Raw genomic sequence first — 144,179 nt, 5'->3', positions numbered from 1 at the left:
GACTTGAATGCTGACTTTCTTTTCAGTATTGGCTTGAATCCATTAAACCATACATGAATGCACAATACTAGAAAATTTCCACTGCAGTCTGTTCTGTGGCTGAATCAGTGCAGAAAGATTGAAGTCAACAATTATTTCTGTTGTGTTTTGGTCAATAAATCTGCTGCTCCAGATTCATTCCTGGTACAACTCCAACACTGCAGTGTGGATAGATGCTGTATTTTTTTTATTTTCCCCGAATTAAATTGTCTAACCAAAAAGATGACCAATCTTCAAAAGTACTTTGCTTAAGCAAGGCTGAAAATATCATTTAAGAAAGATGAATTTTAATTGAAAAGAATTTTAATTTAAAATTTACTGCAGGTTTGCTGACAACTGATTGTTACATCTGTCTATTCTGTGTTAAGACAATAATCATAAATCAAAGTGAAGGACAAGATCAGTTAAATAAAGCTACTTAGAAACACTTTTTTTTTTTTTTTTCAGATACACCTTCCAGGGGTTCTAGACAATGCATGGACTGTTGACAACTATATGATGACTTGGGCAGATGAAGGAATGGCAATGGGTGAGAATTGCCCGATTGAAGAGCTTCTCTATTCTTGTGTTTTATTACTGCATTGCCTCTGGCTTCAAGACCCAAGCAGAGCCAGCTGGAGTGGGCAGGAAAATTTACAGATGCCTTTTACTCATGCCTTTGGCATTTTCTTTCACCAGAGTCAAGGGTATCATCTGCAGTCTTCTAAGGGCTGATGTGTGGTTTGGAGAAGAGAGATAAAACTTACCAGAGGATCCAGTGTACTGATTAATAACCTAGGACATGGTGCTTTAGAAAGCATACTCTGATTTTTTTTTTTTTTTTTTTTTTTTTTTTTTCATGAAAAGTTGTGGAAACCACTGTCTGCGTTGCTGAAGGGACTCAACATGGTGGGACTGTCACCACTAGGTGGCAGGAACCTGATGCAGCAGAACACGTCTCAAAAAATGCTAAACACTTAGTGCTTTGCGGAACCGCGGCCATCCAGTAAGTGGAAAGACTACCACCGCGCCACCGCCAGGCTAGCCACCAGCACAGGACCCGTCTGGAGAGCCCACTTCATTCTGGTTTGCACAACAGTCTTCTGAATAATGGGAGAAGGAGGATGTCTCTGGAACAGAACCTCAGTTTTGCCTCCTCACCCCAAGCAAAATGAAAATCCATTGCTAATAAGTAAGGGGTTTTTCTTTATTTCTGCAGCATTTAAAGCACAAATTTTTTTTCTCCCACTTGGAGCTGCAGTGATGTGGACAGCTAGGACCACATCATAAAAATAAAGTTAGCTGGCTGCCATCGTGGTCCCATTCCCTTTGGCTGTGTCCACACAGCACACTCAGTGCCACCTTGTGTTTAGCCCAAGGTTTAAAGTGAAGTATCTCAGCAGTGCTTTGCCCCCAGGTCAGCACTGACCCTGCAGTGCAGCTCTGGGGAGAGCTGCTCTCATGCTGTCCTCTGAGCAGACTGTCAACCTGCAAGACTCCAAATTATTGCTCTCCAAATAGGTATTAGAGATCCCAAGATAATTCCAGTTAAAACAAGTGATCCTCAAGATTTCTTTAGGGATATGTACTCTGGTATACTGCTGATTTCTTATTCAGATTTGCCAGTATCTAATCCATTCCTTTAAGCAGCATTTCTAGGCAAATATGGTAATTGATTTCTCCTAAAATACAGAAAATCTGGCCTTGCTATTTATGATAAAGGAGACTAAGAGCCACAGAAATGCACTTTAGTTGGGTTTGAAAGTCTTGATTAAGCTTCTCTAACAATTTATTTCTGCATTATAGATGTAGAAGGCACTTTAAAGGGAGAGAATATCTGCTTTAAATGTGGTATCATATATGCAGAAGGCACTCAAAATAAAGAAAATTGAAGGTCCTTGTACTAAAGCACCTATGCTTTAAATGAGATTAAGTGCAGGATAAGATCACAATAAACAAAGGGCTGGATGAAAAGCTGGCAGTGGTGAACAGTCAGACTTAATAATATGACCATATCTTATTTCCTCCTCAGATTTTTTAATACAGTAAATTTATTGTAATAGGATTTCTGGACAGCATCCACTTGAAAGCCTGCACAGAGATTAGCAACAGAAGACTGCAAAAAAAAAAAAAAAAAAAAAAAAAAAAAAAAAAAAAAAAAAAAAAATTTGAGGCATGTCAAAAGATTTTAAGGAAGTCTGAGGCTGCAGGAAGAAAAAAGATCAGAGACTGTTCCTTTAAAAATAGGTTTAACAATTCCCATTTCTTACAGAGACAGCATACTTTAATACATTATTCTAAGTTCCTGAGTCATTTGTGTCAAATGTGAATTTGGTTTGGTTTCCTGGAAGTGTGATGCTACACCCAAACATTACAGTCAGGAGGTTATGCACATGAAGCCAGTCAGAAACTGCAGGGGTAAGAAAGAGTTCCTTACAGGAAACTTGATTTTTTGGCAGAAAACAAATTTCTCAATTTTGTCCAATGAGGTAAGAAAGGGGGGAAATACGCTTTTATATATAACATAGAGGAAATAAACTATTTCTGAGAAAACCTTCATTTTGCTAAAACCTGAGTTTTCATTAGTACAAGCTTCAGTCATCAATTCTCAAACATTTCTAAGGCATTTTGTGTATTCTCACATTGCAAGTACTTCCCTTGCCCAAGAAGTACTACAATTTACATGCAGTTATCAATTATATGCCATTTTGCAACAGATTTGTTGTGGACACTTAGAAACCCTGAAGCTTGAAGCTTGTACAGGGCAGGAGCTTGCTCAAGGGCCTTTGCTTGTAGCAAGATTTCAGCTCTAGCAGAGATGTTTCACCATCCTATTCCCCTGTCTGTGGAACAGAGCTTGGTCTCACCCTATTTCCCACTGGAAGTACCCAGCCTTTGTGAGACACCCAGCTTCCCTTGGTTCCATGGCAGTGACAGGGGCACAGCTGATGCAGATAACAGCCCAGAGAGTAGACCTTGAAACAGTACCTGCAGGGTGAATTACTGGGACTCAGTGTTTGAAAAATAAATAAAACTAAATTAACAAAAAAAAAAAAAAAAACAAAAAAAAAAAAAAAAAAAACAACCAACAACAACAACAAAAAACTACCAGTTCACATCATTAGGGATGCACAGTCAAATCTGTGCAAATTCAAAACATCCAGTATTCACACTCTTCCTTTCTAAAGAGGGGTGGGGATTTGCACTGTTTCACAGACAATTGGTTTGTGCTATTTTTGAGATCAAAAGAAAGAGAGAGGCACTCTTTGCATCCAGACCCTGGAGAGTGCAGCCCTGGACTTCCTCATAAAAATCTGCTTTTCCCCTTTCCAGCCCCACCCTTCACATGCCCCAGCTCAGAGTGCACAAAGATACAGCATTTCTTTTCTGCTCAGCTTTCCCAAGCAAAATGGCACATTTGTTAGTGTTGGTCCTATTACATTTGGATCTGTGTTACAATGAAAGGAACTAATTTTGACTAAATCTTCCTAGGACAATCGCTGGGCTTATTAAATCTTTTGTTACAGCTAAAAATCTATCTAGAGATCAGCAACTGGAAATCTGCTGTCCTAGAAGAAGCAGTAGGATCATTAGTGTTTTATATTCCTGAAGGAAAGTGTTTTCTTCGGTCAAAACGTTGCATGATAGTGCTGTTTAAGGTGCTACACCAAAAATCTGTACTCATTTCCATTAACTGTGAGTGCGCTGGATCAGTATTCAAACACGGTAATTTGTTCTCTGCGATACCACCAACATCTAAAAACTGTCTCTAAAACCCGGGTGGTTAATGTGAACCAGGCATTTTTAAATAGATCAGCTGGCCCACCCATGATTATAAGCCTGAACATAAGGCAGCATGTTTTACAAGGTCAGTTCCAATTAAAGCTCCTCTCCCAACCCAAATATCTTTAATCTCCAAAGACTACTTGTATGCATCATTTCACTTATGCAAGTCTGTTTTGTGATTACTTCCAATTACTTCCCTGCCCACATAGCTTTCTCACCCTCATCCGTCACAGTTACGAGTACACACGTAGGGATGTAAGTGGCCCTAGAGTACTACAGCTGCTTTCCTCAGGTGCTCCTTTGTAAGGCAGCCTTCACAATGTGATTTAATACTTGAGAACAAGCTGGCGTGTGGGGAAAGGGGAAGGAACTGCTCAGACGATGATGCTTAGTAGATCATGTTCCTGCTATTTTAGTTACTAGCTTCACTTTTTCTCTCTACAGTATATTCACAGGCATAAAGTTGCAGAATTACTAAAAAGAGCACAGGAGAGGGGTTTTTGATAGTAAAAATAAAATGAAATTTTAGTCTTAAACATGGATTAGTGTCAAAACTCCTGATCTATACTGGAGGAAGGCTCAAATGTCAAGGGTAGATCTTGATCTTAATTCTCTGCATGGAAATCTGAAGTAGCTCCACAATTTGTCAAATATTTTGGTGGAAACCTCACTGAGAGCACAGTGTGAATCAAACTGCTCAATCCAGGAACAAGAATGGAAATTTGTTCCAGCCTATTTTAATTAAAAAATATGTTTTAAAAATGTTAATACTTAAACATTTTTAAAACGTATTTTAATTTTAACAGCAAATGTCAATCAAGACACAGATCACTGTAGTACTTGAACAGAGAAAAAAGGCATCTGTCTCCAAACTCTACCACAATATACTGATTTCTTTCTTACTTTTCAACAGGCATAAAAAATGATGGGCTTCTGCAATTGTTCTATGCCAGGAAAGGGGAGTGATTCCGTCTGATTCAATATTAGAATGCTTTGCAGCAGCCCCATAGGACAAAGGAAGGTGGGAAACAGCCAGTCTCCTGACCTGACTGCCCTCTCTCTGGGGAGCTCTCATCCAACACCAAGCTGCCACGTACCCCTCGGTGCATCAGAAGAGGAAAGGCGGGGAGGGAGATGGCCAAGCCTGTGGTGCTCCCATCCCATCTGTCATCCAGTCCAGTGGGACACTCACTCCTCAGGAGAACAGAGTAGTCTTCAGGCTATAACTGGCTTTTCTGAGACATCTCTGCTCAGCTCGGGTGTGCCCAAAAATCAGACCCAGTGGAGTTACACCAGTATGTGTGAGACCAAATTATGGCCCTGGCCTTTTAGTTTCATTGTTTTGTGTTGGTGATGCAATATGACTAATTTGTTAGGAATAATAGTGCTGTACTCAAATCTGCCCCTCTCAGAAATAGATTCCTTGCAGGCTCATTAAGGGTAACTGTTTTAGAAAAATAAATGCAATTTGCCTTAGTTCCGAGAGCAAAACGACTTTAAACAGATACTCCTTTCAAACTATACAATCTTGCTGGTGTATTAGGTGTAGTATTAGGTGGCATCATGCCTCATTTGAACAGTGCTTTTGGGCATGCCACTTAACCACCTCCTCAAAAAAACCAAAAAAAAACCAAAAAAAAAACAAAAAAAAACCAAAACAAACAAACAAACAAAAAAAACCAAAAAAAACCCCAAAAAAAACCTAAAAACATATTTTATGGCAAAATTATCTCCCTTAAACAGACATTACCTGCTGAGGCCTGGAGTTTGCTGTTGTGGGACTGTCAATACAGTACTATAGAAATAATTGGGGTCTGTGTGCTCCCAATTGGGATGGGGGTGAGTTATGAAATTCCTCTTCTCTTTCTCTCTGACTATTATGTCAAGTATGTGAATTTCTGGCAAACTTTTCTTTCATTGGCATAGAAAGATGAGAATATCTGTATTAGTTTGCCTCACCCGAAACACAAGAGGCCAGAAAGGTTTTACCTGTGTGTGTCCTCCTACAGGACATGATTTCTACAGGTGTACAAATCTAGCCTTGGATGTTAAGCATGGGTTTCCTAGGAAAGCTGGTGATTGGAAGAACATGAATAAGAGTGTCAAAAAATGGCAAATGTTCTGGAACAATATTCACTTCAAGATAGAAGAAATTCCTTTGAATATGGAAATATTTTGGGAATGCCTGAGAAATTTTCCATTGCCCTTATAGCAGTTGATCTGAAAATTCTGCCTCACTGCTTCCCATAATTTTTCAATTTGAAAATTTTGTAAGGTCATAGTAAAAAACAAGAGATACTACTAAAGATACCTTGCTAATTTGGTATATTTATTACATATGCCTGCATAATTAATTTAGATTTTGAAGAGAAAAAGAACAAGTGTATACATTTGAATGAAATAATACAGCATATATTTATCATCAAAATTTGCTGCATTGAGTATATTTTTTCTACTTCTTACAGAACATCTCCAAATCATGTCTGATCTCTGCTGGAATTCCTACAATGAATAAATTAGCAGACAGACTGTACCTGAAGTGTTATCCCGAAAAAACACACTTGTTTGGAGACCATGTCTGTGCTTACTTTGTGCAGGAGCTGCCCATGTCCTGAGGAGTCAGTAGTTATACTTCTTAGGACTAAGGTAGGCCTTTGGAGCAGATGTTTGTATTGATCTAATTTCGAGGACACACATCACTGTAGTGCCCAAGTCACCTTAGGCAGCATATTTCAGGACTATGTATAAAGAATATTGATTTTTGGATGCCTGTTTCTAAATGGAGAAAATGCAACATCTGCATCTTTCTTCTCCCTGAACTTGCACCTGGTATTTCTAATTCCTTCCATGCAGACTGGCTATAAAGCACTTTCTTATATTATTCCCTCTGTGTGTTTCTAGTACTTGATCCCACAGAAGCCAGCAGCACAATCTTCATGTGCACAAGATCAAACCTTGAAGATGTAGATAAAGACCAAGGTGAAGGAGATAATTGTACACTACTCCTGCTTCACACTTTCATACTGAAAGCCCCTTTCTGCTAGTAAACTGGGTATAGTGCTTTGTCCAGATAAAAATACTTTGGAAGAAGCCATGCTGTTGCAAAGGATCAGACAGAAAATATCTGTCCCTCACAGATTACCCATACAAGCTCATTCCTGATTCCCTGATAAGGAAGTGGAGCATCATCACAGAAAGAGAAAACAGAGTGAAGAAAACAAATGGTCCTGTGAGAAGAAAGAAAATGTATCACTTGGATCTCAAGGCAGAAACAAAGATTTATGCTGTTGTGGGTATCCTTGTCACCTTGGACACTATTCAAGGAAGTCTACCTGAAAATTATTTCCTTCATACATTTTTGCAAGTGCAGCTTGCAAACATGAGCACAGTATAAGCTCAGGTTTAAATTAGCATTAAGTTGTGGTGTGGAGGCTTTTGTGTGATGGTGCCCAGTGACACTTGTGACTTGAGATGGCCACTGCAAGGAGTGAACATTGCACATGGCCTCGTGTGACACACTTTGCTCTGCTTCTTTGAGCAACATAGGAAAAGCCAGACCAAATAAAGTTCAAAGAGTGGGCCCAGCTCACCATGCAGAGGCATGTAGTATATTTAAATTTACACCTCAAATTTTTATCCAGACTGCTCATCTAAGCTGATGGATACAGGGTAGTTGCATTAAAATCTTCACCTTGTTGACAAATAATAGCCTATTTTAAAAGTCTTGCGATTGTAGCACTTCAGTTAGATGATGTATGGGTAAGTTAGGTGATTATGGAGAGAGAGTCTTTATACTAGTTGATTGGTTATGTTCTCTATTAGTGTAGGAAACCCATCCACTATGCTTTAGCAAGACATATGGAAGGTTTTAAAAGTGCCTTTGGCATTGGAACCTACTATGAAATATATTGCAAGATAAAGTTCTTTCATAAAATCTAGCCCAGTTTATCACAGCAACATTAGGAAATCAGCAGAGATTATTTTTGTGAGCAAAAGGTGCAGAATTTGGCCCAGCTTTTGATTGCCTGAATGGATCTATGCAATTGCTGCTGCACTTATTTCTGTTTGTGACTAAATGCAAGTTGCTTTCTATAGGAACTTGAATTGTGCCCTGTGTATTATTTACATGTGTTGAAAGAAGCATTGATGTACGATAGGAGCCAGTATAAAACTACCATGGGAAGGCTATTAATACACCTACATGCTGAACTCATTAGGCAAATTTATCTTGTATTGTTTTTAGTAGAAGTCCAGATGACTGTGTATCCCCATTGTATCTCCCTGAGCTTCCAAAAAAAATTTTAAAGGCCTAAATTATCAAATTATTTGTCTTTCAAAAACCAAGTAAGTTTCATTGACAATCTAACACAACTCTGAGGGTCCCTGGAGGCTGCCTCTGTAACTCAGTGGCTGCAGCAGTAGGAAGACCCAGACCAAATTGCACCTTCAGGCTGCATATCCTGCCTTTCCAGCTGAATGTCCTTAATTAAGGCAGAGTTACTCTGTGTGTAAGGAAACCTTTGCAACAGAAAAGGTAGTGCAGTAAAATAAGTTGAAACCTGGTGTGTTGCTGGTCTCCAGCAGAGGATGTGTGGAATCAAACATCCTCAGGCAGCAGAAGACATCCAGACTGGGTTCACCACATCTTAGGAATGTTTCTCTTCAGGAGAAAGAAGGGAAGCAGAGATGTGGCAGCAAGAATTCCTGAGCAGAGACATATGTACCACAGCATCCCTTAGGAGGACAGACTCCCTAATTGCAGTAGCTTTTATAGCTCCCCAGGCCAGGTACCTTATTGTCCCTCATCTCCATGAACTGCCATGGCTCAGAGCTGTGACTCCAGTGGGTGACAGGTGATAATTTATGAAGCATTTCATCTTGGCCTGTAGCAGGGATTTTTCTACACTGCAGTGAAAGTCAAAACTCAGTTCTAATGAGAACACCATTAATATCTACACAGACCTCCCAGCTGAACGAAGTCCTCTGCACCAGTGCGTGCTCCACTCCGGCATCACACTTCCACAGTCATCTTCCCCACCACTCGAGTGTGAAGCACCCTCAGGGTGCCAGCTAATCATCATCTTCTTCTGGCACCCTTTCCTCTTCTCCAGTGCTGTTTGCTACATGACATTCAAAAGCAAAACAGGCAAGAGTACCCTGACTGTTTATGCTCTATCCCACTGGCTCTCTGACATCTTGAGATACTGACCGTGGCTAGGGAAACTGGGACCTGCTGAGTGAGTTATACAGCAATTATATCTATTTCAGGATAATTCAGGTACACCTCATTACTCCTGGTATATCATTGATTTTATTGCAATTAAATCCTGGAGGTTTCATGCATGGCTGAAATGTCAAATATCAATTAAAACAACAACAACAACAACAACAACAACAACAACAAAAAACACAAAAAACCTCAGACATTCACAAAATAGATGGTTCCTGGAAATGCTTTAGTAACTCCTCTGCCCTCCCCTGCTTTTTGATCACCAGCTCCAATGAACATCAAACTGAAATCTGCCTCTCGTAGTATAAAAATGTCATCCAAAATGGGTACAAATCACTAATACTTCAACCTTACCAGCTAAATTTATGCACCTTAGCTATACACAGGGAGAGATAGATACGCTGTGCCAGCACAGGTCAAGGACGACATGCTAGGTAAAATTATAGTAGTAAAATTATAGTACATAATAGGAAATGCTTCTCAGGAGTCAGACAATTTTGACAGAGAGAAAAAAATAAAGTAGTGCAGCTGGTGCATTTCTGTCCCTCTTTACTAGAGCTGGTGTGTGAGCTCTGTGACCCAGTTCTGTTGACTGGGGCTTGTCTGTGGACTTAAGGCAAAAGGCCATGCTGGCTGATGCTAAAAGCCAGACTCTGGGCTGGAAGATCCCATAATCCTATTCTTACCTCCCTGACTTTCCTGTGTTGGGTGAGCATGTCACCCAGACCCTTCACTGGGAATTAGATCCATTTGTTGTGTTAACTTACTCAAGAAGAGCTCATTACACCAATACCACTATCATGCTCACAGAGGAGAATCTGTGTTTGTTTCCAATGCACAGGTGCAATCTATCATCCACATTCTAGGAACAGCTTCTCTTCCTTCTTCTGCTCCTGCACGGAAGAAAGAAACAGTATTTTCATAAAGGACATGTTAAACATCATTGATTAGGCTTGAGAGATCTAGAGGGTGAACATTTAAAATACTCATCTTGTGCTCATCTTGTTAGACACTGTTTGAAAACCAATAGTTTAGTAGCTGTGTTTGTTGCTTTCTCATTTAATTAGGAATTTAGCTCAATGTTCCAGTATCCACAGAGCCAGCAAATATTTAAGTGAGATTGGCATGCTTATTTCTTCATTGCTTTGCTATAGGGGGAGAAGACACTTTAGTGTCTGTCTTTCCATTTAATATTGTATAACAAAGCAAAAGAGTCACATTATTTAAATTGTTCATGTGTGTGTTGAAAGAGGGATGGTAGAAAGCAAGCCCACAGGCTAAAACACCTTGTATCTGCATTATATGGGAACACAGCTGGATTACAGCAAATTGATGTCCTAGGCAAAATACAGCACAGAGTTCCCTGAGGCTTTCTCTGCTCCCCCAAGGACATGCAGCATCTCCACAGCTACACAGTGCTGCACTGACAGGAGAGTTTTCTTCTCTGGCAGGCAGAGACTTACCTACCACCCACTGCTGGCACCATGCTAGCACCCATGGGGACATCCAACAGCATTTTCCTGGGCCAGGGTAGCGTGGCCTGAGATGCCATACTCCTCCAGCAACACCTTCCAGCAGCAGTGCAGTTACTCTTGGCTTTTAGAGTTTGCACTCTAATTTGCCTTGGGCTAGTCTTCTAGGTGCAAGTGGGCTTTGGCACCATTGCATCCATTATGCACTCATCCTTCACAGATTTTCCTTCTGATCATGAGCTCTAGAGATACATATGAGCTTCTGTTGAGATGCAGTAATACAGCTCCCAGACAAAGAGACTGAGATGTAGACTCAGTAGAGCCAAAACCATCTAGCATGGGGGCAGTTGGGAGCATTTGCTGTGGATCCATTCCACAGAGGGTGAGATATACCCCAGCTATGAATAGAAACTACAGGTAGCAGCACTGGCAGACCCTTGCAAAGCTGGGCTTCCTTCTTTCATTCCAGCATCCCCCTCACGCACTGAAAGATTGGGAATGGAAGACTGCTTCAGATGTAAAGCATCCATTTGTATTTAATAGCTAGCATTGATTTCCAATTTCATATCTGCTGCACAGCAGCCACTGGCCACATTAAAATTCATCATCATCTTCACTGCACCTTCCAATTCAGGCTCTACCATCCTTAATGAATCAATCCATGTCAGCATACAATGTATATTTTTTAACTATTCTTAGTGACTTTATGAAGTTAAATCAGCTGGACTTTGAACAGCCTGATTTTAGTTTGAGGGGCTAGGAAGATTTTAATATAAAACAAACGGTTCAATTATATGTTCAACCTGTATTGAAAACTTGTTATTGGACTACTCTCCGTCCTTAAACCACACATGTTTAATGCATGATAATAGTATTTATCCATCATCATGAAGCTTTGCTGCTCCTTAAAGCCACATGGAAAACAGTGATCATCTGTGTTATTCTTTGCCAGTGTTTAGGTGCAGCTCTCTGCATTGCTTACCCTTTACCCACTGAGCATGCACCAGCCCGGTCTGCCCAGGAGCTGGGTGTTTTGGAAGAATGAAGGGATCCCAGGTTTATTTGTTCCAGAAAGGGAAGCAAATATTTTATTTCATGGCTCTGTGGCTTTGTAGCCAGCATTAGGGTTTGTTTCTGTGTCAGAGGGTTGCAGACCTTGCTATCCAGTGGCCTTGCTGGTAACACCAGCAGAAACACTGGAAATGCCAGTGATGCAGAAGAAGGGGACCTGGGGCTTTTCCAGCCTGCTAAATGAAATGTGGCATCTTCAGCCCAGGAATCAATAGAGGCTGCTGCTTGCTTTGTTTCACATGACCTGCAGCCACCCTGCTTTTTTCACCTTGTTACAGGGCAGCACTGTCAGTGTGTGGTCTCCTCAAAGGCTTGTGCAGCCCTGTGTAAGGAAAAGACGCAAATCTTCATCGCAAAGGATCGTGAAAGACTCTGAGAACTGACATCAGCAAACTCACTTAGTTGCTTGGTGCCACGTGTGAATGAGGTTTTTGTTTGCAGAAGGGCAGCTCTGCTTGTATCATGTTCTCCTTCAAGAGATTAATTCTCCCTAGACTTAATTCTCCCTAGACTTAACTTAGCACAGTGAGTCCAGTGATACAACTCATCAATTAAAAATTCAGTAAAAATAAGCTGTCACTACCATAATCCTGCAGACTGGGAAACGTGGAGTTGAGAGCTGTACCATCCTGGCCTGTGACAAAAGCCCCAAAGACTGCCGGCTGTGGTGTTAATTGATTGGTGTCATTTATAAGTAATCTAACAATCCTGAATAATTTATTTTGCAGTGGCATGTGCTGAAAATATACAGCTGCACCGATATTCACACAGCTTCAGAAGAAATAGTGCTAAACAGGGTGTAAGGCAAAGATTAAGATTCAGTGATCTCCTTAGGAGTACTTTATCATGTGTTCTGCTCTCCAGTGCTTTTATTACAGCAGAAGTATATGGATCTGACAATAGGAATGTACAGACCTGGGTGGTCAACACATACAGGCTCAATATTCTCTTTCACAGCAGATTGCCAATCACGAACTTTAAAAGCGAGGAAGGTGGATGCCAAGCAGGAAATACGCAGGGCTGAGGACAGCCCTGCCAAACCACAATAAAAACTGACCACTGTGTTTCCACAACAAGGATGCTGATGATGGGAAATAGTCTAATGATTTAATCTCTCTCCAGCCAAAATGGAATAAAAACTCTTGCCATTGACTGAGCAGGTTTTCCAGGGGTCACCTCGTGGAGAGTGACTCTCATCAACACATGTTGTTTTTACAACTGCATGAAAAGCCCCAGCTGACAAACTTTGAAATCAAGAGGAACCACCCCAGAGAGCCCACAGGACTGAAGAGACTGGCAGCCAAAGACAAATCTCTTCCCTTATAGATGCACAAATGAGAAGTTCATGTGAGATCTTATTTGCCCAGGCAAAGCTGCCACTCCAGTCAAAGGCTGACGACCTGGGCCTTTTTTAAGTCCACATCACCCCTCACCCAGGATGAATCCCCCCCCACAGGCCAAACCCTGCTCCTTTTCATTTCTCTTAAGGGCAGAAGGCTTGTCCCTAAATTCCATTGTGGTGGAATGATTAACTGCATTTCTGGGAGTTGCTTTGAAAAATTGTATATGTATTGTAACTGTAAAAATTGTAAATGCATTGTAACTGAACCCTAATCCCATGCATGTTTGCAAAAGAACATGGAACTCAACCCCAAAACACTCATGATGAAAGGATGGGCTCCTTACAACATCATTTCTGTGCTGTTGTATCAAATTGTAAAAGTAGAGAATTTAAATTTTGAAACCAGATTCATATGGCTAGCTTAAAATTACATTAGTACAAAACATTTGTATTTTAACAAGTGTGGCAGGGTGGGGGATTTCTTTCTGAACATAAGCTTTTGAAGTGAAGTGATCATGCAGAAATCCTAACTTTCATTTCACAAAGTTTTTGGTTCTTCAATCTGCTCTTGGAATGGAGCCTAAAAATACAACCAAATATAGTTAAAATGCCTCAGAAACTAGAATGGCAGGAAAAAAAACATGCAAACTTTTATTTTAAAACTCTTTTTTCCCCCTTCCTCCTGACTTTGACGCTGTTTTGGGGCCCAGAGGATGAACCTACTGACCCTGAGTATGATGAGCTCTGCCATCTCCGTGGGACTTTTCCATCTGCACTGCATTTTGAGAGCTATGCTTGTTTGAGGGGAATGCCGACTGCAGGCAGCAAATCCCATCTTGCTCCAGAGAAGTCAACAGAGAGTTCTCCCTGACTTCAGTCAATGCTGGATAGCATCCAAAGAGAGTGAAGGCAGCAGGGAATATACTTGTTATCATTATTCATGTTGGTTGTGTAAACAGTGCTCACTTGTGACTAAGAATATGTGATTTTTTTCCTATCATTTTAAGGGGAAAAAGACCAAGAAAATAATCATTACTGCACACTGCTCATTTTTTCCATTGCTCTGCATGTAAGAGCATGCATTGGTACAAACACAACTGATCTAGTTAAGTGTTTTAATACACCGGGGAGTAAATTGTTTGGGATGAAAGAAATTCATTATCCACAGTTTGCAGGGCTGAAAGTCTGGCTGTTTTAATGTTACTGCCGAGTAAAAAATTTAAAAGTGCATGCTGTGGTAAGCTGAATATGTCTTCAGATTCTAGTCTAGTACAGTAAGCATATTAATTAGATTACTGTTCATTCTTTCAGTAGTGCTGAATCCCCCAACATGGCTAGTAGGATAACTAAAGGTAATCAGCCAAAGAACAGATAATTTTCCCTAGATTATTTTTCCATTAATTTAATTCACAATGGGAAAAACTCATGGTTTCCTCCTAGGATAGGGATAGCCAAAGCATAAGTGGTAAAGACAGAATATCTCAAGAGGTCACAGATGAACCCAAGAGCTGATGTATTTGCACAGGAGGCAGGGAGTGTCTCAGGCTGTGGACTGCAGCAGTGTGTGTGCTCCCACTCCAGGCCATGCAGGTTAGACCCTCTCCTCCCCCTGCAAACAGAGGGCTCCTGTACACAGCAAACACAGCCAGGCCTTACACAGACCTTTAGTGTTTGGATAAGAGATTCTGTGATAAAACTAAAGGACCTCCTTAACTAGGCTTTCACATCAGCTTTTTTCTACAGGACCTTTATTTTTGTCCACACTACCCTCCAACTTGTGCAGGATAAAGGAGAGAGAGATATATTTATTTACTTACTTCTTTGTTTGATTTCACCCCTACTTTGGCAAAGCTTCACAATTCAAAAACCTCAACTTGCAATATCTGAAGCAATTCCTCTTCATTAATACCATGGGAGTAACATCTCAGGAAATTAAATGTTTCCCACTTGGGCTTTCAAATGCGGCTGCTGCCAGATCCCTTTTGAGCCCTGAGGTCAAGACATGGAAGAGAAATAATTTCCAGTTCATTTAAAAGCTTTGTGGGGTGGGATGGTTAACCCCCCCATGGTTAACCCATGGTTAAGCATACAGCTCTTTTTATAAAGTTAGGTTTGCAAGTGCTCAGTTAGTTGGCTTCAAAAGAAATTAACTTCTAAGTTTTTTGTGGTTTTTTTTTTTTTTTTTTTTTAATAATTCCAGTCTGTCTTTTAGAAAAGACTGCTGGATTATATGGTTGTAAAGCTATGGCATTGCTGTGCACAGCTTGCACTAGAGATGAGATAGAACTGTAGAATTCCTGTATAAGGTTTTTGACTGCTTGGAAAAATTGTATCCCTGTCAATAAGGCCCCAACATAAGAGCTCTCTCCAGGTTTCTGCCTTGCCTTCTGCCAAAATTTGCCACCCCTGCAGCAGAGGTGGTTAGGAACCCATTCCTGCGCTGCAGTGCTGGGGCTGAGACAGGAGGGAGGGGGAGGTCAGGAGCTCTCCCAGTGCTGATTGCAGCTGACAGCAGCAGCCCTGAGGGGCCCACAGTGGCTGTGAGGAGTGGGAGAAGCCTCAAGGGAACTGAGCCAGGAGCAGGACCCCATTGCAAGGCAGGGCTGGCTGCTCAACCAACACAGTCACCACTCCCAGCTGCCAGCATCAGTTCTGCACTGGAGGGAACTGCTCTCAGAGCTGAGAGGGTCTGCCGGCACCTCAGCTGGCCCAGTTTGCTGGCTGCTGTGTAACACAAACTGCAGATGAAGATAAATTAGCGGCATCACATCCACGGAAGTACCCACAGCACCAGCCCACCTTTCTCTCCTTCCCAGGATGTCATCCTGCCTCGCTCCCCAGGCTCACCCAGGAACAAAACTAAAATTAAGCACCTTACAGACATTCCCAGGCAGGCCCTGCAATTTTCTGTTCAGGAAAACCCTGCATTTCATAATTAACTCGGTGATGCTGCCCGAGCTCAGCATGTCCTTGAGTTAAGCCCTTTGCTGCAACACAGCAGAGCTCAGGTGGGTTTGTTACCCCTGCAGCTAAAGGCACCTTGGCAGAGATGCTGCAGGGACCTGAGGTCACTATGTATTGGTGGCACTTCCCTCTGCAGCTCTAGAGTTACTGCCTGGCCCTGTGCTGGGCTGCACATTCACATGGAGGGGTTCACACCTTGTGACTGGGACCAAGGGGTGGACAAAGAGTGTGTCTCACATCAGTATTTGAGCCTCACATCTCTTTCCCTCCCTTTCCAACTGAAGGGGCTGTTTTGCACTTGCACAGAAAATGATAAAACCGATGAAGTGAAAAGCCATTAATTTGGATGTATCTTGTCTCAGTTTTGGGTACCTACACAGGGGTGCTGGGCTGTGACTGATACTCATGGCCAGGAGCTGGCACCTTTCCAACAAGCATCAGTGGAAAAGTGGTGCCTCACAAACCCTATCTGGGAAAACAGGCGAGCAACCCCAAATTTAGAAACAAAAAGTAGGGGCACACAAAGCTAGTGGTGATGGTAAAACTGAAGGAGACTATGTCTGCTAAGGGCTGCACTGGTGGTAAGCCTAGGGCTTACAGAGATGAAAATTTTTGTCATTGTCTGTTTCACTAACCCTAGTTTGGGGAGGTCCTTGGTTAAAATCAAGTGGAAAGCCTAAAAACAAACAGGTGTAGAAGTGCTTCACATATGTGCCTCAGACAGACTTTTTTCTTTTAGACCCTTCCTGAGAAACTGGGTTTGGACAAGCAGGGGTAGAGGAAGAAGGGTGTCCTTTCATGCACTCATGCAGTATGTTCTCTAAGCTCTGCTCTTCTGTCTGCTTCCCTGAGTGTACTCAGAAGTGCAGAAACCTCAGTAATTTTGGTGTCCTGACCTGATACCACTGCCAGTTTTATCTCCAACCCCTTGCTCCAAAGGCTTTGGCATTTGCTATTGCCAAAGGATCGCTGTGCTGTCCTCTTCCCCTGGTCTGTCCAGCTGGACAGAAGTCTGAAGAATTTGTTCCTTCATGAAGAAAACAATAAGGATTTGAAAAAGCAGTGCCTGTTTGCTCTGTTAGTGCCAGCACTGCCCCAGGGTGATGCCATTTCACACAGGAGAGCTGTGTGAAAGTGCGGCCCTGCTTCAGCCTGGAGCTGCAGCCCTGCCCCTTATCAGGTATTGACTACCTATGAGGACAATAGCACAAGGAATTTTGTTTGCTGAGGTAATGTCAGACTTTATTACAGAGCAACTGTACCATACCAAACATGTTTAATAATTAAGCAATGAGATATGACAAGAGGCAAATTCCAGCACAATTTTTACGTGTCTTGGATTGTATGATAAGGCTGGAGGCCAAGGAATTTTAAACAGATGCTCAAACTATTTTGCATTTGAATCACCTATTCTGTCTTACTTTTCCACACTCCTTAGCACAATGGTGCTATTCTGTCATAAATATTGTAAGCATTAAATTTCTTATGGTCTGAGACCTTGGAATCTATTCTCCAAGTGATATATGTGTATCGCTGGCATGCAGAACATGGAATGCACCCCTTTGTCCATTATTAAGTCTGGAATTGATTTTCAGACCACAGTTAACAGGTCTGAAAAATAGGTTTGCTGATGGAATTGCTGACAGATTAACTACGTCAATGCAAGGGAAGATCAGCTCAGTGTCATGGTTGCTAACTCTCAAATATTTTTCCTTATGCCTCAAAAAAGAAGACAAGAACTTGAGATTTTGAGACAATGATTGTTCTATGTGCAAATTTGATAGGAGTTTTGTTTACTTTACACTTGTCTCTCTACTTTAGAACTTGAACACATAATTAAGAAACGCAATAATTTCCACAGGAGCACCACTACTAATGCAGCATCAATTCTGAAACTTTAATCCTATAAAATCAGGTGAAGACAGACTGAAGAGTCTCACAATAAATTTAAAACACGCTCTTTGTGGTGTGTTTTACAAGGACTTTCTTTATGCAGAGAACATAATACTGGGTAGTGTGACATACTGTACAGCAAATATTTGGTTTTGAGATAAGCATGGGGGCTTGAAATGTCTAATGAGCTAATTTAAATAAATAAGGCTGAGCTGGAATTCAGGGCCAGGATGTGTATGGCAGTGATGGGGAAGCTGTCCAGCTGCTTTGCCACTTCTCTGAAGACCAAACTTCTGGTGGGCAAGATACTGTAGCTTCAGGCTGCTCACCCCTCCCCACCTCTGCTTTGGGTAATCCATACCTGCTGGAATAATATAAGCCATTCCTGGCATTAATAGATTTATTAATATTTAAGACAGTGTGTACTTCATCAGGACAATTAAAAGTAGAATCATGCACTTTAGAATGGCTGGAATATCTTGTTCAGAGGAAAAAGTGCAAACTTAAAAACTAAATGTTGAACATTCTGTTATGTAGTCACATGTGTCTGTAATGTTCATTAGAGACACCAAAACATAATTGTGATTCCTGCCCTCAAAATCTTCCGCTTCAGCAGAAACCTGAAGTTTGGGGTGCACTGGAAACCCATAGGAGGTAACCTTATCTCAAGGCAGAAGGCCATCATGCAAAGACGAACTATGGCCATGTGGGAGGGTGGGTGGACACAGACCAAGTTGGATGGTCACTGAGTGCCACCTCAGTGCTACTTTTAAACTCAGCATAGATGAAGATCTGATTACAATACAGAAGGGCAAGGGTGAGGAAAGAAGGCATGAATTAAGATATGATCATCTGACAGTGTGGTTAGGTGTTTGCACATCTTCCTGTGTGCTCAGACAGCTGTTTGTGTATAACATCTGGAGTTGGGAGGAGGAGTACAGCTGGGACACGGGCCTTTCCTGATTCCTGCAGATAATCAGCTTTTGCACTGAGGAGCTACACTTTGCTAAAATCTTCCTCAAATCCAATTTTAAACAGACTGTAAGATCATACTGTAACACTGGCTAGCCAGGACAGCACATAACTCAAGGTATGATGTGTACCTTGCAATGCATTTCACTGGGATAGTGAAGAAAGAAGTCAGTTATATTAAAAACAACTACAGCCATGTCTTTCTATGTGGCTATTCTTTATATTATATTTAGATATCTAGACTTTTATAATTTTCTTGAATAAGTAAGGGCTGTTTCACAGGAGCTTCAGGAAAATGGCTGCATTTTAATACAGTCTAATTGACTTTTATGGTTATCTCTGAGGATTCCTGGTCATAAAAGCTAATTAAATTATACTGATCTACATATTCAAGAACCATTCTATTTCTTAACCTTGAAAGAAAAAAAAAGAAAGCAAACCAAACTGGAGGCTTATACTCATGATTAGAACATGTCAGTTTGATTTGTTCACTATTACAGGATATATTTCACTTTCTTGAACAAGTAACTGTCCTTATGAGTTTGAAGAATGTTGGTTAAGTGATTTCAGATCTCTCATTTTGCAAATGCAGAAAGATCTGTATGCTCAATTTACAATTCTACATTCGTCTAATAATTCCCAAGAGAAAAGGTTAAAAAAAAATAAAGGCAAAAGGAAATAATCTGAACCTGCATGATAGGGTCTTTATAAAGTAAACTTTTGCATTTTCTTCATTATCTTAATTATCTTTTTTTTAGGTGTCCATTTTTTATTTTTACCTTTTAGTTCCATGTACCTCATAAGAGATCCTGACTTATTTGTATTAACTGCTAAACGGTCACAAATTGCTATTTTTTTATCTGAACTTCCATTATTTTTCTGCATTTATTACCTGCACATTGCCATATTTCCAAGATATTTAAGTACCAAACAAACCAGATGAGTGCTAAGATTTTATGAAGCAGGCAATATTTCTCAAAGTCTTTGTAGAAGTTTAAAACTATCTTTCAGCACCTAAATACCTTTCAAAACACGGCCTAAGGCAATAAGAAAAATTCTCCCTTAGAATTATGGCCATTTGCCCTGACAAAAATTGCAGAAACCAGTTCTTCTAGAGTTAGTAGCCACATATTTCAACCCTTTTATTTAGAGACCTTTTGACAAAATGCACCATACTGATGTCTGTCTAAATGCCTTAATCCAGCTAAAAGCAGCACAGTGCACACTAAACAATTTTCAAGAATTGCCCAGCAGCAGCTAAGACTCCAGCAGCTTCTATCCACCATGTCAGGAGACATGAAATGCTCTAGACACCAACAGTGAAGTGGCAACATCCTCATTTTGCTTCTCTGTTATGAATTGACTGAACAGCTCTGACCATCTCTTTCACCTTCTGCCAGTCTGTCACCCCTTCCCTCAACTTCTATGGCTCCAAGCATTCATCGGACTGCTGTTACTATCTTGTTTGTATCTGAGAATTGCCTGGCAATGGAAGGCACAAGCATTGTCATTTTTACCACTTCTCCTTTCTGCTGACCCACTCTTTTTGCTCAGCTCCAAACAGCTTTTTAAAACATTCCTAATATGATTTTTAAAATGTTCAATTACTAAACATAGAGTAGTAACAAGAAGACAGCAAGAAACCAATGCAGTTTGCACCAATAAGTATCAGCACCATCAAATCCCTCTGCGAAGACCCTCAGAGCTGTGGGAGTAATGAACATAAAAATCTAAAGATCTCTTCCAACTAGGAAAAAAGAAAAAGAGAGCCAATTTGTAAAAAAAAAGGAAAAAAACCACACCTTTTTCTACTATGTAATGCAAAAACTTACCAGTGTTTTGCAAAGCACCATGAACTTCAAAAGAAAAGAATGTGAACAAAAGGACGTAAGGCTTCTGCTGGTTTGCTAATTTAAACGAAATGTGAAAGGAAACAATGAGGGACCAGACTAAAGATGAGTCTCTGCCCGTGTTTCATACTGTTTAAGACCTTACTGAGCAACAGGTGCCACTTCTTTAACAGGAGTTGTGAACCAGCTATTAGCCATGTTAGGATGAAGAACTGGGGGTCTGTGCTTCTTCAGAGAGGACAGACCAAAGCAAGGACATCGTAAGACATAGAATAAAGACTCCCAATGAAACATGCACCCTTCATAATCTTGTCAGCATGCACATACAGCACCACAATGGCACCACAGCCACCTGCTCTGCATTGCTTTTTCTACTCTGAATTACATAAAATTAAGGATTCTGAGCATTGTCTGAGATACTACTGACAAAAGCAGACATTGCCAGATGCAAGAGGTCCCTGTTTACAGAGATCCTACCCAGCAATGCTTCCCTGAGCACAGCTGCAATCCAGCTGGGGAGTTGCGGTCCCATGCTCCTGCCAGGGCTTCCCCAGGATGCTGCTGAGCCAGCACCTCCCTGGGGGCCAGGGCCTGCAGGGTCTCACCAGGGGGACAGGCAGGGCAGGACTTCACCCCAGGCAGGGAGCAGGGCAGCCAGGGGCAGCTGGGTTCCACCCAGAACCCAGATCACTGGATGGTGGAGAGGCAGGTCCAAGGGCAAGCCAGTCTAGAGGTCCTTGAGGGTCAAGAGGGTCCATGACTGAGCATAGCTGTAGGTCAGCAGCACAGCTCAGATGGAAGTATAAAAAGCACGGGCTAAAATGGGGCCCATGGGCAGAGGTCTGGTCCCTGGAAAGGCAGGGCAGGGACAGTAAGTGCACCCACAATGCTTATCAGTCAGGAAACCTTGCTTACTCTGCTCTCCTTAAGGATCTGGGGCTTTTCCTGTGGTCTTCATGCCTTTCCTGTCTTTCCAGGATTTCAGTAATCTTTCTTGCTGAAGTCCTTGTAGGCACACAGATGCACAACAGAGGTTATCTCCTGCACTGTCCTCTTGCATCAGCACATCCTTGGGCATTCCCACTCCAGCTCCACTGTGACTTCAGTAGGGGTGGAGGTCCCTTCCTTTCCAGGTGAGCTGGTGGCTTTTTTTAGGTTTATGATGGAGCGAAAGCAGCTAATTATGCTCACAAAGTTTAACCCAATCCAGAAAAATATTAGCAGGGGTCAAACAGTCTCAGGTACATATGTCTTAGCTGTATTTACCTAACAGCAAGCCCTTCAGGTTCTAATAAACAGTAGTATTTCAAGGGTCAGGTTTCAGTAGTGAATTTGTGCACATTAAAAAAAAGTGTATCAGCTCCGCAAGAAGTCTGGTAATCCAGAATTGTTTTTACCTGGGAAATATGACCCCCAGGTTTGTCCTCAGCAGGGCTGAGCTGCAGGTGCTGCTGACAGTTGTGCTCTGTGCCTCTCCAGCGAATCCGAGTTCTGATCAGGCAGGTCAATAAATATGGCTGATAGATTTCAATTGACTCGTTTCACAGACCCATTATGTCCGTGTTCATAGACAGATCGCTAGGGAAGAGATTCACAGCTTTTCTTATTGAAAATGGCTTGCCACCACTTTGCCATAATTCAGAAGGAAACTGCTCCAGCTGGACCTTTCTCTTTTTAGCAAAGCTGCTCATCTGTGTCTGTTTGATCTAAGGACAGTTATCTTGCATTAGCATGCAGGATCTGATAAACAAGGGTGCATAATAAGATTAGAGCCTGTGGTGTTGACAGTAACATGGTCCATCCACAAAAACCTGCACAGTGCTTAGTAAGGACCCAGAGGCCATTCCCCACTGATCGTATTCTGCTTCTAATCTCCCACCCACCCTCACCCACAATACTGCTTCACTGTTATGTCCTTCCCACAAGGCACCACAGTTTCTGTAACAATTGATTTTTGTGACTCAAATGCATTTCTAAATGCAAAACTGGTTTGCAAAAGAACTGCTGAGACAATGGCAGTCACTGTTTTGGATTCCTCTACAGATATCTTCTAATGCACCCCTGAGAAGAAGGGGAAGTGTGCCCTTCTAGCACAAGGTCTGTAATGTAACTAGAAAATTTTGCGATCTTCTAGGAAAATTGAAGTTTTTACAAGTTGTCAATTGTCTGATTGTACAATGTCTGAGTGACATGAGAGCACAAGCTTTTAAAAACAACTCATATTTGGAAACCTCCCTTCCTATTGGAATTGGGGTATATTGGTCACTTAAATAGGCTTTAGGAACATAAATGTCCTTTAGGGTCTAGTCCTTAGATGCTTCTTGTCAGATAATGGCCTGCACACAGGGATGAATGACATGGGTTTGACACTAAATTCATTAATCCTCAAACTAGGTATGAAAGTGATGGGGAGACTTCTGTGCAGGACAGACAAGCCTCCTGCATCATCCGGGTGTTACAAGTATATCAACCATGGTTCATCTCTCAGGACCTCAGTAGCCCTTATTAAAACTCTGGTGCTGATCATAAGGATGTTTCTATGGGGAGATCTAAATCCAGAGAAAAAGTAATTTAATATATTGACCACTACCACAGCTGATCTGTAGTGTGCCAGAGAGACAAATGTTCATACCAGGAATGACAGTCTTTGTACCAGACCTTCTTTAAGCAGCACATGAGAAAGCAGCTCTGTCTCTCAAAAACCTACAGTTTAAAGGTAGGAAAAGACGCAGCAGGTAGGCAGAAGAGAAGACAAGAGAAGAAGTTTAAGGAAGTGAAAAACCAAATATTTGTCAGTCTAGTAGGTCTCATGCAAAATTAGGCAGATAACATGGAAAAGGTAGAGTTTTAAAGGAGAACTGAAGAGACATTAAGAGGCAGCTATGCAGATGTTTTGGGGAGAGCTTCTCTTGAGTGCTTGGGACAGCATGAGACAGAGCATGCAGGTATGTGTTAGAAGAGCCAGCAGGAGGCCATGGGTATTGGTACAGTCAAAGACACAAATGGGCTTCTCAGTTCTGAAGGAGGTGGTAGGATAAGCCGTGGTTCTCCCTGACCCCCAGCCAGGCACAGAGGGAAGGTACCAACAGAGACACTCCCTTAGAGCATTACAAACACTGTCTGTTAACAACGAAAAAGCCCCCCTTAGTTTTGACCTGCTGTGAGCCAAAAATAGCTGTAAAACTGAAATGGAAACAGATGGACAAATAACTGCTGAGGAAAAGGACTCCATAAAAGCAATATAAACACAGTGTCTTCCAATGTTTCTAAACCAGTTTTTTCTCTCCTTACAATTCAATAAGAAGGTACTGGATGTACCCTCTGATGTTTGTAAAGATTTAGCTACAACTTGAGAATTTTATTCCCCCATTTATCCTTTTGTTATTTGTTGGTACTTAATTTCACAGATCTTCCTTACCACACTGGATTTTCTAACATTCAACAACCACTTCTTGCTTCAGCTGCACTTCTTTTATATCAGTGTAACCACCTTTGCATGGTCCCTTGGTGTTTGTTCTCTGCTTTGTTTGGATTAAAAAAGAAGGACTTGCTCTTGCAATCCTACCAATTGCTACTTGAATATTTACCAGTACCTACTTGTAAATTCCTGAAAGTTTTAGTGAGTTTTGCATAATTGTTCTGATTATTATCTCTATTGTCCTTTATAAGGGAAAACTTGTGTCAGAGTCATCACTATTCCACATTCTTCCAGCTCCAGAAACAACCCTGAAGTCAGGCCAGATAGATGCCTAGATTTGACCCTGTTAGTCTGCTTATCCATGTGTTTGCCAGATGTCCAGGTTAAAGCATAGTCCAGATCATTGAAAGTGCAAGTAGGAGGGAACTAGAGTTGCAAGGAAGAGACAACCTTACTGTGTCACACTAGGGACACCACAATCAGTACGTGTTTTCAACCGTCTTGCAGAAACAGAGGTAATCTTCTCCCTGACACCAAAAAGGTCTGTGTTTGCTCTGAGGAGCTGCTGTGCAGGGCTGATGCATTGGCAGGATGCTGTCCTGAAAATATTCTCTTAAAGTTCAAGCACAGATGGATCAAAAAAAAATTGACAGCTGTCCTGACTACAGCATTACCATCCACACAAAGATTGTCAGCACTTTTTTTCTCTTAATTCTCTTTGTTATAGTCACCTTACAGGGCTATTGGACCGTACAAGCAAAAAAAAAATAATCCCATATCATCGTTTAAACTTGTTTCTTCATGACTCTTTTGGACTAAATGATCTCTACCATCTGTGCAGTGCAGGAATATTTTTAGCAATCGTAAACTGTAGTGATGGGCCAGAAACATGCAGTGTAGTATGTTTCAGTCAGAATCTGAATTTGCGCTATTTGGGTCAACCACATGCAATGTGAGAATTTGTAATGTCACCAATATCAACAATGTGTTTGTCCTCTGCTAAAAATCATATTATGTAGATTTTAAAGTACCACAGTTCCTTTTTAAAAAAATTTCCTGATCCATAATTGTGCTGACGTGGCCATCAGGAGGCAAGGGCAGTGTGGTAGGTCAGGAGGCTGGCTGCCACGAGCTCTGTCCCATTAGTTCACCATTAGTGGGCTGTATGAATTCTCTGGCAAGTGTACATACAAAGGCTCAAAAAGGAAGCCCACTCTCATCATTCTGTGTCTAAGTACTGATATTTAACTAACATTGCTTCAACTACAGGAGACATTTCAAAGGGTAGTATTTAAAAATGGCTTAGTCACTTCATGGTGGTTTGACCTATTGACTATATTTTAATGTATAACCTACAAATATGCAAGAGGAGAAAACACATGAGTCAAAAGTAGGTGGTGGCAAGATCCTTCACCATATTTCAGTCCCTTTATGAAGTGTTGACAACACTTCAAATAAAAAAAATCCACAGAACTGGCAGCAGCAAATACTCCTTTGGGTAAAGCACTGCTGAAGACAGTAGTAAAACCTGGACACTTGTGCCAATACTGTCCTAAAAGAATGCTAGGAAGGGTTCTGGTGGGGAGATGAAAAGCAAGCGTGGCTCTCGGTTGTGTTTAAGCTTCAGTACCTTTGAAAATCCAGTACATGCCACTGAAGGTTTGCAAAAAGGTGAGTGCCCCCAGGCTTATGGCATTTATATCATATTTCCTGGAGATTCAGCACTGTATTTTATCCCAAATTTTCAAAACAACTGCCATACAATACTGACAAACAGATGAATTATTAATTTCAAAGAATAAAGAAAACTATCCAGGTGGTATTGAAAGGAGACTGAGAGTCAGGAGGGCTGGGCTATGTCCTGGTTCTGTCTTTAAATGGCTGTTTAATTGTATAATTCTCTTAGCATACATGCACATTTAAATTATAGTGCTCTGCTGATGAAGCTTATATAATTTCTAAGAATGTAATTTTGAGACCTGGATGACAGGAGCTCTGAGCATGCATTGCATTATTACTGGCTCATGTGGTCTGAGGATATATTGACTGAAATATTAAGTAATAATCTGATTGATTCTGCTTATGACTTGTTGAACTGAGACATTACCCAAAGATGTCTTTGCTGATTTGATAAGAAGCCTTGGAGAAGGTCCTAGGTCTTTCTTTTCTTCCAAACATCTTTAAAAGACAGATGTTTATACTTAGGGATTTACCAAACAAGTCACCATTCTGCTGCCTATGAGTCAAAGATCAGATCTTTTGCTAGGCTCTTCTAAGAGCTTGTTCAAGCATTGTCCCTTCAGTTGTGTTCTCACCATCTCTGTCCCTCTGTTGGCAGGACGGAAGAGAGTCATCATTACTTCCATTTCTAAAACATATTTCACTTCCAGAAGTGTTATCCAGTAGGCTGTCAGAGACTATCTGGGCCTTTCTTACAGATGATAATCTTCTGAATTTTTTATAGAAGCCCTTATTTTTAAAGTTCTCTTTTATGCCCTCCAGTGGGGTGCAGCCTTACACACAACATTTGTTTAATAGAGTGAAAGGCCCTTTGTACCACTTGTAGTATTCCTTCTGACTTCAGCAGTAATTTTGCTGCAAACTAAAATCAAAATTTGCCCTGCATTTAGCAGGGCCTTGTCTTAGCTGCTAGTAGAGGCACCATTTTTCAAACAAATATTTACATTTGTGTTTTATTTGTGGTTGATCCTATGGGAAAAAATTAAGTGTCTTCTTTTCCCAGTTAAATCTGAATGATTGGGGTTAAGAGTTCATTCTGTGATTTTTACTTACTTTGCTATATTTTTATTGCCGAATTTGCTATGTTGGAGAATCATGTGTATCAGAAACAGTCAGCAGGCAACTTAATTAGGCAGGAGTACACATTTCTGAATGTCGCATGGATGGTCCAGAAGCATGCACAGACAGCTTCAGAAGAAAGTCACCAGCATCAGAAAATGTTCCTCTAAACAACTGGGAACTTTAGGGACAGATAAAAGAGGTTTCTATTTAAAAATAACCTCCTAGCTAATCATTCTACCCATATGTTGAAAAGCTGCTGCTTTGTAATTTCCTTATGTTTGTTTAGTCTATATGGTACTACATGCAATGGGTAGATAGACTGTGGGTTGTTTTTCTGACTTCAAAACTCTGAAGTTTCACCTAGAATTTAAAAAGAAAATATTAAAGTTACTGTAAATGGGCTGTTCTACTGATTTTGAACAGCACAATCTTCACACTTCTGATTCCAAGTAAGATGATTAGACCAGACACTCTCGATGTTGTGAGTTTATCGATGCTCACAGGAATCCCATGAAGGCAGAAAACCAAAGTGCATAATCCATTTATATAAAGTTACTAAAAAGAAAGTGCAGTTCAGGGAACACAGACAATCTAGGCTCCTCAACCACAGAATTCATGACAAAATCCTGCTGAGGCAGCAGGAAAGTCCTGTGCAAAGAAGTCTAGCAGGTATCAGCCTTACCTTTGTGCCTTCCGCACATCACCTCTGTTTTCCCAGCTGCAGATGCTTTTCCCTTCCTGACACTTTTGTACTGAGCTATTAATATTTGTTGATACATTCTCCATTTGAAAGTGTAACATTTTGTAGTTTCATGTATTTATAGAATTCCTTACTCTTGCTACAAGAAATGCATTTGTAAATGGATATTCCATTGACTGCCTAAGCAATCAGAGCTTTAATTTTGCTTTCAGTGAAGTTTCATTTTTCCACAGATACAAGAACAGATCTGTATTCATGACTGCTTTTATAATTAAACCAAAACAGGAATAGCTGCCATTAATGTAATGCAGTTTTCCAAATCAATATTGTGGCCTCTTCCTCCCTTATCTGCTGAAATATAATTTCAGAAATGCAGAACACATGACTGTTCATGGGGAGGGGGGCACAGAGTTCCTAATGTTCCCTCACTGTTTGGAAGAAGTAACATCTAAGTTGGTGGGCCTTAAAGAAGAGAGGCTGAAGGGAGCTGGTAGAGTTAAGCAGTTTTATAAAGCAAAGGATATCAGCTTAAGCCACAGTACTACTGCCTGTACTAGTTCCATGCAGGGGGAAGGTATTATCAACCTCCTCCTTGCTTCCTCGTTGGTTATTTTTGGCTCCAGATGAGTCCTTCATTCCTCTTTACCAAGAATGCTAGATTTCCATCACCATCACAAGAAGAACAACGGCAGCAAAACAATGTGCATGTCTGGAAATGTTCCGAAGAATGAAGCTCAAAGATAGAAATTGTTATGCTATTTTAACAGAATAAAGAGGGTTTCCAATCTAGCAACTGAGTTTATGTCATAAAATGTTATAGTAGCAAAGACATTCTCTGCAAATACATTTTCCAAGTTTTCCCAAAGTCAGCTCATACTACATATATTTCATCTTGTCATTAGGATATCTTGCAAAGTTCAAGAAGTAATATGAATGTTTCTGAAACAGTGAAAAGTACAGTGTTAGAGAAACACATAGGGGCCTATATTCCATCAGAGCACCAAATTCTACCAAACACTAAAGCTGCATCGACTTCACCTATTTCTTGGTTGTTGGGGTATTTTTAAAAGAGAAAAAAATAAGATAAAACAAAAAGTTAATAAAATATTTCAATCAAAATTTTCAGAAAATATTTTCAATGATCAGGGCATGTTTTTTCCCACAAGAATAAATCTTCCAAATCCTGTGGAAATCATACCATGCATCTGGACTTCTGGACATTTTCAGCATCCTCTAATCCAAAAATCTCATGCATAAGTAGGATTCTTCTGAACACTCATGTCTGCTTTGAGAATGTTTTCACCTTAATTAGTGACCTAAGATTTCTGCATAGCCAATCCCAATGGGAGAAGAAAAAAAATTCTAAAAAATTTTCTTCTAAAAAAAAATTTGTAATTTTATCCCAACCCAGACATCTAAAACAGAGATACATCAAGCCCTGTTAAAGTGCCTGTCTATCTGCTGATATGACAGATAGCCTAAGGTGTCTAGTTCAGACATAGATCTTTGTATTGTAGATGACTCAAGCTGGGTGGGATGTATTCTGCCCCATATGTCTTTTTGATTCTATAGGGTCTCTTGGAAGCAGACTAGGCAGTAGACAGTAAAAATACTGAGACATTTTTGTTCCATATATCAGAAAGTTTGGTATTCCCCCAGCAGGTCTACTCACCATATGTCTTTACATTTGTTCTGTATCACAAAATTGACTTCTTGTTGCTTGGTTAAATACAACATTTTTGAGAAACTGACATATGGTGGTACAACACCACTCTTCAGAGCTGGGATTCTATGGAGAGCAATGGGGACTTCTGTTTAAAAACTGGTGTTAAAAGCTGTCCTCAAAAAATCTCTGCTAAATGGGGAAAAGAAGGGTTTTTTATCAAAAACACCTCTTCTTAAAATATTGGCAAATTACTTAACTACTATGAGTTATTTGTATCAGAAAATGCTTATAGCAGCTGTTGCATATGGCACTGAAGTGGATTTGATTCTGTGCATCCAAATGCTTGAAAATTCTTTACACATAGACAGATGTTTAAGATGCAAATGTGTTAGAGCTGAACCTGTCAGATCTAAAAAAAAAAAATCTTGTTTGCTTGCTGTTTTCTCCCTCTTTCAAGTAACATTCATTTCATTATTATTTTTATGTTCCAGGGTAAGGAGTAAAATAATGTAATGGCAACCAGCTGTCTCACTGGCAGCGCTCTCCCTGCCCCCTGAGGCTTCGATACAGTCAGTAGGTGTCCCACACTGTGAGAGACAGCAGAAGAGAGATCTGGGGAGGGCACATTTGCACAGCTCCAAAAGGCTGAGATTATCTTATAAAAGCTTTCTGGTTGTCACCGTTTCACTCTGGACTAAGTAACACAGGTCAAACCGTACCACGTCCAGGGGCATTGTGGTAAGAATCAACAAATTTTCTTGCTCCTCTGGCATAATATTCACTACATCCAAATACTTCAGATAACTAGTGTCATCTTCAGAGCCCTCCACCCCACTGCCTAGCCACCCTATGTCTGAGCTGAGGAGGTCTCAGCTGCAGGATTCTCCCTCTGCACCGATCACACCAGACCCTGGGTTCAGAGTATCTGATCTCATTTCACACAAGCTCCCGAAGCTCTGCTGGCATGCCAGCATTGCTGCTGAATCACCAATGTGCCTTAGTCAGCCTGCTTAAAATGGCACAGCTCTGAATTGTCTGACTGCCTCCTCCAAGCTGCATCTGACTTTGTGCTGGCAACCCTCACTTGTTTCTAGCTGCTGGCTGGTCCTCTTCGCTTGTTTCTAGCTACTGGCATCATCTCTGAATTGGCATCCCCAGGCTCCTTCAGACATCTGGCCTTCCAAAGGCCGTGCCCCTTCCTCTGATGAGGTACCAGGGCTCTCCGGCACTTGCACTATCAGGCACCCTTCAGGGCAAGGGCTTACTACGTGTTAGGCACTGACCTCTCCCTGTACCACATCATGTACATTTACAACACTATCAATTATTTAAAATAGCGCTGCCTTCAGTTCAGCCACATGCTGAGTTAAGCTCCATAGCCTTTGGGTAGTTCGCGACAAATTTATTTCTCCTCCTCAATGTTCACAAATCTCTTGTTGCTCTGTAGCACTTGTTACTATTTTCTAAGGGAGATTATATGGTGTATTATCACTTGAGAGAAGTGTTTTTGGGGAGTTAATGTAAGCTTTCTTCATAAAAATCCAGCTACACCTTCACAGCAATGGAAGCCCAGACCTTACTCCCAGAGGGGCCTTGACTTCATTAGCACTTTCATTTAGTTCAGACAAGTAATTATTAATATCAACATCCAATTCTAGCAAGTCTAGCTGGATGTGCCACAAGGTGACAAGATGTAATAAACATAAAACAAGATAGAAGGGAAAATTTTCCTTTCGCTTAACAAGGGAGACAAGGCAGCAACAGCAGCAAATGGCAATGCATGAGTAGCTGCTTTTTTTTTTTTTAATGTAATTGTATTCCCATACACTAAGATATTTTAAAATGCTTTTCCTCTTGAAGTGTTTGGGACAATTTTAATTATTTACTCCGGTTAATTAAGAAATTAAGTTTTGCCTCCTGAAATATAAATACCAGGATGTTATATGACAAAAATCTATTTTTATTTAGCTCAGAAATACCCAGAGAAATACCCTTTCTCCCTAAGGTCTGCCAGAAGCCAGGGAAATCTGTTGGTGAACTATCAATTACCCCTTTCTACACATGGTAAACAATGAACTTGGCTAATCATGCCATATATCACATTCAAGGTCACCAAGAGCTTCACCATCAGCCTGGGGAGGTGACTTCAAGTAAAGACTCACTGCCAGCCTCTAGAGTTACTGCTTCCTCACAAATTCCTCACACTTTAGTAGCTTTCTATACATCCTCCCATCCATCACATCCCTTGGAGGAGGCATCACAACAACAGGAGCACAGTTTTTGCCAGTGCTGCTCTGAGGAGTACCTACCTACCAGCACACACAGAGGATCCTATAGCACTGAGTGTAGGGAGATGGGGAAAACTCTCACTCCTACATTTTTTCCTAGGAACAAACCTTAAAATTCTGGAGGAGAAATTGCAAACTTTTACACCTTCATCCCAGGAATCTGACTCTGGGATGCTATGGTTAGAGGCCCAAAAGAAGAACTTAAACAAAAAACAGAGCAGACACTGCAAATTCTCAATGAGACAGAAATAACTCTGAAATTTTTTGCTTGTCCACAAAGCACATTAAAAAGCCACAGAAGCACAGACAAAATAAGGTCTCTAAAGGCAACACTATAAAACTACCCTTTTTCTGACCCATGGCTCAGATAGGAAGCCTGAGGCTAGAAGTGCATTCTGTTCTTCTCTCAGTTTTTACAAATTGTCATGGTGCATTTGCCATTTTTCGTATGGCTGATCAAAAAGATCCAGTAAAAACTGCCCATATATTTTAATTTTTAAAATTCTTTATTCACCAAAGCCAGTGTTTTACTCATAGTCCAGCAGCTCAGAAAGGGGAAGCAATAGAGAAAGAGAAGTATAAACTTATTATTTATTTACTGCTGGTCCTCCACTCATTCTCCAAATCTCTTTTACTTGCCTATCATGCATAGTCTGGCTTCTTACTGGCCTTTTAAAAGATGTACATTTCAACAAGGAATTTGAGCAAAGGGAACAGTGACCTTAGTGACACCTTAAGGCAATAGCTGCAATAATCTTCTCAGATGAGCAAAATATACATGCATATAACTTGATTTATATTCTACGGGATAACATACTGCTTTCAGAATGACCTCTTACGTGAGTAGCTGAGCATCCTCTAACATTCAAAGTGGTTTTGTGTTAAAAGCAGCATTCAAGGCAAATAGCATGACCTTGTAGAGGTGACAGGGCTACTGCTGTGGAACACATGCAATATCAACAGCCACCTGAGCAAACCAGCCCCATGTGGGTAAAGCTGCATGCCTAAGGCATTTGCTGGGTATAGCCTCATAGCTGCAGACAGCATGGAAGTTGGTTTATAACCTGTCTTTCCAACTGAGTTAATAAGCTTTTCCATTAATAAGATACTACAAACACTTTTGCCTTTGCTAGAAAATATGAGGTAAGAAAATAATGTTTCTCAGAGGCATAATGTGAGGTTAGCTGTGCACCAGGAGTGCTTTCCTCAAGCATAAACTCATTCTTTGTCCTGCTTAGGGGTCCATTAGGAAACAACTGGATTTCAGTGACTCTGAGAATGAGACAATCGTACCCCTCCTACCAAAATGTCATCTTCAAGACAGTTTCTATGTGCCCCGTTCCTCTTCAGGCAAAGTGATTTTACAGCATCCAGACTAGTGTTAACATAGTTAGCAAGTGAAGCAAAAAGTGATGGCATGGACAAGAGACTACTATGTGTGCCCAGGATACTTGTACTCCAGGTGCCAGCCTGTGCTGTCATATCTTTACCACTGCATGAAGTATATTAAAATTAACACAGGTAGCTCATAAGTATGCCATATCTGCCTTGAGCAAATATTTATAGTCTGTGTAGACATATCCAGTTCAAAAGCAAAAAAAAAAAAAAGTGGAACAAATGTCTATAAAGGCACTCTTTTGCTACTCTTTTTTCGCTTTTGCATATTAGCAAACTAAGCATCCTTTGTGGAAATTCTTATTATAGTCTTGCTTAGAATAGACTGGCAAGTGATAGGCTGAGTCATATTGGGTCCGATCTCCCTTATATGGCAGCAAAATAGGAGTCACTCTGTTTAAGTTCCCTGGCATAAAACTAGGTTAAGTGGGATCAGAATTAGGCTCACAAACTTGTACAAGGGTGTTATAGGTGCTGCTGTGATCCATGTATTTTGGAGTTAATCCCCATCTAATTCTTCACCATCAGAGTGACAATAACGGTTCTCAGAATTGAAGAGGAGCCCAAATCCACATGGAAGAGTGTACAACAAAATGGTCTATGGCCTGGGAAAAGGGTTTTGCTTTAATATAGGATGTATAAGACTCTCTCAAACACACAAGTGATATATGCAACCCATAATGGCAATGAGGCTAAAAGCTCAAGAAAGGGTTACAAGATAATCCCTGACGTAATTTTACTAATGCCTTACACTCTTTTTATTCTGACCCTCTAGGCTGTCATACAACTGTTAAAAACTACTGGGGGATTCCTTGTGATTTCTCTCTGAAGCTGGTTCATGAATCTTGTGATCTGACTGGCTTAAAAGGCCAGTTGTTTCCTGACATGTAAGCAACATTATAACAGTATTGAATAGCAAATCATCTCATCTTCATACAATTCCTGAGCATTTATAATTGCTTCATTGCTATGAGTTTTATTGGCAAAGACTGTACAAACTACTTTCCAGGGTGTATTCATTTCCAACCATTTTTATTGCAGTCCCTGCTGTTCTTCTTCATTATTTTTATCCTCTCTGGGCCGTACACCACTTTGCTGAATCCAACGTCTTTTCTTAAAAGCCAGTTTTCCTTGCTAAGTTGTTAATTTTTTTTTCCTGTTGGCTTTGATGTCTTTCTTCAGTTTCTCAGTGCATCCTCAGAACTCCAATTCATTTCAGGCTTTTATTTCTGTTGATGACTGCTCTTTAATTTACTACTGCATATGCCAGCAATTTACAACTGTCTGATTTCCTTAATTTGAATTTTTCACGCAATAATAAGTAAGACACTAAGTCGATGTATTGCTATCGACCTAAGGTGAAAAAAAAAAAGGTGGGGGGTGGGAAAGGGAGGATACAAACCAACATCTTCAGTTGTTTTATGATTCTAAGTCTTTGTGCCATTTTTGGTCTTCTAATCTAAAGGTAATGACAAAGATATGCAAATTAGAAACAACAACACTGGAGGAAAGTCCAGTGTATTTGAAAACATTAGTTGGTTTAGCAGTAAAGCTAATATGCTCATATTTTTCAAAATAGATTTTAAATTTCAAGCCAAAATGCTCAAGGCCATTTGAAACTCACTAACTCACTTTCAAGAATTGTTTGAATGTGAATCCCAGTCCAACAATACAGCACTTGCACAGGGCAACTGTGGGAGATCACAAAATGGGGAGAAAGCATAGTGGGGAAGGAGAAGAAAAGAGCAGAACATGAGGAAGGGAGGAAAAATTGCTTACAAAATTATCCCATGGCTTCTTAAGTGCCCCCAGAATACAGTGTACATCCCACCTTTCCCCTTTAGCTCACTACATGGAACAAAAGCACTCTGTGCTTTGTAGTTTTCCTTTAAGAGCTTGTTCCCCTGAACTTAAACTCCTTGTAAGGCTCTGACATACAGAATTGTTCTGCTCAAAGCACAAGGATCAGGCTTATCCTTAATGTTGATGTAAACTATAAAGGCAGTGTTTTTAGTATGTGGTTAAAACAAAGAATGGAGAATTTAGCAAGTCTAAATTCACAAAGAAAAACCGGAACATACTTCTAAGGGAAAAAACATGTCGGACACCATTCTCCTTGTCATGTTCATAAACCCATCATTTCTATGTGATTCCTTTTAAGTTCAAAGCACTGAGTTTTTTTAGTAAATGAGACAAGGGGGAAATGGTGAAAACAGTTTCCCTGAGGAGAACTATTCCCCAGTTCTTAAAAAGTTTGAACATTTCAAAACCTTAGGGAGATGAAAGCATTTTCTATTACATTTGTGCTTTTCTTCCTGGTATTTTTTTTATTTTTTCTTATTTTTACTGAATGTAATACAGCAAGAAGGAAACTAAGAGCTAATTCAGATCTATAACTGACCTCTTGAGTTGGCTCACACCAGTCTCCTCTCAAAATGTTTTGAAAGATTTCCCACTATTTTCAGTGATGTGGCATCGTACTTCTTGCTGTCCTCTCATTGGGCCCCCATTCAGGTGTTCCAGGGCTTTGTAGGTGTTTTGTACTTGTTGTGTGGATTATGGAAGAAAATTCAGCACAAAAAAGAGCTAAGAAGAGTAGTTTCAGTTATGTCCCAGATTTTTTTTTAATATGCTTCCATCCGAAATATCCTGGAAATGTTTATATATAGCAATGGACTCACAAATAGCAGGCAGGAAGGGAGCTTGGGAGGTCCTCTAATCCATCCTGTTAGCTACAGCAGGATAGACCATACCTATGCCACTTCCCACAGATGCTTCTCCAGCTTCCTCTTAGAGATCTGCTTCCTAGGACATACACTCCAATACTTCATTATCCTTACCATTAAAAACCTTCACTAATGTCCAAACTGTGCAATGCATGTGCATTATCCCCCTTAGCACATTTTTTCTGGTCTTATCCAACATGTACACAGAGGTCAGACAATTTCCTGTCCTGTCCCTGGCAGGCCTCAATGTTTCTGAAAAAACCACATTTGAAGGCTGACATCAGGTCACTCCTCCCTCTTCATTTCTCCACAGAAAATAACCTGCCTTTTCTCAGAGTCTGTGCCCTCATTATTTCTTGAGCATTGATCATTCTTGTTGCTCATCTCATGAAAATCTGCCATTAATTCTGCCTTTTCTGAAGTGGGATACCCCAAAATGGATTCTGTATGGATGTGAAAAAGATCCCACCCTTGTCAAATGCTTCCTCTCCAACTGAATATGGAATATCAAAATGGAAAATCTTCATCGGCCACAGCAGAAACAAATGGTATTTAAAGATCTATTAAGCTCAGCTTTCAGGAAATCGCAATTTGGCTTCATTGTGCCATTTGCAAGTATTAATAGGCATTAAGGCTAGTACCAGATACACTAGTATAAGTGAATACCCACCCAGAGGGAAGAAAAGTTATAGATGCTGTTGGATGCAGACGTGCTCCCCTAACTGCCATGTAAGGGCCTCCACCATAGTGTCCCACCACTAAGGGTCATTTGCACTGCAGAAAATCTGAGATGAGAGGGAGAAAGTGCTGATCTGCTGTAACTCAGTTGGTGTTGGTACAAAATGACGCTTGGATAGCAGGATTCCACCTTCATTCTTTCCATCATTTACAAATATCAATCCAGTTCACACACAATTAGTATAAAATTTTCTGGGGACTAACTTTCAGAGTTAATCCCCAGAGAGACTGGTCAGTAGCTTTATAACAGGGAATTGTGTGCTGTGGGCTTCTCTTGTGTAGCATTTAGGATTCCATTCAAGAGCAGTTCCCCTTTGTCTGCTGCCTTCATAAATAATGGATGCATCTGCATTAGAGATTAGCAAAGATTGTTAAGCTTCCTTTTTTGCATGTGCAAGATTTGGTAGCTTTTGAAATATTGATATGGTTGTGCAATTTGGTGTGCCTAATATGTTTTTAAGAAAGAAATTTTTTAAAAAATACAAAAGAGGAAAATTTTGATAGATCTAAAAAGCAGATACCTGATTCTCATAAACATCAGAAAATGTGATCCTTCCATCTTTAAATCTATAAAAATAGTTGCATTACTAACTTTTGTAATATTCTTTTAAGAAGACTCTACAGAGATTGCTGTAGGTTTCAAAGCAATTATGGTAGGAGGTCATGAAAAGCCTTCAGGAAATGCTGCCAAGGTACTGTACCATCTAAAAGGAAGAACACAGCACTGGAAACTTTTCAAATCTGATTGAGGGTAGATAAAGGAAGACAAATTTTTAAAGTCCTCTTTACTCATTTCACTGATTTTATTTTTAATGCAATGCTTTACAATTACATCTTTCATCTGAAAACACATGTTTAGCCTTAATACTCCTTTTTTGAAAAAATCCCCACAGATAATTCACTGCATGTTTTGGTGGGAATCAACTTTATCAAAAATGGTGACTTCTGTTCTTCATTTTGTGTGCATGCTACAGAGTTTAACTGTCTAAACAGCAACATTGTGCTCGTGTTGTGATTCTCTGTATGCAGTGAAGTCCTATTTCCAGCTCTCTAGCCCATCCCTTCCGCATATTCCACAGACAGGACTTGTAAGTACAGCTTATTACAGGGATGAGTTAACCAGTAATTTCATTGTGCTCCATGGCTAGGATCCTGAAATGCAGTCTGCCTAGCCAAAAAGGGTGGACAAAAATTGGAAGACTGCATTAAATAGCCATAAAAGTTACAGGGTCTGATAATACATACAGTTATGGCAAAATAATTGCTTTCATGCTGTGGCCAACTTGCCCGTATCCAGAGCTGTGGGAGAGAACAACAGGAATAAAGGCCTGAAATAACCTAGCTAATGAAAATTTCAGGCAATATGGTACAGAGCAACTTGGTGCCAAGGCATTTGAATGGTTTGCTGTGAAGTCAGCCAGGATGGCTGGTGCCACATTAGTGCTAATATGCCCTTCTGGAGCATGTTGATTCCTTCAGGACCACACAGTTGGTGTCTTTTGTCCATGTTCCACAGTGCAGGGATGCTGAGAGCTGGCTGAGAAGCACAGTGCAGTTGTAGTCAGGGCTCTGCAGGAGGTAGCTCAGCTCCAGCTGGATTAGTACCTCAAACTTAGTGCCAGACTTGCTAAACTGAAGCTGGCTTTGTGCAAAGTCACACTGGGCCGTGGGGTGCTTGGACACCCACATTGCCTCTGTTCAGAGCAAACTTCATTCTGATTGGATTAAGTATTTCAGTGTACAGAAGGTACAAAATTGGCTGAGCTTCTTCAGTGGCAAACTTTTAGCTATCTAACTGACCAAACTACTACTAACACTAAACAAGCTACTAAGCCTGGTCAGATCCAAACTGCCTCTGTAATCATAATATGATTTATCCTGCATGTCAGTAAGCAGTCAATAGCTGCCAATTAACTCAACTGTTTCCCAAACTTTAGGACTTAGTCCATGCTACTCTGTGAAAACAAGGCAAGAGTTTCTGTCCTTGCTTTCACCAGTTGAGGGAACAAAAGGGTGAGGAACTCATAACTCATGAAAGAGAACTGAAAAAATGATGGTTTAGCAAAGGGTGGAAACAACAGGTCTGAGTTAACAGGGACTGAAATATTCAGCTTTCATGACCACACAGGGATACCACAAAAATTATGAAGAAAATAGAGTTATTTGAAAGCTGGAAGGCAGGGGACAGGTACTCTTTTCCTAAATGGATTAACTAAAGCATGTCTGTCTAGAATAACGTGTGCCTTTTTAAATTACCCATTTAGCAGCACTAGGGAACATGAAGAGAGTAAGAGAGATTGACCGCATTGTTTTCTTTTGCCTCTAAGGCAGACTGTTTGGACTGGAAGAGGATCAGAACTTGCAACAAGCTCTTCACTTTTTTAAGATTCATTAGGTTACACACAATGTATCCAAAACTGGTTTATAGCCTCTCCCCACATCATTACTATGTTATAGAAGGAGAGTGGAAAAGTATGACAACAGTATTACAAAAGTATTACAACTTTCTTCTCTTAAAATTTTGTGACCTCTATTCACCTTCCTTTCTGAGTTATCATTTGATTCCTCTCTTCTTCCCACCTTTCCTGTAAAAAAATGTGAAATAATTCACAGAAATATTTCAAAACATAGAAACAGGGACACCAATTCAAGCAACATCAGCACAGCTCAGGCTCTAGCAGTGGGCAGCAGTAAATGCCTAGAAAAGAATTCGGAACAGAGCAAGTGCATCATGTTGTTCCCAGAATATCTACCAAGCACATAGCAATTTGTGGTTCAGAGAACTCCTGAGCCAGATATGGTGATTTTGCATTTAATAACCCCCAATGGATTAATCTTTCATTAAGTTGTCTAGTCACTCTGGAACCCACGCTAATTTTACTCATCTACAGCATTTTGTGGTGAGGGACGTCACATCATTCTTTCCTCCATGTTTTTACTTAAGATTCTTGGCTTTAATATATGAAGAAGATATTTCAGGAAATATTTCAATAACTGACAAATGAATCTTTGACCTTGAGGTGGAGACAGATATGATTCCCCTTCAGAAGAACAGACAAATGTACCTCTGCCTTTAGAGAAACAAAATAAAACCACCATAACTAAACCCAACAGTAGCATGTGTTTTAACAGTGAAAGTACTTGAATCTGGTTTCAGGTGCAAGCTTTTCATCATGCACAGTTGAATCCATTAGAAAAGTTATCAAGAAGTAATCTAAACTTGGCTGCATAGTGGGACTGTGAAGATATATTGCTTTTTCATAAGTATTGAACTGAATTTATGCTGCAGTATGGCTAGACAGACTCCCATGGATTTTCATAATCAGCATTTTCTGTTTTCCACCATTCCTTCTTTCCAAAGGACAGAGTTCCCTGTGCCATTCCTCATAATGTTCAAAGGAATTCACAACAGAAGCGTGAATTCTATTGTATACTGAGAAAAACAAATCCTTTGTGTCATTAGATAATGGAGCATATCTAAAATAATACAGCACAAGCTTAAAGCTCAGCAATAAAAATTCTTTTACCACTAGCTTACTGACAGAAAATGATGCTGAAAATTTTGGCCAAGCATACTTCTGTATTTTCTTTAGGCCTGACTGTTGTGTTCAAACAAAGGCCTTCTCTTTCCTACTTAATATAAATGCTCCCTGTTTAAATCCAGAGTTCATATCTTTAAAATTTTTCCTAGGGAAATAGTTCTATTGGTGTTACTAATGCTGCTGAGAAGACCAAAAGAAAAAAAGTTTTCTATTGCATTTAGGATTCTGTAGTATATTATTACAGACTGAACTCGGGGAAACACTAAAGCACTGAGCTGGCTTTGTACAGCCTAGCTGGCAATAGCCGCCGCACTCTGCTGGCATACCCAGTTTTAACTGACCTCGTCTGGGAATTGCTACGGAATGAGGTGCTGAGATTTGGACAGAAAGCTCTGGCAAAGAGATGGGATTCCAAGATATCCACAGGGATGTCACCTGATTTTGTGTAGGTAGATGGGATTATGTTGGGTCAAAGGTAGACAGGAAGAAGGGAAGACCAGGGAGAATTTTACCGTGGAATCTGCACAGTAACCTGGAAGAGGAAAAGGAGCTGTAAGGAGCAGAAAGAGAAGTTAGTAAAGACGGCAGACATTCAATATTATATGACCCAGCATGGGACTAACTAGGAACAGAAAGTGGCTGGAAGCAATCCAAAATCCTTTATAAATTCCAAAATGGTTTCTCTGAAGATCTGGATCAAGAAATATAATAATAAATGAAAGGGTCAAAGACACATACTTTTGACTTTGCACTAATACGTACAAGTATCTTCTCCTTTACAAAAGTCCATTGCTCCACTGTACTGCTGTTTGCTGCTGTGGTTAATAGATTATGCTTTTGCAGTTCAAGGAGGGCGAGATCTGCTTTCTGTTTCCTTCCAAGGACATGAAGGCTTCGGAAGCAGTGGGATGGTGAACAGCATGGGTGTAAGCAGGAGAGGGGACAGAATGGCTCCATACAGTACTAGCCCAGCAAGCAGGATTTTGCAGGGGAAGAGTGGGCAACAAGACCATAGGGCTGTTGTTTCGAAGGCTGACTGCTTCTCAGCAAGAGAGGTAGGAGCTGGAAGCAGGCATGGAGCCACAGCTGTCCAGAGAAAGAACCAGAATATACCATGTGACTGTGAAGAAGAGAAAATGCCTTCAATTGTCATACCCCCAAGTATCCCACATGGATTCCTGCACCCTCAGGTTGAGTGGTTAAAGATTTTGCACTGAGGAACAGACACAGGTTGTTCTTCAGCCACTACATGATGCTGTGCTGTTTGCTCTAAACTTATATTCAAAACAGAGATGGACTTTTGAACTGCAGGCCCCTGGGGACACAGAGCTATGCACCATTACTAAATTTAGATGCTTCTGAAGTGGAAAATGGTAAAATGTTTTGCAAATAGCAAACCTTTCAGGATGTAACACATAACAGTTGTTCCACACAGCCTGGCTGTTACAAACAATTGGAAAACAGGCAATCATTAGTCTCTTTCTGGAAAGACTTATAGATTCCTGAACTCTTCACACATTACTACAGATATATCCAGAAAGAAAGGCCTGATTTTTCCTGGCTCCAGTCGCTCTGAGCATTTCACACTGGCACTTCTGCCTAGGAATTGCTGTTCCCTGAGGAGGTATTTCAACCCTCTGCAGAACAGATGAGTCTATCTAAACACTGCTGCATTTCTCTACAATATTCTTGAAGGGGTTTCTTACACTATATTGTGATCTTTTTTCTTTTTTAAAGCTATATATGTATCATCAAAATTGATAATCTACTACATCAGATAATTATATTATTTATGGCCTTTATCACCTTCAGCTCAGTTCAGATCATTTAATTATATTTTGAATATGACTTTTCTGTACAATCTTCAAAGTCATCATTCCAACAGCCAAATAGTTATTATTTCTTAATATTGGGATACGTAGGTTTAATTAGGATACCTTCCAACTTTTTGTGGCTTGTTGTGGCTTGTTTATAAAGATCTGTAAGAAATTTAGCTTTGGATTTCTTGAGTTTTTTGTGAGAGCTCATCTACTGTATTTCATCACAACATCTGCTTCATGTAAACTTCTTGAAGGTCACCAGGACTCAGCATAGCAAGTAGTAACTAAGGGTTAGCTTGGCCGGTGAAAGCAAGCGAAGGTTCCTCTGAACCTTTCTGAACCTCAGAAACTTTCTGACAAGGACTACAGTCATTACAAGTGATCTGTGTATTATCATGGATATTCAAAACAGTAAATCCAAATTACTCTTGGGATCTACAAACTGGAATACATAAAGAGGAACAGAAAAAGCCCAGAGCTATGCTTCCTCCTTTAGTTTTCATTCATTAACAATAGAGACATCAGACACAATGAAATAAAATGTGTGTACTTACACCAGATTGCTTTACTATTTAGATAACAGTTATTTAATAACAGGAGGTAAAAATCCTATAAAAATTAGCATTTTGCCTCTGTGATGCAGATTGATGGTTCTGAATAAAACTCGGACAAGACAGCTTCATGAATTATGAGACAATTTAATTTAAAATAAAATGTAATTATGTTGCAAGACCATCTCTTGGTTTAAGTTGCACAGCAGGACAAGGGTTTCCTAAGACAAATTTGATAAACACCTGAGAGGTTTTTTCTTTTTTAGTTGCCTGGTTACAGAGTTTGTAAGTATCTATTACAAGGTTAGCCCATTTGTGTGGCATCCTAAATATGTTACATCTGAAACTATAGCCATGGCAATGTAACAGAGAACCAAAGGTTTCTTACAGTAGTCTCTGATATGCATCAGGTTCCAAAAAACCTACAGATTAAGATAATTTTTGGCATACAAAAATGTCCAGTCTAGGCCCAGACAGACAAAGATACAGTGTTTCCCCATGAGTTAGTCATTAGGCTTTTTTGTGATTCAATCCCCCTAATATGCAAAACAAAAGTATATTTCCCTCATTTCTATAAAGAATTTTAGAATCCACAAATAAAAGAGTTGTACGGTAGAGTTAAGTACTATTATCCTAAGTAACTCAATTGCTGTATCTCAAATCTATCTATCTCTATCTCTATCTATCTATTTATCTATCTATCTATCTATCTATCTATCTATCTATCTACCTATCTATCTATCTTCTATGATTCATCTATTTCCTCTCTTTTTACTGGTACTTTACATGAGTTTGTACTTTTTGAAAACATTGTCAATATTTTCTGCTGACATGCTCCAGAATTTGCAAGGATTCCCTTTTTGGGACTCTGGTTTAGACCCTGAATTGCCCTGATACCTGCTCCTCTCCTGAAGGTCACAAAGGTAACCTTGACACTGACAGCATTATCAACCGGGCCAGTAATGCCTTCTGTGGCTGCAAATAGTCTGTTTAGCACAATGGCCTGCCTGATTGTACTCCATGTTACCAGAAAGCCACATGTGCAGGATATGAGGACATGAGGCAGAACCACGCAGACCAAGGGCTTCCTTCTGGGAAGCTGGGACCACATCAGTCCCAGCATGCAGCTGTTGAAGCTGCCTAAATGTGATCTCTTTCCTTTGAAAAAATTGAAGGGAAAAATTGAAGGGAAAGAAAGTGCTGAATAAACCAAGCCATGTCCTGAGGAGTAGATCCTAACCAAATGAGAGGTGTAATGTAATAAATATAACCTTTGTTGAGAAAAATCACCAGTTAGTTCCACTGTAAACTTCAGCAAGACTCAGGTGTCAATTGGCCATCACTAATTATCATTATTCATCCTGCTCTTGATAATGCCTGAGACAGCTCTGCACAAGTCCAGGTCAGGTCTAGAGGCAGTGTGCACCCTTCAGAGGGAACTGTGACCACCTGGAGGCTTAATGCTAGCTCAGTTTTCTCTTATTGTATGTCTTTAAACCATAATTTAGATACCATATTGCTCTTCTGTTTTTTTCCTCAAGCCAAGCATTGACCTCTGTCTTCCCTGCCTACATTTTTCTAGATAATTAGCAGCTGCATGAACCATACTGATGGGATGAAGGTGGACACGGAGAACTGGGAGCAAAGATTAAGGCCTCATTCTTTCACCTCGGAAACTGCAGTTTGATTCAGAAAAGCCCATAAGAGTTGCCATGGCACTCAGGGATTGTTTCTGTGCATTGGGTTCCACTGTGTGGCTACTTACATAGAGCTTCTTTTAATTTCCTGACATTTTCACTGATGGAGCTAAACTATGAATTCTTAGATCCCTGAACTTTGCTCCTATTTTGTGGTTTGAGCTCATTTTATTGACTGATAATGATTTTATAACAAGAGAATCGTTTCTCATTAGCGGTCCAGTGACTTCTGAAGGTCTGTGCCTAGCGTAGATTACTTACTCCAGCATGGCCAGGTACTTAAATCAACCGGGCATTTTAGCTGTTTCAAATGAAGGCTGTTTTACTGAACTAGTTTCCATTAATTCTCACTGCCCTCTGACAGCTGCTGCATCAGAGTTTCCTTTCTGTAATTAGTAACTGCAAATTTGTATATATGACCAGTGTTTAAATATGAAAGGTAGCTGACACTGGTGGTCTTTGTGCTAGTGCTGCCAAAGTGATTATCTCAGTAGGAAAATGAGCAGGGAGAAATATGGGAGACTCACAGGAGTGAACTCCTGCAATATGAAACACCATGTGATGATTTTGATCAGAGCCACGCAGCAATCACGTGGTGTGCAACACGTCCCAGGTGAGTTATGCTGTAGTTCACCGCAACCAATCAACACTCGTTGGGAGCAGCTCCCTCACTCTCTCCTGGCCCCCTCTGTCACAAGGCAAACTTTGCTGCCATACACATAGCAGTTCAGATATACGATTCTTGCAATGAGTAATTGACCTAAAGTGCCAGTTGCAGAGTAAGGCCACAGAGAAGTGAGGCTGCCAGGCCAGACAAGCCACAAGAGCTCTCCCTATTGACACACCTCCAGTGGACAAGTCACAATTGCCAGCAAGCAGCCAGATTTTCCACTGGCAGTGACACCTTAACCAGGTTTTACCATTTCTTTTAGGCACTCATTTGTAGCTCCACAAGACTCTCACAGTAGTTCAGTGACATTCTGTGTGACCACCAGATTGAATAACCAACAAGGACCAATAGGAGTTCTCCTTGATTTCCCAACATAATTCACTGTGTCCCTCAACAACAGCTTCACCAGCACCAGTCATATACAGCAGTGCAGAGGAGGGAGAAGGCAGGAAGACAAAAGAGCTGCAATTTAATTAAAGCCATAGCTGACAGCAAAGAAAACATCTGTGGAGCCACCATGTCCTCACTGACTGCAGAACGACTGAACCTCCCCTGGTACTTGTTTCTCTTTGCAAACTATTTGACAGAGCCTAGGAAACCTCCTCAGGCTGAACATCTAAATTTTGAGATGGTTAAAGTCAGATTAAAATACCCAATCCAAAACATCTCTGAGACTTTGCTGTGAAGATACCACATCCTGACATCTTGTTTGCTAACCAGGTTATACCAGACACTTTATTTCTGATCATGCATCTCTCTTGGTGCCCCCTCACTACCTACTTTTTTTTCCCCCTATCCTTTCAAAATGCATTTTGACCTTTTTATTTGCTCTTGCTTCTGTTGTACTCGTTTTCTCCTTTCTTTCATGTTTTTTGTCTTCTCTGTTTTCCCTCCCCTGGTTTCAGCTTTACATTTCCGTACTTTGTTTTCAGCCTGCTGCTGCCTCGTGGGTTGTCACAGTAACACCTCTCAATTAGCTTGTGTACTCCTCATCATCCTGTGGGGTAAAGATCTAATTGGCCTCTCAATTTACCTGCTACAGCTCCATGGCCAGACCAAAGACAACACCTTGGCTTTCCCTTCCCCTTTGTGCTAGCAGTTACCTTTGTCCTCCTAAACATTGTCCCTCTTTCTTCTCCCTTACATCCACGTGTCTTCAGTGAGGAAGGCTGGAAGGCAGCTGATGTAGCCTCAGAGCCAGCCAGCTTCCTGCTTTGGTAACTGGTCAAAAATTTGCATTCTTCAAAACCTAGTTTGGAGCTGGCAAGTCTGAAGCTGAACTTCGGCAGTTGTGTGCGTGTGATTTCAGGCTGGTGCCGCTGACTTCAGGGAGCTGAATATACCAGAACCACCCTTGGGCCCACAGGACCAAAACCTCTGAAAGATGGAAATAGAAATAATTCTGAGAAGTGAAATAAGGGGTGGCTGGAAAGGAGGCAGGAGGAGAAACAGACATGCTTCTCAGTGTTTGCCAAGAGACAGCTTGCTGTTCAATCTGGTTTGTAACCATTAGCCTACAAAGAGGTACTTCCCAGCTCTGCTGTGCAGTACTCTCCAAGTTGCAAAGGGTCTATGCACAGCCCGTTGTGACCAAACAGTGTGTTTGGTTGATGATATGTTTCCTCCAGGTACTACCACACATAAAAAATAGTCCAGATTATTTAGCACCATTAAAGAAAGCAATTACTGTCTTCATTCAGCAGCACTGGCAGGCCAGCACCACTGTAAAGAAAATTCATCTCCGGGATGTCTAAATGACAGAGCTGGCCCCTGTACAATACAGCTTACTACAGCAGCATTACCTGCAGTACCTTTCATTGCGTTCTGCTTATACCATACAATATTGGGTAACTTGATATTCCTCCAAGTGACATTTAAATTTAAGCCCAGAAGAAAGCTTTGATTGTCATCTTTTGTGAAAACATTACATGACAATTTTAGGCCCCTATGTCACTTGATGTAAATCAGCTCCATCTATAAAAAGCTTCTAAACTACCCTCAGACCTTGGAAGGGCTATGATTTTTGCATCTTTTTGGTGTGATTATTATTCAGCCATTTATGTGTGACTATGATAAACATACTTCTTTGGAATTAGTCTGCTTAAAAACATATTGCCATGATCAGCTTGCCCTTTTTAGCCCTTCTCGACCCTCACTTGGTATTTTCTCCCATTTTAATAATGTTTATCATTAAGTATTCTTAATAAGATGGTCTAGCTTTCCCTTCTCACTGCATGAAACACTGCTGCTGGAGTTTGATTTGCATGACCTAAATGATTTCTTCAATCACTGCTCTCCAGTTGTTTGTCCTGGAGGGACAGTGAAGGATTATAATCTTTTAAAAGCATTTCTATTTAGCAAATGCCTCATTTGCAATAAGACATCAACATTTACCACTTTCACAAAGCTGCTAATAAATTTCATTTCTGTTTCAATTTTCTTGTTTCACAGAAGACCAGAGAAAAATATTTCATAATTGAGATCTAAGAGCAGGTAATAATTCCTTACCATTAGCTCTCCAACTGCAGACATGTAAGCCTGCTCAAAACAGTCAATCAGGAGTTTGCATCATCCATCCTATCACAAGGACTCCACATGAGGACCTCCATATCCCACTGCATAAAAATGAAGGGAAGACCACTCTACAGAAGCCTTGAACTTCATGCTACTCTTCCTTTCTTCCTCAGTTTTCCTTCATTTAGAAATAAAATTAAAATGAAACCCAGGAATTTAGCACCACAAATATTTAAAATTTGAAGATGATATTTCTTCTATTTGAGAGACTGATCCAATCAATAGCAATCTCATTATAGAATTAAACTGCTCCTAGTTCAGGCCCATATTTTGGGAACGGGGAACAGAAAAAGTGTGAAGTGAGGTGAAGGAGTGTTGTTCAAGCCTTTTCCAGATGGGCAATTCTCAGTACCACCAACTAATGGAGGTAATACTCTCTGGGCCAGGAGCTATTAAGGCACTGCACAGAGGCACTGAGGAAGAGTTTTCTGAGAGGAGGAAGAGTCTGAAGTTCCCCATCAAGCTGCAGCTATTGTAATACAAGAGGCATAATTCTCCTCGTAACAGTAAGCTAAATGAGACTTTGAGTTGATTAATGATCATGGCAGAAAAAGAACCAGCAGTGAAAGCATTTACAAGTCACTGTATACCTTCCAGTCCAGCAAAGGATTCTAAAATAATCTTCATTGCAGTGGTTGCTGTTAAAGGGAGGCATTCACATTGCATTATTGACTGTTTCTTCATACAAGTCTTCACAATAACCACTAATGTCATGTCAAAAGCAGCAATAATGGATTTCCATATCTTCTTGAAACCACCTGTGTCTTTCTTAAAATAGGGTATGTCTCTGCCATGTTTCTGTAATACCTAGGACATTGATATTGGACCTATTAGACCTCATCATAGTAGAAGGCATAACTATTTTATAATCCTTATGAGTATAACTGTATAAAAATTATTTTCTTATCTCAGCTTCCGTATCTGGTGGTGCAACAGCATCCAGCTCCACAGTTCTTTCATTAACCAGATCTGTTTCTGGCAAAGAGAAGGAACTTGTCTGGAGAACACTTGGGTTTTTTATCTGTCATTGAATCCAAGAGAACCTCTCCCTCAACACCACCAGCAGCCTAGCCTATTCCTCCTTGGAGCACAGCACACTTTCCTCCACACTGCCAGCCTGCTTTTGCCATGGATAAAAAGGCAGCTGAGCCAGCAGACACTTGTTGCATTCTGAGCATTCTCCATCACCCACCACAAGCAGTGAGGGCAGCTTGGCTGCTGGCTGCAGCAGGAGCAACACAGAAGGCCTATTAACAGAAGACTTTGAGGCGCTTTATCACTTACACACACACACAAGTACACACACAGACACTCACACACAAGTGCACACAGGAAAAGTAACAGTGGCCCAACAGAGATAAAAGTAATTTATAATGCTTCCACCTTGCAGTGTCACAGCAAATTCAAGGACAGACAGCTTCCTAAAATGTGGCAAATGGCAAATGGCAAATGGCCATAATTGGAACTCTCTTTACCAGCACTGTTTCTCTGCTAAATTTGTATTAAAGAGGAAATCACAAAATCTGTTGTCAAGAAAGAAGAATCCCCTACAGAGGATTCTGTATCTCAACACTCTCAGAGCAGGTGAGGTTCACAGTAAATTGATATAGCTCATGCAACATCAGGCAATATGAGGTGTCATTTACAAAAAAAGAAATATATTTGGCAGATAACTTCGGGTCTGTTGGCTGAGGCAGGAAAAGCAATCAATACATGTTGGCAATATTTACCCACTTAGAGTGCTGCCAAATGTGAATTTGCAAGAATGTATCAGCTGCTTTGAACTGATCTTTGACTTTGTCTCTTCATAGACAAATGTGAATTGAAACTAGAGAGATTCACATTACAGTGAAAGAGATATGGCAGTAATGCATAGGGTCACCCCTATTACTTGTTCTTGCCGTAAGAGTCACTGCAGAAAAAATTAGGTCAGATACTGTTTCCAAAGGGATTAAGTGAGGTAAATCAAATTGATAACATAATATGAGTCGGAAAAAACTCAGTGTGTCAGATTAGATCACCCTCTACCTGGAATAAAACATAGATTTTTTTAAAATTGGAATAGAAATTTTGGATTTAATAAGAAAGAGCCCACGTGTGGTATATTATCTGCCTCCTGCTCTCTCACTCTCCCTTCTTCTCCCTTCATGGCTTTTACATGCACCGCTCCCTCGCTTGAAATACAGACTGAGGCTTCTATAGCTGTTATGTGACATGCTGTAAATGAAGAGTTAAAAAACACCTACAAGACAGTAACACATCCTGTGGCAATAAAAACTAGGACAAACATGACTTCTGGTTATTTGATTTGATTCCTGATGGTTATTACAATCTAAGTGCTATGAAAATTTCACTGAAAAACAATAGTCATTTCAAATATCTGCTCCTAATTAAAAGCACCAGAAATGTTCCACCAAGTCAAACTAATGATGCATCCTACTCTGTATTTTGTCTCCAATGGAAGATGTCTTCAGTGGAAGATGTTGCTCATGGTGAGCATATGAGTCTAGACACTTTCTGCATTCCATTCTTTTACATCTCCCAACAAGAGAATTGCTGTTGTAGCACATCTGATGGTGCATTGCCTGGTGCTGTTAGCATGTTTACTGACATTTTATCTACAAATCTGCCTCATTTCTTTTTGTCCTGCTGATATATTCCACCTTCCCAACCTCTCATATCCCTTGTGTAACACAACAAAGCCTTCCCACTCTCCATCATCTTTGCAAGGAAGGCTCAGCTGACTCAGAGATTGACCTTGGGCCATGAAAGACAGCATGTGGGTCCCTTCCCAGAACAATGTCTTCCTTCTTGTTCTGCAACATTTCTTCTTCCAAGAAACAGTTTGAAACTGAAGAACTGGTTTCTGTGGAAGAGTAAAGGCAGGAGAGGAAAATTAGCCAGTTGCAAGTTGCCAACAGAAATGGGGCTCTCCTACAGTCATACAGAATTATTTAAAAATTAAGCAACAAGCTTGAGACATGGAATAAATCAAAAGAAAAACTAAGTGGTTCTAGGGCTTTTGCTAGCATTTCTAATTGTGGAAAGAAATGAGAAAACTGTCAAATGGAATCTTTTTGATACGACTGCATTAAAAGATAATTTCCATTCCCCAGATGCATGATCTAACTCCTAATGAAAGGTGTGTCCTAAAGAACAGAATTTGGCCTTACGTGAATCTAATGAACCCAACATCTTTAGCAGGCCTCTCAAATACTCCTTTGTTCTGCAAAGTGTTTTACTGTACTGTTTACATGAAAGAAGCTGTACAAAAAAAATGAGTCAGATTAAATGCTGTACGGCCAGATTTCATCTGACCTTCCCATGATACCCTAGTAAAAAATTAAAGGAAGGTCTTGCACAGGGCGTGTTTCTCTTTACTGCATGAAGCAGCAGGTATGCTCCCTCACTGGGGAGGAAACAAGGACTCAGGTCTAACTTCCCTCTGCAATGAAGGAGATACTGAAAAGTTGAGATCACTGACATTTTTCCACACACAGCAAGACTAGGAAGAACACTGCTCAAAGTATAGGCTTATCTTTCAATAATATATAGCTTATAAAAGGATTGTGGCTTTCCCTGAAGCTGTGCCTGCAAGGCAGAGCTGCATGCAGAGTATGGGGCTGAAGGGCCTATAGGGGTGGTTTATATAATTGTTTAGGTTGGAAACAGAATTCAAAATAAAATTAACCTTTTAATAACTCACAAAGCTCTATTGTCCCACGCAGGTGATGAATTAACATAAATAATTAACAGCTTCATTTCTCTTACAATGCATATTTATTTTTAATTTTTCCTGCAGTTGTATAGATATCACCTTCTACTGCATTTACTCTTTATGCCAAATCTGTTTATGTTCCTGGAGCACTAAGTTCAAGACAAACAAAACAACAGGAGAACCTATAGGTGTCATGTTGCTTTCTGGAAGAACTGCTCCTAGGTATGAACTCTGTTAAACAGAAGTGCAAAACTGATTGGGAGAATGACAATAAAACAGACTTTGGAGGTGCTGTATAATCCCTGGGGAATGGAAAGTATTTTGGACGTGATTTTTTATCTGTTGACAAAACCCTTTAAATGTGCATGGTAGAGAAGGAGGTAAGTTTTCAGCAGCTCAGTTAATAAATTAAGGTTCCAATTTACATGAACATTCATTATGGAGGACTGTCAACCTGCAGATATGGCCAAACTCTACTTAGTGGCAAACCCAACAGAGACTGAAGTCAGAACTCCATGGCTCCACTCCTCCTGATCACTAACAGCCAGCTTTAAAGCAGTTTTTAAACTACTGACTCTACCCCAGCTGCAAAGCAGCACAACCACAAGGTGAGGCAGAAGGGACTGCTGTTGCACAGACACTGCAGCTGTTAGATCTGATCTGGCTGAGCTGGCTCACACCCTTGTGCCTGGCTTTGGGGTCCCACACTGGGAAACTCTGCTGTGCTTTTCACTTCCGTGGGCACAGAGGAAGGCAGTCAGATGGATGGCACAGCAATGCCTCTGGACACACACCTCACACATTTCCCTGACCCTCCCTGGAGAGCTCCTGGTCTGATCTCTATCAGGACAGCAGGTGCAAGGCTCCCAACAGCCTGATCTCACAGTGAGCATAACTTTTGTACAAATGAGGGATGAACATATGGCACTAATGCTATAAATGTACTGAGGGCATTCAGGAAAGCTTCTGTCACACTTAGGCAAATGATTGTCAAGATGACCATGATGGGCCATAGTGCCAAGTTATCTTCTGGTCCAGAGGAATCTTCTCAGCAGATCGACATCTCTGATTGCAAGAGAAAACCTTGTGAGCACAATATGGAACACATGGACTGAAGAAACACAGAAAAACTATTAGATTACTGTAACATGGCAGGAGAGAGGGATAAAGTTTTCAGTACTTAAAATCCAACAGCCAATTTCTTGCACCCATTTTGACTATCAACATAAATATGAACATTCCCGCTGTGCTCCAAATACTTGCTGGTTAATGTATATGCAGTTTTCATACAGGCTTTTTCTTTAGCGTTGCTGAGTATCTGTGATTCTTATACTTTACCAGCCAGTAGCATGCAGCCAGCACCATTTTACACTTGGCCCACAGGTTCCTGTGAGTAAAGAGTACTCACCATCTTCTACCATTGCACCCAGTAATTATGTTCAGGGTAATTAGCATCTGTATCTTGGAGAGCTCCATCAACACTCTTGTTTATATTGTGGACTATAACTATTAGGTTGGATCTCAGTCTGGTATGAACTGGCATAGCACCCTTAATTAATATCTTTTCCTCTCCATCTGAGCTGGGAGGAAGCCTTAGGAATATATGTTGTTAAGGGATACTCAAGGCAGCTGTAAGCTGTAGAACTGAGTCTCCCAAAATGTGATTATACATTCCTTGTGCACTCTGAGCACTGAAAGTTATAGCTTGGTTGTAAATATGTGATCAGACCCTTGACTTGTTTAAATAGAGGACTATGTGTTGCATAGAATGAAGGTATCATTAAACTGCTAAACTTTGCCCTGGTAGAAACTTTTTTTTAAAGACAGAACAAATTATTTTCAAACCTTAAAACTTCACTTTATAATGCAACAGTGTGTGGTCTGTATCCTTTCAATTTTAATCAGTATAACTATATGGGATTATTTTGTATCAATTTAACAAGTTCATGTATCATCATCTTGCAACCAAAATATCAGCAGCACTTCATGGATGTATGTTAGCTTGAGAACAGATGAGGTTATTATTATTATTCTTATTCCTCTTTCTCTGTTTGTTGTAGCTATGGCCTGTTTCATGTTTGCTGCTGAAACATGACTATAGCCTACTCAGCAGATCTGTGTGCAACCAGGGAGCTGGCAGTGGGAACAGGGAAATCAAGTCCTCACTTCCTTTCAGCGATAAAAGCCTCAGGATAAAATGTCTGTAAAGCCGAGTGCTAGTGAATGAGCCATTCGGAGGAGTGGAAGCAGGCTAGGATTGAAGTCTAGCATTTATCTCTTCTTACAGCAAATTTGTGAGTGTTTGCCCTGGAAAGAGGAGAGGCTTCAGAAGCCATCAGTGTTCACAAACCACAGTGTTAGAGCTGAAGTGCTAACGCCTTTCTGTGGTTCTGTGTTGTCTTTGTAAAAAGTACATTAACTTCTGTCTGCAGATAAATGTTCACTACATCCACCTCACAGCTTGTGGGGAAGCTATTAGTAATAATAAGGATGTTTCTGTACCTCATAGCATTTCTCTGGATTAAAATTAAGTATGCCAATTCCAGGACAACTACTTTTTCGGGCACACATAATCCACTTCAGTTATTTTAGTTTATTTTCTCCTTGTAAATAAGTACCACTAGCAATAGCTAGGATGTTGATACAATCCTTTTATGATCTTTCTCATCACATACAATTTATACACAATTGTAATTATTATTATTACATAGCCCTGTATAATAATTGCATATGGTGTAGGTATGTTAGTATATGTATGATGTTCTTACAATAATGTATTATTTAACAATGTACTAATGTATATAAAGAGTTGTATAAATAAATAGTAAATATTAGTGGATATATATTATTTGATATACACAAGGCAGTGATGGGTACTTTGACACAGAGTATAAGAAAAAGGAGCTGTGGTAAAGGTATTCTATCAATATCCAAATTGTTAATTATAAAATATTTTTGAGGACAAGTTAGGATAAAACCACCCAAAAAAGAAAATAGTAATCAATAATCAAGCTATATTTTCTTTTTCTTTCCCCTTAAAATGACTTGATTTTTACTGTATTCAGATAGATTCCAACATATTCAGGAACTGTCACCAGACCACTTGTCATTCATGGGGAAATATAACAGAATTTATATACCAGCAAATGAAACAGGACCATCTGATATTGCCAGTATAATATTGGCACCTTCTATTTAATTTGGATGCAATTAATCTGGAAGGACAGCAAGGTCCCAAGAAACCAAATTTCCCTAGTTTTACGCAGCAGAAATAGATGCAATTTACTGGAATAGTGGCCTCATTTATGTGGGACAGACCTTCCAGTTGGAATTTCCATGCACCCCATACTTTCATTTCACCAAGCTTCCTATAGGGTATATATATCTATTTTCTGTGCTGGAGTTACATGAGCTGTGAGCTGCAGGTGCAGTGACTCACAGCTCTGCACTTGAGCAAGCAGAATTGCAGGACATTTATGAGACGATTGGGGTGATATATGCAGGAGGACAAGATGGTGGATGTGTAAAAAGGAGCAAACACACTGAAGATAGGAGAGGCAAAGAAGGTCATCTTCAAAACACTCGTTGTCAACAACACACAGAGAGGGCAACCACAAGGTCCCCAGCTCCAGTAGAGTTATCGACCAGTTTTGAATCCATGTGGTGGCTCTGAATGGCTTAGAAGTTCCTCAGTCCCTGGATTTGTTCACTGTAATGACTGCAAGCACAGGGATGGTGGCTTTGAAAAGCTGCTCAGCTGGGGAGTGCTGATACCTACCGGGATGCCTCTGCTGAGTGTTGCAACTTCCTAGTGCCACCCTCAGCTGCTGGCAGATGTTGGCACTAGCCAATACTCAGGGATAAATAAATGTCTTTTACTGTCTCAGCATGAGGTATTCAAACACAAAAAAGGGGAGGTAACTCCCTAGCCAATAAAGCTGCTGTGGATATATTGACATTTAACTATTGTGACTTAATCAAGATTTGTAAATACATTAGAATCAGCAAGTGATACACTCAGTGTCAATTAAAACAAGGGGATGACACAGTACTGAGCTGATACTAGCCAAAGATATTTCTTGATGATCTGAAAACCACACCTATCTACTGCTGATGCTTGGGGCACATTATTTCCATAGGCTCAAACAATTAGAGATACCCTTGTGAATGATGTTTATCTAACACTGCTTTCTTCACAGTAAAGACTGCTAATGCAGCAGTTGAGCAACTCCAGGAAGGCACAGTTATCCTGAGATAATCAGGAGCCTGAGGGCTCAGAGGCAGTCATCTGTGTTCTCTGCCCCAATTTCATCGGTATATTAAATTTAAAAAAACCCTCTATGTTAATACATCATGAAGGTCAAACATTGCTTTGCAAAGAAGAGTGGAAATTCAAAAATAGGATTCCCAGAGCAATTCTAACTAAATGTTTACATGTATATAGGTACAGTGCATTATCCCAAATATTATTATGTTGTCACTGAAAACCCATCAGACCGCAGACAAATCATTAGGAAACTGATGTATCAAAACTGTGCATTTGTTTTTTTGCCTGCATGTGTATGTTTATGAAGTGTATGGGTAAGCAAATAACCAAATCAATTTTACTTTGGAGAGGTATTTAAAAATATTCTTTCACTAATTTTGTAATTCGCTTACATATTATACCATTGCTTATATGGGAGGGCAGAACTCAGGCTCATCTGTCCATCTTGCAAATTCCATGTTTTATGTAATACTGGTACCAAACCACAGAACACCAAGTATATTTGTTTTTAATTGTCTTTTAGGAAAATTGTAGTTTCTATATAGGTTCAACTGGCAAGATTTTTGCCACTGATACACTCTGAAAGAAAATGGGGTTGAGGTGTATTAGTCGTGTTTAGGATTCCTAATTATGGACCAAGCTGCCTTGGACATATACTAGCAAATCTGGAACAAGCTGTAACAAGCTGACAGGAGTCTATATGACAGAATGGTTCATGACTCCATTGTGCACAGGTAGCTTATTATAGAGCATTAAAAAATATGTCTCCAGAGCGTAACTTGGACATGCTCAGCTTTTCATCACGGTTATCATGTATGTGGCAAGGAATCATGACTGACTGCCCTCCCTACACTGCCATCTGAGAAACCCATCTAATCACACTTGGGCTAGATGAGCAAAAATCCTGTGCATGCAAAATTCTGAGAATTACTGCCCTGTGAGTTGTTGACACTCTGTGTTCTCTGTATATTAAATACTGTGGGCAGTTGTGTACACTTTCTGGGGTCCATGTGCCTTCATGAACAGCCTCAGCCATGCACAGAATGTTTCTGGGAACTAAAATACTATGTTATGCCTAGAACAGGGCAGATACAGGGAGAGTATGAAATGGGCTAACTTGGGAAAGCCTGAAGCACCTCAGAATTTCTTCTTTAAAAGGAACGATTACCCCCTGAGGACTTTTCCTCCATTACTGAACTGCCAGATACAGAAAAAAAAGTAACTTAATTGATAAAAAGCTATTCGCAAGAATTGGTTATCTACAAAGCACTGCTCTTTCTCTGAATCTACTGTTATGTACCAGAATTGTTAAATAACAAGGTACTAATCTAAGAGTCATTTCAGGCAAAAAAAGCTACAGTCCTCTCTTTATAACACTGAAGGAGCATTAAAAAATACAGTAAGAGTAAATACTGATCTCTGAGCATAAATTTCTGTATTGTAGTAGATGAAAGGAAATTTAAATATAATTTTGAAGTTGATTATATCACACAACTCCACCCTAGAACTAACTTGAAGTCTTTAAAATACCATCTTAAAGCAAAAAGGGAGTCAAGATAAAAGATAAAGAGAAGAAGGGGGAAAGGAAATTTGCTATTTTACAAAATAATGGGATTATGTAGAATAAAGGATAGACACAATTATAGGAATTAGAGAAAGACAGCATGAAACCCATTACTTGAATTCATTGTGGCCTCACTGGGGCCTGAAACTCATATAATTTGATGATTTTTTTTAAAGTAAGAACGGAAAAGGAAAAATGTAGAAAACAATGAAAATTAGAAAAAGCAGGGAGGAAAACTAACAATTCAGGTGTCAACACTGTTAAAACAAATTAGAATTTTTATTTTATGTCACATCATTAAAATCATGCCCCTGTGTCTTCTTTAATTTGAATTGAATTTGGAAATGCCACACTGGGCACACAAACAGGCTGCACAACTAGCATAGCCCGTGGCATACCACCTTAGCATGTGAAACACAGCACCAGGGCAACAGGAGTATCATTTTCAAGGGAGGAAATGCAACACCAGGGCAACAGCTTCCATTCTGTCCCTATCTTTGGTAGTGATTCACAGGCCTCCTCTTCACCAACCTTCTCTGAATGCTAAAATCCTGTCTGGAGTTCAAATTTTATGCTGCTTGAGGTTGAAACAGAAGATTCTGTGTAGTGCAGAGGCAGTTAAAAGTCTAGGGACTTCTGAATTTCTAAGAAAGGGAGAGGGCAGCATTTTAATTTCAAATGCATGTTTTTATTGATAAAAAGTGAATATAACAACAAAGATATCTCATGTGAATAGGATATTATGAAATCTTCAATTTGAAGTTCAACAGAACTGCATAGTACAGCAGAAGTAAAATGAAAGTATTCATAAAAGAAATCTATAGCACAAATCTGCTATTCAGACTTTCAGGACGGTTAAGGAACAAGAAGGGATTTGACCCCTGAGTCCTTCTAAAGGTGAGAACAGAAAGGGGCAAATAGGTTATAGGCCTACTAGCTGATAAACCACCCTGAAAGTCAGGCTAAAGTGAAGAAAACAAGCTGCAGAGTGTGATGAGAGGGAGTGAGCAAGAGGAGGCAGAGTGGGGCATCACCATGTCCCTGCACAGGTCTGATGCCATTGATTATCCCTGCATTCATACGACCTGAAAAAACAGTTGAATTTTTCCAGATCAGACTGTGAACAGATATAACAGCCCGTGCCAGATGTAACGTCTTATCTGCAGATGGTCTGAATATATACACTGATTCAAAATCAACATTTTCCTGGTTTTACACTGGTTATTTAGAGGATACAAAATTTCACTAAAATATTTTCATCTAACTATAACATATACCATTGGATTACTGGTAAACACTTTAATGAAATTACTATTTCAGAGGTTTGCAATTTATGGACTTTTTAAGAAAGAAGTAAACCAGAAATTTTTATCATCTAAAAACCCTGCAACACATTCATTTTGGAAAAACCAAAAAACAATAACAGGAAAAAAATAACCTGCTTTTTGGCTAGCTTTAAAAGGCAAGGAATATGTTTATTCCTTGGTGTAGACTTTAACTATACTAATTAAAACCTCTCTCATGATTGTAGTTTCAGTAACAGTTTCCATGGCCAGAGGAAAGATATGGAAGAACAAGGCCACATGTACAGAGAAAGCTAAGAAGATAATGTTCTAGCAAAGTTATGAAATAAATTCTCCTTTCTGTACTGTACATTTTGTTTTTCTAACCAAACTTTGAGTTACCGAAACTAATAAACTACTAATGTAAATAATTATTTTCCCATGAATGCTTTTGGCCCATTGCGTTAATTAAGGCTTGATTCTGAAGTGGATAGAAACAAAAAAGGAAGCAATGAAAAGTCACTTCCACATCTATGTCAGTGTAAAGTGCAGTATTAATTGGGATATAATTCAGCTGCTAGGGAAAACAGGACAAAAACACTGAGTATTTTTAGGCCTGTCATTGTGAAATGTATTTGTTCCTGTCTTAATATTGACATGAACCAGAAGTGAATATATATTTTAAATGCAAGTATTACTAAATGTTGCACATCCACCAAGGGCTGAATTTAGGTCCTGATATAAAGCTCATTAAAATCAACAGGAACCTTTCTTCTGTCTCTGGCAGTCAGAATCTGGATATAAATGAGTATGCTAGAAACGAGTAGCAATGAAAAAGGAAAAAAAATCAAAGAACAAAAGAAGGGTACAATAGTTAAAATGTTGTTACTAACATTCACTTATAATTATAAACACATTTTTACCAAGTAAAAATTCTGTACTTTCATGTTCTCATAAAGCAGAAAGAAAGGTACCCACTTTCCCTGTACTTGATAGCAGTACCACTATGGACCCAGTGCTATCTTTGATTAGGCTGTTCTATTTTGCTCAATGCATTATTCTGAAATATCTGGTAATGGGGTGGAGAAGGACATTCTTGGGAACAGTGTGGAATTACAAATGAGGAAACTGTTGGTTTATAGCTTTATGCTGACACATTGTGATCAGTCATCACAATGCCATTGCATCCAGCCCTTTTATGGAAGACTTTGAAGAACTATCTAGGTATCACAGCAGCTGGGGATTCAGAAAGTAGTAACCTCCTTCTGCATCATGCACTGCTAGAAATGTTCTCCTGGAAAAGCAGGGAAGTGAAACTTCTGAAGCTTTGAAACTGTGAAAATTTGTGTGTGACTTTCAGCTTTTTTTGAGAGAAATACTCACCCATATCCTAGACAGATTTTCCTCCAGGTGATTACATTCATTCTCTAGTTTCAAGTGCATATATTATTCTTAATTTACACTTTTAAAGCACTTATGTTGCTGTGACAGTCTTGTTCCTTATCTGATGAGCTGGTTGTCCAAAGCAGTTTGAAAAAGGATTTTCCACAGAGGATAAAATAAAGTAGGCTTTTCCTTTTACCAAATGAATCCTAATTTTTAAGAGTTTAAATTCCAGAGCTCGGGACATTTTCTTGAATTCTTCTGCAATTCAGAGTACTGTGCTTTCACAACAGCTATGTTGTGAAACAGCTATTCCTTGCTTTATCTGAAGTAACTGCAGTGATATAAAAGTAGTCTCCCAAAGACAGAAGAAAGTAGATTAAAAAATTAGATCCCTGTAAATAAATGCTGACATTTACAGTTTAAATTGCAGTAGTGTCCATTGCCTGTTCTTCCCCAGCTTAAAAAAACAATGGCAAATTTTGTACCTCAAAGCAGTTATCACTTTGAGGGTAGGGAAAGAGACAAATCATAAGATAAAGGGAGGACTATATTGTATGAACAAATAATAGGATTTTGGCCAAGGATAAGGAAAAGGGCTAGTTCAGTAAGAGATTTTGGCAGATAAACTGAAGAGTCATGGAGCATCACTTAGAGATAAGAAAAAGCATTAACTCAAGATAGTTTGGAGGAGAAAGAGGAGCGAAGTGACAGAATTTTCCTCAACAATGAGGTAAATGCATGGAAAGTGAAAAAAAGTTGAGAAAAAAGTCTTCATATTAAGTTTCAGTCAATCTTGTGATTAAACCAATGTTTAAACACCTTTGATTAGCAAAGGGCAATACATCAAGAAGATGCAATGAAGAGACATTAAGAAGCAGAACTGCATAATAGAAGTTATGTCTGAAGGGAAGATGATGAACAAGTAGAACTGATAATTATCAGGTGAAAAACCTCAGGCTGAAGCTTTGTATCAACAGATACAAAGAGAGGGAGAAATTGCATTGAGTCTGGAGGGGAAGACACATCCCTGAAACATGTCAAGGTTCTATCCAGACAGACAGGTATTCCCACTCTGTGTGACTAAATTTTCTGAGTATGGAGAAATAACAAATGAAAATAATTTTGAAGGATACAGAATGAAAAAACATCTCACATATCTATGTCACAAGAATATGTTATTTTTCTTTAGTGTTGAAGAAGTTTTCTCTTTATTGCTCTCATGATCCAAAGCACATTCTAATCTAGTAACCATTCTTTGCTGGAACAGCCGAGTCGTAGAGCTAAGAATTGATCCCTTTCAGTCCATTCCCCTTAAAAGATGAGAAATTTGCTTCCCCTCTGAAAGCAAAGCATCCTATTAGGATTTGCCAAATGGCATTTCTTTTTCCTTCATGACAAATTTCTAGAAAAGCTCACAGCTAGTTGGCATGCAGCCAGCACTGTATTCCCTGGCACTACATACCCTTTTAACTTCAGAGTTTGCTGGCACAAGCCAGCTCTGCATTCTGTCCCAGAGATGGCTGTGTTTCAGCAGTGATGAAATTGCAATACACGTAGTGCCACATTCTTCACTCCAACACCCATGCAGTCCCAGTGAAAACAGTGCAGGCAAAGTTAGGAAAATTACATGGAGGTGACCAAAGGCTGTCCTGCCAAGCTTTTATTAAATAATCATTTAAAAAACATTACTTTGTTTTCCCCAAATAATCTATCGACCCCCATCTTACTCGCCCACTAATTCCACTGAACTTTTTGACAAGATTTGTAAGTATTTTCCTCCTCATCTTCCATGAGGAAGATCTTCTTCATGAGAGGATCTTCTATGTTCTCTTGTTCACCACAAGAGCCATGACATTATCAGGTAACTCACTGTGTTAGTGATGAGCAGACTGAACTACCTCCAGCTAAGCACTGGTCATTGAATAAAAGGGTTTTGAAGTACATGCAGGCAACTGAAAAATTGGGAGACAGATGTTACAGCACAAAGGACAAGTGTTATAGTGCTTTAGGAAGGTATATTTGACATTAAGATTCATGTGCATAAGCAGGTCTCTACTGTTTTTTGTTCAGTAAACAGGCGGCTGAGTATTTGACCTTCTTCTTTTAAAAATTCCAGATCAGTGCTGGGCACTGGCAGGCCCACTAAAGCAAGCTGATGTATCTGTGCTGTTCCTATTCAACACAACAGCGCTGCGGCCATATCCACATCATTTCGCTCATACTCCTGGCTCTCTGGGGTGTTGCTCTATCATAGGGAAACCTCAGCACTTGTTCAGCTGTCTGAGTGACCGTCAGTGATTAGGCAGGTAGAAACTCTGAGCAAGCTGATCAGAACAAGCCCTGTGAAGTACTGGGTGAGTATGCCTTGTTAGCACACCAATTGCTATTTGCCAGTCACACTGATATGAGTAAAGTTGGTTTAAGAAACGAGCTGAGGATTAGCTAGATGATTCATAGGAAAATCCAAAATTAAGGGCCCAATTCACATTCAAACTATGTGGCTGAGAGAGATGGGGAGAGGGAACACTTGGTCTCTTGCTTAGAATGAATCCTAATTGCCTATTTCTTCTGGTTACAGTGATCAATCTCCAAACATGTCTAAATTAAGCAAACCATATGTTTATATATGTATATATACACTTATTGTAAAATACTAGGTTCCAGATACCCCTATATGAAACTCAGAACACCAGGATCTGCTCACAGAGATTTACTCAAGACTCCCAAAGGCCACCTTCCTCTTTTCTCATTGTATAGCAAAGAGGAGTTTTTGCCCCAGAGCCTATAAAACACAGAACTATTAAAGGCACACTGTAAAATACTATTACATTAATGACATGTATCTGTTCCTGGAACACTGCAAGTTATTTGTGATTAACCTAGTTCACTGAAGAAAGTTGTGAGGGCTGAGGATATTTATCTTTGTTCTTTTCCTCTAAATATTTCTGGGTGCTGATAACAGTATCTAGTGAAAGAAGAAAGTAAGAACACAAGTATTTTTCTGTCTGGTGAGCTAATATGCGACACAGCTAATAATTGCATGAAATGCTCTTCTGATTTTCACTTGAAAGGCTGTATTTCACCTATTCATCTCATTAATTATTTTTGTCCTGCATAGGATGCCTTGCCAAGAAAGGACTGGTTTCTATGGACTTGATTTCTCACAGCCAGAGCTCTCTTGCATTATCCATCATTTGCAGGGATTCATTATCAAAGGACTGCACACGGTTTTAAGCTGTAAAACACCAAGAGATTTGTCTGGACTTTGGAAGAGATTTTATGACATTCAGGATTTGGGAGTAACACTGTAAAAGAAAAATATTTTTTAAAGTGCTTTGCTTTCTGGATGCCCTGTATCTCGATGAAGTCTTCTCTACCAAGGGCAGTTCATTTCCCTGGTCATCCTTTGACCCTGCTCTGAGCTTTAGCATCTCCCACAGATTCACTTGAACTCATACGCTCTCCCTTTTCTATCTCTGTCCCACAGACAGAAAGCCACTGCTTCCTCCACACCCACTCTCCTTGCCAGAAGCCTCACTGCAACTTCCTGCCAGTTTTATACACTCTTGTCTAAGTGTGGAAGTGCCGTGGACTTCCTCAGAGCACAAGTTATGTCTGAAAGCACCACGTTAACTCTTTGCTTACTAAGTGTTTCCTAGAAACATAAATGCTCATTAATTTTTTTATCAGCTAAATCCTTTGTAACTGGAAAATATGGGTGACATCGGGGGCGTGGGGTGGGAAATGTGATTTATATATTTTAGGACTAAAATAGCAGAAAAGCTAATACCGTGATTATTTGCAGCACTGTGAATCCTGCTTGGTATCGGCAAAACTAATGACAGACTCTTCACATCCAGAGGCGTACTGGTCCACATAAAACCAGCAGTATGCGGCATCTCTGAAACACCCTTCACCAGTGGATCTCAACACCTTTTTAGAAATGCAGGAAGTAATGCAGTGGCATTTACTTTTCCAGCTCTTTACGTTCATAATTAACTTTAAGCAACCCTGATGTACTTTCTGCGCACCTTTGAGCTGTGACCAAGCTCAGGCTCCCAGCTGGAGTGCGCCAGAACTCGGGAGAGGGGCGGCGCTCCCCAAGGCGACCCCGGCCCCCCTCCGGCCGCCGCCGGCCCGGGGTGAGGCGGGGCGGGGCGGGGCGGCCGCGCGCGTGCGCAGGGGGCGGTGCGCGGGGTCAGCCCTCCCCGCGCCCGCCCCTCCCTCCGCCCCCGCCGCGCCAGAGCGAGGCTGGGCGTGCGGCGTCACGGCGACGGCCCCGAGCCGCGCCCCGGCACAGGCGGCGAGCGGAGCGGAACCGAGCGGAGCGCAGCGCAGCGGGCGCAGCGCAGCGGGATCGGCCGGCGAGGCGGCGGCGCGCGGTCGGCGGGGAGCGGAGGCGCTGTCCGGTGGGTTGCGGCGGGTAGCGGGGGCCGGGCCGCGCCGCTGTGGCGGGGAGCGGCGCGGCGTCTCTGGTACAGGTGGCGGGGCGGGGTGGGGTGGGGGCGGCGGAGAGGGGGGGGGACGGCGGCGGCGGCGACGGCGGGGAGCGGCGCGCTCTGAGGGAACGGGCACCAGCCTGGAACATGGCGGAAGTGGAACCGGGAGCCGCCGCCTCGTCCGGCCTCAGGCGTGGTGGGACCCCGAGGGGGTGGGGGGAGCGGGGCGCTGAGGGGCAGCCGTCGCGGCGGGGCCCAGGGCCCGGCCCTGCCGTTCGCCGCATCCCCCCGCCTGCCGGTCCCCGGAGCAGAAGTTGGAGCGGAAGCGGAAAGTTGTAACCCCGCGGGTCGGGGCCGCGACGTGGGGCCCGGACGGCCGCGGGGAGGGGCGGGTGACGCCCGGCTCGGCCCCGCCGCGGGCGGGGAAGGGGACGGTGCCCGGCGGCCGCCGGCGTTGTCAGCGGGAAGTCCGAGCCGAGCCCCACCTAGTCCGGCCGCGGGAGAGAAGCCGCTCGCTCTTTCCGGCCGGTGTGTGGGGGCGAGGCGGGGGGGGTCAGGCCGGGCGCGGCCGTCCGGGACAGCCCGCCGGGGCTTGTGCCTGGGGTGGCCACGGAGTGGGACAAGCAGACAGCGCGGGGGCCTGCAAGTTCCCTTCCTGCTTATCACAAAATGAAAAGGAAATGACAGGGATGTTCGCCTCGTCTAAACACCCCACCATCACCCGTGTCAAAGCAAATGGAAGAATTTGACTGACACTTCCTGCGCCAAACTCGTCTCATGAGCCTGAGGTCCTCGTACCCTTCTGCGTGCATTGGTGAAGAGGTGGTGGAAGGAAAACAAAGTTTGCAGAGGAGAGAATAAAACCAAATCTGACTGTTCTAGCATTGGCCCTAGATTACAAAAGAGAATGAGAAACCAAGGTTTTTGCAAAAAAGAATACCATGCTTTTACTCCTCTTTCCATCTTGAAGGCATGGATTATGCTGCTCAGGGTAAATGAAACAAAAAAAGGAAAGTCTTTCTCTTTACTGCTTTGGGATACGATAATAAGGAAGTACAGTTCAAAGAGAGAGGGTATGTCAGAGATGCCCAGGTTGAAAATCATACAGGTTGTGTATGTGTTCTTGCATTTAGATGTTTTGATTAGTGTAATTACAATTTTCTGCATATAACAGCTACATATTAACCCGGGATGAGATGTGTAGACAGTGTATGTCAAGGACTTTTCAGTACTTTTTCACAATGAAGTATATGTTGAAATTACTCTTATAAGAAAGGGAGACAAGAAACACTCTTCCTTTCCATGAATTACAATTAAAAGGCAGTGAAGCAATCACATTGCCTTTAAGAATAACCATTCAAAAACAAGTGTATTTCCTTTGGAAAGAGTCTCTTATCTCTGTGAAAAACTTGGAACATTATTTAAGTTACTACTTTTTGGATGACTTGCCTCTATATTAAAATCACAAGCTTTTGGGAGGGGAAAAAACCCAAACTTGGTAGAGTTCAATATTTTCGTTTCTATTATTCATTGCATCTTTTTTTACTCTTGCTCACAGTCTATCCTGTAGACTTTGTGAATAATGGGGGATACTTATACTATTCACATTAAAGGCTTTGCAAAAATAAACTAACTAATTAGATGTGATATTTTATCCCTTTGGTACCTGTATGTTTCAGGGATGCTTTTTGTAGTGTTATGAGCTACTTCAGGTTTAACTTAGAGCTGTAGTGTAAAACCATATTATCTGTACCCAAGTAACTGAGTTTGGAATTACACTGTGCAATATAAGTGCCATGTATCTTTCCTGCAGCAAAGATGATCATACCTGGAGCACCTGTCTGCCTAGGGGTGAAATAATCTGCAAAACGGAGTTGAAAGACCAAAAAAAAAGTAAAACCAGAACTTTTATATGTGGGGGCAAAACTCAATAGACTTTTTGCTGTCTGTACCTGTGCTTCTATTCCTATATATGTGCACCAGATAAGTTTTCTGAGTGCAATTAAAATCGTGCTATTTTGTTCCAAAGCTCTCCTGTAGGACAGTTCATCAAAAATAAATCTGAAGTGAGCCATGGCAGTTCTTTTTGTGCTGTGCCAGTTTTTGCAGAGTAAAACTGACTGTCTTTTTAATTGAGAGCCTTTCTGGAGCAGAGGCAAACAGATGGGAATCTAGGTGAGGGCCTACAAAAGGAGAAAGAAATTGCTTCTATAGCTGAGGAAGGAAGTGTGCTGAAGGCTACACTGTAGCTTGTGATCTCACAGTTAGTAAATGTGACAAGGAACTAAAATAAACAGTTGTCCACCTATCATCTGGGATGTGGGAAGTGCAAGAGTCACAGAAGTACTTGAGTACTTGATGCTTACTGCTGCCGTGCCAATCCTGTCATCCACAAGAGCTCTGCTAGCTGTTCAGGGTTAGGTACAGAGAGGTGCTCTTAAGGATAAGAATATCTTACCGATAAAAACAGGCACCCTTGTCCTTGGATGTTTGCTGAGAGGGTAGGCGGATCCTTTATGAATTGGCCTTTCTAAGTAATGCTTAAGATGACTTTCAGATACCTAGCTGACATTTGAGAGTGTTTGTCAGGTTAGGCTCCAGTTGGGAGTTTTAATCAAAATTGCTCCCTTAGTAAAACAGATCACTCAGCACGAGTGGTATGACAGAAGTCCGTGTTTAGAAGTTGTGGTTGTGGATGCTGCCACTCCTTCACCTCAGAACTAATCCAAAAGCACAGCGAAGTGCACTGTGTGGTGTCAGTGTGCTGAATCCCTGCTGAGTTTGGGCAGGCTTCTGCTGTGTACTGTTCCATCTAGGTCAGGTAGAGGGATATTTTAGACAGCCTGTTTGTTCAGAGAGATGAAAGGAGTATCTACACCTTCATATTTCAAGGCAAACTTTGTTTTCCTGCTCAGATGTGGTTAAGATGGTCTGTTTCTATTTTTCTTGCATAAAGCAGGGGAAAAAAAGAAGTGCTTTTGTACTTGAATGTGATTAATAGACCTGTTTTCAAGCTGAGTTTTCATAGTTGTTTAACAGTTGAGTGTAGTAGATCTTTAATACCTTAGAGCATCTAATGTATGCCTTTTTCCTTAAGGCCTGTCATCCATGAGGCAACTGGGTGAGACAGGCATAGTAGAAGTAATATTTTAATGAAGTTATGCCAGTTTGCTTGTAGTAGACAAATGCTATTTTGAAAAAGTCAAAGACCTTGTCTGCTGGTACACACTGTTTGTTCATGAAGCAGTTGAATGAGGCTACCTTCAAAAGCAGCAGTAGGTTATGGCTACTGGATACTCTCATTTCTCAAGCTTTAGAATGTGTAAAGAAACACTGGACAACTAAAAGTGAAAGTTTTTTGTTTTTATGTGTGCCTGCTCATGCATGCTGTTGAGAGCTCCTGACATACTGCATGTTCCTCTCTCTTTTAGCAGCAAGGAAAGGGAGGAAGGCTGTAAAAAACACCAAGTTGGAAATCTGCCTATTAGGCAATTTTTGAAATATAAAATTAATTATTTGGGGGCCCTCTAGCTATTCACGATGCTTCTTTTTCAAGAATGGTGTTTTAATAGTGATTTTTACTACTGAAGTAGTAGAGTGGAAGTCACTATAAGACGCTAGAGAAATGTATGTTATAGAATTACAGATTCTTTTTAGAGGTGAACCAGGAAGAAGAGGAAGCACAACACTCTGTAGTTATTAATCTGAGGACTTGATGTAAATCCCGGCTATGCAGCTATGAAAAGAGACAGCCGAGTAAGTCCACATGGTTAGTTCATTCCTGGCCAAGGGAGGAAGGCTAGACCACAGGGCAGGAGTAGGACAGCCTAGCCCTTCCAGTGGATTGGTGTTTGCATCCTGTGGCAGACAAGCAACATCTCATGTTTCTCCCCAGCTTGAAATTCTTTTCAGGAAATCTGTACTTTCTTAGATCACTTGATGTCATTCCTGCAGCTGTTGCAACACAGGAAGCTGGCCTAAAACTGAATGACTTGACCAGGTCTTCTGCAAAAAGGATATTGTGTGCCACTGTTATTCATTCATGAAATAATTTCCAATGTATCCCTATTTGTAGAGTTGTGAGAAACCTTACATCATTAAATTTTTGGGCAGTATTGAAGACCTGGAACAGGAGAACAATTTATTATCATAACTGAAGACAAAGCAAGGCTCTGTCATTAATTTTTTTTATCATAGAAACTCAGGGGAATGTGTTCTTTGCATCAAAATTTGTCGACGTTGAAGTGACTCTTACTAGCTTTAATGATAATGTTATTACCTAATTTCAGTAGGTAATCTGGATTAAAAGAAAATATGTACTTTAGCATTTCCATTAGTATGTCTTACTCTATAACTTTTTGTGACATTGTCTTCAGTTAATCTGAAATAATTTGTCAACACAGATAGTCCCTGCAACTTTCTTTTTGTTTTTCTGCATTAGTTGTCTTAGCTTTTGAAGTCTTGTCCTATTTTTCCCACTCACAGTCTCTGTTTCTGAAAGCTAACCAATTGTGCCTTCACTTTTTTTTTTATGTCTGCAGTGAAGAAAATTTTCTTAAAAGCATGCTTCGTATATCAGGAGGATGCAAAAAAATCAGTACCACCACGTCTCTGTCAAGGATGAGCTGCAGACACTTGTGAGTTATCTATGTGGAGTTCCAGAGGGGAGGTACAGGAGATAGAAGGAGAACCTGTTACTAGGAGTGGCACTTCAGCACTACAGAAGTGAAAGTGTTTTTGGTAATTGCAAAGTCAGACCAGCTACTTTGATTTTTTTTTTTTTTTAGCGGTTTCATGCATGGTCGGTATTTTTTGAGATGAAGCTAGTGTACTGAACAGTAGTTAAACTGTACCAGAACTCAGATTACAGTGATAGTTAAGTTGTGAAACTCTACAATCCTTGTTTGCAGTTAATCAAATTTCTATAACATCTGGTGTAATACCTCCTCTGGAAGTGGTTTGTTAGAAGACTAGTGGAAAGTTGCAAGCTGTTTCAGAAGGGTAAACTGGAACATGGAGTGGAATTAATCTCCATTGAAGTGGAAGTTACCTAAAAATGTTACTCTCTGCAATACAGTGTTTAGGACTAGATTGATTTCTTTATCAGGTGACATTTACTGTTGATACTGAGTTGTGGAAATGTTCAAGGCCAGGCTGGATGGGGCCCTGAGCTACCTTATCTAGGGGGTGGTATCCCTGTCTGTGGCTGGCAGAACTACATCATCTTTTAGGTCCTGTTCTACTCAAGCCATTCTGTGTGCGTGGCTGTGTCCAGGTGTGTGTGGGGGCAGCTCAACAACATACAGGAACCTCTTTTATTAATCTTGTACACGTGAAGCAGTTATGGGGGATTGTTAGAGTTTGTAAGATGCAGGCAGTAACCCTCCTGTGATCTTTCACTGTGAAGCTACCTACAAGGTAACATTCTGAAAGCTTGATGTACAAGTTGACCCATAAACATAGCCTACTTGACTTCATATGGTTGCATTTTGCATAAAATATTGCTGAAGGATTTTCTTTTGGTTGGGAGAGTGTATCAATTAATACAACTTGCAAAATCTTGACTCTTGCACTTCTGGAGTTATATTTATATAGTTAGTATGAATAAGGAGATCTCATACTGTCTTTTTGTGACTCTTCTGACTTGTTTAAAATGGAGATTTGATGGGCAGTAGACATTCTGTGAGTCTGGTGATTTTGTCCCCATTCAGGGAATAGTCCTTTTGTTATTTACTGTCTGTTGTTTATATTGGTAGAAGCATACAGAATATGCAATGTTGTTTTTATGATGAAGAGCGTCAAAAATGAGTTTGTGGCAAATGTGAACTCCCCTTCAGAATTCTTAAAAATATAATACCAATCCATAGAGGAATTTCCAAGGCAGCTTTATATCAACAAGTATACAGTTCGAGATGCCTTGTGCTTTTTATGAGCTGTTATGTTAAAAAATCTAACCCTCTACGAAGATAAGTTATTTCAGAATGTGCCATGCTTCTAGGAACTGATGCCAAATTGTCATCAAATTGTCACTTGGTGGAATCAAAGAGACTGTAGTAGTCCTGTGGCATCAAGGAGTAAGAAGAGGCAAGAATAGCTGACTGTCATGCTGGAGAATATCACTCTTCAATTTTCCCGATACATCTTTTTTGACTTAATAGCAGATTAGATGGGATTTCACCAAAGAAGAGACACCCTGGCACTTATTCTCTGTGGGTCTTGAGTAGATTTGGAGACTAATAGAGAGAAGCTGTAATACTATAATAAGCAAGCACTTGTAACTAATTTTTTATCTGGATGCTTGGTCTTCAAATGTTCTTTCTTTTGGTGTACAATTTTCTACTTGCTTTTAAATCAGAATACTAGAGAGGGAAGCAAGCATTTCTGAATTATAGCTATGTATACCTGTACTTACTGTATGTATCCTTATTTTATTGTTACCTTTTTACCTTTCTTTATATTTGAGCTTAAATTTTTATATTTGCTTATATTTTTAATGATCCTCTGGTTTTTGTCCTGATCTCCCAAAACCTTTTATTTCAGGAATTGCCCAGAGCTAAATTGAGGCTCAGCCAGAGATCTTGCAGAGAAAACTTAAATGTAGTAGCTGAAATTCTGCTAAGACCAAGGAGTTGAAAATGGGGTTTTACAATTAAGTGCTTTAGGCTGCTGTGTATGCTTGTGTTTGGCGTCCTTTTGATCTGTGTGTTGCTTTTCATCAAACTCTTAAGAGTAATCTCAGAAGAAGAGTGCTATATCAATGTAAGTACAAATTAGAGTTAGAGTAAGAAGATTTCATGTGGAGCCTGGTACAGAAAGATCTAGTAGGTTGTTCGGTTTTATGCTTGAAGAACAGAAAAGTCCTGAAGGCCTCCTTTTCTGCTAGAAATCTGGGCCCTGGTTAGTCAGGAAACGGGTGAAGAAGCACCATTAAGTGCATGCTAGTTTGAACGTAATTAAACTGCAGTAACCAATATTTTGAAACCATGTGTAGTCTTGCTAACTAGTTCTGCTTCTAGCCAGAGGCAAGATCTTAAGATCCAGTTTGCAAAAACATTTATCAAAGACAAATATGTCGATTTGAAAATATTTGTATTTACAGGTAACGCAATTATTTTGTTACTTAATCTCATTGTGAGACTACTTTTTAAATAAGCTACAAGTTTCACAGAGGAAACCTGAGGCCTCTTTTCTGAGCTGAATGCTGAATCTGCTGTGGTGGAAGTGAAAATAAGGAATCATTCACAAGCTTGCCTACAGAAGGTTGAAGTCATAGATCACAAGAACCTAAACAGAGTAAGCATTTGGTAAACTGCAGGCACCTTAAGCAACATGGGAATGAAAGACTGGTTTCCTGAAGGATAAACTTGCTTTGCTGGGACAATCAAGGCAGACTGAAAAGTCATTCATCTGCTTGGGCTTTGCCCAAAATACAGACTGTTTTGAGATGCTGTTTTTCAGCTTGTACTTTGCTGAAAGTAAAACTCCTCAGTGAAAGATTAAGGACGTACTGGTGATGCTCATTCAAGTGCTGTGGTGATTGTGATTGTCATAGCCTAAATAATAGATGACTCTTAGAAGATAGACATGCAGATTTTGTTTAGAAAGGTCTGCCCAGCTAAAACCCCAGAGTAAATTTTATGTTTCAGTAACCTTTGGACATCTTCTGTTACCTTATCGAAGTGTTTGATTTGTTGTGGGTTGACCTTGGGTGGACATCAGGTGCCCACCAAAGCTGCTCTATCACTCCCCTCCTCAACTACATGGGGTAGTGTATTGGGTTTGCATGGCCAAGGTTTGGTAGCATGTAGGTCTTATCTTCTGTAAGAAGCTGTTAGAAGCTTCTTCTGTGCCTGGCAGAACCAGTCCCTGGTAGCTCCAAAGATGAACGTGCCACTAGTCAAGGCTTGACCAATTAGAAATGGTGGTAATGTCTCTGTGATAACAGATTTAGGAAGAAGAAAGAAAAAAGTTATTGCACATTTGTAATTGCAGCTAGAGAAGAGCAGGGTAAGAACATGCGAGAGGAACAACTCTGGAAACATCAAGGTCAGTAGAGAGAGAAGGGCAGGAGGTGCTCCAGACACCAAAGCTGGGATTTCTCTGTAGCCTGTGGTGCAGCCCATGAGGTTGCAGCTGTGCCCCTGCAGCCCATGAAGGACCATGAGGATGCAGGATGAGGACCTCCACCTGCAGCCTGTGGAGGACACCCACACCACAGCAGGTGGATTCCTGAGAGGAGACTGAACCCATGGGAGGCCTGTGCTGGAGCAGGCTCCTGGCAGGGACTTGCAAACTGATGGAGAGAAGAGTCCCACACTGGAGAAGTGCCCTGGTAGAACTTGTGATCCTGTGGGGGACCAATGCTGGAGCAGCCTGTCCTTGAAGGACTCCACCCCATGGAAGAGTGATCCATGCTGCAGCAGTCTGGGGGGTTCTGTTGCCCATGGAATGGACTCATATTGCAGCCATTCATGGAGAACTGTTGTTTGTGAGATGGACTCACATTGGAAAAATTCATGGTAAACTATCTCCTGTGGGAGGGACCCCATGTTGGAGCTGGGGAAGGACTTCTCTCCCTGAGCACAGGGAGAAAGAACCTGTGATGGACTCACCATAACCCCCATTCCTTTCTCCCTGTGCTGCTGGGGAAGGAGGTGGAGCTTAGGAAAGAGGGAGGGGTGAGGGGAAGGTGTTTTAAGGTCTTACTTTACTTCTCATTATCCTGCTCTGATTTTGTTAGTAATAAATTCAGTTATTATCTTTAATTCCAGCTTTTTTTTTTGCCTCTGATTTGATTTGGTGAGTGATCTCTTCTGGTCCTTACCTCAGCTCATGAACCTTTCATTATCTTTTCTCTCCCATGTCCAGGGCAGAGGGTAGTGATAAAGAATCTTTGGTGGGTGCCTGGCATCCAGCCAGGGTCAACTCACTACAGATAGAAAAAATACAGCACTAGGCTTGTGGGTCAAGATAAGGACAGGGAAGACATCTTGCCAGTTGTCATGGGGATAAAATAGACTCAGCTTGGGGAAAGCAGTTTAATTTATTGCAAATCATATCAGAGTAGGATAATGAGAAACCCAAATCTTAATAACACCTTCTTCCCAGGCTGAACTTAGTTCCTAAATTTTCTACCACCTCTTCCTTAGAGGCACAGTGGGGTAGGGAATGGGGACAGTAGCATGTACACGTTGTCTCTGCTGTTCCTACACACTCTTCCCCTGCTCCAGTGTGGGGTCTCTCCCATGGGAGATAATCCTTCACAAACTTCACCAGTGACAGTCCCTTCTGGGCATGCAGTTCTTCAGAACAAACTGCTCCAGCATGTCATTCCCATAGTGTTACAATCTCCTTCAGGCATTTATTTACTCTGGCCTGGGGTCCTCCATGGGCTGCCAGTGGATCTCTGCTCCACTGTGCACTTCCATGGGCTGCAATGGGACAGCCTATCTCACCATGGGTTGCAGGGGAATCTCTGCATGGGCACCTGCAATATCTCCTCCCCCTCCTTCTTCACTTCGCCATCTGCAGAGTTGTTGCTCTTGCATATTCTCACTCCTTTCTCTGCTGCTGTTGTTCCCCCAGCAGTTGACCCCTCCAACCTCCTCCTTAAATATGTTGTTCCAGAGGTGCTACTGTTGCTAATGGACTCAGCTTTGACCTGCAGTGGGTCTTTCCTGAAGCCCATCTGGCACTGGACAAGGGGGAAGCTTCTGGCAGCTTCTCACAGAAGCCACCTGGCTAACAAAACATTACCGTGCAAAAAAAAAACAAATAAAATTTGACTTCTAGCAAAGTGAGTCTTGAGGTATGACAGGTTTCTCTAGAAAATAGCAAGCTTTGAAGATGCAGAGGAACCAAAAATTACGGTCTAAACATGAACTAGAGTGATCTTAAGATTCAAATAGAATCTTGTGGAGACTTGATTAAACAAGTTTAATCCTCATTAATTTGGTAACCCTGTACTAAATATCTAGTCCATGTAATTGAAAGTGGTGTGGGGATGAGTGTGATTCAAATTCACTTGGTTAAAATTATCCAGTTTTTTGTGTAGGTGTCCTCATGGGAGAGGACGTGAGCTCAGGCTTGCAAGTGTGATTTGCTTACCTGTGGGGTTATGCTTCTAACTCACAGATCTTTCACCTCTTGAAAATTTGTGACCCATTAAATGAGAGTTCTGGGGGGGGCTAAGGTGCATCAGCCACTCACAGAGCAGGTGTAGAGCTATGGCAGTTCACAGCTTTGCACGCAAATACTAGCTAGAACTTTTTATGTGGACTGTTGGCTTGTTTTTTGTGTTGAGTTTGTTGTGTTGGGGTTTTTTTGGTGGGGGGACATGGAGATGGGGAATTGTTTTAATGAGTGGGATTTTTTCTGTGGGGTTTAGTTTTAATTGGTTGAGCATTTTTTTGTGTTTGGGGTTTTTCTTAAATACCCTCTTCTGAAGCTTGTAGCAACTTAACAGCAGCCTAAGGAACAACCAAGTTGTCTGTGCATCTCTGTATGGGCAGAGGTGTGAAGGTCAGTGTCTGCAGTTGTCATCTTCTAGTTAAGGTTTGCTTGTGGGTTGGACATTATCTGCAGAGCAACCATCCCTAGGTTCAAAGTGGTACTGCCTTGCTGCCAGAAAGAGAACAGGATTTTTTTTTTTTGCCCAAGTTCACCTTCCTCAGTTAAGCATGTCAGACTTTTTAGAAACTCATGTTCATCAATGGATTCAGCTAATGAAGTTAATTGTGAAAAGAAGCAGTTAAGGTTGCACCTGAAATTGTGCACCTGTCATTGCACAAGTAGCAAAACCATGTGGCAGAAAACAGTGGTTGTTGCTGGATGTCAGTGTATGCCTTTTTCAGGTTACCCTCGGGAAGATGTCTGAAGTGGTAACAAAAGAACCGTTGGTGAAATTAAGTGTAATTTAGTTGACTTTCAGTGAGGTTTGTTGCTCACGTTCAAATACCATGTTTCTATTAGGGAAGTATTAGGAAGTACTAAGAGTCAAAACAGACATGAGTTACAATTACTTGGGATTTGCTGGTATGGTTCAGTTATCATGAAAAAGATAATTTTATTCCTGTTAATGAATGCTACTAGTGAGTAGTCTCAATTTGCATAGAATCAGTGTCTTTTCAACAGATAAAACTTCTAATCTTAATTAAAATTACATATGGGAATTTGTAAGACTTCTCTCTGGCTACCAATCTGATTTGTAATAGAATTACTGTAAATTGTACTGCAGAAGGATACTTTGTACATAACGGGCCTACACTAACTGGATTTAAATGGCCAGTAACAAAACATCATACAATGATGAAGGAAATCTTTATATCTGTGCCTTGATGATGTGTTAGTAATCTAAACAAACCTGAATAAAACCCAAACTTCTTACAGTGAAGATAGTACAAGTAATGATACATTGGCATGCAAGCTCTGGTGTTGCCAGGGGTGTATATGATGTGTATGTTACGGAGAAAAATAAAGAGGAGAAACAGAAGGTGATCCTGGAATTGCAGTTAAGCCCAGCATTGGCTTACATCTGTACAAGGAAACCCGATACCAGGCTTTACTAGTTCAGCAGCCAGTGTCACAATCAAAGTAGAGCTAGGATTGCCAGATATTAAGCAGATACCAGATGGAATTTGAGACTAGGTCTTGCTTCTGAAAGAGAAATTAAGATGCCTTTTTCCAAAGAAGAGTATCTTAAGCCAGCTGGCAAGCTTAAAGTAACTTTCAAACTTCACTTAGAAAAGAAATATCTTAACTTGGAAAACTTCAGTGCCTTACTTATAGTCCTGCTGAGTTTTACCTTGTATTGAAGCTTGAAAGTTAAAATTTAGTGTAACAATTATGGGGACAAACAAATACTTACATCTGCTTTTAATCAGAAGCATGCATATCAGGTAAAGTATGGTGTATATACTATAATGTGGCAATCCATTAACTTGGAAAAATTGTAGAGCTAAGTACTGATCCTTCTCTGTAATGACAGTAGGGCCAAATTCACAGTATCAAATTGCTGGCTCAGTTCTCAGAACTTGCTTTATGGTTGAATACTTAGCTTATACATAGCAAGATATTGTAACATAGTAATTATGCATTCTCTGAATTTAGTACGCTTATAGTATTTTTAAAAATCTGTGTTTTTTCTGTTTATTGCCTGCCTGGATTTTCTTTGCAAGCATAAAAATTACGTGCAATTCAGTTTCTTCAGGAATTCCGAGGTCATAATTTGAACTATAAGTCTGACTGGTAGGACTTTCACAAAGAGCTTTCCTGGAGGATGGTGACTATTTGACAGGAATAGGGAGAAACTGCAAGATCGTGGTGAACAGCCACAAAAAATAAGAATATACATGATAAACATTACAAATTGCATTTGAAACTTAAATAGATTATACAGCATAGGCTTTACAAAGTATTCCACATTTGAATTGTCACATCAGAATTTTTGCACCAAGTTGAAACTTTAACTCAGTAAGTGTTGAAGCATAGCATATTCTTAGTATCATAAGAATGTTCATTACATCACTTGCTTTGAAAATGCTTTTTGTATTTTGTGTGAATCTACTGCAAGTTGCACATGATTGCTAGTCTCTCACATCAGGAAGCTTTCATCTTGAGATATCAGTGACTTTAAGCAGGTAGTTTTTACCCTTATAACATCCATTACATTTATGTTCAAATTTAAGATCTAGCTGGGAGTTAACTTTGACTTAAGAAAAAAAAAATTGAATTTTATTCAGCTATACTAATTATAGACAGTGGAACTAGTCTCACAAGGTCAAATGCTGCTAGCTGCTTTTGCAGAAATGGTCCCTGTGTGCAGTATTAATCAAGGTAGCTCCCTTCAGTGGAAGGAGGAAAACGTGGTTAAGCTTTCTCTGTGTAAGTGTCCCTGTGGGCTGTTCAAGGAGCATGTTAAACCTTGGTGTCATGTTTGTGCTGCAGTAGCTTGTTCGCAGGTCTCTAGCTGTTCCTCAGGTGTTCAGTATGATTTCTTATCACTGAATAAGCTTAACCACCCAGACAGCTTTTTGAAAATCCTCTGAAGATTGTATGATATCAGTTAAAATATTTGAACATAATTGAAGAGCTATTTTTGTCCAAGAAAAATTACAGTATTAGTGCCCAGAAGAACTAGCTGTTCAACTGACGAAATACATTGTCAAGACCAGAAACTATCAAAAGCAGGTAAAAACTAGAAATAAAAATTGCCTCTAGCTTTGTTCACTGAACAGTTGATAGCTGTACTTACAGGAATCTTGAATATGAAAGTGTTTATTAGACCCTGATCAGCTTTTCAGAATTGATTTCTGAATAATGTTTTTTATGATTTTTTATAAATGTGTCAAAGTCAGCTATGGAGTTTTTTAATATCTCTTTTATAAGTGGTATACTTACCCTTGAGTAAGGTTTACCTGAATTGCTTGAATTTCTAAAGCCTCTAAAAGTTGGTGAAAATGAACAGGCTTCCACTTTGGGCTATATTGTCAAAGTTGTGTATATGCACTGAAATTATTCCAGAGGGGGGAACCCTCCTCAGAGTTGAAAGATAAGAATTTAGGACATCTCACATGTCAGTGTTTGGGGAATACTAAGAACAGCACACATCATGTCTTAATTAGCTGTTTACCTGAAGAGAAGGTTCTAAACCAGGACATTAAAAACAGTGGAATCTGGGATGGTTTGGCCATCTGAGACTACTCCAGTATCAGAAATGGGAAACGTCTCTGAAAAGACATAATCCTCTGAGCTTGGCTGGTCCCGTGACTAGTGCTATTTTTCCAAATGTCTGACCATTGTTATCTTGTTTCGTCACAGGGCTGGTATCCCCTTTCTGAGAAAAAGATTGGGGTTTTTTCCCTTGGCTTTTTTCCCCACCACTTCTAATTGTAAGCAGGTAAACCAATCAATTAATTTGTTTCATCTGTCAATCTAGTGTTTGACTCTTTTTTTCTCATGCAAATATTTGGGATTGATTTAGGAGAGCTGTTCTCAAGGTGGTTCTAACGAAGTCTCTTTTCCACAGAGCTAAATGCTCTGAGGAAAAAGTATTAGGAAAATTTTAGTGAATACAGTGCAACCAAAATGTCAGGGTCTGTACAAGAATTGTGGTGTCTATGAAGTGCTAAATAATCATGATTCCTTCTGAAAATTATAAGGCTTTTGGGAGGGCCAGTTTATTTAATTCCACACCTGAACAACTAGTTCTTATAAGCAAGTCTCAGGGATATCTTCAAGTAAGTGACTGTACTTAGTTCATGTCTTCAGCCTGGGGCTGAGCTCCACTTACAGCTTCATATGGCTTAATATCACTGGAAAGAATAGGATTATTAGCTTTCCCATCCCTTAGCTAACAAAGTTCAATCAGAACCCAAAATTTGAAACTGAAGGAATTTAAAGAAAGCTAAATAAAAAAAACACCTACCTCGCTTTCACAGTTATGACATCAAGCCCAATTTATCAATGGTATATGAATTTCCTTGAATTCTTCATTGCATCGTTGCTTTACTAAAAAGCTTTACAAGCAGTAAGTGTGCAGGTTTTTTCCATTCACCTCTATAGTAAGGTTATTTATTCCTCAACTTTCTTAGCATCATCTTTGCATTTTGCTTTGCATGGAGACATGCTTCAAGAAACTATTGACGAAAATGTCCAGGAGGCACTTTTCATGGTTTACCTGAGAAGGACAGAAGCAGAAAGCAAGTTCCGTGTTCACAGTCCTTGTCAAATGTAAAACTTCTGAAATGCTGCATTTTTAGTGACTTGTCCTGGTTAATCTTTCTTTCTTCTGTTCTAATAGGCTAATTCAAAGATGTTCTGCTCATCCTTCAGAGAGAATCTTTATTGGGAAAAGTGTCCATGTGCATATCAAGTGTGTGCATGTGCTCTTCTAGTTTACCAAGTGCTTTAATTTTAAGTATGCTATGAAGAAGTAGAATGAAGCAGTTAGCTTAATACACTGCAATAATGCACTAAGTACAAAAGGTAATATGAACAGACTAGTGATAGAGGCACAGATGCAGTAATTTTATGGACAGTTGCATCTCGGGAAGTATGGAAGGCAGTTCCTGGGGCGTCACTGGCAGTTAATGGAGGCAGTCTAGAATTGAGCTCTGTATGTTTGAGAGATTGTATACTTAAGACAGCATTAGAATCAAGTTTGTGATAGTGCTGTTTTTTAAAGAGTAGCTTCCCTCATTTTTTCTAGCTAAATCTTACATTAGGCATCTCCACAGTTCAGTTATGTCAGATATATCTCTGCATATAAATATTCAACTCAGCTGTTAAAAGGCAGTTCCTGCTCCAACTAAATGAAAGAGGTCTTTTTTTTTTTTTTTTACAAGCTTCCTATCTTCTTGCACTTCAGCGTCTGCACAGAGGCTATAGTTGACAGTATTTTCCTGTCTAAAGATAGGGGAATGGAAAAATGAAAAAGCACAAGAAAGTTGGCATTGCTCTCCTTTCTTGCAGATTAATCACCTTGTAGGTAGACAGCCTTTAAAGAAAAATTTCTCCCTTAAAATAACTCCATTAAATGAAGAGGGTGATTCAAACAAGTTACTTGTTATATTTGCTAGGAATAAGTTGAAACTTAATTATACCTAATTGTTGGGTGGTTAGGTAGATATGTCTCAAGCATCCAATAAGTCTGGGGACGTCTTGCTTATCTGTTGCTCCCATATCTTAGTATCTTATTTCTGTTGTGCCTGTTCAAGTATACTCATTTTGTACCCCCAAAGTGATCTGGGGACTACAGATAGATACTGTTGTTGAACTTGACCCTAACTTATTCTACAAATGCCAGCCAGACACGGTGTTTTATGGCTTAAACCTCTTCTTTTAGACTTTGTCTTCTGCTTTTTCCCTCACTTATTTGTCATTAATGAGTCAAAAGGAAATCCTGTTGGCACTAGATGAATCTGGATACATTATTCTTTCAAGAGTCAAGCATTGCATCAGCTGAAAAATAAAGTATGAGCATGATTGAGATTTAGGATGCCAGCAGTTTTTACAAGATCTGATTTGGAAAAATAGGTTTGATCAAGAGCAAACCCAGATCAGATTAGCTGGAAATCGCTGGAAAGTCAAGTTCAGGAAGGATCAGAGCCGAAGCTGAGTATGGGGCACGCTTGCAGTCTTCAGGCATACTGGTCAATGAAAAAGTGTGTGCTAGGCTTTAACAATGTCAAATAGGGTGGCAGACTGCAGTGTTCTACATGATCCAGTGGTTTCTTGAAAGAGGAGGCAAAGACCTGCAAGCAGGAAAATTTTCTTAAGAAAGCTCTTTTAACTAGGATTTGAGGTTTTCTTTTCTGTTAGAGAACAGTAAGAGAAAGGTGAAGTGACATCAGTACTGTTGCTCAAAGGCAGTGGAGTGGTAGGTGTAAGTGGCAGCAGACTATAAACAGGAAGCAGGTGCTTCTGCTGCCTGCCGTGTTAGGGATGTCCAGGTTAGCTTTCTTAAACTGTTTTAGAGGATACATTAGTTTGCGTTCCGTTCCAAGGTGTAATGGCCAGATGATAACATCAGTACAGGGATGCCAGGCTACCTCTATGCTATATGGGTGTGTGCATATATTAAACATTACTGTGTGCTCTTGGTGAGTTTAAGAGTAACTGTACAAATGACAAAAAATTGTCATGGTGAAAGAAGTTAGTACTTGTATTCTCCATTGCCCGAGTTTGGAGGGAAGGTCAGAGAAATGTTTAACCTCTACTGCAGTATGGCTTTGTCCTCAAAGATCTTAAAACCTTTTTACTTAGGTGTTCATTAAGAAGATTGCCTAACCAAGCTGTAATACATATGTATTATATGTATATATATATACACATATGTAATATGAATGCTTTGTGTGCCACCACTTAAAGTAGGAAAATCAGCTCCGGAATGTTATGGTGATTGGATATTTAGGGTTGAACTTTCAAATCTGGATGCTGAAAGATGCTTCAGCTTGCATTAAATTCCTGAATTGCTGTTTCAGAGCCAGAAATAAAATTGGCAGTCTCTCACTAAAACCAAGTTAGTTTACTTCAGGATTTGGACTTGTAGATCATTGAGTAAGAAAATTCAGAAATGACTCTAAAACAGATATGTGGTACCTGCTGCTGAAGTTCTGTTACTTTTAAACTACTGTCAGCCTTCATTATTGATATCTTCATATTTAGTTGCTAACTTCAGTCTGAGGACTGAAAAATTCAGCTTAAACTTTTCTTTTAAAGACAATAAAATTGCTGCAGTTCACCCAGATTACTGTACTGGGATTCCCACTAGACCCACTATGTTTTCATCATTCTAGTGATACCCTTATAAAAATAAAAGGATAACTGAATGTTTATTTTAAATAAATGACAATAATGTAGTTATAGGCTTAACTTGTCATGAGTTTGAGAGGTGCTTTTAAGGACAGTTGGAAACAATCCTGTTTATGGAAAGACTGGACAATTTACAGATTTGTGGATCTAACAGCATTTACAGTGGTGCAAAATAGATGAAACTTGTGGTGTGAATGGTTCTCATGGTGTGTGTTTGCAAAAAATTCTTTAGGAAGAGAAAGAGCTTAAATCAGGAGTGAAAGGATGTCCTATTAGGTGTGAAAATCACTGAAGAGTCTCAAAATGTATTGGTAATGGAAGCCTGAGGAGCCATCTCTTTTGCTGGACTGCAGGTCAATTATTTCCTTAAGGCTCTCTTCTTGTGTTCCTTTTGTGAGAGACAGTTTAGACAATTGAAAAATTATGCATTTGCAAGAAGATATAGGACCCGGTCTCTTGATTTCTCTGTCTTCTGACAATCGGTAGAATTAATCAGTGATGGTAAAGGCAGGACTCTACCATGGTGGCTTAATTTCTGTATAAATCATCTTGGAATTTTGTGCTCAACACCTGGTTGATGGTATTTCAGAGATGCTGTCAAATTACTGCTGATGAGAAGGGTGTTCCTTACCTTACTTTCCTCCTTGCTTACCTTTTACAGGCACCTGAGTTGGATCCTTGCACTTGCCCTTTTCCCTGGCCTGTAGATTATTCATTAGTTGGGGAGGGTTTCATCTTTCTTTAGGGGTGGAGAGGGGAGAAAACGGGTAACTCAATCTCATAAATGCTAGAGTCCTGCAGGAAAGGAACTGAGACCTTCCTTGGGAAAGCAGTAACAGTCCTGCTAGCTCAGTTGTCAGCCGGACTGCAAGAGGTGGTGTGGGTTTTTGAGCGGTATGACCCAAAGACATGTCCCAAAATCTGTGGCCTTGTTTTGGTTTGATGGGTCAGTTTCCAACAAAGATGAGCAAGCAGATCCTATAGTTCGCTGTTGGTAACCACATCAGCTAGTGAAGCAAATCTAGCTTGTAGAAGAGTTATAGTCTCAAAATACTATTTTAGTTGCTTCCACTTACTTATTAAGTAAGTCATAATAGATCTAGTGGAACATTAAGCACTTTTCAGACCAGGGAAGGGATTTTTTTTGGAAAATTATTTCTGAGATCCTGCTGTTCTTTTTAAGAAGTGTTTGTTTGTTGTTTAATTTTCTTGTAAAAGGCTCTGTGCTTCTTTGTTTAGTGCTTAAGTGTTTCAGAATGATAAAATTCATGCTATCTCCTCTTCAATAATTATTTCTTATGAATAGTAACTGTTAACTTTAGTATTGTAGGGTTTATTTGATATTTGTGGGAGAACCAGTAATGAGGTAGAGGAAATACTCTATCTGATGATTTGCAGCATTTTATTGTAGCTGCATTAAGAGTTGATAGAAAATATCTGCTGTATTAAAGAAGTTGACTAAGGAATTTTTATCAAACCATGCTTAGTTAACTGGATTGTGGTGTCATTATTGTACTTCCTGCATATAGGTCAAATTTTAATCAGACTGGTGTTTTATGTGTTTTAGGTATTGAGGGTGATTTACCTCTTGCATCATGCGTGAATACAAGCTAGTGGTTCTTGGTTCTGGAGGTGTTGGAAAGTCTGCTCTGGTAAGTATGAGGCAGTTCAAGTATTTTTTTTAGGCTTACTGTATTTTTTTCTCTAATACACTCTCTGCTGAAGTATATTTCTTTATGTAAGTGTGCACAAATAAATATAAGTGTTAGTAATGCCCAGTGAGGCATCATGGCTAGTAGGTAGAGCCTTTACTGGCTACATCTGCATTCATTGGTGCATTCTCAAATGCTGCTGGTTTTGTACAGGTTTGGTTGATGGTGCTTGATCAGTCTCGTGCAGTGAGGTGCAGAGTTACAGAATTATGGGGTGTCTGGCTTCGACAGATAAACCAGCTATCAGTCTATGGGAAATCAAGCTCCTTTGTGAATCTCTCAAAGGATATCAACTAGCTTGCCCCACTAAGTCCTGTCCCTGGAAAGGTCTTCAGGGTGCTGTTTGCTTAGTGTTTGATAGTAGTGTCTTTAGCACTAATATTTTTATGCAGATAGAAATATAGATTTGAATGTTGGTGGGAAACTTAATGTGTTTTCTGCATCCTTTCTGTAAGAGTGGGTATATAGCTGTGGCAGGTAGATGATTAAAATGCATGAGCTCTTTTATTTACAGTTAAACAATTACAGAATGTTTTAGTCTGATCTAGACTAGAATTTTAAAAGTTCGTAAAATATGATGTTCTCAACCCACCTAAGAACTTTGCATCTTTCTGTTTAATTGTGCACCTTACCATAAAGTAAGCTCCAGAGCTTACCTACTCCCTTGAGTCAGAAACATTCTCTTACGCAGCAGTTCATAAAGAAAAACTTAATGACAAATTATGTTAGATTGTGAAATAATGTTTTCATTCACCTCCGAATTCTTTATTTCACTGCAGCATTTCTGGATTTGAATGTGCCTGCTCTGACTTGGCCATTGAGTCTTAAGTTCCATTTGACTTGTGCTGAAAATGTCCTTCATGCTATGTATACAGGAACAGCCTATTGAGTGTAGTTAAGACTAGTAAAAGCTGGCAGTTGTCTTTTGACTAATTCCTGTGCTGGCAGATAAGCAGCTGAAGATGAAGTAGTTCTAAATACAAATGTAAAAGCTGTGCAGCTGTATTGTATCCTGATCAACTAGAAACTAATACTGATTCTAAGAGTTAGGCATACCTTAAATCGATGCGTGCTTTAATTCTTGCCCTCCATGTGCCAGTGGATAAAGGAAAGTGTAGCATTGCTTCATCTAACAGTTAAGTAGGCATACTAACTTTCTGTTGTTTCTTAAAATGATAGTTATGACAACTGTTTGTTATAAAAATGTTAAAAATGTTATGAATAACAGAGTATATACCTAGAACAGTGATTTGTGTACAATGTTTACAAAATGTCGCTATGCAAGAGAATCTTACAAGAACTTTTGTGTTGCAGACTGTACAGTTTGTTCAAGGAATATTTGTTGAAAAATACGATCCTACGATAGAGGACTCCTACAGAAAGGTATATACAAAAGATGTGTCTAGTGTTAGGCACGTAAAGCTGTAATACATATTGTCAAATATTTGAGTCACTGCTTGAAAATGGGTATGCCTCATAATGCCATATTAAACCAGATAACAAGTTTGAAATATAAATGTTCTCCTAAAGTTTGCTTAAAAGAAATAATTCAAGACTTAACTTTTTAACATTTAAGCATGATATCTTGCTGGCTAGTCAGTAATAAATGGTTATTTCATTGTCAGAGTTGAAAACATGGATTGCAAAAGAAAAATTTTTTTAATTGCCACTTTTCAATTTTATATTTATTATTAGTTTGTGTGTTAGTATTTGCAGGTAGATGTGGACTTGGGGGTACTATGCTGCTTTGATACTAGAAAAGTAGCTAAAAACAACTTCATATCCTTAAAGCACTGGAGGCATCTATTGTATTGTGCTCATAACAATTTAAATGATAGCTAGATATGCTTCCATTATTTTGGTTGTTGTTTTATTAATGAGTTAACACAAACCTGTCAGAAATGAACAAGCATTTACAGCAAGTGGCCTGTTAGTTTCTCTCTTCCTGTCTTCAGCATGACAGGCTGAAAGGTCTGATTCTGCTTGCATCATCTTGCATCTCCATATTGCTTACTCTTCAGTTTCACCTGAGACCACAATTAAGGTTCCAGACTAAGATAATTTATATCCAAACTGCTACCATTAGCCGTTTGGTGCAAGAGATAAGTTTTTGGCTGTATCAGTTTCTTAATCTACCTGTCTTTCTTAGCTGAATTACTTTTCATATGCATTAATACTCTGATGTTGTTCATCATTTGGCCACAAAAATAATGGTGTCTATACAAGGCAGGCAAGATGCACAAATCCTAGCTGAGAATGGGCAAACTGCAAGACCTCCTCTTTAGCACTGAGCTACATTTGTATTGGAACAAAGGTGGTGCATTAAGAACTGTTGCAGCCTACAGTCACCAGAATATTTTTCTGAACAGAAGAGGAATTAGTGAGAACAAAATAACAATTTAATCCTTTTTAAATTTGACCTTATATAAACTGTATGTTGGAAAAACCCAAGTCTGTCTTAAGTATGGGGCCTTCCAGCCAAAGCTAGAACTCTTATTAAAGACACAATAGCAGAACCAAATTCTATGTTGACACTTTTTCTGTATTAGAGAAGCAGGAATTTTTGACCATATCTCAGTGTTTAATGCAGGACATTGCTGGATCAGGCTCAGTAAATGACTCCAAAAAACATTCACAGGCTGCTCTAAAGTAAAGTGTTTCCTTTATTATATATTTACATTCTTTAGGTCATAGCAGAATCATGATGTTTGCTGGGTGAATTTTTCCAAAGACTGTTTCCATGGAGCCTAAAAAAGTAATGCTGTCTTAAGAAATTTTGCCATTTGCTAACTACATTTTTTTGTTGTTGCTGCTAATAAAGATTTATAATACTCCTTTCAGGTTTGTTCCTGAAATAACTAGTAATAACTCTGGGTATCCTTCTTTTCAAATTAGCCAGATTGTTGAAGTCTTGCTGAAGGCTGGACAACACTTTATGTAGTCATTTTCACCTTCTCACTGTTAATTACAATTCTAACTTGCTTCTTGCCTTCAAAATGTATTGGTTTGGCAGTTGAAATTCTATGCTATTTATGTTAAACGTAATTTTGTAATATTTAAAGTTGAGAGGATGTGACTTGTTCATCTTAATAATTGAGCTTGAAGTCTTGAAACTTTATGCCTTGGTTTACTCCCCAAGTATTTCTTCATAAAGAGAATAAATGCTGCCTAATTAGCTGAATAACTTCAGCAACAATACCTGTTAAAATAGTGATTATTTTTAAGGAATCACAATCCATAGAAGACAGGGGGGAGGTGTGAGAGGAGGGGAAATATTCCTCTTCCCTGTCCCCAGCTCAAATCTAGTTACAGAAGAACAGCTGCAAATTAAACTAGTGACAGTGCATAAATGGAGAAGAGGTAATCTATTAACTAGGAATTTTACATGCAAATGGACACAAGGGAAGTTTACCAATAGCTTGAAAGAAAAAAAAAAAATTAAAATGTGGGTAGTCTGCTTGAAACAGGTTGAGGGCACTGCCATGTCTTTTGCTGCCCTCAGGGCCATTTCTTTGAGGTATGTCCAGTAGATAGAGGAACTCTGGAATGAATACAGAAATTGTTCTGTCTTCTTAAACCTTCCATTCTTTGCAAACTTTTCTAAGCTGGGTCAGTTTTCTAATTAGGGTTCTAAAGGCTTGTTTTGGGGACACCACTTTTAGTGGTGGCTGTTTAATTGTTTGCTGTGTACAACTTAATCTCTTGTAGATGTAAATTACTATTAAATGAGCCTTAGTATGCCAGTCCAGTTTTCTGGCTTTCACTTGTACTTTTCTTTCATTCTGTGATGATCCCTGAAACAAGTGGAAATTAGTTGTGCTAGTTGCTGATAACCATCATTACAAATTTAGCAGCCTCCTTTTAAATAATCAAAAATCCCTAATCACTTTGCAAAGTGGTAGTTGGCTGCTGACACTGCATTTGAAAATGTCACTGGGGCTCTTTGAAATGCTTCTTCCTGCTGTTTTCAAAGTGTTTATCCATACAATCTTCTTAAGCCATTATGTTGCTTTATGCATTATGAATTTACTTATAAAAATCACATAATTTCTGATGTCTTTGGAGGGGAGAGTTGCAAGGGGAAGAATTATAACCATATCTTTCTCTCTTGGCAGCAAGTTGAAGTAGATGCACAACAGTGTATGCTTGAAATCTTAGATACTGCAGGAACGGTACGTAAAAACCAACTTTGCCTAATTCTGATTTACAGTGTGTTTAAAAAAAACCTTGAGTATTGCAGCAGAAAATTAATTGCAAGCTTCCCATGAGCTCTTATTCTATAACAGGGGAAAGAAATAGAGCATTTAAAAAGAAATTGTGCTCTTGTTCTAAGTTTGTTGCCCAGAAAAAAATTAGGACCCACTGGCCACTGAGATTTGATTTCTGTTGCTGTAGAGACTACATGCTTTCTTCTGATGTCCTTTTTCTTTTGTGTGTGAGATGTACTGTGACATTGGGATAAAAATAGTATTGCTTCCGTCAGCTTATAGGAGCTCAAAGCACAAGGGTTATGCTGACCCTTTGCATACTGGTCAGGTTTTTCTCTGACTAGTTCCAAAATTACTGGAACCAGTAATTTCCTTTATTGATTCCAGTGAGTTTAAGCTCAAGATTCTTGGAGTTTAACATGTGTTCTCTGAAGTGTGGCAGTAATCTGGTACAATAATAACTTACTTAAATTCCCTATTAGATTAATACCCTGTTAATATACAGTAAGATGGAGTGGCTGTTTTGTAGCAATAAATTGCACTTTCCATCTGACATACAGCAAGGGACAGGGAGTGATTGCTCAGGCACGAGGTAGCCAAATCACCAATGCGAAAGAGGCATGTGCCATTCTACAATTGTCCTGGTAAGAGTGCACCAGCGAGTCTTTGTATGCAATATCATAGTTGGCACTGAGGTCATGGAAATGTGACAAGTCTACTGAGTGTCTCCATCCTCTAGTCCATCTCCTTGAAAATTAATGTAGAATTTAACATTAGGAAATTTCCTAAACTACAACATTGGGTGTGAAAAGGGATGCATTCACTTTATGATCCATTTTACGGAACTATCAGGATATGGAGAAAATTTTGGTGTGTTAGGAGAGATTCAGGAGCAATTTAGCTTCTGTAATCTACAGATTACCGTGTACTTTCTACTGTACTTCTCTCCAGTGAAATTACTCTAGTTCCTTTAAACTAGACCTAAAGTTTATAGCAGTTTGTGCAAGTAAAATGCATATTGAATGCAACATCTGTATCTTTTTTGTAATTACAGGAACAGTTTACAGCGATGAGAGATCTATACATGAAAAATGGACAAGGTTTTGCATTAGTATATTCTATCACAGCTCAGTCCACATTTAATGATTTACAGGATCTAAGAGAACAGATTCTTCGAGTCAAAGACACTGATGACGTAAGATATCTAAAAGCTTTTAATACTTAAAGTTTTCATTAGCATGTTGCAGTGTACTGTGGTCAGGTGGTCTCCAAGTTTTAAATTAAGATGTATGAACCAGCAAATGCATAGTACAGAAATGCAACTCTTCAGGTAAACTGGAGAAATGTAACTTATATGTTATATGGAGAATTGTTTAATCTTTCTTTAAAACGCCTTAATTGAAACTGGTTATAACTTTATTTATTAGATTGCAGCAAGCAATTCTAAAGCAAATATTGTTGCCTTAATTACTATGAGTGAAGTTTTCTGCTCAATATCCCTACTGCTTATGGTATTTTAAAAGCATAAAACTTTAAGTTGTACTTGCATGTTATGTGGCTTTTATATTTTGTCTGTCTGCTTGTAATTAAGTTCAGTCATCCTATTTCCACACAATTTTCTATTATGCATCTCTTAGCATTATTAAAGCTATAAAGTGAGGCTAAAACATTATATTTTATCAATTATGAAAAGAACCTTACAGCAGTTGGAGGAAGTGAATGCTTTGTCCCCTAATAAAAGCAAATAAGTATTTCAAATATGAAAACAGCAGTAAGTGTGTTTTTAACAGAAACACCTTGTAGCTTGTAGCCTTCAGGCAGAAAAACTACCTTCCTGAAGAAAAAAATAAGCAATGAACAGTTTTTAAGGATGATCATATAATTTAATCTGTGTTTATGCAAAATTTGATAACTTTGATGCATTCCTTACTGCATGTATCTGCATATGCTTCTGCTGTCAGCAGACACAGAATATATTAACCATTTCAGTTTAAGGGAAGTGCATTAAGACTTTTTTAATACAAACCACTTCGCACTTCCTTGACCATAAGCGCTTGCAGGTCTTGCCTATGTTCAGCAGATTTCTTCTTGAAGCAATTTATTACCCATTACCACAAATGTATCTCAGAAGGTTAATATTTAAGTTGTGTGGACCTTTTCCATCCACAACCTACCAAGTTATAGCCTTGTTTAGCATGAAATTAGTTCTGTACAGTAAAATCAAGATAAACGTGATGATATTTAAAATCTTAGTTTGTGTGTTATATTTATGCTTACTAGTATCATTTTGGAGGTATTTCCTCAGAATTGTATTTTTTTAGAAGGCACCCCTCAGTCCTGAAAGGCATTCCATAGTATCAGGAAAAAGATAGTAAGCTTCAAGTTGCAACTTCAGTTTCCATCAGAATTCACACAAAAAGTTGCCCTTATGCCAAAGCTTAGGCATGACTTGCTTTCTTAGTGGCGGGAAATTAAATGGTCAAAATATTGTAAAGCTTTTTTCTACACTTGAATCTGTGAGGACTTAGCTATGTCCTTAAATTAGTAAAAGAAAGGAAGACGGGGAAGAAATAGATGATGACGTTTTCTTGCTACAAATGTCAATTCAGCATTTTTTATAGTTGGGAATGCTGGTAATGTAGCATGTTCCTGTTCTCTGTGTACTGTAGCTTGCTAATAAGAACAGTGTGATATGCTGAGAGTAGAGGAATGGTGAAAGGAGCTTTAGCATGCTTCATCATGCTACCCAGGACAGGACACTGTTTCCAGGATTTTGGAATTTGTAAGAATCATTTAGTAAATTCTTCAGTAGAGTTCTTGATGCCTCAAACATCTAAAAATGAAATTTCATTAAGTTCTCTAAAAAAACATGAAATTTGCTCAATTGGCAGTGTACTGAATCCTCAAACTACCCCCACTACTGCCCTCCCAAAATGCAGTCACATTCATTTGAAGACTGAAATATCACACAGCTGTTAAACTTAAGCTTCAGTTATACCAGAGCTTGATTATTCTGAAAATCAAGATCCTCTAAGGAATCAGATGGCTTTTAGGTGTGCATTTATACTGTGCAAATTTTAATTGTTTCTTTGCTGGCATTGAATTGTATTTTAGGTGCCTATGATTCTGGTTGGCAATAAGTGTGACTTGGAAGATGAAAGAGTTGTGGGAAAGGAACAAGGTCAGAACCTAGCAAGGCAATGGAATAACTGTGCATTCTTAGAGTCTTCTGCAAAATCAAAGATAAATGTTAATGAGGTAAGGCATTTTACCTGTGGTGGGGAGAGGTGTCGGGACACTGTCCTGATAACTGTTTACTGTTTGTCAAGGAAAAACTAACAAAATCATTAATAATATTCACTACAATGGACAAAACTGTACCCTGCTGTTGTGAGACCTTTATGTTAAAGGATATATTTGGCTTTGACATGGGATTTTTTCAAATTATATTGATTTTAGTGTAACTAGTGTAATTTTCAAATTATCTTTGTAATAATTTAGGATAAATATTTCTCTCTTATTCCATTCCTTAGTTGCTACAATTTCTATCAGTTGAGATTGTACAGCTAGACTTTGTTTTTTAAAGACCTTTAAGAGAGTTAAGTCACTAAAACTACTTGATTTAAGTTACTTGGTGTTAACACTATTTGAGATGGTAAGTACAAAAACTATTAAATGTTTTGTTAAAATTAGCTGCTCTGTAAAGTAAAAGGGATGCAAAAGCCTCTTTACTATATATCTACTTGTTTATTTAACAGGAGCTAGACAATTAATCAAATGCATGTATTTTGGGGATTTGCCATAATGCATGCCTTTTTATCCAGCATACGGAAAGGGATACAAAAAAATTAGAAAAAGAAGCTGTGTTAGTATTTACATTTCTGGAATAGCTTGAATTTTATGATGAATCCTGCAGTTCATTAGGTCATCTGGAAAACATTGGCAGCATCAGTCAAGTTGAAAGGGCCTCTGTGCTAGACTTGCAAGTAATCAAAACAGTATGGTGGTTTTAATACAGCTGATTTTTAAAATAAGTAATGTGTGTTTCATTAGGTGGGAATTTCTGGAAGCCACTGGTGTTTTTAAAAATTCAAATTAATCACTGTAACTGTATAAAAGTCATACTTTCAATAAGCTAGAACTTCCAGCAAATACTATAAGCCTGTGTTGGAATATTTGCTGCTTTGCAGCCAGTGCTTAGGAAGGTACCAGGATGGCTTTAGCATGAGGGCTTCCTTAGTTTATGAGATGCAGAAGTAATTGGGGCAATGTCAATTATGAATGAAGCAGATGCTGTTGAAACATTGTATGTTGATTTGTTTTAAATTAGCCTTTCAAAAAAATCACAGTTGTAGTTGTAGTTAGAATTCTAGGAGACTCAGTTTATGTGAGAGTCCCATAAATAAGTTACTTTTCGAGAAATTTTATGCTTCTGTCATGCTGTAGGTCTAGAGAGGTGGAATTAGTTCTTTAGACTTCAGTATTTTTTAAGTATCTGGAAAAGCATGATCTCATTCAAATACAAGAGACTATTACTGAATATGGAGTGTATGTGCATTACTGTGAAAAATGTGTAGTTAAAACTTAATAGAATTTTCTTTAAAAGAATATCTTAAGAGTGATTTGAGTTAGAAGAAAGCTGTGACCTGTTTCTTGACCTTACTGCTAAACTGCAAAGTAATACTGTAGAGTAGTTGATCACTGTGGCATTTTTCATGTGTGTTCAGGTAAGTTTGACCCAGAGATTAAATAGCTGTGGGTTATAGATGCCTTTTCCAGTTTGCTTCGTTGAAACTGTAGAACCCTTGGCAGACCATTATCTTAAGCAAGAAAACAAAAACCAACCAGTTATTAACTAAGTATATAATTTATAGCTTTGTGGTAACTAAGTATCTGCAGGGATTCTTGAATATGTGAGTGCATTATGTGTGAAAATTCAAGGCTGAAGGTTGTAAGAGAAGTCTCCTAATATCCATAATCAACTGATTTCTGTTTTTTCAGATCTTTTATGACCTTGTGCGACAAATTAACAGAAAAACTCCGGTGCCTGGAAAAGCACGCAAAAAGTCATCGTGTCAGCTACTTTAATGCATAGCTGTACTGTAGCTCTGAGCCAGGTAAACATTTTAAATTTTTCTGTGCTTTATGGCTATTCAAAACAAACAAAACAACAACTACAAAACCGTAAACAGCTCTGGTAGCTGTTGATGCAGAACAGCATTGAAAATTATTGATTTACATTATCACAGAAATGTTTAATGGTCTTTCTTTTAACATTTCAAAGTCAGAACTGCAAATATGTGCAAGATACACTGTTCACACTAGTCTGGGGGGCTTCTTCTCAAGCTTTAAGGTTTTGTTAGAGCTCAAATTAACAGTGTTTCCTCTGATACTTCAAAGCTGTTGGAAACACAGTTTTCTCTTTTAAGCCTGATTAAAATCCACTGCAAGAGCTCAGTTATCTGGAATGCACACAGTACAATATTGTTTGCATGCCGGTGTCTCTTTCTGCTTTGAACTCCTGCATATGCTTGTGTGATGTTATAGGAATTTAGCTTCCTTTCTTGAGACTCTGTGGATATTTTGGAGGCCAAACTATAATTATTATGTTTGGATGAGAAAGGTGAAGTGATCATTGTAACACTCCAAATATTTCACCTGAAGCTGCTGGTTACTAGATCAATTTCTTACTTGTTTGCAGTTGGCTAAATTCCTACATGACTTAATATGTGCACAAAGAATGGTGCTGAAGGATAAAGCAAGCTCCAGCCTGCTCTTTAAGCAAGCCTTTCCAGAAGTTAATCAGGAGGCATGGATTTTTTTTCTGCAAATTTTTGGGGGGGTTTCTGGGCAGGTTGTTTTCCTCTTTCCATCTCCAAGCCTTAGTATGAGCAGAGGTCTGTCTTGATTGACCTGACATCATCAAAGTTGGCTGTTGCCTCCCTTTCCTTCTGTGTTACTGAATATGCAGTGGTGCAGTTACTTCAGTGCTGTGATCCATTATTTTGTCATCCAATAGACCTACTGGATGTACTGAAGGATCCTAGTAGGACATCTCACTGTCAGAAATCTAGGCTTTTATTAATAACCAGGTAGTGTCATATGTAATTCTTTTGGTATATTAAAACCTCCTCAGTTGGAACAACTTAGATCACTTAAAAGTAAAACTAAGATGGTTCCAAAAGCATTAGCTGAGGGTGGCAGAAATGGTTGCTCCATTTCCTTAACGGGACTTTTGATTCAAGAGCTTTGATCCTTCAATTGTGTTTGATTGTAAAGCCATGGGAACTGTCATGCTGTAAGCAAAACTAGTCCCATCAATCAAATATTACTTCCACAGTGCAGCCTGGATTCCTCTATGCATCCTAATCCAGTTAGGATAGTAATTGAGATAGTCTGTTATTTGTATATGTACAGTAGGAAGTGTATGATTAGAGAAGTGTTAAGGTCATTTTCTGTTTGTCAAGAATTTTGCTAGTTCCTGCTGTAGCTGTTTTAAGTAAAGAACAAGGACAAAGAATTGTTACTATTGCTAATCCCTTGTTTTGTTGTTACAGGTCTGAAGAACTGTTGCCCAATTCAACAGTGCCAGCATTCCAACTTTATTAAACCTACCAACATCTTAAATGGACTTTCCTGTGGTGGTACCCTTTAAGAAATGGATGAAAGCTACATCAGTTTGCACATTCTATCACTTTCCAGTGTCATGAGAGATTTTTACTTCTAAATATTCTGTGTATGCAACTGGTAAAACCAGAGCCTACATCCAGTATTACTGATAAGAGACATTGTTCATCCACCAATGTTGTACATGTATGAAAACTGTGTACTGTATACTTCAACAATCCCCACTTTCTATTGGAGAGTACAATAATGTAAATCCTAAAAGCACCACTATTTTAGCATAATAAAAGAAAGTCCAAAGAGCTCCTATATAGACTACTCCAGATAACTTTGCTTCATCGGTATTTGTAGCTTATTGTAACTTTTTTAAAGAAATACAGGATCATCATCATCATCGTATTGTACAAAAGCGCTTTGATTAACACAACGGCTATATAGTTTTTTAATTTTAGGAAAAACCTGTGGAGACAGTGACCTAGTCTTTAAGAGTCCTTTCAGTATAACGTCTGACTAAAGACATGGCCTTTAATATCTGTTGGGAAGGAAATGTCCAGACTTTTCAACCTTTTATTGTATGTTTCCTTTTCCTTGTTTACATAGGGAACAATGTTTATAGTTGTGTGTACAGTGGGGGTCTACAACAAGAAGTGTATATTTTAAAACAATTTTTTAATGATTTAACAATTTTTTGTAAATCATTTTTGGGCTTCTGCAGCTGTAGATTCTCACTGTGAATTCCCTTGCTTGCTCATGCATAAGTGTATTTGCAATACCAAATATACAGGTTTAGTACTTTTGCCTGTTAGTGATTGTTTTACATGTGTAACGTTTTGGTTGAGATGTTAAATGGTGGAAGAGTACTGTGGATGTGAATGTGGGAAGTAATTTTAATCATGTGTAATTGGTCACAGGGCCTAAGTTGCAGTAATTAACTTTTGCTGATTTATTTAACAATGCCTTGTTGCTTTGTATGCATTAACGTTTGGGTGTAAAGATTGTGTGTATATCCAACAGGGAGCCACAGTATTTAAATTGACCAACCTAATGTTACAACTGCTTTGAGGTGGCCAAATGTAAACTAAAAGCCTTAATTAAAGTGGTGCAATTTTGTATGACTTAGCATCAGTAGTTCAATAAATTTGGATTGCCATGCAAGGGCTTGCATTACAGTTATACTACTTGAATGTTTTGTGTTTTAGTAGTGCTAGAAAATATTGATTTTTAAATCTCTTGCACAGTACAGACTCATACATCTTAGGATGAAGAGGAGCCCCTATGTCTTTGTTTTCTGACAAATACATGCCATAGATATTTTTTCTAATAGTATCCCATGTGTTAGTGTGAATGAATTTCTGACTGAATGAAATTCCATTTATTTCTGGACTTGGAATATGCCAAACTCTAACAAAAGGAAACATCTAATAGAAAAATGCCTGTCTTCAAAGGTTACACTATCAGTGGTTGTTTTGGAAACTTGAAAATATGTTGCCTGTTATTTTCCTTATTTCCAGGGAGAATTAATTGTTAAAATTTACTTAGTCCAGAAAAAAAAAAATTATCTTGGGAGACAGAATAATTTTTCTGCATGATACCTTCATGAACTGAACCTTATTTGTTTGGTTTTAAGGAAATCTGCAGAAGAGCATTCTTGCAGTATGGAGTGTAGAATTTTGCCAATTTGAAATACCTGTGTTGGACTGAGAAGTGGAATGCATGAACTGTAGATGATTTCCTAATCTTGGCTGTGCTGCTGGAAATTGATGTCATACCCAAATCCTTGGTACCTCCTGTTTCTCTGGCATAGAATTATCAGAGAGCTTGTTCTAATTCATTCCTGCAAATTCAATCAGATTAGGTTAGCTAATACTGGTAAGCTTTGAGATAGTTTATGTTGCCCAAGTGAATTAAGAAGCCCAGCTGATCCTTCCTGCTGGTAGTTTCATCAGTCATCACCATTGTTTAATGTAGGTAATATACTTCTACTGTGCAGAGACAGATTTAAGACTGAAATTCCATTTCATTTATCATTAGAAATATTTAGATGTGATAATCCCCATCCTGCTTGGTCCCCAGAGTAAAGGAGACTGGAGCACTAGATGCCCTAGTTCGTTTTTCATGAGGTACCACCTTCTTTGGTGAGCTAATCAGAATTTTTCTTCCCTTCATTTCCAACCTCTTCTTATTCAGGGCTTGTAACACTTTTATGTCCTGGCTGTCCTTTTACTGGTCTTTTTAATGTGTTCTTTTCCAGGCAGCTGTACAGATGACATTGGGTGGGAGTAAGAGAAAATTCTTTTGAGAACATCATAGAAGGGGCCTTGGTCCGGCCTTGGTGTCCAGACAGGGAAGATCAGGCTTTGCCCTGAAAAGCTCTGTACTGAAGTGTTCTTGGTGGTTCTGTTCTTCAGCATTAGAGGTATTCAGTTGTATCAAACCATTAAGGAAGTAAAATTTTCAGAATCTCTAGGTGTTAACATCTAAAGATTGTGCTAAAGGAGGGAAATATGTTCCCCCCTGCCCCCTATTTAGAACTTATCTCAGATGTGTAAAGGCAGCACACTGTAACCCAGGTAACATCTAAACCCCAGTATTCTTGAAAATTTAGGCAAGCTTCAAGGGAGCAGTGTCCCAGCTGTTAAAGGGAAGATGCTTGACAAAATGTTACTAATGAAATGATGAAGTGTAAAGAAAAACACATTCAAATTCTCTTCATGTCTAAATAATTGTGGTGTAAAAAGCTGTTCCCACTGTGGAAGTGAGCACCCAGTTCCACATGGGAATTGGAACTATGTAAGCAGTTACCAACTGTAGAAAAGAATCCTGTCTGCTGAGATTTTTGAACAAACTTTTACATATCTTCAAGACAATTCCGTTATGTACGAATGCTTAAGATGTTCACACTTGAACTGCCTGTCCAGAAACTGAGCACTTCTCTTAAAGCTTTGGACGAAAACATGCATAACTCACATTTTGAGAACTAATGCAGGCATTTTTGCAAATTCGGTGTTAAATACACATGTAACTGCTTGTAAAGTTAGCTTATGCTTACAGTGCACACCACTTTATTTCCTCTCTAATCTGAAACTGATAGATGTCAGTATTGAAAGCCTACTATGAAAAAAGTATTATTTATGTCCTGAAATACTGAAATACAAGAAATATGAATTGCACTAATCATATTAGGACTCTTTCCTTGCAATATAAATTTCTCTTATATCTTACCTTGTCCTATGCCCTTTTTCATTCTCAAATTATTTTGTGAAATTAATGTTACTTGCCTAACTTAAAAGACTATTTTGAGATGCTGCAAGATGTTTTCAGATGTCCAAATGAGTTAAGTGTAAGCTCAAACTACTACTGCTCTCCTGCCAAAGAGACTTAAATTCTAAAAAAGTATTGTGGAGTTAGATACTACAGTTCTTTCATAAGATGTACTGATTCTGTGATGGTAGAAATGAAAGCTGGCAGAAGTTTGAAATTGGGATTACAATGTTTTAAGTAAAATTGCTGTTTTCTTATGGGTCAACAGTAAAGATGAGAATTTTTCTGCTTTTAAAATGGTGTAAACAAACTGGATGAATTAAACATCATTAATTTTTTCCCCAAGTTTTCTAATCTTTGCCAGTTTTGAAAAGAGCTTAGTTGGGAAGACGTTTGGCCACAATACTGTACTAGTTCTAGACAGACTTCAGTTTAGACATATCGGCAGTAGAAAGTTATACTAGAGGTGAATGGTCAAAAATAGTCTAGGTACAGCTATGTAGCACTTTTTCAATTGTAATCTGATGATGCAGCCAAGTGTAGACAAAAAGCTTTTTCTTCTATTTTATACTGCTGTCCCAACAGCATTAGGTTATATTTCAATTTATTGCTTTTATTTTGCCTGTGTGTGGGGAGGAAGATAAAAACAAAAAGTTGATTAAGTATATAACAAAATGCAGTTGTAAGTTGTTCTCTAAGGTAGTATTAGAGTACCAGAGTTATTAAATTAGGTTTTTGAATCTCAAGCATGTTATGCTTTTCTTTCAAAAGCTTATTAACAACTTGAAGATTTTTAAAACTTCATCTACGTTTTCCATTTTATAAAGCATCTGGAATGGTACTTTATATTTGTGGAAAACTTACATTCTGAGTCTTGAACTAAAAGACAAGCAACGTTGTTTTGTAGTCTTGATTTTGTTCACAGTATTTCTACATCTGGGCTTCAAACAACATATAAATGTGAATTTTGCTGTGTCTTCCGTGTTTGGGATTTTGGGGGGGGTTGTTTGTTTGTTTGTTTTAAATAACCTCCAAAACCGTTTCTTTTCAGAGGTTTGAGTCATCAAGCAGAAAGTGACTTCCTGTTTTCAAAGAGTTGTTCTTTAGGGAGAGATTTGTGAATGGATAAAAGAATGTTTTTACACTTCCACCGTACTCACTTCAGTCTCAAGAGATCCTAGTTCTGCCAAACAACAAGTGCTACTGCTTCATTGTTTTAAGAAAGTTTACTACCACCAGGATTTTTTTTTCCTTTGTAGTTGTGACTGGGGTGAACTTCATTTGAGAATCATTGTCATTTCTAATTAATTCATGTAATGCCTTTTGTTTACCATGAACTTGGAGACATGGGCCATTTCTGCAGTCTTGAATACTGAGTGAAATCCTAGTGGATGTTAGAGTTCCTACTTTTGTCAGTATACTTTAACTTTTCATACTATGTGGCATTTTAACCTTCCAAATCTAGTAGGGAGGACTCAGTATCTTCACTCCCATAGTACATATAAAAAAATCTCTACATGTGAAATCCCAGCTCTCATCAGCTGGGTTTGCTGCTTGTAATGCACCCAATAGCAACAAAGACCCTTGGCAGTACTGTCATGACTTTCAGACACAAATAAAATGAGCTACAAATTTGTCTCTTTCTTTTTCCTGTTTAATAAAAAAAACGGTTTTAGCTGAGTTGCCTCAATAGAAAGAGCATGAGAATCAATTTGTTTTGGTAAGAACCTGAGCAAACATTTTGAGAGTCAACATGTATTTAAATACGAAGCAATCACATGAACACTTTACTTAAGTCCTTGAGATTGGTTTTTTAAAAGTTTCCATGCATTTAAATAAAAAAATTAAAATTTACATACTTCCAGGAGTGTGTTTCAGCTAAGAAAACATGTACTTTTTTGCTTCTCTTACGTAAAGGCAATGTATAGTGTAGTTTCCAGTTTTCTTTGTATTGAGTGAAGTTGTGCTGCTGTCACACATTGCACTTGAACTTTGTTGAGCTCTTCCTTTTGGTAATTCTGAATTCACGATTTTGGATATGCAGATGGCATGCACGCAGCTTGACAAAGCATTGAGGAAGTTTATTTAATTTTTGAGCTGTCTTAAAATGTATTTTGTAAAGGGTAATTGGAGTTTTGAGTTAGTTTACTTGTTTAAAGTTCAGTATATACTAAATCAAAATTAACCTAGTACATCCTGTAGGCTCTGTTAACTTTGCAGAAAGGTACTAGGAAGCAGAGGAACCTTAGGAATTGGCAATAAATACACCAGGTTTTGGTGTTAGTTGTTCTGGCTGCAGGGTCATCTTTGGGTGTCCTGCCTGTAAAGGAACATTGCTACCTCCCCTGATATTATGGTAACAACTGGAGTTAAGATCAGTGTATCTGATCCAAATATGTGAAACTTTAGGACAGATTTAAGAATTTTAATTATAAATTTGAATTTAGAGTCCTTTATATCACTGACTGGAAAAAAAATACATTCTCTTCTGCTTCTTGGAAGCATAAGATGCTTTTATGAGATTTTCAGTTATTTTTTCCCCCTATTTCCGTCTTGGTAGCTAAATATGAAATGGGATGCCAGTCAAAAAGTACTGAAACACACCTCCAGGTTTTTATCCAGTTCCCCCTGCCTTGCCCCCTTACTGGAGCCTCTAAGGTGTTTTCCCAGTCTGCACTTCAGAGAGGCTGTACATTCTAAGACAAGTTCTCTCAGTCGTTCATACACTTTTACAGGGTTGTTGGGTTGGGTTTTTTTTCTTAAAGTATGCATCCTGCCCTCTTAATTTCTCTTCAGACTTATTTCCTTTGCTTTGTTCTTATCTGTCATTGCTTTTTTGAGACGGCACACAAAGGAAGCATCTGCTCTGTCATTACATTTCTAACTTGTTTGCTCTCTGCCCTGAGGCAGGAGTAGCCCGAGGGTGTGAGCTGTTAGCAAACGATTGAACCAGATACTGATTTGTGCATTACTCTGAATTTCCCACTGCACTAGAGATGATAATGCTACTCTGTTTCAGTAGGATATATTGAGAGATACATTCTATTATATATATAGTACTGAGCTAAGATGTAATAATTCCTTAAACACTCTTTTCGTTTTCTCTCATCATGAAGGTTGTTGCCTTTGTTTATGCTTTCTTGATAGTCTTCAAGATAGAAGGGCAACGTTTTTGGTGGGTGGTTTTGGTTTTTTTTTTGTTTGTTTTGTTTTGATTTTTTGGGGGGTTTTTGTTTTTTTTGGGTTTTTTTTTGGTTTTTTTTTTTTTTTTTTGGTGGTTGGTTTTTTGGGCTGTTTTTAATCCAAGACTACATTTCCTGAGTGACTAATCTACCCTCCATAGGTCTGATGGCTTGTGTTTTTCCATACCCAGTCTTCATCAGCTTTCTTCTTGTGAAGCCTTATCAAGTTAGGCTCTCTGGCAGCTTCAGTGAAACCCTATGCTTGGGCATCATAGTATTTTATCAGTAGCTCAAGCAAGCTGGAGGACTTCAGATCATGTCTTGCACTTCTGCTGCCTTTTGCAGACATTGTCAGGTGTATCCTTCTGTCTAATTTGCTTTGTAGCCCTAAAAATACCCAAGTATTTGCAAGTGTTTTTCAGAACTTGCCTGTCTACATGAAAAGATTAGTTTTGGACATTTTTCCTTGTCCTAGAGCATAACTAAACGAACCACAGCCAGCTGCACTGTCATTTGTGCTTATAGGGTAGTAACAATATTTTTCTGTAGGTAAAAATTAGGCTGAATTAAGGAAGGGAGAGGTAATTTCATAATTCTGTTAAGTTTGTCCAGCCTTGAAGGGTTGAATGATCCTGCATGGTGCTTGCTTTACCTTTTCATGTTTGTGCCAGTAGAGTGAGTTGCACTGCGAGAAACGGGAGAGACGCGCGTTTGCAACTGGGTGAAAAACTCATCACTGCAAAGGCCGGGACAGCAGCTGCTCCAGCCGAATGTATGAAACACCTGGAGCGCCTGATGGCGAGATAACCCCAATAGCACCTGGCACTTTTACGCTACGAGGGTTTGTTTTAAGCTCTGACCCTCAACGCAGGTTGACAGAGGAGAGCAGCCTGCGGCCGTCCCTCCGTTCCCGCTCGTTCCCCACGGCCCTGCCAGGCCCCAGCGCGGTCTCGCCGAGCCCGGGGCGGGCGGGCCGCATGGGCGGGGCGGGCGGAAGGCGCCCATGTCCTTCCGGGCCGCGGGCCGGCGCTGGCGGTGGCGGGAAGGCTGAGCCCGGGCCGAACCGCGCCGGGGCTATGGACAGGTGAGGGGCGGTGGCGGCGGCGGCGGCGGCGACGGCAGCAGCCCCGACCCGGGGCCGCGCCGGCTGCGAGACGCGCCCTTGCGGCGGGGAGCGGGTGCGCACAGTGCGGGCTGCGAAACGCAGCGGGCCTGCAGCGGCCTCTGAGCGTACCGGAGGGGTTTTGTCAGCCGAGAATTTCAAGTCTGGCTGTTGCTTCTTGAGTATATCTTTGGATTAACCGGCAGCCGTGAGCTGGTCGCGGGGCCAGGCCTTTGCCAGGCCTGCTGAGGCCGCGCTGCCTCCACAGCCCACCGGGAGCGGCTCCTCTACTCCGACTAACTGGGAATGGTGTTTTCCCTTCGGCAAGACACGTGAGCTTTCCCAGTCTGCGGCGATTGCGTTATCCGGAGGGAAAAATCATGTCGTGAAGTCATGCCGTTCTTTCAGTTTAATTTTTCAGTTCAAAATTGGAATTTCCTACTGTTGCATCTTTTACTAGCCTTTTTTTTTCTCTCTTTTAATAGTAAAATGTTAGTTATGGTGTAGGAGGAACAAAGTCTGGGTTTTCACGCAAGCTTGTTTCCCTGAGCTAATAAGCAGTGCTAAATTTCTGCAGAGGAAGCTGGACATAAGTAGTAAGATTGGAGATGACTTAACGCTTTAAGTTTCCTGGTTGTGGAGTTACTTTGCCATGACAATAAGATCTGGGATGTCCTGCTTGAATTTACTTGCTTGCTTTCTGTCTGTGATGCTGTTTTGTAGAAATGGTTTTGAAGACATGTCGTCCCCCCATGATCCTGAGATGGTCAGACCTGGACGAAAGCAAGGCTCTCAGAAAAGAGTTTCTAGTATCCTTTTTCTGTAAAGAATTTTTGTCTTTAACTGCTGTGTTCACCAGGTGTGTAAATTTTTAATACTGCTTTGATTTTCCTGGGTGTATGAATTCAGGTCGTTATCCACCCAGAGAACTATGTGAGCCAGAGCTGACTCCATTTCTGAGCTTTTGGAAAAGAAGAATAAGTTTCCTTCATTATATCTTAATTGCATGGTTTTATGCTTATTTGCAGGTATTGTAGTATCAGAGTATTATGATGATCCAGTGTATCTAACTTACCATCCACTGTCATAACAAAAGTATTGCACAGACATAGATTTAAATTTCCATAGAAATTTCCCCCCCTGCTTTTTTACAATAAGGAACCCCCCCACCATATGGTTTGACAGCTAAGATAGTGGTATTTTCATGGTTGTAATAGCAAAGGAATCCGGTACATTTGCTTGTTCTTACATTTGCTTGTTCTCACAAGCTTACATAAAGCTTGTGAGATATTTGCCCTGATTATATTGTGCCTAAGAATCAAGATGTTTCTGAATGCTAATAGCATAAGCTATTTTCTTGTTATGGTTGATGTAGTATGCAACAGCTCCTCATGGAGCAGGATTCTCTTTGACCTGAGCCACTGTGAGGAGTCCCAGACCTGTCGTGTTCATATTTGCGAACTTCGCTTTGTGGTGTCCCTTCTAACTCTCCAGCTTTTAAAGGTTCTTTTATGAAACTTCCTGTTTTACTCTGAAAGACATGTAATTTTCATAACATTTGAGTTATGACAAAATATTTTTCCTTTTCAAGTAGTCACATTCATTTAGAATAGATCCAAAAGTGTGTTTAGGAGAATGTTTCTTAACTTGTTTATTAATCAGTTCTTACATCCCTGGATGACAGTATTGGAAACATGACGCCCAAAAGCCAGTTTCTTTCCCGAACACCTAATTCATTACTTCACCAGCCAGGTAAGACTGCTTGCTTGTTTGCTTACTATTTAGTTAAAGGTTTTATGTGCTTGTACTTAATAATTAATAACAATCCATAAGAATGACATGGATGTGCTGCAGTCCAGTGAAGGCCCACAGAGTTCATTAGTGTGTTAAATATCTGATATATGAGGAGAGACTGAAAAGAGCTGGGATTGTTTATCCCGGGAAAAAGGTTGGGGGATCTTGTAAATATTTATAAATATTTGATGGGAGGGAGTAAAAAATGAGCCAAGTTTTTCTTGGTGTCCTGAAAAGTCAAGAGGCAATAGGCACAAAAGCATGTACAAGGAATTCTGTTTAAACATTTAAAAACACCCCCTTTTTTACTCTAATGGTAGTTGAATGCTAGAGCTGCGCAGATGGTCTATGGAGTCTCTGTCCTTGGAGGTAAATAAAGCTGGACAAAGTCCTGAGCAATCTTTTCTAATTGACACACCTTTGAGCTGCTTTATGCTTTAAGGGTTTGGAGACCAGTTTCCAAGAAAGCACGAGTGGAGATGTACTGCTCTTTATGCTCATGTGTGTTTACAATGAACTCTAGTAACTGAAGGTATGTTGCCTATTTGGTGCATATATTCAACCTGCTTTCAGGCTTCTATCTGCACTTCATAAGTACTTCAGTCCCTGTTAAAAATTTCTTTTGGAATTTCTGGGTAGAGCAGAATAGCTTTAAATACTTTTTCTTTTCAGAAAAGCCTCTTTCTCTTTCAGGTACTGCATTACACCGCAGCTCCATGAAGTCATCAGATATGTCCGCCATCCTAGGAGCAGGAGGGAAATCTCCTCTCATTCTACCAAATTCTGGACTTTTTGGCAATCTGTCGATGGTAAGATGGTTAGAGCATCTTTTTCTCTTTTCCCTGTGAAATATAAGAAACTCCAAGTTCAGTGTTTCTTTGTTTGCTCCAAAGACAAACTGCGAGTGGTACAAACTTGCTTGTACTGCTATTGCTGTTTATTGCTGGTGTTAATTATTACTGTGTTGTTCTTTGAGATGATGCCATGAGGAATAATAGAGATTTACAAGGAATTTCCAAATACACCATGTGTGTTAAGCTAGTCCTCAAAACGTCAGTTTGTGACTACAAAAGTCCTGACTGTGCTTGTCTACAAATTCTTCAAAGATAATTGTTTTATGTTAACAAGTTAAAATTTTGGGATTTTTCTTAATTTAGCGTTCTCCACTATTAGTCTTCACTAGAGTGTTGAAGATTAGACTTCAAAGATCAAGCTCTTCTTATGACTTTTTAGATTACATTGATGGTTTTCTACTGCAATGGCTTTGGAAAAACACTGATTGGGAGAGTTATCAGTAGGGACCTCTGACGTATCTTATCTCCATTTATTTTTAAATTAACTCTAAAGAAGTTACGGTGTTTTTCTCTAGCTACATTTTAATTCAGTCTCCTCTTTAGTCGTTTCTGTGGTTTGATACAGGCCATTTGTTTCTCCATAAATTATCAGCTTCTAGGGCCTAGTTGATCGATGTTTATACAGAGCTCTTAGCACTGTGTCCTGGGGTGACTAAATTTGCCCTAAACCAGGACACACTGGTAACTTTTTAAGGCATAGTTGCACCTTACCTAAAGGTAGTTATTTCACTATTCGTTTTTTTAGGATTCTCTGTTTATTCTTACAGAAGGAAAAAAGGTGTAGCTAGGCTTGTAATATCCGAGATTACAATGTATTTTCTTTATGTTCTTGTGGTTGCAGTTGGATGAAAGTAGCTGGACAATGGCACTTTCACCTCAGCAGAGAGGAATGTTTGTAAATGCAGACATGTCCAATATGACAGAAGATGTCACTATGAGTGCTGTGTTGTTGCGTGAGGATGATCCTGGGGAAGCTGGTGAGACAGTTTGAAGTTTTACTAATAATTGATCCCAGTTCTGACTTGTGGGGTATAAATATATGTGTCCTTTTAAAAAAATTTCTGTATTATTTTGCTGGTATTTCTTAAACAAAAGCAGTCTAGTTTTAAAAGTTCAGAAAATTACTCTGTTCCAGTTTATTGGAATTTTATGAGTTTGTGTTTTCTATGGAAGCTGTTCTGATGGAATAAATGTGATGCTCTAGTGATGTGGGAAGCAAACTGGATTAATTTTTGTGGAGATACACAAATGAGTTTGCTGTTGAAATTCTTGTGTATTTACAACGAAAGTTTTATAACTGACATTGCCCATAGCTTCTGTAGATCTTACTATCTTAGCTGATAAATACTTCTGACTTCATGAGATAGTTCATATCATCATTGTACTCATTTAAATTTGCAAAAATGAGATGCCATCAGAAGGATGTTTTCATAGTTCAGTTGAGGCTTTTTTACCAAATTGTGCCTCACTAATATGGCTGTTTCTCCTTATATCTGTTCTAGCTACTATGAGCATGTACTCAGACTTTCTGCATTCCTTTCTGAAGCATACATCAACTACCATTTTTGATCTTGTGGACGAGTATGAAAATATTTGTAACAGTCAGGTAAGTCGTTACTTGGTTTTTTATTTACTTGATTTTACATTCCCTTCCCCAAGCAGCGTTGCTGTGAAGTCACAGTGCTTAACATACATACTTTAAATCTTCCAGCTTATGAGTCACTGAACACTAGCATTGAGTAGCATCTCACTTTCCTCAAACACTGCTTTGGTGCAGGAAGACCCATGGTGTAGCTTGCTGAATACTAAAACTGTCATCTGGTTGCTGTTCCACTGAAAGTGTCACGTGGCAATAAACATTAGCAGATGTATAAATGTTTTTATTAACAAGATGGATTACAATGTACTTATTTCTCTCATATGTAAATAAATGGAATCATCATATTATTTTATAAATAAAATCATCATTTGAAGAGATGGTAATCAAACCTGTTTGTTGGAAACATTCAGGATAATAAAAAGATTGCTGTAATGGCTTAGGAAAAAAAAATACAAAAAAATGGGCAGTATTAACTCTGTATAAATTTATTTCTCTCAGGTGAATATATTAGGGAAAATAGTTTATCGGGCAACTCCTGGACAGCAGAAGTTTTCCAAAACTGCCAGTGTCTTGTGGCTTCTCAAGCAGGAGATGGTAACTTGGAGACTGCTGTCCTCACTTTATAGGTAATTCCTTTGAAAAGCACACTACTACATTTCTGTACTGAGATTACTTTCTTGGATGAATTTTTTACGAGTTTATAAATAGGGAGTCAAGCAATTAAGCTTAATTAGCTGATTATTAAGTTGTTTTTAAGTTAATAAGCTGTTTATGGAAGTATATTTTGATATATATATGTCTATTCATTATCAATTTACAAAAATGAAAGTTGTAATTTGCAACTTTTAGTATTTTTAAGAACATTTTTGTAAAGTTTTTTAAGCACCTTTTTGCTAAATTTTCTCAGCTTTTGTTTTAATCTTTAGTGTTTTGCATTTTTATTTCTAGAGACAGAATACAGTCTGCACTGGAAGATGAAACTGCATTTGATATCACTGTAAGTATGGACTCTTGGCTTTTTTTAAGTGATGTAAGAAATAAGCAACATATAGGCTAAATGCTTTTGTTTTACTTTTAGAATCTCAGAGTGGCAGTCACTCAAAATTCAAAAGTGAAAAATTAGACTATTTTTTATCAAGACAATTATTAAATTATTTAACCCATTGTGAAGAGTAGGTCTAAATATTCAGTTCTAAAGAGAGATTGCTATTGTAACAATTATTGTAAACTATTCTTTGTTTTGCTTCCTTAAATATCCTGAGTTGGAAGGGATGCACAAGGATCATTGAGTCCTTCTCCTGGCTCTGCACAAAATGACCCTAAATTCTAGGAACAACTAGGGAATTCTAGGGACAACACTAGGAATAACTATTTATTTATTTTTAAAAGCTGCATCAGTAGCTGTGATGTTCCCATAGGTCAGAGATAATTTTGCTTTGCTTAAAAGAAGAACATGTGGTCTCAAGCGGTCTAGCCTTTGCAGTCCTGATTCCAATTTACCTGAAGAGAAATCCAAATTTTTTGCCGTTCCTGTTAGAGCTGTAGTCATCTTGTCTATGTCAATACAGTGCTTCCAGCCTCTGCTGCCAGAATATTCTTAGGAAAACGAAACAATAAGTAAAGTGACTCTGCCTTTGTTAAATTTATGATTGCAGATCTTTCTTCTCAGTCATAAAATAGCTTCCTCTACAATTCCTGCTGCTAAGTTGTCAGTGTTAAACACTTGTGCCAAAATACCCAGTTTGCTCCTACCTGTGTTTTTAGGAAAGCACATCTTCAGTTCTCTTTTTATTGCAAGTCTGATGAAAGCTAAATTAATGCAGGAGTTGCAATAGAAGGATCAGGGCTCTGGGATTGATATTTTTTTTTGTTTTTCACACTTTTTAATGTTTTTGGTTTTTGGGTTTTTTTTTTTTTTCAATTTAAAGTAACAAATGGAATTTAAGATAATATGCAGGTGGTCAAGGAATCTACTGTGTGGAATCTTTCTCTGGTCATGTATTTGTGAATTATACTCTTAAGTCTCATTTTTACAGTTTTTAGTGTAACTGGATGTAAAAGATCAAATAAAGCAATGTATAAGGCATTTATTTTTTGAGAAGAGGGAGGGGTGAGACAGCATGCTGAACTTTTAGCAAATTTCTGAATTAGTATGTGTTCAATTTGATATTTCTGGTTTTGTGGAAATTTTCTTTTCCATGAAGTAATAATCAGCTTTTTCTTAAATAGGCTTTAACTGCTAGTGAAAAAACTACTGTAGACAACTTGTTTCAGAAAGATTCACTTGTTCGACAAAGTCAGGTATGATGGAAAGTCTTTAATATATAGGAATGAAAATAGATTAAATGTTCGTAACACTAATGCTCTATGCACCTTTTGGGGTAGTTTCTAATACTTTTTTTTAATATTCACTTAAGTGTATATTAATTGTATGCATAAAAATGATGCTCCTTAGTTGCTAAAGACCAGAAAGGTTTTTCAGGCTGTTCTGCAGAGGATGAAAGGCTGAGAGCTGTTCCCATTTGCAGCATCTGTTACTGTTGATGGTAGCACTGAATTAAACTACAGTATCCAGTGAGAAAGAGAGATAAAGTGTCAACCACCTTCATATTGGATACTTAAAATCCAAGTGGAATAGTCTTCTGGATCTATCAGCCTTTTGGTAGATCTGCTTAGATAACGAGTGGATTCAGAGATGAGAGGAAGGCAGTAAAAGTATTATTTGTTACATGTTTGTTTTAAAATGCAATTTAATTTTATTCCAGCTGGTGGTGGATTGGTTAGAGAGCATTGCTAAGGATGAAATTGGGGACTTCTCTGATAATATTGAGTTTTACGCAAAAACAGTATATTGGTGAGTTAAGACTTTCTTGGATTATATACATTTTCCCATCAAGCGTAAGATTCACAGTTACAGAATCACTCTTCAAAAGAAGCGGTCTTTTTAGGCTATTCATTTCATTCATTTATTTTCTTTAAATTCATACATGTAAAATTGAGACTTCTTACCTATCCACTGAAGTAAATCTCAGAAGTCAATTAGTGCTTTTGGGGGGAAAAGATGAAAGGAAAAACCATCAAACCATTTTAATTTAATCTTTGTCTGGCTTTAGTTTTTGCCTGTCTTAAGTTCTTACTGTGTCACTTGTGTCATTGACCCTTCACCAGAAGCTGTTATTGTCACCTTTATTGTCACTGATAGATGTAATGGCAGAATGGACCAAAGATGACCTTTCATGCTAGATGCCTAGAGTAAACCTGCTTTCAATGACCACTGAATACAGGCTTTTGGAATTACATGTTTATCCTGAGATAAATTTCTGTCTTAGACTGACTTCATAGTAATGGTAATGGGAAAATCTGCTTATGCAGAAGTCAGTTAATAGTGGAATACACAAATTATTGAAATAACTGATGCTTTTGAAAGAAGTCAAATATATGTGCATTAATTCTAATACTGTATTTGTGAAATGTTACATTTTCATAACGCTGGTAGAGTCCATTGATGTATCAACCAAACCAAGTGTCTGTTCTGTAAACATACTCTATGTAACAAAATATATCTTTCAATATTTGTCTTACTAAAAGATGCTTGCTAAAAAAGCCATTTTTCTGTAAAACATTTCACTGCTTTCAGGGATAACACACTACACACCCTGAAGCAGCGACAGTCAAGTACATACATGGGAAGTTCTCGTCCTCTGGTAACAGAGTTGGTAAGTATTATATAAAAATAAGGCTTGGCTTCAAAATGGGCTAGAGAAATATGCTATCTTCACAGATTGCCACCAATTCTTAGACAGTTGTGCTATCTAAAAGTAGTTGTAGTATCTAAAAATTGCTACAGAAATTGTGAGGCAGAGCACCTCAAAAATTCTTTCATGGATCACTGTGGACTTGTGTTTTCTTTCAGCAATCACTTCCATACTCCCACCCCCCACACAATACTTGTGATCTATTTGGTGAAGTAATGGCTTTATTGTGACTAAAACAAGCTCATGTTCCTAACCAGAAAAGCTTATAAAACTCTTTGGGGAGCCCTTGCAGATAAGGAAATACTGTGTTCATGCAGTAACTAGTACAATGAAAACAAGTCCTAGTGCAATACTTTGAGAGCTCTATAATGAATGCTAATAGGGGAGAAGTCAAGGAAAGAAAGGACTGTCCCTTAAAACAAGGTGATGAGCTGCCTCAGTGACAGCAAAGCAGCTGTAGAAGATTAATTCAGCTGGGGAGTGATCTGAGGTATTGATTGACTTTAGAAAATCTCTTTGGATTACATAGATGCAAGTGCAGCTGTTGTGAAAAACCTTCTCAGATAGAAGGTGGAGGAGGACAAACAGTCTGGTAGGCAGATAGAAGGGCAAAGGATATTTGAAGATGAGAAGAGCTGGAAAATAAGTAATTTGGGGCAAATAAAAAGGCAGTGGAGTAAATTAATTACATTGACTCCTTCTGATAGGAACAGTGACAGAAGAGGAATAAAAGAAATTAGAGGAAAAACAGAAGTATCATGTTCAATATTACGGGTTGTACGGATTGTTGTACCCACATGAAAAAGTGACTCCAAATTATAAAATGGGGCAGGACGTTAATGGAAGAGACATACAGATATTGTGTAGATGAGTGATGACTTCTTTCATTGCAGGACCCAGATGCTCCTATTCGACAGAAACTGCCACTTGATGATTTGGACCAAGAAGACGATGCAAGATTGTTGAAGTATCTCTTCACTCTCATCAGAGCAGGAATGACAGATGAGGTAGTGTAAGTTTTAATTAAGTAAACATAAGTGTCTTACTGTTAAAGCAAATAAGCTGTGTACTAAAATGTCTGTTTAAATTTGGCTTGTTGTGATTCAGTTTTCAATTTGTTGTCAATACTGACTGCCAAATTAACATTTTAATCAAACTTGGTTTTAGTTAAGTAATTTTGGATGTAGAATAGATGTTAAGGAGAAAATTTAGTTTTGGGTGTTTGGGTGGTTTGATGATATTTTTTCACTGTTGTGTTTTGATACTAAATACCACCAAGACAAACACATAGAATGCTTTAAAAAGCTTCCTAATTGTGTTTCTAATCATGAATTGATTATCAGACATGTATACATAATGATATTTGAGGAATGGGGAGGAAAGGGGATTTGAGATTCTCGTGCCTAAGACCTTAACTGAGGACTATGAGTACTTGCTCATACTCTGTTCCAATATGGTGCACATCTATTCATTTTCTGTTGGTATGGGAACATGAGCCTATTGCTGCAGGGCAGTGTGAGTAGATACTTGCCGCTTCGGTTGCAATTGGGAAGGCTAAGTGAACTGGGAAAGTGGATGACTGTATGAAGACAACAATTAAACATCTAAGCAAAAGGGCTATGCTTTACACTAATCTTACCAGAATGATGCATAACAGCTGTTTAGCTAACAAAGATGAGGCTGTAGCACATTTCTTACGTTGCTGTAAATACTGACTGAAAGTGGAAAAACTATGACATTTGTATTGAAATCTTTCAGTTGTTTTGAGTTTAAGATCCTCTGTGCTTATTTTTCACATAGTAGAATCTCGACACAAATCAACTGTTTTAGTAATATTCACATTTTTAAAGAAGAAGCTGGAGGTTTTCCTACCTTGAAGTGTGTTGCTGAGAAAATGCATTATTTTTCAGGCACAGCGCTTATGCAAACGATGTGGTCAGGCTTGGAGAGCTGCAACTTTGGAAGGCTGGAAATTGTATCATGATCCTAACATAAATGGAGGTATCTGCTCCAAAGTGCATTTTGAGACAGATATAAAAATACTAAGATCTCATAGTATCTGTTTGTGGCAAAGAGAAATAGCTCTTTATTTTCACCTGATGAGCCTTTTTTGGTATCTGGAATATTTTACCATGTCTGTTGAACATGTAAAAACTAACATGAAATTATTTGAGTTGAAGGTGAGTTCATTGAATCCATCTACATATGCTAAAGCCACTGTCTTTCTTTAAGTCAGACATAATCACTAGGAAATAGATGTCTCAGAGTTCTGTACAGATCTTCTCCACCTCCATACTTGGGTCTGCATTTTCTTAACATCTGGCTTATGCCACCTAGCACACATTTTGTTGCTTACAGATTCAAATTGAACTATATACCCAGGTTCAGAAAGGTGTAGTAAGACAAGAGTTCAGCAAATGTAAATGCAGGAGAAAGAGATGCTTTTAAAATATTTGAAAATTGTAAAGTACCTTTCTTCTTGGTTCCTTGCACATGGTTCCCCATTTATAACACAGTACCTTGCTTCTCTCTGTGTTCAGAACATTGCAGGATTTAGCAAGGAATTTAAGAATGAGTCTAAGTGTTGTTTATAGCTGGGTGTGGAAGGCTTAATGGTTTCCTTCTTTTCAAATCCTGAGAGCCTGTTGCTTTTATCTGCATGCCACACCACTGTCCTAGCTTTTTTTTGAGTCTGCCTACCTAACCTGTTGTTACGCAGGTGTAAATGCCCATGCAGATGCGTGCCAGATAGCAGCACTGAAGCAGTGACATTTTTAAGAAGCTTTAAGATACAAAAATTCTTTTTTTCCTGTTAACCTTGGTTTTTTTCCAAATGTAGACACTGTAGATATGTTACAGCCAAAAGCATTATTTTTTTAAAAGCTAGATAACAGCCATGTTTTTAAATGACTGTAACTTATAGATGCAAGTTCACAAAACTAGCCAGAAAAGCCACCTTGCAGTCCAGGCAAAAGCATCAAAATGCTTTAGGAAGAGTTCTAAAGGGATTGAAATTGGGCTATGAAAAGAAAATAGACTTTATAGTTTCGTAGAAGTTACTGGATTCTCTTTCTTTAATAACACTTTCTCTCTTTTTCCTTTCCCCCTTTTTTTTTTTTTTTTTTAATTATTCTTTGCATGTAGGAAAAGAGCTGGAGCCTGTTGAAGGCAATCCATACAGGTGCATTTGGAAAATAAGTTGTTGGCGCATGGCTGAAGAGGTAAGACCATGCTGCTATTTTTTCTATTAATACATAAATTTGAACTTTTCTGAACTCTGAAATGGGGTTTTAAGTGAATATGCCCACTCTGCGTTTGCTGCTTAGAGGATTTGCAATTAATGCTTTTAAGAGGACTTCTGAAATACCATATTTATGTACTGTGAGAAATCTACATAATCAGCACGACTTTTTCAGGAAATGTCTGCCTTTCTTTTTCTGGTTGAAAGCAAAACCACTGACACTGACTTTCATCTTGACTTAATTGAATGGGAAAGAGAAAACCTTCCTTTCTTTCCAGGTCAATGTAAATTTTTCAGTTAAGTTACAAGGGGATGCTAGTGAAGGAAAAGACAGCAAATGCCTTTTCTTTCTCACTTGCTATTCTTATTTTGGCTCCTTGTGTATCCTGTGATTGTCCAACTTTACTCAGAATCCGTTAGATGGAACATTTTGCAATGGATTAATCTATAATAAAATGTGAAGTGACTAGAAAACTTAAATGCTTTGTAATTTAAAGTTTGGGTGTTTTTACTGTTTATTTTAGGAGCAGTTTAATAGATATGAAAGAGCAATCTATGCAGCCCTGAGTGGAAACCTCAAACAGGTATGTCAAGCCCCCTAGTTAAGCAGTGTTTGGTAGTTGTGCATTTCCTTTCTCATATGTGACAATGATATCATCAGAAATAATGCAGTTACTGGTTTCTGTACTTTTAAAGATCCAGTAAACAGAACAATAGCAAACATTGCTGCTTTAGTAGACATGCTCTTTGTAGTACTGACATGTCTTAATTAAATATATGTTAGAATTTCAGTCAAGGAAAGGCTGCTTTTTAAGGTGGTGCGTACACTGCTTTGGTGCCTGAAAATCTGATCCTAAATTATAGTTGCTCTGTTTAGGTTCTGATGTTTCTCCATCTCTTGATAATTTTTACTCTGTTTTTTGAATATGTAGCTTCTTCCAGTTTGTGATACCTGGGAAGATACTGTTTGGGCATATTTCAGGGTCATGGTGGACACTCTAGTCGAGCAGGAAATACGAACCTCAGTAGTAACTGCAGAGGAGATGGAAGAGCTCCCTAGAGATTATTTAGAAACAAAGTAAGTTCCAAGTAAAATTATGCTGCAACTACGCTCAACAAAGCATTCTGTATGAAATCTGTGTGGAATATTCAAGGTAATGTTTTTTTTTTTTTCTCTCTTGCTTTGAAGCTGGACTTCAGAAAAAGTTTTTGAAGAACTTCAGGCTACAGACAAAAGGGTACGTAATAATTGCAGTGTTTCTCCTCACTGCTTACCATTTTAAATTATTCACAGGTTTCTACTTTTTACTGCACTCTTTAATGAAATACTCAAATATGCACAATTACTAATTTATTTCATATTTTCTATCCCCGAAAATGTATGATTTGTGAATTCAAGTATGTTACTACCTCTTAACATTAGAAGTGATACAGGTTTTGTGTTGCCCTACCCTGTATTTGCCAAACCAGCTGGGTGTGCTAAAGAAACAGATGACTGTCAAACGTTGTCAGACGTACAAAGCAGACAGTGTACGTCAACTATTGAACGCTTCAATAAAATGTTCAAAATTGATTACATTCCATTTTCTTCCTAGGAGATTTGTATGCATATTTCAGAACAGGCCTTTCAAAATTTAAAAGCATATTTGCTTAGACTGTGATTCTTTGTTACTTTTAGCACCCAAAATACTCAATTCATGTAAGATGGGGATACATAACTTAGAAGTTAATTTTGCAGAGATTAAATTGAAACTACACTTACTTTTATTTGATGGAATGGACACATAGCATTTATCATATTGCTAAGACAAAGACATGCAGCTACAGATACACTCAGCCGTATTTGCCATTGCAACACAGTACAATCCTCACTATAAAGCAAATTTAGATTTGGATTGCATTTCATGCATTAATGCATTCATTCCTCTGGGGAGAGGGTGGAATTTCTTCCTGAAGTAACTTTCACAGACCTTTTCTTTAAGGATTTATACACATTGTTGCTTCTTCTGTGATTTTTGAAAATATTGTCTGTAACATTATTATCTGTAACATCTGTAACATCTCTTCAGAGCAAAAAGCCCTTGGTGTTGGATGTCTTCCATGAAAGGATTAACTGTACAGATCTATATTCCAGTTCTTTCGTTCAGTTTGTCAATGTTCTTGTAATTTGATGTAGAGACAGCAAGTGCCTTTTCTCTTGCTCTTTATGAAGAATACCCTTTGAAATAGGATAGCTTTTTTCCCTTGAGGAACCTTTGCTTTATTTATAAGTTTATTTTCTTCATACATTATGCTAGAAGATTTATTCAAAGTTTGAATTTTCTTTTTTTATCTCCAGAGGGTTATAGAGGAGAATCAAGAACACTATCATGTGATTCAGAAATTCATTATACTTGGAGATGTGGATGGTAAGCATTTCTCTTAAGTGATTTTTTTTTTTATTGTCAACTGACTACGTTATTTTGAGAGAACTTTCCAGAATCTTCTGTATGAATGGATTTTTAGAAGCACACAGTAGGCAAGCTCTGCATTAAAGATGTGCTGTAATCAAAAATTGCAGGGACAGTTTGACCTACAGGGTGTTTTCAAAGAATTAATAAGAAGTAATGAAATCATGTAAATGTGTCAGGATACATGCCAGACTATAGCTGTAACTCCTTCTGAGGAATAATGGAATACATACAGTACCTTTATAAGCCAAAGAGCTACATCTTTCCAAAATTGTTGCTGTTCTGTTTTGTTGGGACTTCTGAGACTAAATTACATTTGTTGAATAAATGCATAATTTTGAAATATTTCTTAGGTGTTTTTTTCTTTTTCTTCATGGTTTGGCTAATGCAGACATTTCCTTGGTGGTTATAGGTTTGATGGAAGAAGTCAGTAGGTGGCTTTCCAAGGACAGAAGTGTGCTCCCAGGACACCTCCTTCGTTTCATGACACATCTTATTCTGTTTTTCCGCACTTTGGGTATGCAGACTAAGGTCAGTTCCCTTGTACTTGATTTGCTGTCATAGCAGTAGCCAGTCTTTGAAGTAGAAATGCTTGTGTGGGAATACATGGACAGCATAGAATGATGGTAAGTTACTGCCAGGCTGAGGAGGAGCTGCATGTTTAAATAGTTTATTTGTTGCTCTTGGAGCCTTAAAGGAGAAAAGAGCATCCTCATCTCTTCCAGCTGAGCTTAAAAATTGGGTTTTGAGGATGGTGGATTTTACTCAGAAGCCCTTTGTTGAGAAGGTCCTGAATCAAACTTCAGTGTTAGGCTTATTCATAGCAGCCAAGATGTCTTGAATATAATCTGTTCTTCCACAATTGCTGGAACGGTACCTATTGCTGCTTTAAACTCATAAGTGCTTCTGCTTGAGATAATTAGTACCAGCTGAAATTTTCTTATTATCTCCAAGTATAAAGTAAGTATAGCCTACTACCTATCTGGCCTATTTATGCTAAATACACAGATGGGTCACATAGCTGTAATTACTCATTTCTGACAATATCACAAGTAATTTGGTGCTCTCCTTCTCTACTATTTTAAAATTCAGAAGCTGTTATGTATCAAGTAAGTTTCTGAATGTAACCTCTTTTGGGAAAACACAAATGTGTGTTTTCATTAGATGATTTAAATACAGCTCCGAGTTACTGTTTATTCATACTTCCAATCATTGCTTGAATTCCTCATGGAAATTAGTTTTGAAGTCAGTTAACGTTTAGCTAAATAAGAGGAGTGTGTGCATGTATATGTATACTAATATTTATATACTATATGTATACTAATTTTTTATTAGTTTATATACATACTAATAAATATTTTTACATACATTTTACGGAGTAGGTCTTTAAGCTAAAGTGCAGTAGAACTAGCCATTCGCATATGTTTGACAGAGGGGACAAAAAAGGTGCAATTTCCTACATTAATTCCATTGTGGGAATTTGTAGCAGTTGATTCTGCCTTTACAGTTTTAGAATAGATGAATTTATTGTATGATTACTCGATCAACCCTCAGTAGACTTCATGGGGAAGAGGCAGAAGTGCAAGCTTTTATATTTATTGTGTATTGATTGTATGCAGATCATATAGATGTATGCACAGATGAAGGTCTTCAATTTACACATATAAATTAAAATGATAATTCCTGACAGCAACAAACACTTGAGTCTTAGCTAAGGCAGTTTCACGTGCTTGGACTATAGTGGTTGTTTAGTATAGGATATTCTAGATGAGTCAGGTGATATTTATACCCTATTACATTATCATTTCCTATAATAAAACAGGGTACGTAGTACACTGCAGTACACACAGAACAATCTGTGTACCTGACATTTTTTTATTAATTTAAAAAATATGGTAAAATGGAAAGATTTAAAAGTCCTGTAAAAAGTAAGTAATCCTGTAAATTCCAGATAGACCAAAGACTATCCAGTTGCTGAAAAAAAATCCTTGGTACACTAAATCTTTTAATCAGAAGACATGCTTTTTTAATCATGCTCCAAGAGAAACAGTTCTCCAGTTGAGCCTGTTTGTGTAGATAAGTGAAGCAAGAATAGGCAAATAACCTTGTGTCTGTTTTAATAGTGATAGCCTGTGAAGTACCTTTTATTTTATTTTCCATATTATCTGATTTAAAATTGAATTTATATTTGTTTGCAATAAGGAGGAAGTTTCTGTGGAGGTCCTAAAGACCTACATTCAGGTAAGCTTTCAGAAATACTGTTTATTTTCTCTGATGTGATTTGGATGTAAAGGAGGAAGAAAAGCAGACTTAAATTTACAGGATGATAAGAGCTATGATGCAGCTAATGCTGTACTCTCAAGAGATACATGGAAGCTTGCCTAATTCACAAATTCTCTGACAGCAATTCTTAAATAAGGGACAGATTTATTGATCTTTGTTTAGAGGATGATCTTCCTGCATCAGAATAAATTAATCAGGAATTTTTTACACATTTTTGGGTTTAGTCAGTACGTGTTTTTACTAAGGAATATAGTATACGTATCTGTTATATATATTTATATATTGGTGGATATCTTCTATATATTTGCTTCTTACATATTTGCTTCTCATTCTGTATGCTTGGTTTGTACTGTGCAGCGGTTGGTGTCTGAGAAGCACACAGATTTAATAGCATTTTATGTCAGCCACCTGCCCCCAGAGCTCGCTGTGGCTCAGTACGCTTTATTTCTTGAAGATATTACTGAGAGTGATCAACGCCACCACTGCCTTGAATTAGCAAAAACAGCAGGTGAGAGACCCTGATGGTCCAATTATCATTTTATATCCTGGGTTATTTTGTCTTTCAGTAGTGTTTGCTCCAAAACCTAGCTATGAATACAATACATTTTCCTTCTCCTATTTTTTTTTTAATTAAATAAAATTAATTTGCTGATCACTTCTTCAAGTAGGTGTATAAGTGTGTTTTCATTAACTTGGAATTAAACTAAATATTACTGCTTCTGGGTTATGTCCAAACACACCAGGAAGTAAATGTCAGCTGCCTGTCTCAAATATATGTTCTGAAGCTTGACATGATCATATTATTTCAGAGAACTAATTATAAAAATACATACCTCTTTGTGGATTTAGGAAGGTTATGAGTATCTTAAATTTTTTGTCCAATTTATAGTGCTTTTTCTTAGCCATGGTCGGTTGCTTGCATTAATTGTAAACTTCCTTCCAGGCCTGTACATGAAACTAGAAGGGGATTACAATGAAGCAGCACACTGTCCATTGCTTGACAATACCTCTGTGCTACTCAGAATACACAAAGAAGATTTCCTTCGGATTTTCGTTTCTTCTCTTCAGTCATTTTTCAATCACTTTCTTTTAAACTCAGCTTAGGATTCAAAAATAGCACATCCTGCTTAAGCATCTGTAAAAGAACTATTCTGAGCTTTTCCTGGTACATTCCTGTCAAATCATAATCTTGCTGTCATAATTGTAGGAATCAGTGATCTTAGCAGATATATCTATATGCTGTCTTCAGCACAGATTGAAAAACTTATTAGTTGTCTTATTCTTGTATTTGATATTCTCTGTTACATCAAATCTCATTCTTCTAAAATACCTGCAATAAATGACATAGCGCAAAAGCTTATAATTTATTCTGACAATGTATGTTTGAACAGACTGATAAGAATTACCAGTAGTAAGGAATAAGATCAACAACTGGAGTCTGAAATTCAATTTGTGTTAAGTTTGAATTCATGATAGTTTTTACACAGTTCTCTTTTAACCCAGGTCTGGACGTTGCAACCATAACAAAAACTGTTGTTGAAAACATCCGCAAGAAGGATGCTGGGGAGTTCAGCCACCACGATCATGTGCTAGACACAGGCACAACAGAGGTGAGTGCTTCACAGAGCAGATAGTCCAGTTTGCAATCAGCTACGGAGTCTTTGACCATGTATGAGCCATATTTTTCTTTCAACAATGGTGAAGATTGCCTTGAAAAAGCCTGTGAGGGAAATGCACTTCCCATGTGACCAAGTGAGAATATTGCACAAATCTGCAACTCTATTTCTGCTTCTCCTTGCTCTTTGGGTCTGCTTATCAGCAGCCATACCGTGTACAAGTCAAGATAAGGCCCTTGAAACGACTGTAGCACCCTATGATGTAGGCTGTTACTGTAGCCTCTACAGTTTCTGAGGATTAGTACTTTGGATCTCAGATGTATCTTTTAAGATGCTGAAGTGGCATTTCTAACTACAGCAGACACTGCTTTTGCTGACAGTTTCCTTGTCACTGCTATTGAGCATTGGTTGGATCAAACTCAGTTCTTTAGGGACAGCAAGATAATGTTAACAGGCTCTATTCAAAGTACTGTTTGGACAGCAACTGATTGTTTGCAAGTTTGTGGTAATGTTTTTGCTGTTCAGTATAAAGTTTAAGCTCCCTAAGACAAAAAGGTAGTTTATCTAACACAAGAGTTGGAAGACTGGTTGCAGGCTGATGGCACCCTTGAAGATTATAGCAAGAACTCCATAAAACATGTTGTTACAGTGTATTTGTATTAAAATTTGAGGAAAACACACCATAATCCATAAAAAATATTGAGAGATGCTCTGGATATCTTGGGAACACTTATTATTCCAGATGGCAGAGATTTTCTAATCTTTTGAATAAAGCAATCCTTGTTATTTACTATGTTGTAATGCTTTCCAAACTTGTGTATTTCCCTGACCAGATCTAATGTGTGTTACATCAGCTGTGTGCTTAAAATGGTGGTGAATCTCTGTGTTGGTTTTTACAGGCGGATCAGCTGAAAATAGATGTAATTGACTGGCTCGTATTCGATCCTGCACAGAGGGCAGAAGCACTTAAGCAAAGCAATGCAATCATGAGGAAGTTCTTGGGTACTAAGCTTCACAAATATTGTAGACTTATTTTTAAATGTTGATTTTGTTCTCATTGGCTCTTGGCACTACATTTGATATAACTTTGGATCTAGTCTATTAAAAAGCATGGGTTTGCCAGCTTAAGAAGATAAGGTATGGAAATTGCAAAGCTCTGATACCCAGTTCACATTCTCATAGCATCCAAGAAACATGAAGCTGCAAAAGATGTGTTTGTGAAGATTCCCCAAGACTCTATAGCAGAAATATATAACCAGTGGGAAGAACAGGGAATGGATACTCCGCTTCCAGCTGAAGATGACAATGCTATCCGGGAACATTTATGTATTCGTGCATATTTGGTGAGTTTCAAATATGCAATATTCCAAGTTACTGTTTTGAAATACTGGTGGCTTTGCCTTGGTGGTGAAACTTTAGCTTTGTCCATTTAATTTAACTTCTGATTCTTTGATTCATTAAACCTGTGCATGTAATGACATTCTGGTTATTAGATGAGTCAAAAATACCCTAACACTGTTTCCAATGCAATCCAGGAAGCCCATGAAACCTTTAATGAATGGTTTAAACACATGAACTCAGCTCCACAGAAGCCGTCTTTGTTACCACAAGCAAGTTTCACTGAAAAAGTGGCCCATGAACATAAAGAAAAGAAGTATGAGGTAGGTGGAAGTCCACTTTATTTACTGTAAAATTTTATGTTCTTGCTTTAGAAGCAGTCTAGTTCAATGAAAGAAAGTAGAAGACTACTATTTCATATTATTTAAGGACTCTATTATAAATTATTTTTATGTTGAGAGAGTATGAAACAACAGAATAATAAGGCAACTGCACAATAAATTCTGGTTTTTTAATGACTCAGCTTTACATAAAATATTGTAATACTAAATATTATCATGTGTTGATTGTCAGTGTTATTAATAAATGTGAGCACTTGATTTTGCTATTCTATTAAGTATTATCACCTTTTGTTTTCTAAAAGATGCTGCAGTTTTGTTTTGACTGAAGTTCTTTTTGCATGTCTGGTCAGTAAATATATACCCTATTCAGTTAACAAACATTTGTTTTATAAGCATGGAGAATAGGTTGTTTAAAATTACCTTTCTCTAGTGGCTTTGTTTTTGAACAACCTGTCTGACTTTATGGACAGGGCATTAAGCAAGGTTGGAAATAGCTGTTAGCAGCAGACTTCTAAGTTTTAGCCACTGGCTGAAGATTCTAATTTTAATTTGAGCTGCACTGCCTGTTGCAGTGTGTTTTAAAATAGCCTTGGAAATTGTCCTGTTCTGCAGCAGTTTATTTTTTGTTTCTTTGCCAGATGGATTATGGCATTTGGAAAGGCCTCTTGGATGCTCTTACAGCTGATGTTAAGGAGAAAATGTACAATGTGTTGCTGTTTGTTGATGGAGGATGGATGGTTGACGTCAGAGAGGTAAAATGAGTTTTTATGTCATGACACAGACCACAAAGCACAGATCACGTGTAGTTGTACCTTTGTGACATTTAGTTTCATGTGTTCCTGTTTAATTGGCTCTGGCCTTGCTGTGAGCATTTAGAGCTTGCTCCCCTTAGTAACCATACAGATCACATCTGACAGTCCACTCCAGGCTGCTTAGGCCAGTTTTCTGCCTCCAACAGTACTAATTGCAGAGTTATGCTGAGGTGCCTGTTAAAGGTAGATTTTCATAATACTAATGCATTCTTTTGCTCTGGTAAGGATGCCGAGGATGACCCTGAGCGAACGCACCAGATGATCCTGCTGCGAAAGCTGTGTCTGCCAATGATGTGCTTTTTGCTGCACACAGTGCTCCACAGCACGGGGCAACACCAGGAGTGCCTGCGCCTCGCTGACATGGTCGCCTCGGAGCGCCACAAGCTCTACACGGTGAGCTAGGCAGGGCTGCAACAGCCTGGCTTACATTGAAAGCTCTGTGGGTTGGCTGTGGAAAAAGCTTCTATATAGAGAGGAAGACACCATATGTTCCTTAACATCATAAGTTTCTTGATGGCTTTACTGTAGTAGTAAAAGGTTTCCTTGTGTTATGACTTAAGGAATCAAAGAGTTAACTTTGAAATATTGAGGATAATGACTGGTGGTCTGACAACCAGTTCTGAGTAATGCAGTTACTAGTTTTTGGATAGGGGCTATTGAATTTTAACTTCATGATCTTAAAGGTCTTTACCAGCCTAAACGAGTCCATGATTCTAAGTTTAGGTGTAGGATTGTAATTGATTTCTTTATTTCCATTGCATATCAAACACTATATAAGCACATTTTGGTTTAGAGTGTTTGGTTTACCCATGATCATCTTTGCCTCCAAAAGCCTGAAAAACAACTCGAAAATGAGACAGAGGTGTTTTGAGCCTACATTCAGGCTTTGGATGCTGCTACTAACTTTCCATGTCTTACTAAATGTCCTTCTGAAATGCCTGATGATCACACTATCTTAAACAGAAATAAATAATCAAATAGAAAAATAGTAACTTAATTAATCACTACTTACTTTTTTGTATCAGTGCTATTCATTGCAAATAAATGCAACTTTATGATGTTTGGTTTTTTATTATTTATTCTCAGGTATTTTCAAAAGAAGAACTTCGAAAGCTTCTACAGAAGCTGAGGGAATCTTCTCTGATACTTCTGGACCAGGATCTTGATCCTTTGGGATATGAAATTCAGTCATAAGTTTTCATGCAGATATTTTCAAAAACTTCTGAGCATGGACATTCTGGACATGGACAAGCAAAAGACCCCAACAGAATCATTACTTGGACAAAGTGTTCTCTCTTTTTGTGGGGTGAAAAACCCCAACCTTCAGATTTCAATTTAAACTTGAAAAAGTATGACCAACTTCAGAGATGTTATTTGTTACATAACCTTTTTCATGGTTTTTTTTCCTAATAAAAGTGCTTGAAAAAGAGAAAATGCTTGTTCTAATCTAAAATGTCATTATATAAATTTGGTGATTTTCTGAACGTCCTTAATTTATTTTCTACATGCCAAAAAGACTGCCCATAGACTGAAAACATTACTTAGCAGTAAAATGAGCATGGGTACAGGGGGAAGGAAAGTGAGACTGCCAGAAGGTGTATGGAGAAAGTAGGGGAGAAGAAAACAGACACACTGGAGGAAAGGAAAACCAAAAAGCGAAAGTGAGGGGTTACTTCCAGCCCTTCGGAAGAGAAGGCAGCCTTGCTTCTTGGCTTGTACTGTCCTCCTGTAGATGGAGTTGCTAAAATGCTGATGAAGTCCTGAACCAGAGGAAAGATGATGATACGTTGAAACCCCCGTTTGAGATTTTGTAGTTTATTTTGAAAGCTTGTTCTGCCCCCGTTTACATGTGTAAACACAAGTTTAGCTGCCTTTCCCTTAACAAGACGGAGTGCAGAGGACACGTAGGGCAGTTAGGCAAGGACTTTAGCTCCTTCACCGAATCTCTTGACACCTGGCAAAGAACAACGTCGTGTTTGTGGAAATGCGCAGTCCTGTTGTGGAGAGGTACTTGTGGCTTGGAGCCGAGGCGCGTTTCCTCGCGTCGGGGCTGTTGGGCAGGAGGTGGGGGCGCACACAGACACACACGCCACACGGAGGGCCGTCCCTCCGGCCTCCCGGGCGGGGCCGTTCGGGGCGGGCGGGGCCACCGGAAGGCGCGAGCCCACGTGTCCCGGCGGGGCGGGGAGGCGGCGGCGGGCCCGGCCGGTGCGCGGGCGGCCGCCGGGCTGCCTCAGCCATGGGCTGGCTACCGGCGCAGGGCCGGCTGGCGGCAGGGCTGCTGGTCAATCTGGCCGCCTCCATCTGCATCGTCTTCCTGAACAAGTGGCTGTACGTGCGGCTGGGCTTCCCCAACCTCAGCCTCACCCTGGTGCACTTCGCCATCACCTGGCTCGGCCTCTACCTGTGCCAGGCGCTCGGCGCCTTCTCCCCCAAGAGCCTCCAGCCCGCGCAGGTGCTGCCGCTGGCCCTCAGCTTCTGCGGCTTCGTCGTCTTCACCAACCTCTCCCTGCAGAGCAACACCATCGGTACCTACCAGCTGGCCAAGGCCATGACCACGCCGGTCATCGTGGTTATCCAGAGCGTGGCTTACGGCAAGACTTTCCCTCTGCGGATCAAGCTGACCCTGGTGAGGAGGCGGCGGGGCCGAGGGGAGCGGGGAGGGGCAACGCTGAGGGCAACGACCCTGCCTAAGACCGCCGTGTCCCCCCTCCACAGGTCCCCATCACGCTGGGTGTTTTCCTCAACTCCTACTACGACGTGAAGTTCAGCGTTCTGGGGATGGCGTTCGCCACCCTGGGCGTCCTGGTGACCTCCCTGTACCAAGTGGTGGGTAACGGCGCGGGGCGCGGGAGCGTTGCGGTGGTTGGGCTCCCAGATGCTGCCCCTTGCTTTGATCGCCTTTAAGTAGCGCCCAGCCCCGCAGGAAATCTTCTGTGCTCCGTTATTTCTTTTTGAAAACCTCCACCAAATTATGATAATCCACCATAACCCCTGACAAATTAAGGAATTGATCGTCCTTGCTGCTAAACATTGGGGTGTCATCTTTATCGTGAGCGTTATTTTCAAGGGGCTAAGATTGCTTTAGCTGTAAAACTCCTCTTTTTTTTCTAGAGGGAACAGATGTTCTCCTTGCTGAAGCATGTGCCTTGCGTTTGAGCTTTTTCCCTAGAAAGGATGTTTTCCAGTCCTTCAATCCCATGGTTTATCCTTGAGCTATTTACATTTTATCAGTATCCTTCTTCAGTTTCGACTATATACATTCTAATGTGGTTTTGTAGAGGATGGATTACTGCATAAACCCACAATACAACCTTTCTGGATAATTATGATTTTAAAAATTGGTATGTCCAAGGACTGCCTCAGCCCTTTCTGCTGTAAGATTGTACTAACAGCTCACCCGATTTGCTATTGACCATGACTGGAAGAGCCTCCTTGATTAGAAACTCCTGTCATGTAGATGTGATAGATTTAAACATGAATTTCTTTGTAGGTGTACTGTGCCTCAAAAAGAGAAAAGTGAGGCTCTTTGACCCGTAGTGTGTCTGCCCTTGCATACAATTTTCTCCTCTCATGGCTTTTTCACTTGAAAGAGACAAACACATGGGGCCTCCACTGAGGCAGTGGTGAGGCTCAACAGCCTGTTTAGTATTGTCCACGTGAGACTCCCTCTGTGTTAGTAGCCAGTTTGCTTTTGCTCAGGTTTTTCAGTTTATGGGGTTCTTTTCCTCATGTTTAACAGCTTTCTCTTTTGGTTTTAGTGGGTAGGTGCTAAGCAGCACGAGTTGCAGGTAAACTCTATGCAGTTGTTGTACTATCAGGCACCGATGTCCTCAGCTATGTTGTTGTTCATCATACCCTTCTTCGAGCCAGTCTTTGGAGAAGGGGGAATATTTGGGCCCTGGACGCTTTCTGCTGTGGTAAGGCTTTTGTTGACTTTATTTTATTTAAATAATTGTCACTGATGTAGTTAAATTTGATAATAAGATCTGTTTCTTTGTGGAACAGATTTTTGTACGGCTCTTGTCTATGGTGAGATGAGAGGGACGTGTGCAGGACAATAAGCCCCTTGTTGAGTCTGCCCCTTCCTCTGAGTCGCTTGCTCTGAGAGGAGCGAGTCTGTCAATTGATTTATCTCCTTATTTTTGTTTCTGTTTAGAGGGCATCTGAACAACAGGAAAATCTATCAAAATCCAGAAACTTCCCCTAGTGTATGAAGTGCTCTATTTCTAGCTCTGACTGTCCACTCAGAGAAGGACACTCTCAACTTCTCTTCTGTGGAAGGATGCCAACATTAGTTGTTCTCTAGAATTAGTAGTTTATTTTTACCAAGGAGACTATAGTTTCTCTCAGTAGCCTTCTGTCCAAAAAAGAGCCAGTGACATATTCTTACTACTGCTAATTGTGCCCCTCAGTGATGGGTCATTTCCTGTAGCATTGTATTTTATTAATGGGATAGCAAGTATTCACAGTAGTAAAATCAGATATTTTGCTAAAATAGTTTTTGTTGTGACCATAAATAAGACTTTATCTCAAAGTTAAAGAATACGACCTCTATGTGAATGAGTATCCAGATTTTCCAAATCACTCTTAAATGTTCACCAAGAGTAAAGGAGAAAAGGCCTGTGGCTCTGTCAATGTATATTTATGGATGTCATAAATATACATGTCACTGAGCTGCCTATACACATCACCAGTGTCTGTACTGATTTGAAACTGTTTCTATTTTTGTTCTCCATATGTTTTTATTGCCTGATATTTTGCATTTGAAAGTAAATGAAACTAAACAAATAACCTGGAATGTATCTACAAATTGCCAAAAGCAAGTCAGATTACTGACTGTGTCCATTAATCCACAGATAATGGTACTGCTGTCTGGAATAATAGCCTTTATGGTAAACTTGTCCATTTACTGGATCATTGGAAATACGTCACCTGTCACGTATCCTTTGTAATGCTGCTCGTTTCTCCCGTTTCCAGATGAATTATGTTGGAATTCATTTGGGCTAATTTAGGTGGGAAAATTGTTTGATAACCTTCCTGGTTTGGGATTTGTATAGGTAATAGCTGTTCATTCACTGACCTTCATACCTGCAAGGAATATTAACTCATGCTTTGGCTGCCTTGAGGAAGTGTTGGCATGTCCATTAGACTGCAATGAAAAGGGTGAAAAGCTTTAGGTGGAGGTAAATACAGCTGCAGAGATTGGGAAAACTATGAGTTGAGTCAACACAGTGTACCATTGCATGCTTTGGGTGGAACTAATGAAAATTCCAAGTGTTTCTTTTTACAAAAAATAATACTGCTATTGGCTATTATCCTTAACAGATGTCTAGGTATAACATGTTTGGACATTTCAAGTTCTGCATCACCCTCCTGGGAGGGTGCCTCTTATTTAAGGATCCATTGTCTGTTAACCAAGGCCTTGGAATTCTGTGTACGCTGTTCGGCATTTTAGCCTACACCCACTTCAAGCTTAGTGAGCAGGAAAGCAATAAGAGTAAATTGGTCCAGCGTCCATAGAGCAAGAGTTTCTGAACACTATTGTGAAGGAAACCAAGTATTTAAATATGCATTGATTTTAGAATGCACAAAATTGCCTCATCCACTTAGATCTATGGTTTTAGTTTAACTGCCAAGATTGTTATTCTGTAACTAAACCAAACAGAAGGATGTAAAATGCTGGGGTTTTGCCATCTCAGTCTGTCCTATCGTTTTCATTAAATTAAAACACTAACTTAAAAGAGAAAAAGGCACACTTCAAATTGCTGTGGAAATTGTACTGAAGTAATTATATTTTTTGCATACCAAATGAGATCATGATAGCTACAGTTATAGTATAGAGCAAGAGAAAGAAAAAGAATCCTGTCTCTGTGATCAAGCCAGTATTGCCGTTGTGAAGAAATTTGGAGGCACTTTTATGCAGATGTTCTCGTATGTATTGATGCTTCCTCATTTTTGTCCGATGAACAGTGAAGAGGGATACAAGCATACTTTGTCCAGTCATTTTTTTTAAAAAGGCTGCCAGACTCATTCCTCTTTCTTGTATATACTTTCTTATGTATGGCTTCAACACAGGGATAGATTTTTAGATGAAGAAAGTAGATAAAATTACAGGTGAAGAGAAAAGCAGAAAACTTGAAGCCACAGGCCAAGCAGTGGGAAAGTAGTAAATCGGATCTAAAAAGTTCATCTTAATTTTTTCTTTTAATTTGTCAGGACATTAATGAAGTAATTGATGTTTTGAAAAATGTTGTTACTTTATGATTTTCTCTGTGCCAAAACCAAGACTTTACACAAGATCTTGTAAATACCTGTGAGCCTAATAAAATCTCTCGTTTTGTAGTAGTAACCAAATGTTTGCAGCCCTTGCAGACAGACACCCATGCTAAAAAAATTTTTAGAAGGCTTTGGAAAGGTCACTGTCTTTAACGGGTGTGAAGGTTGCCCAGTTCTCTCTCTTGCCTTCAGCACCACCTCCCTTGCTCCCATGCCTTTTCCCAAGAGGTACCTTGGGTGGGATTCGCAGGTTTGTCATAATTTGTCATCTGTTGTTGTCATTTGGGGAAGAGGCCCAGGGGCTGTCTGGACAATGCTGGGTGTGAGGCAGCATTTCTTCTAACAGTCCTGGGAAATGTATCTGAATGACTAAAGAGTACAAGGTGGCACCTGCTGCTCTAAGTAAAATATGCTTTGAAAATAATTTTATGACAGTATAAGGCACTTATTTTGACAACGTGGATGGAAGAAGTTCAGTGCTGTTCTAGTTAAAAAAAGGAAAGAAAAAATAACTGCTTTCCATAAATCTGGTGAGAACATATGTTCACTAGATTTGCAGGGTTAGAATTTAATTGCAGTATCTTAATCCTTACATGTTGGGGTTTGTTTTGTCTTCATCTACCTCTATCAGATTTAAAGAGGGGAATTGTGTGGACAAAACCAAGTATTTAAGTTGTACAGCGACTGACAGAAATAATATTTAGTTCCTCTAAGTTTTTTACAACAGAGGTAAGAAGTCTTTGTGTTGGAAACAATGTAACTTTTCTCAAGCTTGTTTATTTATTCTGTTACAGAGTTCTTGATTTAAGAGAAAGTTATTCTTCTCTGTAACCTGAGTTTATACAGTAACACTCTATATCATTTCAGAGTTACAAACACCTGAAAAATGTTACGTCTTCACCAACTGTTTCTTGGACATTGTACTGATCCAAGAATAATTTTTTTTAATACAGTTTTGTAGATCTGTATAATTAGTTTAAAAATACAGCCTGGACTACTGAAAGATGTGTTCAGATGATCAAGCTCTGGATGCATATCCTTCAGTATGTACACCAAGAAAGCCATTTGTATTAATTTGTGCTGTGCACAAGTTCTTTTGAGATGTAGATAGACTGCAAATAAACAGCTAGAAAACAACTGAATTATATGCCTGTATGACAAAAATATTTGAGATGAGATGGATGTAAATATATATATGAAGTGGTAGAATGAACTAAACAACCATGCCTGGAAATACAAAAGACTCCCTAAGGAGAGGAGCAGATCTGCAAGAGCAAGTTAACAGCAGCATTTAAAAAGTACATTATAAATATAATCTGGTCCTGGAAGGTGTGTGTGTGGGAGTCACTTAAGTGATGTGATTTTTTTTTTTTTTTTTCATGCATTCAAGAACTCTCTTTTGAGATTAACTTGTTGTATCTAATCAATAAAGTATCTTGAACTTTGTCATTTGTTTCAAAATATTAAATCCAGGATGCTTGTGTAACTGTGGGATAAATAGATCTTTGTATGTATTGTTTCTTTGGATACCATGTGTAGGGTGGGAATAAATTTTTAATCGTTTCTGATACTTGCTTATTGCAGAAGAGAGGAGTTGTTCTTGTCTTTTTTCATCTTCTGCCTGAATTCCATAACTTTGGGGGTTTAGGTGTGTACAAGACAAAATGGTACCACATAGCTTTCTGTCCATATGAATACAACAGGGAGTTTGAACTTTTTGGACTCGTGGCACAAAGGAGGGAAACTTTAAATCCTGAGGTAAAACTGGAATCTTACAAAAATTACTGATACTTACTTGCTTACTCTAGTTTTCACTACATCACTTGAATATGTTTTCCTGCTAACTATGTGTATTTCAATCAATTTTGGCTTTCCTGAAAGAGAAATCAGAGACTTGCCATCTTCAGCAATGTGTAGTCATCACCCTGTGTGAGCTGTTGCAATTGAAGCTGTACCATACATGCCCTAATGTTTGCTTTCTGCTTTTCATTTTACTTTATATTCATACTTTATATGACTAAACTGTGGTAACAGGATGGGCTTTGGTCCTTTCCTGCCATGCAGTGCTTTGCTGCCATACTAGCATTCTTTACTTTAAAAAGCTACCATTGATGTAGTTCAAATGGAGCTGAAGATACCAAGGTGGTACTTAAAAATGAGAGCAGAGGATTCTGGTTAAAATGTGAGTGACTGGTGGTAAGTTATCTAGTCTTGTCCCCAAAAACACTTTAGAACAACATCCACAAGGTTTTCCCATTTTCCCCAAAGCAATAGGAAGTATGTCTTCATTTAAGAGATACTCAGTGTAAAGCTTTGTATTGCCTTTAACTTTGGTAACTTGGCTCGTTTGACAGCTTTTGCATTGGATTTTGTACAGCTTGCTAAGTTCTCTCAGGCTCTGGGGCAGAGTGCCAGAGGAGTTTTCCTGTAGATGGGTGAACAGCTACTCTCTCAGGCTTGAGGTTGAAGGAGCATGGTTTGCTGCTGTTACATGTATGAAAAGGAGGTTTGTCTTGCAGGAAGTCTACAACATTCAGGACAGAACTGCACTTCAGCAGGACTGTCTACTCTCTGTCTCATTTCATGAAATGAGTGCCCAGCAATGGCCTAGGACTAAAGCAACATTAAAACTTTGTTTAGGCTACCCATAATTTTTTATTAAACATTTAAAAAACATTAGTGGTAGTCAATGCTTGTTAAATATTAAGGTAAAATCTAATTTTTATAATATATATGAGACTTTCAAATGAGTGATTTTTAATATTTTGGAGTTGACCTAATGTCTAACCCATATCTAGTCTGACAAATCTGCAAAATCTATCAAGAATGTTGGATTTGATAGCTGGCCGTATATATTGGTACAGTTGGGCTGCTGAGGAGAGGTCTGCCCTTGAGCAATACTGGACACTGGCACACTGTTCACGTGTTTAGAAGTGACTAAGGAACATCTGGCCTGAAATTCTCCAATGTGCATGGGAAAGGAAAAGGGCTCACTGATTGGTGAGAGCTTTTCAACTTCTGCTTTTTATGTTCCTGCTTTTAACAATGGGCTTGCAGGCTAAGGTAGTTCGGAGAGCAGGACTTAGTCCCTCCTATCACCTTCAATACTAAGATTTTTCTTACAAGATGTCAGTTTTGCTTCCAGTTAAATAGTTATGTCTTACCTAGATTATGAAAGAAACAGAGTTTGGATTAAAGACTTGCAGGTGGCTTTTTGTGTTATGGGTTTTTTTCCTCCTAAAATTTTATTTTAGAGGTTTTCAAAACCTGAATTCCCTGTTTAACGAGAAAACAAAAAGGAAAATTTTAATAAATGAAAGGCTATTTTGTATATATCGTGAAAATATGTTATGTTTTGCGAGAGAATTTCACTCTTCTAACTTTGAAGATGCAGCTTTCTGTTTTTCTACTGTTACAATCAAGCAGCTGAAAAGAAGCTTTTCTGCTTCATACAAATTCACTTTCTTCCTGCAGCTGCTCTCCCTCTGATCACAGTGTCGGCCTTCCATTTGACAGCTCAGTTGTTGCAAAGATCATTGGGATGTCAGCTGCAGAGGGCTAAGAACACAAAAGGAAAAGCTATCAGCAGAAGCTGATATAATCTTGGGTGATGAGAAATCCTACTGTAAGACATAGAGACATCTTGCCACACAGGCCTGTGCTATGCAGAAGGGAGAGGTGTGGGTTCATCTCCAAGCAGGTATTGCAGAGAATTGAAGAGCTAAATTGTTTGCATTCTTACTGTGCTGAAGTAGTTGACAAATTTAGTCATTTTTAATAATATAAAATTGAAAAAAAAAGAAATAAAAAATATAATATTGAATTTATAAAAAGGTGGATTCAGACAGTATGAGATCTTTGCCAAGCTTGTTCCACAGCAATGATTAACCTTCCTCGAGAGAAGGGAGCTATTGTTGCTTCTCCCCTGCTCCAATGATCCTGGGCTTGGTGAAGGAGGGTTTGTGTTCGTGAAAGCTGCTCTGCTTTTTTTCAGCTGTATCAGCTGGTCCAATGAAAACATATCACCTCTCCCTGTAGGGCTCGTCTCACTGAAGTTGCTGTTTCTGCTTAAATCAACTGACATGGATCATTCTCCTGTCTTCCTTCTGTGTGTAAAACGGCCTGAAAGGTCTAATGCACCTAACAATTCTGCTCTATGATCCTGTGACCATGGGGAGTAGAACATACTCCATTGCCTTGTGAGCTGCAGTGTCCAGTCAGCAGTAGGGAATCCAGCCCAAGGGGTTACAGTTACAGTCTACAGTAAAAGGACTAAAGAAGGGGGAAATATGATCCCTTTTCATTATTTTAGTTGCCACGCAGTTTCTAATATTTTTGAGTTTTAATCTTTGTCATTTCCCTTTAGGAGATGCATAAGTAAGCTCCCTTTACTGTTCCAGTCTGTCCTTTCTGTATAGTTATGATACAGTTTATAGAATTCTGGAATTGAGACAGAAATTGTATCATTGCTCACATAAATACATTGACCTCCCTCACTGTTGCTGATTTTTTACATAGGGGCCCTTGTCCACCTTCTAGTCCAGAAAAGCTTATTTGCCTAAAATACAGGAGGAGTCAGGTTAACCTGAATTAAAAGGTAATTAGTCAGCTCAGGAGTTGCACGTGCCTTCCCAGCTGCACTTGCGCAGTATCAAACGGGCACAATGTGCTGCCTTTATAATGGATAGGCAGGAACAGACAGGGGAAGATGAAACATAATGTAATTAAAGTAAATTACATATTTAGAAGCAAGTAGAGGGAACAATCCAAAGTCTGCTTGGAGGATTGGCATTGCAAAGATGATTTCTGATTTATGGCTTCACTGAAACATGAATACAAGCCATTCAATTGAAGGCATGTGGTTATATTCAAGGAGCTCCAAGAAGTCCAGCATGGCTGTGTGGGTAACACGCACATGCAGGATGCACATGCAGGCTAAGCAGTGTGTCTGCAGAAAAGAGCAGGATTATTTTTAGAACCATAGATGGCTGTGTCTCATTCAGGAAGTGCAGGGAGGAGATCTCTGGTTGAAGCAGAGCTTAAGAATGTAATTTTTAATGACCTTGGCACAAAAAACTGTTGTGTTTTACTTTCTTACTAAGCAGAGACTGAGAAGCAAACTCATTTAAAGGAGCTGTGTTCTGAAGCACATGGAATAATCATGGATACTGAGACCATAGAACAGAGGTGGTTGTGATTAAAGGAAAAAAATGTGAGACAATGGATTAAGAAACAACTGAGAAGAGTAAACAGCACATACACATCTAGACAGGTTTTTAAATATAAGGTCTAAGATTAGATGCTTAACTCCACAATTCGGTAGCTAATTGTGGAGTTAAGCATTTAGATGCTTAACTCCACAACAGGGCCAGATTTGTCAGTGTGAACTTCTTCCCTTTCAAGAGAACTTGGTAGAGAATGGCATTTGTTCAGCACTTCCAGGAAGGAAGCTGCATAATTGACAATTTTGACTTTTTTTTTTTCTCCAACTAAATTTGGTATCCTACTCAACCAAGAACCTTGTTCTGTTTCTTTACTCTGCCCACAATGTTTTTAATCCTCCTTACTCTCTGGGGAAAAGAAACCATTTGTGCATTTTATTTTCTAACTACAGTGACCGAATGGGTTTTGTTTCACAATACACCAAAGTTGTGTATAAAAAACTTGAATTAAGATCTTCTTAATCAAGCTTCTGTCTTTGAGCTGAATGGAAAAAGCCTCTCCAGCTCCTATTATACAGCATCAATTGTTGTGAAGTACATGCTTCTCTCCAGAGAGTCCAAAGCAATATTAAGATCTGGCATCCAAAGTGGTTTACTTGTTAAGTACATCTCTTGTGGTGATTAGTCAGAAACTGGTTTCCTATTTGTTAATCCAATTGAGAGAAGAAACTGACAGTTGTGATCATACGCCCTCCAGGAAATTATGATACATTTCTGAAAACACACAGTCTTGGTTTTCTGACTGTTAAGGTGGTCCTTCTGATCGGGATTAACAATGTACCAATCTTTTTCAGCTAGTATCATTCCCCAGAGGTATGGTAAGATTTTTTTTTCTCAAAGAAAGTCTAAGCAAAACTTTTCCACAAAGCATTTTCCAGTTCACTAATAACTTTGTCTCTATTGGGATGGACATGTAAACCTTCATTCTATACCTCTAAACCTACAGTTTCAAAGAGTTCCAGCTGACAGCAGTGTGAGTGGACACGTGGGAGGTTGGCACTGAGCTGGGACTGCTGAGCACCTGCACCAAGTTGGTTTCATAGAAATAGATGCAAGTTTACAGAACCAGACCATCAGTATTTGGATGTCGTTCAAAATCTTGGATGCTGAAGACAGAAATGTAAATTCAGAAACTTTGAGAAATTAGCAGATGTAGTTGAAGATATGCTCCTAGCACACATTATGAGATGGCAGCAGCAGTGATGTGTCTGATGTGTGAATTGGGAAGATTATATGGCCCTCTGCTAAGCAGAATAGCCACGATTGGCTGTAGAGCCTTCCTGTGCGGGCAGGCAAGTTTCCGTGCTGGGAAAAGGGGGAAGGGTGACACCACACGGCTAGAAACAGGATCGAGGGAAGCGGGGCAGGGCGGGGCGGGAGGCGCCTCTTTCCCTAGTCCGGATGTAACGTCCGCACGCCCGGACTCAGAAGATAGGTTTTGAAGGAGGAAGTGTCACACATAAACGAAATGGTGAGGAAACACTCTTTTCATGTACAGCTACCAGCCTCTCAGACGGAAGCCCTCAAAGAGGTTCTTAAGCACTCAACATATTTATGAGTCTTTAAGTTATCTTGAAGTCTTTGGGAGACTGGCTCTGAGCCTCAGTGGCTTGCTTCCAGCCTCTGCAGCCTCCTGTGGACTGGCAGTTCTCTATTCCCCGTGTACCCCGTATAAAGTGAAGATCTTAGGAATGTAAATTGGATGTTGATCCTATTTTTCAGTGTGCTTTATTTAGCTGAACCAGTCTGTGCTACATCATCTGTTTCTGCTTCTTTGATAACCTATAGAGTAATTCACTGGGTGTTACATAAATCATAAATCACTGGGATATTATTTATAAAGGCTGGTTAATTTTCTAATCAGTTACTCGTCCCTAAGCAAGCCAGGATTTAAATGCCTTCAAGTTAAGTATTCTCAGTGTTTTCATTGAGTGTAAATGTACAATAAACGAGTCCCCTCATCTTTGGAGCTTTTTTTTTAAAAAATGAATGTAAATCAGTGTATGCAAAGATGTCTGAGGGAATTATTTTAATATGTGATGCCCTTATTGTCTAATAAGATTTAAATTTGGGGTGCTAGGAATGACTGAGATGAAGAAAAACTTACGTAAAGGCTTTTCCAATCCTGGCTTTCCAGGATTGGATTGTAGTAGAAGCCAGAGACACTGGGCCCTAAAGAGGGACTGCTTGCATTGGAAACTGGAACCAGAATCTAGCAAAAATGGAGAGCTGGTATGCATCTATAAAACATAGATAAAACCATACAGTTTTCTTAGTTTTAGTGCAATCATCGTTTTAGTGTTGCATAAAATAATTGTATGGCTGCATGAACCAAAAGGACTCTGTGTGCAGAGGTTGCCAGTGGTGTGTAACAGTACTACTCCCCAGCTGCTTCAGGCTTCTGTTTTTCCAGAGCCGATTGTCCTTTTCCTGCCTGTGTCAGCAAAGAGGAATGTGTACCCATGCCGTGGTCTCCCTTGGATACAGTCCTTGGGGTATCAGTTATGACAGAGTGAGAACTGAGATGTGGGTAGCAATCCTGTCACCAAGACTGCGGGAAAAACAGAAACTCTCCAACACATCTGCACTGTTAGAGAATCAAGGCAGTACTTTATTCTGGCCAGGATGTTATTTCGGCCAGGATGTGCAATAGAAATTATTTCATCTACACCTGTGTCGGTTGTGCAGTGAAAATCATTCAATCACAAATGGTTTTTCACCACACATTTCACATATTTACACAGATGAATCCCAAAGAAATTCACGTTCACTGGTCTTAAATTACACAAATCTTAGCATTCTGTTTCCTACTGGTTATTGATCCCTTTGCCTTTGATGCTAATTTGGTCCTCATTCTTCGGTTCTCTTAGCGATCTTTTCCCTGACCAGGTGTCTCCTACCTCACCGGGGCGGGTCATGTTCCTTAATGTTCCCTTGTCTCCTGTGCCTCTTCTGGCTACTCCCAGTCTGTAGATGTTGAGCTCATCAGACCCACCCTGTGAACAGCGTCTTTTGAAGAGAAACTTCAATTCCTCTCCCCCTGGGCAAAGGTGAAAAAAACCCTGACTAAAGTTACATTAAAAATGTTAGAAGTTGTATAATTTCCAACAATCCCTCCAACATAAATTGTGTTGCAAAGGCAGTAACTTTTGTCACAAGTCCCAACAACAGCAGAAGGGAGTGAGTTCTTGTATTTTTACATCAGCTTCCACAGAAAAGAACACTTTCAGTTTGAAGTTAAGAGAAAATGAGTTATAAAACACAACGGCCTGCAAATTACCATCAGAAGTGCCTTCTTTGCTAGTATCAACAAAACTCATCTTGCAAACCTTTAGAATCCTTTGCAACACGGGAAAAGCTGGCTTTGGGGAGCTGAAGTAATTATCAGTGATAACATTTACTCTTTGCTTCTCCCTGAGTAATACCTGAGGGAAACTTCTGTGAATATGGTCACAGTTCTACTTTTTTATCAACCCAGGAGACTGATACCAGGAGATAACATTCAAGGTATGGTTAGATGACAAAGAAAAGACCACTGAACAGCTCCCTGCCTTCAGAAGGAGTTATTTCCCATTTCCATCTCCAATTCTCTGCTTCCAGCTGTGTGTCCCTGCTGTTTTCTTTATGTGTTCTTATGTGTCTTATGTTTTCTTATGTGTTCTTGATAAAGCAAGCTGACATACTAGCAGCAAATGCAAGTAAATATCCTGCTGTTGAATCAGATAAATCTGTTGTCAAAGGAGCCAAAGCCAATTCAAAGAAATACTTGGCTAGGAATGCACAGCTCCTGGCAGGGCCATTGTTTCAATAGGGCATTAGATGAGCTTGGGGCATTCTTTCTGTGAGGTATTTGATGGGCTCAGCTGCATCACCAAGCAGTACACAAGGAGGCTGAGGCAATCCAACACCACACTTCTTCCAAAAACGTTCTCACTATCAGTTTGCAGCAGTAAGTGAGGAGACAAAAAGGAGAATGGAATACCTCTCTGCAATGGTGTGCCCTGAAATCAGCCAAGCTTAATGTAATCTTCCTTCTCAATAATGCTGCTAAGATAACTGAAGCAGATCCCACCCACCTTTTCCCTGCCTACCTGTCTGCTGCCATTCCAGTGATGTCCTGGGCCAGCTGCTTTGTAGCTGCTTGGGACTGCCTCAGGAAATTGATCTACAGGAAAAAAATTGCATTATTTCTCAGGTGTGCTAGGTCACTTTATCCACTTTATAACATAGGTGCACAAATAACAGAAGGGGCAGCAAGAGGATGGAAGAAATGGCTGGGAACAGATGTCTCTGAAGTACCATGCCACCAACTCCTTGCCATTAAACACAACCATTTTAGTGTGGCTGTGCAGCTAAGTAAGGCCCACAACTGCTATATTTCTTGAGCAGAGCAGATAATGTGACTGATTAAGGATCAGAGAGATGGTAAGACAGGCCCAAGTCAAAGATGGCCTGCAGCTCTACATATACCCCATCCAATAAGAAAGAGGAAATTAAATATTGTGATATCCTCTGCATTGAATGAGTTAAAGATCAGGATTGGCAATTACCTGCCAAAAATTATAGTCTGTATTCCAACAGGCTGTCTTCAACAGATATGGAGGAAAATAAGTGTTTTTTAAATCTTTTGAAAATTGAGAAAAAATCTTTTGAAAAGTTGAGAATCTTTTTGCAACTGTATTTTAGCATAAAAACCAGATCTGTGCTCTCAGATGTCTCACTGCAGTACATTTCAGGGTATGTTTGTGTGAGGCTTGTTTTGCTTATGTGAGCAAACTGCAGCCTGTCCTCAGACAGTAAAGGCATGATGCAGTAATATCTTACAGTCCCACAACAGTGGATTTGGGATTTTTCCCTTGTGAGTAGCACTACACGGTGTATTTCTCTCTAGGGGTCCTACCCTTTGGCCTTGGCTCATAGGTGAACAACATGTTGTTAAGATAAATAAGGTAGGTCAGAAGTCAAAGCCCAGTGTCTGCATATCTCTCCAAGTACACAAACAAATGCAGAAGAAATGGCCAAATTATTTTTAAACTACAAAGGTGATTTAAACTAAGATGCTAGGATGGATATTGCGAAACCAGTTGAATGAAGGGATACCGAAAAGTCCGTGCACTTGCTTTTTGTGGAGACGAGAGATAACCGAGATATTAATGCTTCAATCAAACTGAACAAAGCACAGAATAGTATTTTGCATGGCTTCATCATGTGCAGGCAGAGCTTAGTTTGTGTCCTACTTTTCCAGTGGCATCAGTGGGTTTGTGCAACTTTTATGCATTAATTCCAAGAGCCTTTTTGGGTGCTGTAGATGGAAAAAACCTTTTCTGCACCAGATGGCGCAGCCACCAGTGAAACTCCCCTAATAAACCTCCTGCCGAGGCCAGCGGGGTGGTGGCTCTGAGTCCCAAGGCTCCGAAACTGCAGTGGTGACTGTCAGACCGGCTAATGGAATCAGGGCAGATGACAGAAAAACAAGTTTAGTGGCACACACAGCCTTCAAAATTCATGTTCCATTCTTCAAATACTGCCTTCCTGATAAAGGATGTTATCCTGTCCTGTACTGCCCACTGGTACTTAGAAAGAGATTTCAATTGGTAAGGCAGCTGAGGTGGGGGATTTCCCTTAACTTTACTGTTTCATATTTAGTAAAAAAAAAAAAAAAAAAAAGAAAAAGAAAAACTCTGGTAAATAAACCAAGTCATGGACTTGGAAAAGAACTACCTCTTACTTATACAAATATCTCCAGTGGAGAGGTCCCCATCACAATCCTTCTCATGCTAATGCATGCCACAGATTGGAAACTGCCACCAGCTGGCTTTCAGGTAGAAGTTATGAAAAATTAAAATTCTACAATGAAAGAAGAAAAGCAGAGTGTGAAATATATGGGTACTAAAACACTTTTTAAAAGGAGCAAACCCTCTTGCTATATGCTTTATTGATCCAATTCTACAAACATTTTCACATATAACTACCAAAAATCAGGACACATAAGAGTAATTGCAAAATAGTTTGTGAGCTCTTTGTATGAAACTATTTCTTATATCTATAGAGTGTATATATATATATATATATACACACTGTGGAAATATTAACAAAATCTGAAAAGCAGAAATGACATGGAGGAGGGAAGGATACAGGAATACGCAAGTACTGGGAAGAAAACACTGTTACAGGCAAAGAAGAGAAAATCAGAGGTGAATGTGAAAAAAAAGCTCAAGACAGTGCTAGTCATCCCAACCAGTGTCTGGCACCCGAACTGCAGGATGCCAAAGTTCCACTTCCTTAGTGTTTCTTATTGCAGATGTGAGAATGCAAAAAATGTGTGAGAGCTTTTTCTTTGACCCAGGGGGAAAACATGACATTTTCCCTTGATTTCTGTGACTGTTGTGTTCCAGGGCCTTGGAACCCAGCTCAGAATAAGCAGGTAAACCATCATTGCTGTTACATTGGAACTGTGCTGCATCTCTGTGGGTCACAAAACTCCTCCCAGGGACACCCAGTTCTACACCAGTTCTCTGCTGAGTGCTGTGCTGAGGTTACTATTCCCTTGCTCCACAGAGACAACTGTTTCTGTTTCTATTTCAGTGTCATGAATGTGCTCCTTACTTACATGCCGTTGTTTCATGTTTGTGTTCAAAGAGGTACTAACTCACAGGCAGGCAACTGGGCACTGTAAAAAATTTCTCTCACCTGGCAACAAGTTATTGCAAACCAGCTCCTGGGTGCTGAGGTGATTTGTGATCAGGATCCACCTGAATCAAGAGAGGGCATATGGACAAAAAAAAAAAAAAGACTGGGTAAGCAATGTAGTTTCTCAGAAGGATGACTTAGCAAGAAAAATCAGTTTATTTCAAGAGGTATGTGTGTCATGGCAACGAACTAGTGGAGGGAAACTACTCAAACTTGCCTTGAGGGTTTCAGGTCAGGCTACACCAGATACTAATGCCTCTAGTAAATGCTCTAAACTACTTGTCTAGTTACTTGCACTGTTTTTTACCTGCATGTGCTACAACTATATGCTAAAAGTAGTACTGAAGAAGCTCTGCTGTCAAACATAGAGAGCCAGCAGAAAGGTGACTTTGCAATTCATCGGTAAATCGACTGTATTAGGAAAGGAAGAGGGCTGAGGCTTTTGTCAGGAATGGATGGTTCATCCTGTGTCAAGTAAAATCATACACCAGTCAGTAAGACTGCATCACCCAAACATTAAATTGTGGAGCGGACCACAAGAAGGTTTGCAAGGAAGGTTGTTATAGATCCTGTGACCCAAAGCAAAGCATATATTCTTTGTATAACAGGCAGCTAGAAAGCAAGAATGGAGCATGCAGAGGAGATGTGGGCAACTGCATCAGCAAGACTGCTGGGAGATAAATGATCAGGTACATAGAATGGATCTGAGCTAAGAAGCTGGTTGTGTAATAAAAACCCTTCTGGGTTTTGTTGTTAGAGACAAACAGTTCAAGTAACAGCTGGACACTTAAAATATTTTTTCTCTTTTCTTCCTCTAACCTAGACTGCAGCCTGACCTGAATAGTACTTCAGGCCTGACCTCATCATTAGCTGTAGTTCTCTCCATGCGTATCATTCCAAACAGACTGGATTTGGATTGCATGCTGTGTTTGCTCTCAACTTCTCCTGGACCTAGGTTGTCCCTGAATACATTTCAGTTTCAGACTGAAAGATACCTCAGTGTTTCACATGAGTCCTATTAGCCTGTGCACACCCCACACACCCTTCTGGGCCACTCCCTTGAACAGAAATGTTTTTTTGTGCTGGACTGAACGGCACATTTGAATGACAAATGAGCACTGAATTAAAAGAAAAATTCTAAACTGAATTGGCATCATCCTAGTTTGATTACATAAGGCAGATGAGCATGATTATACAGGAGGTTTTCTGATCTAATTACATACAATCAAATATTTCTAGGAAAGGAGAGATCACTGGATTGTTTAATTTTCACAGTTTAGTAAAGCAGGATTTGGTCACAACCTAGTTACATACTTCACCCCTGCTTAAGAAGAAAAGCCTGTTTCTTCACTCAGTGATGTGCTTTACAAAAACTATTTGACAGTAAGAGGAGTCTTTTCCTGAGATTTTTCCCTTTTAGTTCTTTAGAATTGTTCCATGAGCTTCTTTCAAAAGTGAGGACTAAACAGAAGACTAGAGTGGGAAAAAACACCCAACCCTTTCATTCTGTGTTATATATTGAGCAGAAGTTCAAAATAATTGGTTTATCTTTTTCCAGTTGGCTTCCCTTCAGAAGCCATACACTATTCTTTTGTTTAATTGTGCTTGTGGCTGACTGCACTGCTACTAAATAGGAATCAGATTTGGGCAGACAGATTACCAATGTCTCCCAGATGGATGAAGGAATAAATACACCAATTAAACAAAAGTAGAAGAGCTGCTGTTTTATGATGTGGGATTATTCCACCTCCAGGTGGAAGGTGTTTTGAAGCAGCTGTAGTTAACGTGCTCTAGAGCAGACACACCTGGTCTGAGTGCCTGTGGGAGGGAGGTAAGAACTCATGAACATCTGCCAGAAAAAAAAAAAAAAAATTAGACCCTCTTTTCCAGTACACCTGAAGTAATTTTATGTTTTTCAAAATAAACATCTGAAGTTATGGAAATGTAGGAAACTGATGATCATGTATCCAAAGCACCCACATGGCACATGTTGTGATTCTCGGAGGTGTCCTGTGCAGGGCCAGGAGCTGGATTTTGATGATCCTTTTGGGTTCCCTTCCAAATCAGAAAATTCTGTGATTCTGTGATAAGACACCACAGCCCAGGGTGTGCACCCAGGTGAAGCTGTAGAACGCCTGCCACGCCACCCAGCCTGCAGAGTAACTGGGGTTATTGAGAAGGGCAGTGCAGCCCTGGGAAGCTCAAACATGGCTCCTGCACACCAGGAAAACACAGCTGGAAAGCAAGGAGAGTTTATTGTTCCTTGTTAAACCACTGCAACAGCACTGCGTGTGGTTTTTGGGTGTCCACTGCTGCTACAAGCTGTGCTCTTGATTCCTGCCTGTCTGTCCAAACTTGCTCCCAGGAAGGCTGCATCTGCTTTTCACTTAGTAGAACCTGAGTGTCATTTCTGGTATGAATTTCTGGTGGATCTCTCCATTGGGACAGGTGTTAGATTACAAAATATAATTTTCCCAAAATTACGAAATATAATTTTTCCAAATATGTTATTACTGGCATGAGGATTTCTTATCACTGTGCTTTTTCTTACACAACAGGCGTTTCAAGAAAGCAACAAAATTCTTTCTCTTGTGTTTGTACAGAATTGTACTGACCCACTATCTGGCACGAGGGCTCACAGCTGTAGCAGGCAGCCCTGGCAGAAAGCCACATTAAGCAACACATGCTCCAGCTGCATTTCAGCATCTTTATTCCTCTGTCCTTTTACCTTGAGGTGCCTGACAATCTGCAGCACACAACGGATCCCAGCTTTATGTCACAGTAATAGAGATGCAGCCTAAGGCTTCAGAAAGGATACATCAGCACAGTGCAAAGCCCTGGAGGGTTGCTCTCAATTAATTTCTTTTTTTTTGCCTCTGAGCAGTTCACAGACAGTATGAGATTATTCTATCTGGTTAGGAGCAAATGGCTCGGAGATGAGACCTGACAATCCCTGGTCACTGATCAGCATCTGGCAAGGACCACATTGTGTATGTGCTGGATGCTGAATAGGCAGCTGCCAGGAAAGAGTAAGTAGGGCATGTTGGGGGAAAAAAATTACAGTGAGTAACAAAAATCAAAAATTGAAGTGTTTTAGTGGTCTATCTATTCACTTGAGTTGGGTACTCCTGCAGCATAGGGGCCTGCCCTTCCTCTGGCACATATGTCTATAAGTGGACCAGCTCCATCTCAGGAAATAATTTAGCTTGTAAGCATTAAACAGTGAAATGTCTACAGTTAGAATCTGTATTTATATTAAAAAGGGTTTCATACAATGTTAGTTAACCACAATGTAAAGTGAGTATCTCCAGTTAAAGCAGCTGGGCCTTAACTGCTCCAGATATTTTCTGTAGCATTTTAAGTAAAGTAGACAGGTGTAGTGACATCTCCTTTTCTTTTTACAACCCTCAAATAATGGAGAAGTCAGCTCTCGTAACTATAGAAGCTTATTGCTCATCCTTCAAGTAAAACTTTTAAATTATACTTGTCCTGAATTAACAAGCACAAGAAAATAATGATGTATGTTGATCCCATAGCAACACTAACTGCATTAGTAACGAACAAGTGTTGCAGCGCTGCATATCAGCAAATATCCTCCTCTTTCCCTAAGCTAGCACAGACAGCAAATTTTACCTACTTGCAATCTCCCTTAACTCAAGATTAGTCTCTTGGAAAAAAAGAGATAAGATTGTCCTTGAAGACTGATAAAAAATTTAGACAGAAACTGTTGGGGTTTTTTTATCCTTAGCAGTTAATGAATCAGTAAGGGAAATTATTATTTAAATAATCTCAGACTCAAAGTCATTGGTCACAAGATGCTTATTGGTAGAGAAGTGGAAAAAGAAAGTCGTGAGATTGGCAAGTCTTAGACTGCAGAAAATTTATTGCTAATTTTAAAAAGCTCTTTAATTTCTACACAGCCATAGCAAAATGATACTGTGCTTACGACGAGGATCAATAATGTGATATCTTGGTGAGAACTACATAAACAGTTCTGTTTGGTTCGATTTCAGTTCAGTAAAATACATTTTGCATTGGAATTAAATAGTTTTTGGGTAGTCTGCATGAGGACAAGGTTGAGCATCAGTAGTTGAGCTGTTTAGTAGCCATTCACTTCCATCTTCTTGCATTTTTGTGTAGATGGAGTTTTCTCCTAATAATGAAATTAGCTGGCTAAGGAATTGGGGTGCTGGGTGGAAAAGAGCAGATATCTGACTTTGCCTGCTGCAGGGCATTCTTGACTCCACTGGAAACAGATTTCTGTTTGCCTTGAAATCCCAGCACTAAAAACAGGTGAGCAGGCTTTGCAAATTTCTGGTGGCTTCTCAGTTGTCCCTCACTAGACCTTGAGCTTTATGCTCTAGAGAGATAACAAGGTCATCTTGAAAATCCATTGTCACACAAAAATCTAGATTTAAACCGTTGCTGGAATTTTTACAAGGTGCCATGGTTGCTGAGAAGCTGTATTTGGCCAACAGACAAGTCCAGGCAGTTATCCACTGCTTGTTCGGACAAGTTAGTTGTCATGGAAAAGTAGCATTACACTCCCTCTGCTCTAGCCTATCTTTAAACACTGTCTGCAGCACTCATGTTCTCTGACAAAGTTTTTCATTATTCAAAAATAATTTCAAAATGTCACCATGGGAAAAGAAAAAAACCT

The 144,179-nt window shown here is 39.4% G+C and overlaps 3 protein-coding genes across 9 annotated transcripts; all 3 read left to right on the top strand.

Moving 5' to 3' along the window:
• The first annotated feature begins 63,682 nt into the window (after positions 1–63,682).
• Positions 63,683–94,868, top strand: RAP1B (RAP1B, member of RAS oncogene family). Of its 4 annotated transcripts, none has more exons than XM_053977508.1 (9): positions 63,683–63,812; positions 77,661–77,739; positions 82,723–82,807; positions 84,182–84,250; positions 86,983–87,039; positions 88,130–88,270; positions 90,190–90,333; positions 92,077–92,192; positions 93,633–94,868. In XM_053977508.1, exons 3-8 carry the CDS (start codon positions 82,751–82,753, stop codon positions 92,161–92,163), a joined length of 555 nt encoding a protein of 184 aa, XP_053833483.1. In that variant the 5' UTR covers positions 63,683–63,812; positions 77,661–77,739; positions 82,723–82,750; the 3' UTR covers positions 92,164–92,192; positions 93,633–94,868. The 4 variants fall into 4 exon arrangements, with proteins under 4 accessions (XP_053833483.1, XP_053833482.1, XP_053833481.1 ...); XM_053977507.1 differs by lacking the exon at positions 77,661–77,739 and adding an exon at positions 68,384–68,479; XM_053977506.1 differs by lacking the exon at positions 77,661–77,739.
• A 6,003-nt stretch (positions 94,869–100,871) lies between these two features.
• NUP107 (nucleoporin 107) lies at positions 100,872–122,579 on the top strand. Of its 4 annotated transcripts, none has more exons than XM_053977542.1 (28): positions 100,872–100,914; positions 101,968–102,053; positions 102,907–102,996; positions 103,732–103,847; positions 104,734–104,869; positions 105,395–105,498; positions 105,991–106,118; positions 106,441–106,489; positions 107,722–107,793; positions 108,258–108,346; positions 109,130–109,208; positions 110,141–110,254; positions 111,158–111,248; positions 112,392–112,468; positions 113,013–113,072; positions 113,421–113,566; positions 113,678–113,726; positions 114,827–114,896; positions 115,351–115,469; positions 117,141–117,179; positions 117,579–117,729; positions 118,725–118,831; positions 119,737–119,839; positions 120,020–120,180; positions 120,373–120,498; positions 121,155–121,268; positions 121,554–121,721; positions 122,415–122,579. In XM_053977542.1, the coding sequence occupies exons 2-28, from the start codon at positions 101,984–101,986 to the stop codon at positions 122,520–122,522; spliced, it is 2,736 nt and encodes a 911-aa protein (XP_053833517.1). In that variant the 5' UTR covers positions 100,872–100,914; positions 101,968–101,983; the 3' UTR covers positions 122,523–122,579. The 4 variants fall into 4 exon arrangements, with proteins under 4 accessions (XP_053833517.1, XP_053833513.1, XP_053833516.1 ...); XM_053977538.1 differs by lacking the exon at positions 100,872–100,914 and adding an exon at positions 101,120–101,226; XM_053977541.1 differs by lacking the exon at positions 100,872–100,914 and adding an exon at positions 101,280–101,320.
• A 98-nt stretch (positions 122,580–122,677) lies between these two features.
• Positions 122,678–129,195, top strand: SLC35E3 (solute carrier family 35 member E3). The gene is made up of 5 exons (XM_053977543.1): positions 122,678–123,957; positions 124,047–124,157; positions 125,090–125,248; positions 126,188–126,270; positions 126,665–129,195. Exons 1-5 carry the CDS (start codon positions 123,313–123,315, stop codon positions 126,849–126,851), a joined length of 1,185 nt encoding a protein of 394 aa, XP_053833518.1. The 5' UTR covers positions 122,678–123,312; the 3' UTR covers positions 126,852–129,195.
• Positions 129,196–144,179: the final 14,984 nt, after the last annotated feature.

Source organism: Vidua macroura, chromosome 5 (assembly GCF_024509145.1).
Source record: "Vidua macroura isolate BioBank_ID:100142 chromosome 5, ASM2450914v1, whole genome shotgun sequence".
Taxonomy (NCBI): Eukaryota; Metazoa; Chordata; class Aves; order Passeriformes; family Viduidae; genus Vidua; species Vidua macroura.
Note: the sequence above shows the minus strand (reverse complement) of the source record. Positions and strands in the feature narration are given on the sequence as shown.

Coding starts and splice junctions, on each gene's coding strand:
- RAP1B (XM_053977506.1), top strand. CDS start 82,751: ATGCGTGAATACAAGCTAGTGGTTCTTGGTTCTGGAGGTGTTGGAAAG. Junction 82,808..84,181: donor GTGTTGGAAAGTCTGCTCTG/GTAAGTATGAGG, acceptor TTTGTGTTGCAG/ACTGTACAGTTTGTTCAAGG. Junction 84,251..86,982: donor TAGAGGACTCCTACAGAAAG/GTATATACAAAA, acceptor CTCTCTTGGCAG/CAAGTTGAAGTAGATGCACA.
- NUP107 (XM_053977538.1), top strand. CDS start 101,120: ATGGGCGGGGCGGGCGGAAGGCGCCCATGTCCTTCCGGGCCGCGGGCC. Junction 106,490..107,721: donor AAACTGCATTTGATATCACT/GTAAGTATGGAC, acceptor TTTCTTAAATAG/GCTTTAACTGCTAGTGAAAA. Junction 113,073..113,420: donor TGAGTGGAAACCTCAAACAG/GTATGTCAAGCC, acceptor TTGAATATGTAG/CTTCTTCCAGTTTGTGATAC.
- SLC35E3 (XM_053977543.1), top strand. CDS start 123,313: ATGCGCAGTCCTGTTGTGGAGAGGTACTTGTGGCTTGGAGCCGAGGCG. Junction 123,958..124,046: donor TGCGGATCAAGCTGACCCTG/GTGAGGAGGCGG, acceptor CCCCCTCCACAG/GTCCCCATCACGCTGGGTGT. Junction 124,158..125,089: donor TGACCTCCCTGTACCAAGTG/GTGGGTAACGGC, acceptor TTTTGGTTTTAG/TGGGTAGGTGCTAAGCAGCA.